We start from the raw sequence: 144,179 nt of genomic DNA on the forward strand, positions 1-144,179 counted from the left end.
AGTGTGGACAGATACAGTGTAGGCCAAGCCTGTTTCTAAGGCAGGAGCTGGGTAGGGAGGGTGAGAAGGGCGAGAAGAATAGGGAAATATGTGTCGTCTGTGTTGCTGCTGTTGCAACCACCACAACAAACAAACAAGTGAAAAAAAAAAAAAAAAGAATTGTCCATACCGGAAAGTGTGCTGTTTTGGAGGAGGCTGGGGCAAGTGTGGATGGCTCGAATGGGTCCTGTTGGATTGAAGTCTGACAGTGGTGATTCCCTTCAACAAATGGTCGGGGGGGGGGAGGGTACACACACACACACACACACACACACACACACACACACATATCACACGCAGCGCCCAGCCTCCGATTTCAGCGCTTGCAGGAGATAACCATTCTTAGCTCGCCTTTCCAGGGTTATTTTTGGCTGAGGCTGTTTGCTGATGGCAAAAGGTTTCAGCCCCCTCCCAAATCCCTCCCCGTGCTTGTTCTAAAGAGAAACTGGTGCGTGTAGGCTGCGCACTCCCAGGGAGACAGGGAGACGGGCCGGGTGCCGGAGAGGAACCCGGACTCTGCCCAAAGTCTCGCCGCCCGCCGGCTGTTTTCTGGCGGAGGGTGTGCCCCGGAGGGCGGCGATCGCGCGTGAAGGCTGGGGCCAGGCGCGGGTGCAGGCGTCACCGGGGTCGGGCTAGCAGGCCCTGGAATCAGGCTTTTGGGACACCCCGAAAGTGAGTCCAACTTGGGGAGAAACTGAGGGCACCTCGGGCGGTCTGGCAGCGGAGAAGGTGGGCGGGAGAAAACTTTACAGGAAGGCAGAAGCAATCTCCGCCGAGGGAGTCAGCGAGCGGCCGCGCGGAGAGGAGGGGCGGGCAGTCCCCAGGCGGGCGGGTGCAGGGCGCAGGGTGCCGACCTGCCGGAGAGGGGGCCCGGGCGCGAGGCGGAGTCCCGGCACGCGGCCAGGCTGGTGGAGGCCCCCGGCAGGCTGCAGATTCCCTCCGGCCCCGGGAGCCTCAGCAGGACCGGCCAGGAGGCGCCACGGAGGGGAGCCCCATCCCGGTGCTGACAGTGCCCACCGCGCCCTACGAGGACCGGCGGCCGGCCGGCGGCGGGGGTCTGCGGCGACCTACCGGCCTCTTCGAGGGCCAGCGCAACTACCTGCCCAACTTTATCCAGAGCGTGCTGTCGTCCACCGACCTGCGCGACCGTCGGGGCTGCACCACGGTGGTGGGCAGCGACGGCAGGTGCTTTAGCAGGACGGCCATCGAGATCGTGGTGCAGATGGCCGCGGCCAACGGGGTGAGTGTCCGGATGCCCCTCGCTTCCCGCCGCGCTGCCGCCACGCCCTCTCCTAGCCCTTGTCCCCCTGCTGCCTCCGGGCCCAGCTGGGAGGCCCCTGCCCGGCCCCGGCTTTGCTTCCTCACTCCCGCGTCCTCACCCTCCAGCGCCCCACTCCCGCCGCGCTCGCAGCCTCCCCGGCGCACCCCGGACACTGGGTTCTATTAGTACCCACCGCCCCCAAAAGCCTTGAGGGGTGTCCGTCGTTCCTGGAGCCACTCCGGGCGCCCTGGACTCTTCTCCGACTCTGCGCACATCCCGCACCTGCTCATTTTTCTTTCGGACATTCTCTTACCCGGCCCTGTAGATTCCAAGGCAGCTCCCAGTTTTCCATACTGTTCCCAACGCGTTCACTGCCCACAGTCCCCACACAAACTTCTTTCGCAGGCTCACATCATAGTCCCTCTGCCCCGTGCCCTTTTTGCAATAATCTGCCAGTCCCCTAAGTCTTAGCTCTGCCTATTTAACAGTAGTGGTGTCTCAGAACACACACACACACACACACACACACACACACACACACACACACACACACAATCCCTGACATATTTGGCAAGAGTAGGCCCTGAAGGTTTTTAATATTTTGATTCTTTAACCCAGTGGAATTACTGAATGATCTATTTAATTAGGGTACGGATGGAGTGGATCCATTTGTTTGATGCTAAACAGCCTGAGCTCGCAGTTCCCAGGGGGCATATCTCTAAATGGTCTGAAATGAGATTTGCAGTGGTTTTCTTAATGCAATTCCCAACTTCTCTCCAAATGCCTTTTGACATTTGACAACATTTCATGCCTCTTCCCCTTTCGGTTTTCATCCTTGTTTTCTCTCCCTTCTCCCACGACCTCGGTAGTCTTCTGCAATCCAGATTCTCAGACTTCGGGTTTTTCTCCCTCTGCCCCTTTCCTCTCTGTCCTATAACTAGAAGCACCTTTTGGCATAGCCCCGTATCCCAGTTTCCTCTTTCCCAGGTCCAGCAGCATCTCAAGGACATCTACAAGAGGCATACCTAATTTCAGGGGTCTCTGAATGATATGTGGGAAACATCGTCTAAAAAAGTAATTTTATCCTTATTCATGCAACCAGACCCACACTCATAGAACTTTTCTTTAAGGGGAGTGTCTTGCAGATGTATAAATGAGTGTTAACATCTTTAAAAGCGAAACTGAACAATTCCCTGGCATTTGAATTCCCTCCTTCCTTCCCAACCCTCTCCTTTTCATTTTCTCATTTATTATTAAAAACATTTTTAAAGGATCTCCATGCTTCATATTTATCTACTATAATTCCTCCTTCTCGGTGTTGCAGGGATGGGGAAAGAGGAATTTTTTAAAAAACACAATAAAAAGCAATTGGGAGAAGCAGGGCCAGTGGTGTTGGGGTGGGTAGTGGAATTGTGATTTTTGACTCCAGTAGACAATGATGCTGGATATATGGGGTTTGATTTCTCTCTGGCTCCTCACTTGAGATTGATGAAGTTTGGCTAGAATCAGGGAGTTGAAGAGAGGTTGACAAATGGTCTTTCACTCTTCTCTGACAGGCTGTTCCTGTGGAGTGATGGAGAATAATGAGCCTTGGGAGAGCTATGGGAGCTCTCATACTCCTTCCCAAGCCAATTTTTTAGGGAGTGAGAGAAACATCGCCTGTCCAATACTTGTTGTGGGTCAGGATATTTTTGAAGCTACGGTTGTTGATTTGCATGGGAAAATTATTATGTCTTATTATTTCTTGTCCCACTTTACCATAAGGGCTCCTCAGCTTCTTACTTCAATGGGTCTTCCATGACAAACACACTTTATTAACTCTAAGAGTGGAATTTATTTTAACAGATAATTAGCATAGGTCAATATATGCTTAAAATAGAATCAAATTAAACCTACTAGCTGTTATAAAGGACAGATGACAAAATCCACATAGAAGCATCGACTCTTAAATAATCTGAAAGTACTACTTCTAAGAGGGATGGGCATGGGTGAAGGGAATGGTGGACATGTTTCAGAATTTCAAACAGCCAACTTTAACCAATCTTTTCCTCATTTTGTTCACCTTCTTGGGGGCTTATGCTAAAGTGAAGTGAATAGCCATAAGGCTGGCTTCAGGAGAAAAGCGGTCTAAAAGAACTGGATAATTATAAGCAAAATTGGTCTTGAGTGATTGAAAATTGATGAGAATGTGCTTGTCTCCTGATTTGGCATCCTGAGTTAGACTCAGGAATACTGAACTTGGATCCCAAAGGCTTTGGTCTTTTTTGATATCCTATTGGATAATCATAAGCAGGCTAGAAAAATAGAAAACTAGAATTTATTCTTTTTGAACTGACAAATCTGACCAGTGGGCTGCATTCTCTATATCTGAAAAATCTTGGTTTTGATGGAAAAAGTTAATTTTAAAAAGCAATTTTCATTTTTTAAATTAAATTTCATTTTTTTTTTGAGACAGGGTCTCACTTTGTTGCCCAGGCTGGAGTGCAATGGCACAGTCTTGGCTCACTGTAGCCTTGACCTCCCCAGATTCAGGTGATCTTCCCACCTCAGCCTCCTGAGTAGCTGGGGCTATAGGTGCACGCCACTACGCACAGCTGATTTTTGTGTTTTTACTACTCATAGGGTTTCTCTGTGTTGCCCAGTCTAGTCTCAAACTCCTGATCTCAAGAGATCTGCCTGTCTTGGCCTCCTAAAGTGTCATGAACCACCATGCCCAGCCTACAAAGCAATGTTCTAGGAAAAACTACAGTTACTCTTTGATTATGTAATTGCTGGAGAAGAAAAACATGGCATTTCTAAAATGATGAACTATATTACTTATATTTTAATATCTCATAAAGTTTGAAATAGACATTTCAAACATAAACATGTATAAAAATTTTTATAAATTAAAAATATAAAATCAAAAACATTTTAAAATTATTTTATTATAAAATTATTATAGAATCAAAAACATTATAAATTTAAACAACTTTTTAAAAAATTTATTTTGGGATTTCCCATGGAGTGATGGAGAATAATGAGCCTTGGGAGAGCTATGGCAGCTCTCATACTCCTTCCTGGGCCAACTTTTTTAGGAAATGGGAGAAATATACCCTGTTCAATGTTTATTGTGGGTCAGGATATTTTTGAAGCTATAGTTGTTGATTTGCTTCAAACTTTAAAAAATTTATTATAAAATTATGGGATGTAAAAAAATTTATTATAAAACTTTGAAATTTTCAAACTTTCAGAAAAGCAGAGAGATGAGATTAATGGCACTCATAGGCAAACATAGAACATAGATTGTAAACATTTTGCTATATTTGTGTCATGATTATTTTTTGCTTGTGTTTGAAAGTATATTAAAGAAAATGATATTTTACCCCTAAATTCTTTAGTACAGATTTCTAAAAAATAAGAACATGTTCCTGTATAGTTACAAAATCATCTTTTCAAACAAAATAAAAAATGGCTTTTTTATATCATTTATTACCCAGTCCACATTCAGATTTCCTCAATTATTATGAAATGTCCTTTTATTTTTTGAGACAAAGTCTTGCTCTTTCACACAGCCTGAAGTGCAGTGAAACAATCATAGCTCATTGCAGCCTCAAACTCCTGGGCTCAAGTGATCTTCCTGCCTCAGCTTCCTGAGTAGCTAGGACTATAGGTGCACACCACCATGCCCAGCTAATTTGTTGTTTTTGTAGAGATGGAGGTCTTACTACGTTGCCCAGGCTGGTCTCAAACTCCTGGCCTCAAGTGATCCTTCCAGCTTGGTCTCCCTGAAATATCTTTTGTGGCTGGTTTGTTCAAATTAGTTTCTTCTAATCAAGGGACACACGTTGCATTTGATTATTTAGCTCAAGACTTTTTTAACCTGGAAAATACCCTTACTTTTTGTTTATGTATTTATTTAGTGAAATTGACTTGTTGAAAAACTAGTCAGTTGTCCTGTAGAATATTTCCCCTTCTGGAATTTTCTGGTTGCTTTTTATGGTGTCATTTAACTTTTCACTCTGTTTTTTCCTGGTTAACTGGAAGTTAGTTCTAAAGGCTTTTAGGCCTGCTATTACAAAATACCAAAAACTAGATGACTTATAAAGAACAGAAATTTATTTCTCACAGTTCTAGAGACTAGCAAGTTTAAGATCAAGGAGCATGCGGTTTTGATATCTGGTTAGGACCAACTTTCTGGTTCATAGATTGGCCTTCTTGCTGGGCCCTCACATAGTGGGAGAGACTAGCTAGCTCTCTGGGGCCTCTTTTATAAGGGCACTAATTCCAATCATGAAGGCTCTTTCCTTATGATCTAATGACCCCCTAAAGGCCCCACCTTTTAATACCAGCACCTTTGGTGTTAGGATGTCAACATATTAATTTTGGGAAGACATACACGTTCAGCCCATTGCAAGGTTTAGTTAGATTCAGGTTCGACTTCTTTTTTTTAAAGACTATTTCATAGGCAATAATGTGTATTCACATCCCATCATTAGTGATGGTGAGATGATCGCAAGGTTAGGGTGATCACTGCCTATCTCCTCTGCTATATTCCCCCTTGGGTCAAGCCAGTAGTCTGTGACGTGAACTTTGTACCATGTGTATATTCAGTTATATTCTGTATCAATAGTTACTTGATTGTTTTAGCATTTATTAATTATCCTTGCTTGAGTTGATTATTTCATTAGGGGTTTCAAAATGGTGAATTTCTAATTCTCTAATTCTATCTACATGTTTTAGCTGGCATTTTTCTATAAGCAGACCATTTTCTTCACAACTGGGTTATTTGGCTACCCTGAAACATAGTTCCTTCCGGGAAGGCAGAACATATGTTTATTTCTGTCTTTTAAAAATTACTGGTGTTTAGAGTGAAGATTAGGTGAGTTAACTACCTCCACAGGTGACAAATGAATTTTGTTTTGTCTCACTTTTGCTTTTTTGAATATCACTGTGGATGCTTGGATTTTTATATTTAATTTGAATGGATTAGGGAATAAATGAGAAGATAGGTTTTATCTGTTTCTGTAGTTTTTATGTGGCTGTGTGAACTTACTTTTAAAAATTCCCAGAAATATTTTAATTCCCCTTTAAAGATACAAACTATGTCATACTATAAAGCAAAAGAAAAACCAATCATGTGAAGAGTAAATAGTATCGTTTAAATGAATTGCGGTTAAGCTTAGTTTGTAACTAATTAGTTTTTTATTTTCTTTCTACTTTTATCTGCTTCAGAGCCTCTTCAGTGGTTTAGATCTTCTATGTGTCAAATTATTCTAATCTCTTTAAAAGTTTAAGAGCTAAAATACAACACAATGACTACAAGAATGCCTTTGTCCTTTTCTGGGTAGGTACACCTAAGGCAACTTCTTTTTCTCTTCTTTGTTCTCTTCTTCTTTCTTATTCTTAAATCATCTTCAATATTGGACAGATGACAGCACTATGCCTGCCTCAAGATGTTTCTGACTTTTTCTTTTTCTTTTTTTTTTTTTTTTTTGAGATGGAGTCTTGCTCTGTCACCCAGGCTAGAGTGCAGTGGCACAATCTTGGCTCACTACAACTTCCACCTCCTGGGTTCCAGTGATTCTCCCAACTCAGCCTCCTGAGTAGCTGGGGTTACAGTCATGCACCACCACGCCTAGCTAATTTTTTGTATTTTTACTAGAGACGGGGTTTCACCATGTCGGCCAGGCTGGTCTTGAACTCCTGACCTCAAGGGATCTGCCTGCCTTGGCCTCCCAAAGTGCTGGGATTACACGTGTGAGCCACTGTGCCCGGCCGTTTCTGACTTTTTCTAAACTCTTCTTTCTCTGGAGATGACATTATATAATAGCACTGTTCAATAGAAGTTTCTTTGATGATGGAACTGTTCTATAATCTGCATTGTCCCAGCCACTAGCCAAATGTGACTACTGTAACACTTGAAATGTGGCTAGAGCAACTGAAGAACTGAATTTTGCATTTTACTTAATTTTAATTAATTAAAATAGAAATGCAAATAACCATAAGTGGTTAGTAGCTACCATACTGGACAGCAAAGATCTACAATTCAGCATTTAAAATCGATTTTGTTTTGTTTTCAAAAATGGAGTCAGACTGTTACAACCCAAAAGAACTGTAGGTTAAATTAAGGTAAATCACCAAATACTACATACACATTTGGGAAATCCAAACCAGATTTTTTCATGTGATAACCACACCCTCTTTTGACTTTAGCCTTGGAGGTAATGGAGTATGGCAGAAAAAACCCTGTATCAGCAGCTGGAAGACTCACCTTCTTTTCCTAGCTCTGGCATATATTGACCAAAAGAGTCAAAGTCCATTCAGATGGTTGAGGGGCCTTGGAATTTTGTTTTTGGTTTTCACATACAAGTTGGAGGGCAGATGCGTTAGCCTCTTGAAATACCCAGAAACCACTTGTTTCCTCATCTAAAAATCAGGTATGACAGGATCATTTAATTATCCTGGAAATCAGATGAAGCACTGCATATGAAAGCACTTTGTAACATCGATAGCACTGGGAAATGTAAAGACCTTTTACTGAAATATAAAGGTGTATGGTCAACTGAATATATCTCAGATAATTATGATTTGACTGTATATATTGAATATAACCTGTAGTGGGCCCCTTGGTAAACAGCTTACAGTTTTGTTGCAAGTTTTAGCCAAGAGAAAATTTATTTGTTGACTAGTCATGCCCTTTATTGGCCACATGATGAGCAGCAATGATATTAACACGCAGTGCACCTTGCAGAATTCAAGAATATCTCAGTGTCTTCTGAACTAGGAAGCTGAAATGCAGTGGTATGCAGAAGGCTGGCTCGGTAGGAGCCTTGGGAGTGTCCTCCAGATAGATGTTTGTGCAGGTTGTATTTGATTCCAGTTGGCCATGAAAAGCTGGTTGCTCTAAAGAATGAGAATATGCTTGGTTTTGCATTTACTAGAACTATCTGGGGAACAAATCTTGGGGTGGAAGAAAGAAGGGAGGGAGGGAAAGCTGTGCTTCAATACCTAGGGCTTCTTTCCTGGAATGGATCTGAGAATCTGGGGTGGGTAATATCTCATCTCTAGAAGGGAGAAAGAACTGGGTGGTGATGGCTTTGTATTTTCTACTGGAGTTCACTACAGAATAGGTGAATGGAATGGGCTGCTATGATCCAGACATTAGGGAGGACAGGTTTGTGATACATTAGAAAACTTGAATGAGCCCTTCTATGATTCTCTCTTCCCTCTTTCTGCTTCCCTTTCTGAATCACCATCCCCAGGTTGTGGAATTAGCAAATCTATTATGTGAGCAATAGCAAACTTACAGGAGCCCTTGGCTCCATCTATCTCCCTGTTTGTGTCAGTTCATTCTGGATGCTTTTAGTCTGTGGTCTTCATTCACTCTTTTTATGGGGAAGTAAAAGGAGTGGGACAGATTATGAGAACAGCTGGGTCCTCCCAGTTGCTGGGGTGGTTATTTTAAGCTTTGTTTAATGTGTCCAGAGACCCAGATGGCATTTTTAACTAAGCTGCTTTATTAAATCTTGTGATAAAGCATAGTGATGTTTATTGAAAAGGCAGACACACATCAGCAACGTTATGCGTGAAACTTGCTCTAAGAATTTTCTATAAAACATCTGTTCTCTTTGAGCCTTTTGTGAGCTCTGGAAGTTTGCTAGTTTCTATACAGACTTGAGGACAAGAAGTTGGAACCCACTTTTGGAGATGTCCAAGCATAGGTATTGGAATCATTAATCCTAACCCTCTCAGTTTTAAGGCCCCGGATACCCTTCTGTTAGACAACAGTAACATGAGCAAGCACTGTAATAACATTTAAACAAGATTATTTGGAAATAATGGACAAGAAAAATTAGTATAAATTGTTTGGGGATTTTAAAATTAAAGATAAAAAGCTAGGGCTTCAATGACCTGTGCCAGCCTATAGCCTTAAGAGTCAATTTGCAAACACTCAAGATTTGGCCAATATGCCTCTACTACTTCTACTTAACACAGTCAAAGGGAAATTTTTAGATTCTTTCATCTGATTTGACTCTCTTAGTTATGAATAAGAGGATATCTAGAATATATATGTGACTTGTTAAAATGAAAATCCACCTTCTCTGAGTCTTCAAATATCTTTCATATCTTACATTTTTAGTCACATCAACTTTTGAAGTCATGTCCGTAGTTGTATGAAAAGAAAAATTTCAGGAACATTCAACCTCAAAAGTTCTTTTTCTTAGTCTGAAGTCGTAGAAGCATTTGACTTTTACTTTCTCTTTTTAAGTTTGTACTAGTAGGTATTTTGTATAAATATAATATTTAATTATTGCCTTTGTATTCCTTTTCTCTAGTAAACATCCTGGTTTTTAGCTATCAATATGTAGTTTTACATTTAGGGATTTCTAATGGAAAGAGAAAGGAATCTGAAATCAGAGGACGAGAGTTTATTCTACTTGACCAAACACATACACGATACTGGAAGGAGAGTTTTACAACAAATATTTAATATCTATGACATGTAAAACGTTTTTTGAAATCAAGAAAATTCAAACAATTCAATACAAATATCATCAATAATAACACATGAACAGGTGGCCAACCTTATTAATAACCAGAGAAATATAAATTAAAACAATCCATCAACTTGTAAAAAAGATGAAATTACTCAGAGTTGGTGTAGGTGATGGAAAATTGTCATGTTTGTATACTGTTCATAGAGGTCAAATTGACATAACTTTTTGGTCAGGCAATTTGGAAGTATATATCTAAATTAATAGAGTAGTTTTCTAATAACCTGGGAATCTCTTAATCTAAGAATCTTTACTGCAGATTTTTCTAGAACAAATGTACAAACATCTATGTACAAGGGTACTCACTGCAGCATTTTGCTAAGGAAAAACTCAGAAAAAAATCTGTATGTTCAACAGAGAACAGGTACATAATTTATGACACAACCGCACAATATACACCACTAAAATAAAGGATATAAATTTATATATAGTATGAAAAAGATGTGAATGATAACTTGTTGGTGAAAAACAGCAATGACTGGAATATTGTGTGTAACGTAATCCTGCTTTTCTGTATATAATGTAGGCATAGAAAATAGGATTGAAAGGACATACTCTAGTCAACAGTGTATATAGCTTGGGTGGAGGGGCTGTATAATGGGGAAGGAGAGTCCCTTTTCCTATCTATTCCATATACATCTCTGGATTTAAAAGATCATACATGCATATGCATTACCTTCAAAATTAAAATGATAAAGACAAAAGGAGAAGCTTTGGATTTGAATCATGATACTACTGTCTGCAACTTCTATGACCGTGGGGAAGTTGCCTAGCCTCCTGGGGTTTATTTCCTCATTTATAAAAATAGGGAAAGTAATAATACTTGTCTACATATCTTCTAGGGTTGTTGGGAGGATTGAATGTGATAATGGGTTACAGCATTATGAATTATTTATTCATATAACACAATTATTATAAAAATATTTTGCTCTGATTAAAATAAAAGAAGGATGAGATCATGTGTGTTTTTCAGTCCCAGTAGCTTTACTAACCACAAAGCCCCTGCTGATGTGGTGATCACAGTTGTTTTGGTGCAGCTTCCTCTTGACTTTTGGCATTTCTCCATGCTGCTAGCTAAGGCTGAGGTGGCGACTGTTGAAGGTGTGATCTCCTCCCCCTCCCAGCACACATTTGTGTGTGTACTCACACTCATGCACACACAAACACACACATGCACACTCTATCGCAGTATATGAGGTGGCAGCAGCTGCTCCGGCATAGACTTTCACACAACATAAAGGGCTTTTTTGGTGTGGTCTGTGCATTATTTCCTGTTAAGCATGAGCTGAGTCAGTGCCATGCTTTTCCATGTGAAACCTTTCTGAGGCTCAGGCTGTGTTAAGAGCAAACCTTCTCCCCTCTATGCCCACCCCATGGCCCTCTACTGAAGCCAGATCTTAATCTGCTCATTTCATGAGGATTTTCAAACCGAATGGACTGGGCCATGTGAGAGATCACTGAAAGGAACAGACCAAGCAGAGGCTAAGAGACTCCACGCTAATCTGCTGAGTCGTCTGAAAATGCACAGCTGTGGGAGCTCACAGTGCTTTAAAGTACTTTGGCAGGATGTTTGTTCAGGGGGCCTGTTCCTGCAGCCCTGCTGAATGTTTGGTTAGGAGGCATAATCTTTTTTTGGACAGGATCTCCCAAATGTAAAGTGATAGATGCTAATGTGGAATATAATACAGAAGATCCAGCTTGGATGTCATAAATAACAATAAATTGTTTAATCTTGCTGAGCTGTATGTAAATCTATGATTGCCAGAGGTCTTTAGTTCACTGGAACATAGTATGGGGGCAGGGGCACTTAGCAAATAGGCAGTTATTATTTTCCAACCAGACAGAAACTGGTCTGATGGAATTTATCTAAAAAGGCATACACATGTGTTTTAATTAATTGTGACAATTACTCAGAGAAAACACATGGCCCTAAAGAGGCTGAGGGTTTTTTTGTTCTACCTATAAATGTATATGTATATTCACCTATATTCTACCTATGTATAAGTAAGAGAATGAGTTTTTGTTTTGGGGATATATATTTATACGTATCTATACAGATAGATATACACATACTTAATTTCTGTCTACCTATTAAGGTGCAGTGCCAGATGGAAAGTATTTTTAAGCATTTAGATAGCTTATTCTATAGCATATGTGTGCATATAGCCCCCCCATAAAGCTTTGTCTCTTTTCTGGATATATTTAACAAGAGGCTAGAACAGAGTCCAAAATGTCAGAAATGTTTGAACATTCCATAGAAATGAAGGAGGTGTTTCCAAATGACCTATGTTTCTATGGCAATAAATAGAACTTGTGCTGCGTTGGATGGGTCAGGAGTAAGGAATATAAACAGTGTAAGTATGGCTATTCCAGGCAGAAATCTACCTTGTAAGCACAGCTTTGTGCAGTGAGCTCAACAACATTGATCAGTTAGCAGTCCGGTTCAGTACAACATTGATCAGGTAGCAAGCTGGTTCTGCAGTGCCAGTCGGAGACACAGATGGGGACAATCAAAGAAGATGCAGGTCAGGACAAGGATGCAGACATGTACCTGTCACTACCATGGATTTCAGCAGCTTCTTAGTGAGCAGGTTTATGATTAAAGAAGAAAGACATCGTTGATATGTAAGCATGTTACAATTAATTTGCTGTTTAGTTATTAGCAAACGACATCCAGTTTTTAGTTTTTAGGTTTTTTTTTTCTTTTTTCTTTTTTGAAACACGTTCTTATTCTGTCATCCAGGCTGGAGTGCAGTCGTTATCCAAGCTCACTGCAGCCTTAAACTCCTGGGCTCCGTGGATCCTCCCACCTCAGCCTCCCAAGAAGCTGGGACTACAGGTGCACGCCACCATGGCCAGCTAATTTTTCTTATTTTTTTGTAGAGATGAGGTCTTGCTGTATTGCCCAGGCTGCTCTTGAGCTCCTGGCTTCAAGCCATCCTCCTGTCTTGGTTTCCCAAAGTGCTGGGACTATAGGTGTGACTCACCATGCCTGGCCTACATCCAGTTTAATTTATACTACAGTGTGGGTTTAGTCTTCAAACATGTTTTTGTTTTACATATAAAAATTTGAGGTAAAAGAACATTTTTACATTGGTCAATAATGGTACATTTAAACAATGGACGACTATATCCATTAAAATCGTGTTGTGGAAGAATATTCAGTGACATGGAAAGATTGACTCAAGGGCAAGTGAAACGTGTCAAGAGTCTGTTAGGTACTAGACACTGTAAACTGGGTCTTGGCTGTGTTACTTGCTTACATCCTCCATCATGTGATCTTTTAGATAACAAAATCGAGATACATAGGGATTTGGGATCTTGCGCAAAGTCACTCAGGCAGTAGGTGGCAAAGTCAATTCTTACATTCTTTCCCATTGAACACCAAAATCTCAGCTTACCTCAGGGCACTCAACTCTGCTTTCTTGACCCACACCCAGGTAGACCCAATGGACACTTGTAGTTCTTATCCAGCTGGGGTGGTCACCTCATAAAATGGCAACAAGTGGGGCCCTTTCTTGTTCTAGTGAGTCAGACTGTATACCTTAAAGATTTCAGAGCACTTCCTATGTACTGAAATTGCCTCATTACCAGGAAGGACATACTTCCAATTTTCACCACCTCCATTTTGCATCCAAGGACGATTAGATTTCTTGATCTTCTTAATGAAATCTTGAGAAATGGGTGGGCCGATTGAAGAACAGGACTTGGGCCACACTTCTAGATGCCTGGGACTTTTCGGCACTTATTCAGATATTAGGAATTGATTATGAAATCCATGGTGGTTTGATGCTAATGAACTCTCATCTGTCTCTCCAGCATGTGTGTAAAGACTTCCAGAGGTACAGGAAGTTGAGGATGAGCTCTCTTACTTCCATCTGGTCTCCATGTAACAAATCATATAACTGCACAATTATCCAAATGCAAATGAAGGAGTCCCTTGATGTTTGGATAACCACATTCATGCCTTGAGTTTGTTATTTCTTGAAATTGCCCTTATCCATCTCCTGTTTACCCATGGACAACACTACTTAAGGGCTGGCACTCTGCAACCCATGGCAGCTTGGCTTTGGGGTTCCTTCCAGTGTTTTGTTTTTGTTTTTAACCGAGAAGACAGGAAACAGGCATCTTTGTGTATATGGCTTGCCACAGCCCTTCGTAGATGGACATGATGGAGGTTGTGTGGTCCTGGAGAACACTTCCTCTGTGAAGCATCAGGGAAGTTTCTGTTCATTGTGTCTTCACTCTCTCCAATTCACTTGGGGAGTGATACGGATTACAACACAGTGAGCAGAGGATATTGGGGAATGTCATGCTTAATTTTCTTTTCTTTTTTTTTCTTAAATGACATTTAAAGCTAAAAGAGACTCACAAAGGGTAAGTCTGATTTAAGACATTTCACACATGAAAGAAATCCTGCTTTCATGCGTGTTATGTCACAGGAAAAACTCATTTAGAGTCAACATTCTGCACCTACTCCGAAATTTTAGCCTGAGGGTTTAAATATTACCTCGCTGCTCTCTAGGACTTTAATTTGAGCTAATTAGAAATGGAACTCATACTAAAACTAATTTAGGAAAGAAGCTGTTGATGTTCTGAAGAAAAACAGCTGTCAGAAATAAGATCATTAAAAAACCATAGTTGTATATGGCACAAAATGTAAAGGAATAGAAATGCTGAGAGAAAGCTTTTATAGAATAACATTTTATCTTTCTTTGGACACTGGTCTAAGGCATGTGAAAGGGCATATTGATTCCCTTGGCACCTGGTATGCTCATTTATGGATGAAAAAGCCCAATGACATAATTTTGGTGAGGTTTAAGGCTTGATAGGGGGCATTGGTGCCATTAGAAGGACAGACACAAAGAGTTCTTAAGTAACGGCATCATGGGAAATGATAATTGCACACTCCTTTCTACTATGTCTTGGTTTCCCCAAGCATTTAGAAGTCACGGCTGGGTAGGAACAAATTTATCATGAGTCTGTCTGTGTGTTTGGGAATGCATATGCCTCACAGATGTGTCTGCAGGGGTCTGTGTGATAATGTTCATATATGTGATAGATGTGGACCCTGGGATCTGTATCTGTGTGGACCCTGGGATCTGTACATGTGTGTGAGTGACAGTGGACTAGGGTCCACTTTGCCCCCTTTTCCGTGTGGGAGTTGAAGGAAATGCCCCTTAATGGCAGTAGCATCCACTTGGGTGTGTGCACCTTCTGGAGGACTGGGTGAGGTTGCCCTTCTTCCAGCCAAAGCCAGACCCTATGGTGTGGGACGTTCAGCGGGGAGCAACAGAATGCCATGGCTTGGTCCTCCCTGGGCTGTGGTCTGGATTTCACTCAGGAATGAAAGTCAGATATTGCCTGCTTCAATGCTGTAAACATAACTAAGGATAATTATGTAAGTAGACCATCTTTTCCTTGCAAGGTAGCGGTCTGCTGCATTGACAGAGGGTAGTATTTCTAGGACTTTTTCAGAGAGTAAAATGGTACTTTAAGGGATAATCTGCTATCTAAAGATGAATTTTAAATGTTGGAGGGGGTTGTGGGATTCGGGGAAGACAATAGAATAATTTGTGTCATGGTTAATTTAACAAAGAGTTTTTCTTTATAGAATCTGATCTTCGGTGGATTTTAACAACCCTCTTCTTCCTTGGCTTTTCAGATAAAGACGCAGAGCCTCAGAGAAGTTAAATGATTGATCCTATGTCAGGGGGTAGAGTCAAGACTCATACCTATGCCTTTTAACTTCAAGTTGAGTGCTTTTTCTTTATACAAAAGGGCTTCCAAAAGTTATATTTCTTTTTATCAATGACTAGATCTTGAAAGCCATACCTTTTCTGATGGCATTTATCCTGGGCTAATTGGTAGAGAGAGGGTGAACAGAAGAGAAGACATAGACACGCAGAGAAGAAAGTGACGTGAAAACAGAGGCAGAGATTGGAGTGATGTGAACACAAGCTCGGAAATATGTGGAGGCAACAGAAACTGGAAGAGGCAAGGGAGGATCCTCCCCTAGAGCCTTTCGATGAGGCAGACCCCCACTGACACCTTGATTTTGAACTTCTGGCCTCCAGAACTGTAAGGGAATAAATTTTAATTGCTTTTAGCCACCAAGTTTATGGCAATTTGTTATAGCAGCCTTGTGAAGCTAATACAAACTTTGTATTAGATTACAAACTTTGTATTCATTTCCTAGGACTCCCATAACAAATTACCACATATTTGGTGGTTTAAAATCACAGAAATTTATTCTCTCACAGTTCTGGAGGCCAGAAGTCAAAATCAAGGTATCAGCTTGGCCACACTCTGTAGATGCTCTAGGGAGAATCTGCTCCCTGCCTCTTCCAGCTTCTGGCAGCAGAATACATTCCTTGGCTTCCCGGGTGTGGCTGCATCACTCCAATCTTTGCATCTGTCTTCATATCTCCTCTTCTTTGTGTCTATTCTAGTAAGTACAAAGTGCTGCATCTTCCGTGATGGAAGTGGCCCAAATTAACCAATCTACCACCAGGTAGCTGGCTGATCATTTGGGGAATGGTACCATAAGGAGACTCAGTGTTGGTCCCTGCTGCTGGTAGAGTAGGCACTCTGCAGTGGCCATAGCCAGGTCAGCCTTGGTGAGTGAATGTCCATGTTGTTGAGCCCATGCATAGCCTTCATCCCTGCCATCACGGCCATGGTATTACAGCATTCTTGCATTGCTATAAAGAAATACTTGAGGCTGGGTAATTTACAAAGAAAAGTTTCCTTAGCTCATGGTTCTGAAGGCTGTACAAGCCTGGTGCCGGCATCTCCTTTGCTTCTGGTGAGGCCTCAGGAGCTTTTACACATGGTGGATGACAAAGTGGGAGCAGGCATATCACACAGCAAGAGTGGGAGCAAGAGAACAAAAGAGAAGGTGCCACATACTTTTAAACAAGCAGATCTCATGTAAACTCAGAGCGAGAACACACTTATCATCAAGGGCATGGTGCTAAACCATTCATGAGGGACTCACCCCCATGATCCAAACACCTCTCACTGGGCCCCACCTCTAACACTGAGGATTACATTTCAATATGAGATTTGGAGGAGACAAACATCTAAACCATAACAGCCACTTGGCTCATGAGCCCATTGGACAATGACAGGAATGGCTGGGGGAAAGCCACTCATTGACATCCACAGAACTGGTCATCCTATTATTAAAATCCTCCTCTGCCTAGGTCACCATTTGGTGAATGTCCATAAGGGACACAAATATCTTCACGATTTTCCATGTCTTACCTCAGAAGCCCCATCACCCTCTCTTTCCCATCTCCTCCAGTACTTATCCCCCAGATGATAGGACCATGTCCAGCAATACCTCTTCTCTCTGGTATTGATGGGTTAATGAGCAGATCTCACATAGGTAAAATTTCCAGATATCTAGAATTTAATGTTCTGTTAATTCTCCAATTATAACTAAAGTATTTCAGGTTGAAACTTTATTCAAGTGTAATTACTCACTTTAACCTTCTTAAACAGAACGTATATTACCTTTTCAAAAATAACTGAAATTTAATAAGATAAAAATGTATCTATAATCATTCCTACTTAATAACTTTACATGTTTATTTCTGCATTTTTCCAAGTCCTTGCCCCAAAGTGGACATAGTTTTATACTGTAATAGCATAAAATAATTTTGCATTTGACATTTTTGATTTGGCATTAAACTATCATTTATGTTTCTTTCGCTACTGCTTAAGAAAATGTGGGTGGTTGTAATAAATAAACCTGAAATGTAGGCAATTTTTATTGCCTTAAAAACAATAGAATGTTATTTCTCACTCATACCATAGTCCAATGAGGATGTCCCTGGTGGGCAAAGACTCTTGTCCACCAAATGGGATGGGGACCCAGTTTCCTTCCCTCTTGTGACTCTGGCATTGCCTAGAGCCACATGATTTACCTTTACTGAATCTGTAGAAAGAGAAATAAGCAGTGTAGAGATGATATGTTTGTTTTCTGATATCCTCAGCCTAGAAGAAACACACATTACTTCTGTTCTCATTCTCATACTAGTTTATCACCCATTGTCCAAATGCACCATGTGGCCTCACCTAGATGCAAGGGTGGGTTGGAAAATGTAGCCCCTGGCTGGGCAGCTGTTCCTCAGCATTGACTCTGTGCTATGGAAGGGCTTCCTAAGTTTTTGTGGACTGCTATCCCAGTCTGTCACCACTATACAATCTTCATAATTTTCCCTTTAAATGACTGAGAGAAAATTTTGAACAAAAGCTACAAACATTTTTCAGATTCTTGATTCTCCAGACTTATTACTTGAGGGCAGTGACTAAATTATATTCAGTTCTATATCAGAAGGTTCTTCCATATTGCCGGTTTCATGGTAGATACTCAATAAAATGAGTTGAATGACTACATAAATTTTAGCAAGAGCATGTGGAAAATAATTTATCATGACTTTGGGTAATACTATAGGTGTAATTATTGTCCTTTCTCTTTCCTGACTTGATTAATAGCACCACTATCCATTAAGTTATTAAAGGTAGAAAGCTGAGATTATTCTTGACTCCTTTTCTCACTGGTCCAGTATTAGTTATTTATTGCAGTGTAAGAAATTACCATGAAACTTAGTGGCTTAGTTGGGGCTTGATGGGGGCTGGAGGATTCACTGCAAGATGGCTCAGTCACTTGGCTGGCAAGATGGTGCTGGCTGTTAGCCTCCCATCTGATCCTCCTCTTTCCGCTCCTGCCACTCTTCAAGGTATTTTTTCCAGAGCAGCCATTCATCATTCATTTATTTTTTCCCATTAATTAATTCAACAGATATTTATTGTATACTTACCATATGCCAGATTTGTTCTAGGTTCTTGGAATATAGCAGTGAAAAAAAAAAACAGTCCTTGGATCTTATATACAGTGGGGAAATAAACATATAATGTAGAAAATTAGATGGTAATATGTGTGAGCACATACATTTATTATTTCTCATCATTTCTATGAGACAGGAGATGGGTATTCTGGCTTGGGGACTCACATGAGGTCACAGTTACATGTTGGTATTGGTTTGGTCATATGAAGTCTTGGTGGGGGCTGGAGGATCCACTGTGAGATGGCTCAATCCCTTGGCTGGAAAGTTGGTGCTGGCTGTTGTTGGCAGGCCTTGCTTCCTCTTCACAGGGCTTCTTGAGTGTCTTCATGACATGGCGGCTGGTCTCTCCCAAAATAAGTTGTCCAAGAGAGCAGGGGAGAAGTGTCCATGCCATTTATGGCCTCACCATGGAAGTCACACACAATCACTTCTGCAATATATACTGATTACCCAGATCTGCATCGTTCAGTGTGGGAGGGGACCACAAAAAGGCAAAAATGCCAAAAGGCAAGGACCATTGGGGCCATTTTGGAGGCTATTTACCACAGCCCCTCTCTTCCATATTCCAGTCCACCTGCATATTCTGTTCATCCTCCTTCCAAAAATGTATCTCAAACCAAATGACTAATTTTCATTTCTGTTGGCTCTAGCCTAGTCCAAGACTCTATCAACACTCGACTCGAAGAGTCTCCCATCTGATATTCCTCTTTCTGCTCTTGCCCCCCTTCAAGGTATTTCTCCCAGAGAATCCATTCATCATACATTCATTATTCTCCATTCATTAATTCAACAAATATTTATTGTACGCTTACCACATGCCAGATTTATTTTAGGTTCTTGGGATATAGCAGTGAAAAAAAGTCCTTGGGCTTTACATACAGTGGGAAAATAAATAATATGGAAAATGTTAAAGGCAACATATGTGATCCAGAAAATTATAGCAGGGTGAAGGAAATAGGAAACAATAGAAAAGTTAGGGACTTCTGGCTATAGTATTATATAGGGCTGTCAAGGGTGCTATCTCTGATTAGCTTACATTGAAACAGAAACACAAAAGACAGTAGAGGGCAGGTATGTTAATATCTGGGCAAGTATTCTAAGCAGAGGAAAAAGAAAATGCAAGGGCCCTGAGGCCGGATCATGTTTGGTATGTTTGAGGAATAGCTGTTCTGTTCCGTTGTGGCTGGAACAGAAGAAGGAGGGTGGGAGGGCGATGGAGAATGGTACATGATGGAGGTCAGATTATGTAGGGCCTTGTAGACTACAGTGAAGACTTTGGCTTTGTTTTGGGTTGGTGGGGGACAAGGAAAGCTATTGGAATGTTTTAGTGACTTGATGTGACTTACTTTTTAATAGGACCATTTGGGCTGCTCAGCCCATGATGTTTAAAAATGCAATCAGGTCACTTCCACTGTTTAAAACCTTTCAATGGATTCTGGTTGTACTTAGAATAAAATCTAAGCTCCCTTAGCTATTATTATTATATTATTATTAAAATTGACATCCTTTATTCTCTATTATAGCAGTCTAATTCCTTCCTAATATGTACCTCACTAGTAACTATTATTATTATTGCTTATTTGTTTATAATCTGTCTTCTCTACTTGAAAATATGTAGCCTGGGGATCTTGTGGATTTCCATACTAAATCATCCCAAGGCCACTTTGCTTTTGAGCCGTGTGTGTGTGTGTGTGTGTGTGTGTGTGTGTGTGTGTGTTTTGATCTCTTCTGTATCTTTTTTCCCCCTGATCTCGCTGATTGTTATATTTGGTCAGTGACTGACCTCTAGCAATGATGGTGCCAGGGCAACTTTGTTGTTGAACTGTATGTTAAAGTTTGTTTTGGCTTGTCGGTTATATCAGTACTTATCAAATGAATTATCTGGGAAGAGAGGAGAGGATCTTATTAAAATACAGGTTCTTATTCGGTAGGCCTTGGGTGGGTCTTGAGGTTCTGCATTTCTTTCTTTCTTTCTTTCTTTCTTTCTTTCTTTCTTTCTTTCTTTCTTTCTTTCTTTCTTTTTCTTTCTCTTTCTTTCTTTTTTTTCTTTCTCTCTCTTTCTTTCTTTCTTTTTCTTTCTTCTTTCTTTCTTTCCTTCAGACAGAGTCTCACTCTGTAGCCCAGGCTGGAGTGCCGTGGCGCCATCTTAGCTCACTGCAACCTCTGCCTCCCAGGTTCAAGCAATTCTCCCACCTCAGCCTCCGGAGTAGCTGGGACTACAGGCGTGCACCACCATGCTCAGCTAATTTTTGTATTTTTAGTAGAAATAGGGTTTCACCACTTTGGCCAGGCTGGTCTCGAACTCTGGAGCTCAAGTGATCTGCCCACCTCAGCCTCCCAAAGTGCTGGGATTTCAGGTGGAGCCACCATGCCCAGCTGAGGTTCTGCATTTCTATCAAGCTTGCAGGTGATGCCCATGCTGCCAGCCCTTTGAGTAACAAGGGGGCTTTATTACTGAGTTTGGCTGAACATTGGAATCATCTGTGGAGCTTTAAAACTACTAATGCTGGGCTCTCAACCCCAGAGATTGCAATATAATCAGTCCAGAATACAGTTTGAGTACTAGGGTTTTAAAAAGCTTCGTAAGTGATTCTATTTTGTAGAAATATTGAGAACTACTAGATTGGATGATATTGAATCCAATTTTAAAACAAGGTGTAGCAATAAATGTTCTTCAGCGCTGTGTTGCTGACTTTTTAGAAAGTCAGTTTTGTAGCTCTAGAAAGAATCTGGCTGCATCCATAGATGACCTCCAGATCTCTGCTTAGCATGACTGGGTAATTTCTCCAATGTCTCCAGCACATGCTCTCACTTAACAGCAGAAAGAGAATTCCTACTTTCAGGAGAAAAGTCATTCCTGAAGATTACAGTTAAAATATGCCCACAGATGATGAGGTTGTAGTAAATCAGTCCCCTTGCTCTCTGAGCTTGTTCTAAGTTACAGGAAGCAGAAGAAGCAGAGAAGCACTCCATTTCTTTTTTCTTGTAATCTCTAGCATGTTCACATGCATAGTTTCTGAGTCAGTAGCAAACTAAGAACTTCTTATGTGATTCAAGCTAACCCCTCGATTATCAGAAGCAGATGTTTCAAACGACTGAAGATCAATGAGGCATATCCTATTTACAGGTTAATAATTGACTACTAGATGCAGGTGCACCAAATGGTCTTAGAGACATTAGATAGGAGAGACAATGTCAGTGCTCCCCCTACCCTGCCTCCCCTAATCTAAAGCCTACTCTGTGTCTTTTATCAAGTGATTGGCTGTATGTTAACAGAGCCTGGGGCACTTTCCTGTTGAAATGCCTTTAATCCCAAGCAACTGGATTGATTTTTTTTTTTTTTTGGATGGTTTAGATTGGACGACTGATTATTGGACAGAATGGCATCTTGTCGACACCTGCGGTCTCCTGCATTATCAGGAAGATCAAGGCAGCTGGTGGAATCATTCTAACAGCCAGCCACTGCCCTGGAGGAGCAGGGGGAGAGTTTGGAGTGAAGTTTAATGTTGCCAATGGAGGTATGTGGTTCAGTATATGCCTTAATAATCACGATTTCTTTCCTCTTATATTATTATAGTCTCACAGTGACCCTTTGATGATAGACAAGCAAGGTGCAGAGGACCTAGCTCAGAAAAATTTAGTGAGGTGCCCAAAGTGATCCAACAAAGAAGTGGCATGATGGGCTCATGAACCCATTTGGGTGGTCTCTTGGTCCCCTGTACTCTTCAGCATAAACTATTGAATAATTGATGCTTACCTGATATGGAAGGACTCTGAATTTTAACATTAAAACATACCCTGAAGGTCGCTGTCTAAATGACAATGACCCTCATTTTACACATGAACAAATCAAAGGCCTGAGAGGCTGAGTTACTGCTGAAGGCCACAGGGTTGATCAGGGTCAGATTACTGATTTTTAGCCCAAATCCTGGGCTCTCTTTTACCTACAGTGTTGACTTTCTCTCAAAATCATAGAATTGTTTCACTTTTTCTTATATTCACAGCACTTTATAGTTGGGGGTCCTTAGTGGAGGGGTGGGATATATGTATGGAGTAAATTTCTTTTAAAAATTGAACACACAAAAAAATAGGGAGAATAAGAAATAGATAACATGTACCCATTATCTTGTTTTTCTATTTTGCTTATCTTTTTTTTCTGAAGAATTTTAAAGCAAATTATAGCACAAGAACATTTCACACCCAAATATTTTTGTATGCATCTCTTAAAAAGAAAGACACATTGCTGCATGACCGTGCTAACATACCTAACAATAATAACATTAATTCTCCAATATCACCTGAAAACTAATCTATAGTCAAATTTTTCAATAATCCCCAAAATATTATTATTTATAGCTGTTTTATTCAAATCAGGATACTTCTAAGGATGCCATGCATTTGCTTGGCAAGTCTCTTAAATCTCTTTTAATCTAGAACACTGAGTTTGCATGAATGTGGGTAGGAGCCAAATTTTAACCAGCAACAGTTACCATTATAAATTATTCCTCATCCCAGGCAAAGCAGTGCATTCTGAAGGGAAAACTTATTATCTATCCCTCCTTGTAGACGTTTTACACGTTATCCAAACAAGAAAGTGTATTCATGTTGAATATTTAAAAAACAATATTGTAACCACAAAGCAGAAAACTAAACCACCAAACCACAAAGGTAGACAACAATAGAGGAAGAAGAGAACAAATTATCTACAAAGTAACCAGAAAACAATTAGCAAAATGGCAGGAGTAAGTCTTTTACTATCAATAATAACCTTGCTGGTACATGGGTTAAACTGTCCAATCAAAAGATATAGAATGGCTGAGTGGATCAACAACAAGATCCAACTAGATGCTGCCTGCAAGAGACCCATTTTTAAACTTTAAGAATAGGCATATACTGAAAAGGGATAGAAGGAGATATTCCATGAAAACAGACAGTTACCAAAAGAGAGCAGGGATGCTTATACTTATATCAGATAAAACAGACTTCCAGTAAAAAGCTGTTCCAAGAGACAAAGAAGGTCATGATTTAATGATAAAGAGGTCATCTTATCAAGAGGACATAACAATTGTAAACATATATGCATCCAAAATTGAAGCACTTAAATATGTAAAGCAAATATTAGTGGACATGAAGGAAGAAATATACAGCAATATAACACTAATAGGGGACTTCAGTACTCCACTTGCAACAATGGAGAGATCAACCAGACAAAAAATTAACAAGACAACAATAAATTTGAACTATACTTCAGACCAAATGGACCTACCAGACCTACATTCATCCAACAACAGCAGAATATACATTCTTCTCTAGCATACATAGAACATTCTCCAGGATAGACCATATGTTAGGCCACAAAATAAACCTTAACAAATTCAAAAAGATTGAAATCATGTCTAGTATTGTTTCCAACCACAATGGTGTGAAGCTAAAAATCAATAACAGGAGGAATCTTGGAAAATTTACAAATATGTGGAAATTAAACAACATGCTTATGATGAACTAATGGGTCAAAGAAGAAATCAAGAGGGAAATTAAAAAATATTTTGAGATTAATGACAATGGAAACACAATGTGCCAAAACCTACAGTATGCAGCAAAGTCAGTTCTAAGAGAGAAGTTTATAGCAATAAATGCCTAGATTAAAAAAGGAAAAAGATCTAAATAAGTAGACTAACACTATGCCCCAAGGAGCTAAAGAAAGAACAAACTAAACCCAAAGTGAGCAAAAGGAAGGAAATAATGAAGATCAGAACAGAAGCAAATAAAATGTAGTATAGTAAAACTATAGAAAATATAAATAAAATCAAAAGTTGGTTCTTTGAAAAAATAAAATCTACAAACTCCTAGCTAGATTCACTAAAAAAAGCAGACTCAAATAAATAAAATCAGAAATGAAAGTGGAGACATTGCAATAGATACCTCAGAAATAAAAATGGTCATAAGGGATTATTATGAAAAATTTTATGCCAACAAATTGGAGGACCTAGAAGAAATGGATAAATTTCTAGAAAAACTAACCCATCAATATTGAATTGGGAAGAAACAAAAAGTTTGAACACTCCAACAACAAATAAAGAAATTGAAGAAGTGATTAAAAACTTTCCAAAATAGAAAAGCCTAGGACCAAATGGCTTCATGGCTGAATTTTATCAAACATTCAAAGAATAATTATTACCAACACTTCTTAGACTCTTCCAAAAATTAGAGCTACAGGGAATACTTCCAAACACATTTTGTGAGGCCAGCATCACCTTGATACCTAAAGCCAGACAAACATATTGTAAGAAAATAAAACCACAGGCCAATATCTCTGATAAATATTGACGAAAACCAAATTCAACAACACATTAAAGAAATTATGAATCATGGCCAAGTGGGATTTATCCCTGACATGCAAGACTGGCTAAACAGAATGAAAGATAAAAACCACATGATCATCTCAATTGGTGCAGGAAAGGCATTTTACAAAGTTCAGCATTCTTTCTTAACAAAAACTCTTAACACTTTAGGTATAGAAGGAAAGTTTCTCAACATAATAAAGGCTGTTTATAAGAAACCCACGGCTAACATCATAATCCATTGGGGACAACTGAAAACTTTTCCGTAATTTAGTGTATGGCAAGGATGCTCACTCTTGCTATTTCTATTCAACATAGTTTTGGAAGTACTAGCAAGAGCAATCAGACAAGAAAAATAAATAAAAGTCATCAAAATTGGAAAGGAGAAAGTAAAATAATCTCTATTTACAGATGATATGATCCTATATATAGAAAATTCTAAAGATTCTACACATGCACACACACACACACACAAACACACACACAAATTTTTAGAACTAATAAATGAATTCAATAAGTTGCAGGATACAAAATCAACATACAAACATCAGTAGCATTTCTATACATAAATAATGACCCAGCTGAAAATAATCAAGAAAACAATGCCATTTATGATAGCATCAAAAAAATACTTAGGAATAAATTTAACCAAGGGGTGAAAGTATACTGAAAACTATAAAACATTCATTGAATAAGACACAAATAAATAGATATCCTGTGCTCACTGATCATGGATCAAAAACATTAATATTATTAAAACATTCATACTACCAAAAACAATATACAGATTTAACACAACCCCTATCAAAATTTCAATAACATTCTTCATGGAAATAGAAAAGCAATACTAAAATTTGTATGGAGCCACAAAAAACCAAAGCAATGTTGAGGAAAAAAAAGTTGGAGGTACCACACTTGCTGATTTAAAATTATGTTACAAAGCTAAAGTAAAACCAAAACAGTATGACACTGGCATAAAAACACAAACGTAGACCAATGGAACAGAATAGAGAGCCCAGAAATAAATCAAGACATATATAGTCAACTAATTTTGGAGCAGGGCACCAAGAGGACATAATGGAGAAAGAAAAAAACCTCTTCAATAAATGGTGCCTGGGAAAACAAAAATGTAAAAGAATGAAATTGGACCCTTATCTTACACTATACACAGAAATAAAATGAATAAAGAACTAAATATAAGATCTGAAACCATAAAAATCCTAGAAGAGAACATAGGGAAAAAGTTATTTGACATTGGCCTTGGCAATGATTTCTTGGATATCACATCAAAAGCTCGGGCTACAAAAGCAAAAACAAATAAATGGGACTACCTCAAATTAAAAAGCTTTTTAGCTTTTCCATTTTTCATTTATTTATTTTATACACTTTAAAATCTCTGGGTATTCTTTTTTAGCATCTTAAAATTTATTTTTATATGAGTGCCTGTAGATTTGCCGTATCCTTTAAAAAACAATTATTTTAATATATATTATAATTGTACATATTTTCAGTGTGCATATGGTGAAAGTCATTGGAGTGGAAGATATCAAGGAGCTTGGAAATTGAAAAGGAATTCAGAAGTTGTTGATGAACTCTGAAATTATCAGCATGGATGGTTGAATGGCATCATAGACAACTATCTAGAGAGACAGTACTTGCTTTACTTTTGGAAATCAGTGTGCTGGCATTAAAACTCAGGGACTTGAAAATGATGGACACAGCCAAAGAATATAGTATAGTGCCTGGGGTGTAGGGAGTGGAGGGAGATATTCATGCATTCTATAATCTGGCAAGCATAAAATAATGCAAAAACGAAACGACTACCTATTCTTTAAGTTTTGTGAAGGGTAGAAAATGGTAAGGAGTGAAGCAAAGGGCTATGTTTATTTCTTTGAGGTCTTCACTTTTCCCACACAACAAGAAAATTGTTGGTAAAATCTTCTGGGCTGTCTTCTCTCCCACTTACTAGAATAGGACTATTGCTATTCTTTTTTATGAGCATTTATTGGAATACGGTGATGGTGCTACACTCTAAGGCAGCGTTGTCCAACAGAAAAATATTGTGAGTCACATACATACTGTACATTTTTAGTAGCCACATTAAAAAAGTGAAAAGAAACAAGTGAAATTCACATTGTGTTTTATTTAAACTACTATATCTAAAATATTATTATACCATGTCATCAATATAAAAATTATTAATGCAATCGATTGCATTTTCTACTAACTCTTCAAAATTTGGTGTGTGTTTACAATTGCAGCACACCTCAACTTGACTAGCCACATTTTAAGTGCTCAACAGCTAAATGTGACTAGTAACAATTGTATTGGACAATGCAGTTCTAAGGATTGAGATATTTTAAAAATCAAGAAACAATTTTTGTTCAGTAGAAAGTTACAGTATAGTTGACAAGTAAGATTCATACAGAAAGCTATCTATACATCTAGCAATCATTTATACTTTAGATCTTTCAATCTACTTATTTGTTTCTCAACGTTGTTGCAAAAAAAAAAAAATCTGAAATGGCTTGCATTAAGATATACAAGGTAAAAAAAAAAAAAAAAAAAAAAAAAAAGCAAAACCCCAAAAGGTGAACAAGTATTGATTTCATGTTCAATTTATTTAAAGTCTAATACTACTTGTCAATTTGGCCTTCCGAGGAAATGCATCATATATTTTTAGTTGAGCTTCATTTTAGAAGTGACTAGAGGTTGTGAGTTGGGGAAAATAATTAACTTACCCTGCTAAGCTCACACATCAATTAGGTAGCAGAGCTGGGAATAGAAAGCATAGTTTCCTCTTCTAGATGCACTGGGGAAGCTGCATGGAAATCTGGAATCCCTCACTTCTGTCAAATGCATATCCTGTTTGTGTCTCATAACCTGAATAAAGCTGATTACGTAACCAGGTTTCCCTGGCAGGTGTGAAACTATTTTTAGGAAAGATGTGTCATTGCTTAGAAGTGGATTAAAACAAACAAACAAACAACCTATGGGTTGTTAGTCTACATAGAACAGGTGAGGCTGATCAAATTTCCCCCATAGTGGATGAGTACAGTATAAGAAATATCAAGGCTAATTGAACTGTGAACCATTGATCATTGTTTAGAGAACAAATGAATCTTTCTCTGCCTGGTGGAGGAGGATGGTAACATTTCACTGCTTGAAACTCACGAGACTTTTAAAAACATGTATTTTTGGTGTTCAAATTTTAGGTCCTCCACCCGATGTTGTCTCAGACAAAATCTACCAAATCAGCAAAACGATTGAGGAATATGCTATATGTCCCGATCTCCGAATCGACCTATCTCGACTAGGAAGACAAGAATTTGACCTAGAGAACAAATTCAAACCATTCAGAGGTAACAGAGATTTTATTTTGAAGAAGTCAGAGTAACTATGTGGGTGGGGCTGACTGGTTTCTGTAGGGAAGTAAACTCATGAAAATTATTGCATTGTTAATCTCAGGGGTGACTCGATAAATGTGTGTAAACTTAATATGGTGTAGAGAGAAGACATGAGAGCAGCCAAGATATTCAGAACTGGAAACTTTCAAAAACCACTTCCCAAACTCGATATCATTTTCAACATAGGAAAAGTTTTATGGTTGACTTCATTATAGCATTCCAAAAATAGGCTGTGAATTGCCAAAACTTGTCTAAGCAATTAAGATGAAGATGCTGGAATGCCTTAGTTAAGAAGAAACCTAACAAGTCAATGGGTTATTAAATTTCTCATGAAAGGTAGGAGTTTCTTTTCCAAGCCATAACCAAGCTTGGAATAATTATGCATCAGCTTATTGAATGCATAATTATTGATCACCTGCCCTATACCAAGCACCGTGTTAGGAGATTTTACAAAGGAATTCAGTAACTACCAAATATATTTAGGCAAGTGATTCAAAAATTAAAGAACCAAAATGAGATTGTCAAAAATATTATCTTATATTGTAAAGCAAATATAACTTCTACAGTATTCAGAAGATAGCTTTTTGTTTTATAGATTAATTTTAGACCATATGACAACAACATTAATAACATGTATGTATACAACATTTTCCCCCTATATTTTATCATATTGCTTTTTCCTAGAAGGCATAGAATAGTAATAGATCTAACATGTTTTACTTTTTTAGTGCTTCTATAAGCTTGAATGCAGTTTGTGTTAAGATGGTATCCTCATTTTAGAAGTAATTTAACTTAGCCCAAAAGAGGAAATACCTGGTTTGTGTCCATGTGATATTTTAGGGATAGAGAAAAGATTAAAATGGATTGTGTGGGGGTCACAGTATTTGCCCAATGTTACCAAATCTTTCTTGAGAAGTTTTGAGTCAGTTGTTTGCTTAGGTAATGAGCAGAAATTTACAGAGAGCCATGATACTCACTGGAAGCAACAGTGCCTGCTTTTGCTAATCTAGCTGGGAGAATGCATAGGCATATGTGTGCACACGCATGGGATGGCTGGACAATTAAAGGCAAGGGGTACATTATATTAAGCAAAATGATTTCAGTACGCTGATTACATATGGTTGGAAGGACTAGGCTTATTTTTGGCATCTTCACAATTTTTATAGTTGTCCAAGAGACCCGAATCTTCGTGGGCTCTCATTCAGGCTCATTGCTGCAGCCACATTGCTAGTTGAATGAGTTTTCTAAAAATGTTACTGATACCAGGAGATAGGTAGAGGGATTCCCTGGCTTCCAAGAATTTGGAGATAATCGTTTGGGATAATTTATGTGCTGTATTCTTGCTGGTTCAAGTGTTGAGCAAAGCTTGAGTTAATTAGGAACAAATAATTCCTTTGCATTTCACTTTAAAGTGTCAAGAGCATGAACTATATGATGTGAACTTTCAATTTTTACTGACTTCTTGTTCCCTCGTTTTTCACATTTGTTTGGTACTGTGTGTTACCCATTGTAAATACCAAATGTATTTAGGCAAGTGGTTCAAGAATTGAAGAGCCAGAATGAAATTGTCAAAAACATTATCCTATAATGTAGAGTGAGTAAAACTTCCAAAGTACTCAGGGCATAACCTTTTGTCTTACAGATTAATTTTTTTATGGTGGTAAAATATACATAACAAAATTTACCATTTTAACCATTGTCAGGTGTACACTTTATACAGGTTAATTTTTAATTACTTCATAGATTATTATGCTCCTCATGTAAAAAGATAATTTAAAAGTATCCATGTTACAAATATAATTATATTTGAATGAACACATAGATTACATTGACTTAAGTGTAAGAAAAAATATTTTTAGATATGTATTTGATCAGATGAAGGGATAATATTATATGGCATATTAAGATCTCATCCATTAAATATCACACCTGGATTTACTAAAAATTATTGAAAGTGGGTTGGTAATATCTTCAGTGCAAGTTTAAAAGTATTTCAGGGTTTCAAAGTAGTATGTATTTGAAAAATCTGAAAACAATATACATAAGTTTCAAAATTTAGCTAAGAATTTAAAAAAGCAGGGCTCCTGGACAAATTTTAGCACCTAAAGAATTGATTTACTACTTCTTGGAAAAGTACTTTCTGAGCATTAATTATACACTGATTGACAAGTATGAAAAATGTATTCTGAGCTTTTTGGTATGTCACATAAATGAATAAAACTTTTTGGATTCTTGGTTACTGGGTGGTGCTAGATACTGGAAAGCATTTGTGTTTAATGAGAACTTCTAGATATTTGCCATTCACTTGGAAATTGGGTGCTAGATTGGGCATGAATGAGATTTCACGCAAACCCAGGAATATATTCATCCCCAATTCTGCACTCGAATCTGGTAGGCACAATGGCATTTGGAAAATAGGGGTCACTACTGAGGTCACTTGCTGATTGGTTTCATACCAGCTGAGTCAGTCTTTGGCCAGCCCCCACAAGAAAGGCAACCGGATATGCCAAAATACCTCTAAACATTGAGATGTGGGCTGTGTGCGTTGTTTTGGGAGGGGAAGTGGGAGCAGGAGTCACAGGGCACATTTTTATCTTAATTTATTCTTGTGGTTGATATTTTCCTTGCAAAGAAGAATTTATAACTTGGTATCATTTATACCCATTGAGCACCTGAAAAGCTTGTAGTATCTTGATTGTGCCCTGATTTGTGATTTTTGTCAACAAATGGGCACTTCGCTTCCCACATCATGTGTAGGGATATGATGGGCTTGTGACCAGAATTTCATGCTGTTAAGGTAGTGATTCTTTTTATGCTTCCAAGTATCTTTCATGGGTACAGTCAATGACATTTTCCTTTGTTTTTCTATCTTTAGTGGAGATAGTGGACCCAGTGGATATGTATCTTAACCTCCTTCGGACCATCTTTGACTTTCATGCCATCAAGAGTTTGCTGACTGGGCCCAGCCAACTGAAGATTCGCGTTGACGCAATGCATGGAGGTAAGCCTGTGATTTTCTCCAAATCAGTGGGCAGGAAATATTGAGACCTCTACACCTGTTGGGTTTCAGAGGTTAAGAGGAAAGTTGGATTCATAGATATTCACACAACATGTGTATGTTCAGATATTTGGAATGCTCTGGAAAACTTCAGGACCCTTATTTCTGTCTTTGGATGTAAATGAAAACAAAAGTTGAACAAATGAGTTTGAGGCTATGCATGTTCAAGTGTGGAGTATAGTAAAACTGTTATTTATTTGATCATATGCATGGCATAGTTTAAACAGTCAAATAAATAGTTCAAGATTTATTGTGAAAAAAATCTGTACCCAACTCCTATCTTCCCCCAATTTGTTACCTTCCGGAGTTAAATTTTTCCATTTTTTCAGCTGTTTCTTTTTTGTATTTATCTCCCTATCATTAAATATTATGAATATACAGACCCTTGTTGATTTTTCAGTTTTGAGCATTACTGAATTCATACTACAGGAACTGGAGCTGCAGCTCTTTTTCACCCTCTCCACCCACCACCCACCTCTCCACCCACCCTTTCCACCCACCAGTTAGGGAATCCTAGCATGCTTCCCTAATTATATCATCAGTTTGGTAAGATCATTATCTAGTGTTTACATTACCACAAGACTGCTGAGCCATGCAATATGCTATAATTATATTTCCTTTACAGTACAACTTTTTGATTTCCTTGGAAACAGCAATTATCTTGTTTTCTCATTGCTTGCTTTTAATCAAGTATGTTTACCACTCTTAATCCTCAAGCTCTCCGCTAATGTCTAAATCTTCCTTCACTTCATTTTCCTGGAGACTTTGATCTGCCCCACTCTGCCCTGGTTGCTCTCTGAGCATGCTGTCATCATGAAATCTCCCTTTATCACCATGGTAGTAATTCTTTTTACACATCTCCTATGTTAAATGTCCTGTCCCCTGGTTTCTTTGTCTGACACCTTGATCTACTCGCACATTTTGGAGGAACACATTCTCCAGGAGCTCAGTGAGAGAAAGCTCATGGTAGGTAAATATTTTGTGTATTGTATATCTGAAAAGGCCTTTTATTCTACGCTTGCCCTTGATTAATATTTGACTGATATGGAAATCTAAGTTGGATATTGTTTTTCTTCAGAAGTTTGAGGGCATTGCTCTACTGTGTTATAGCTATTATATTAAACTTGAGAAATCCAGTGCTATTTTGATTTTTAATCCATTGTCTTTCCTTTTTCTTCTCTGGAAGCTTTTAGGACCTTTGACTTACCTTCAGTGTTCCTCTGTTTTACAATAATGGATCTTAGTGTGGGACTCTATTATATCGGACACCTGATGGACCCTTTCAGTCTGAACACTTGTGTCCTTTAATTCTGGAAAAGTTTTTGAATTACTATTTAGTAACCATTCTGGTTATTTTTACTACTGAATTGATCCTTTAATTATTCTATTTCCCCTTCTCCTTCCCAGTTTTTCATCTCTTTATTTTGTTCTACTTTCTGGGAAATTTCCTTGACTTTATCTTCCAGTCCTTTAGTTCTACCATTATATTTTTAATTTCCCAAAACTTTCGTTTGTATTTTCCAAAGATTCTCTCTTGTAAAAACACATCCTAGTTATGTTTCATGGATACCATATCTTTTTAAACTTAGGTTTACTGAGGTATAATTTATACACAGTAAAACTCACTCCTGGTAGGTATACAGTTTGATAAGATTTGACGAATATATACAGTCATGTAACCACTATCACAATCAAGATTGAATATTTCCATCACCCCAAAGAGTTTTTTGCAGCCCTTTGTAGTCAAACCTCTCCCCTTCTCCCCAGTCCCTGGCAACCACTCATCTGCTTTCTGCTCCCATAGTTTTGCATTTTCCAGAAAGTTATATAAATGGAAGCATACAATATGTCACCTTTTGCTTCAAGCTTCTTTCACTCAGCATAATAATTTTGATACACATTCTTGGTGTTGCATGTATCAGTAGTTGTTCCTTTTACTGCTGAGTACAATTTTATTGTGTTGTCGATATACCACCATTTGTTTATCCATTCACTGGTTAATGAAAATTAGATTTCTTTTTCTTCTAGTTGTTGGCTATTGTAAAGAAAGATACTGTGAACATTCATGAACAAGTCTGTATGTTTTCATTTGTCTTGGGTAAACAGCTAGGAATGGGATTGCTGAGTCATATGATACGTGTATGTTTAGCTTTATAAGAAATGGCCAAATCATTTTCCAAAATGCCTGTTCCATTTGCACCACTGGCAATGCATGAGGGCTCCAGTTTATCTGTATCTTCACCAATACTTGGTACTGTCAGTCTTTTCCATTTTAGCCATTCTACTCTATCTTGTTAATCTCTATTAGGATATTACTGATATATTTTAAAAAGTTTTCTTCTCCCTGTATAATTTTTGTTTCCTCCAGGTTTCTCTTTACTTTTTGTTTATTTTCACCTCATCTCAAATACATTCCTCAAAATTTTGGTGATCCTTGGCTTTCTGGCATATTTAAGAATGAGGCACTAAAAATCTGCTGGGAGCTCTGAGCCTGCTGTGGGTCTTCTCCATGGGCCTTTCTCTAAGGGCTTCTGGCTAGGCTGTTCTGTTCTTTCTTGTTGGGCTGATCATATTCCTCAGGAAAAGAACTTTCAGGTTCTTGCCTTAGCATTATCTGGCCTACAGGGAAGACAGCTTTGCTTTTTTTCCAAATAGTATGAGCAATGTTTCTGGGTTTCAGCCTCATTGCCTGGTTTATACTGTATGTCCATCTTTGAATCAATTGCTCTGGCTAGAAGATGGAGGACGCTGATTGCGCAGACCTAGGTCACCTCCTTAGCCTTGGGGAGGTGGGATTTAGCCATACCCAGACCCCATGAACTGAGATGGGGAAGGGAGTTTTTCTCCAATAGAAATCCCAAATGCTGTATCCAGAGGAAGAGGAAATGTGTGCTGGGCAGGCACAATCAAGAGATGTTCACTATTGGAGGATTGTGTGTTGTATTGGTGGAAAATAAGTGGAAAGCAATATCTTTCAGATATTTCAGCTAGGAGGATTACATGCTGTTCCACAAATGTGCCTTATGTTCTACCTCAGGCTCTGTTCCCTTGCTCATAATGTTCCTTCGATTTAGATGGGCTTCCCACTCCAAACCCAAACACTTGCCAACTTTATATTATTCCGTCAAGTTCCACCAGAAATGCTGCTTCTTCCTTGAAGCCTTATGTGTGGTTATTGCTTCTCTGAAGCCGTTGGATATAATTATTTCATCAATGTGCATTGTTTAGTCTTACCACTGCAGTCATTCATTTGCAGCTTTGACTCATCCCACTACTATATTCCAAGCCCAGGAATGTAGAAACTATGTGCTTTGCATCCCTTCAATATGATCCCTTCATTTCCTAGCAGAGCAGCTCCATATTGCATACTCCATAATGTTCATTGAACTGGAAAATACTATTCTTTGGCATGTATTTTGGTAAAATGTGCTTGTTTTTATATGCTTCAGTGGTTTATAGTGTTTAATTATATACTTGGCAGAGTCCAAATGATTGCAGAGACAAAGAACATTGCTAGAGCCCTTTAATGCTTTTGCATATATTCAGCTAAAGCTTTTAATACATGAAAAGCAACAGGCAATGAATCATTATTATGTAACTGATTTCTTTCTGGCAACCTTTTAGAAAAATTTCAGGTGAAAAAATGTATGTAACTAGATGATTGAATACATCTTCTGTATTCCTACCACAGTAACTGGCACATAGTAGATGCTCAATAAATAGTAGTTCAAGCAAATATTGTTCTATATTGTATCTTTAAAACGATTGTAAATTTATATTTTTCTTCTGGGTTATTAAATGGTGTTTCCTGTACTATTCAGAACAAAATACTCTGGGGAGAAGGTTCTGCAAATATTTAATATTGCTGTGTATCTATTTTTAGTTATGGGACCTTATGTGAGAAAAGTTCTGTGTGATGAGCTGGGGGCCCCAGCCAATTCTGCAATAAACTGTGTTCCCCTGGAAGACTTTGGAGGGCAGCACCCTGACCCAAACCTGACATATGCAATGACTCTTCTGGAAGCAATGAAAGGAGGAGAATATGGATTTGGAGCTGCATTTGATGCTGATGGGGTAAGTAGGAAAGCTCTCTGTCTGCTGACCCTTTGATCATATAATGAGCCATGCACTGGAAAGCAGAGAATTAATGAACACATCTGGAGCTAACATGTATGGGGCATGTGTGCCCTAACTGGCTCTGCATCTGCCCTTCTGTTTAATGACTAAGTATTGCAATTAAATAGCGATTACTTTTCTTAGTTCCAGATTTACATTATGGCATACAAAGGTTGTTTATTTAAAAATATATATTATTCAATAAATCTTTATTTATGGCTGGTGTTGTTGAAAGCACCAAGTTAAGAAATCAGCTATTTCTGCAAGAAGCAGTGTTCTCTATTATGTTTGGGAGAAAGAAAGAATTAGGTATTTGGGGGCTTCTAAAGCTTGAGCCACATTTCAACAGGTGGAACATATTCCTGGTGTGTCAAGATTCTGGGCCCTTGGTACTCAGAGATTTCGAAGAATGTTTCCCATGTTCTCTTTGGCCTCATTCAAGTTGTTAGATTGTTAAATATAAGACGGCAGTAAAGTGGATCGTGATGATTATGGGAATGGGCTGCTAGCAGATGTCCGATCATTTTTACGCATTCCTTCCTACAGGACCGTTACATGATCCTAGGCCAAAATGGCTTCTTTGTGAGCCCTTCTGACTCCCTGGCCATCATTGCTGCCAACCTCTCTTGCATTCCATGTTTCTGTCAGATGGGGGTCCGCGGGTTTGGGAGGAGTATGCCAACCAGCATGGCCCTGGACAGGTAAGCAAGGATGTCACCGTGAAAAACTTTATGGTAGACCTTTGGCGTCGATGTCTCCTTTGTTGGTTGCTGGCACTTATTCTCCCCTGCTCCATTTGGGAATGCGTTGAAAGCATGGGAACACGGTATAGTGTACTGGGTAGAAGCTGGAGAATCAGGTGGCCTGAGCTTAATTCTTGGTTCTGCCACTTACTAGCTGTGGGAATTTAGACTTATTTAGTCTCTGTGCCTCAGTTTTCTTATCTGTAAAATGTGGATAATAATAGTGGTATCTTTATATGGATTGTCATGAAGTACAAATGAGGTGCTTCATGTAGAACATTTAACATGGTGCCTGGTACATAGTAAATACTACATAAATGTTTAGCAACAGGACTTATTAACCTGAAAGTATGTATGTATAAGTGAGGGGAAAAAAGCATGGGTTTTGAGGTCAGATTATATTATGTTCAAATGCTAACTTATACCCTTATTAGCGCTGTACAAATAGAAAAATGATACTTCATAGGTTTATGGTAAGAATGAAACGAGACAGTGCATGGAAAATACCCAACAAGAGGTTCACTCAGTAGGGCTCTAACTAACCCTATTAGGTTTCATTCTTCTTGCTCTATCCATCCCTCTTGTCTATCACCCTATATTATAAAACATTGAATTTCAGAGTCTGACATTTTCAACCAGCACGTGTTATTATAGAAACAGTGTATGTGCCTGGTGGAAAGTTAGAAAACACAAATAAGAGAATGTAAACATCATATCCCCTACCTTGGGTTACCTATGTTAATAGAAAAACTTATATTCCTTACTGTATCTCTTTCTATACATATATGTTATACACATACAATTAAAATACATAATATAATATACATAATATATATACATATATAATTTATTTGCCTGTGATAATACCAAAGACATCAAAAAGTACATTGCTTGTAACCTGCTTTTTCTTTTCCATCAACAATTGCCAACTACCAATTAATAAATTTTGGCCGGGTGTGGCGACTCACACCTGTAATCCTAGAGCTTTGAGTGGCTGAGGTGGGAGGATCACTTGAGGCCAGGAATTCAAGACCAGCCTGGGCAATAGAGCAAAACCCTGTGTCTACAAAAAATTTTCTTTAATCAATGAGGTGTAGTGGCATGTTCCTGTAGTCCCACACCAAATGTTGATTAGGATAGGAAGCAACCAGAACTTTCATACATTGCAAACAAAAGTGTAGAATGGAAGACAGTTTGGCAGTTTCTTGTAAAATGGAGCCTACAGCTGACCAACATTCCATTCCTAAATATTTACCCAAAAATAATGGAGATGTGTCCACAAAAGACCTGTATAATAATATACATAGTTGCATGATTCATAATAGCTAATAACTGGAAACAATACAAATGTCCATCAACAGGAGATTGCAAAAATAAATTGTGATATATTTATATTTTCGTATACTACACAATAACAAGAAGGAATGAAATACTGACACATGCAGTGGGTGTGGATGAATAAAAAAAAATTAAATGATAAAAAGCCAGTAACAAACAAATACATAATATATAATTCCATTTCTGTGAAGTTTCAGAACAGGTAAACATATATGTGGCAATAGAAATTATTACAATGTTACTGTATGAGGGGTAGGAAGAAGGCACCGGGAAACATTCTGAGGTGACGGGAATGTTCTGTGTCTTAATCTGGGTGGTGGTTACATGGATGTGCACACTTTTCAAAACTCATTGAATTGTCCCCATAAGATGCATTTCACTGTATATAAATTTTACCTTATGAATGAATCAACACCATGAAAAAATAGCCACGAAATCCAGAAGATGAGATTCTACGGGACAAATTAGCCGGGTGTGATGGCGCACGCCTGTAATCCCAGCTACTTGGGAGGCTGAGGCAGGAAAATCGCTTGAACCCAGGAGACAGAGGTGGCAGTGAGCCGATACCATGCCATTGCACTCCAGCCTGGGCAACAGGAGAACAAGAGTGAAACTCTGTCTCAACAACAACAACAAAAATACTGAAGGGCCATAACACGTGGTTCTAAATGAGATACTACATTGGGCAAACCATTCAAAAAAGACATTCTGGAGACACTGAGGGAAAATTTCAGTATGATCTTAGTTTCAGATGACATAAAAATTATTTATTTGTTTATTTTAGAGAAAGGGTCTCACTCTGTTGCCCAGGCTGGAGTGCAGTGGTACGATCATAGTTCACTGTAACCTTCAACTGCTGGGCTCAAGCAATCCTCCCAACTCAGCCTCCTGAGTAGCTAGGACTACACATGCACCATCATACCCAGTTAATTTTAAAAACATTTTTTGTAGAAATGAGATCTTGCTATGTTGCCTAGGCTGGTCTCAAACTCCTGGCCTCAAGTGATACCCCTGCTTCAGCCTCCCAAAGTGCTGGGATTATGGGTATGAGCCACTGAACCTGGCTACTTTTAATCTTCTTATTAGTATCTTTTGATGAGCAGAAGTTTTAAATTTTGATGAAGTCTAGTTTATTTTTCTTATAATTAATGGATTATATGATTATTATATATGTCTTTGTCAACTACAAGAAATTTTTGCTTCCTCCAAGGTCAGAGAGATATTTTCTCTATATTTTCTTCTAGAGTCATTGCAGTTTCAACTTTTACATTTATGTCTAGAATGATTTTGAATTAATTTTTGAGGACGGTATAAGGTAGGGGTCGAGGTTCACTTATTTCCCTTATCCAGTTTTTCCAATCCCATTTTTAAAAAAGAATTTTCTTTCCCCTGAACAGCCTTGGCACCATTATTAAAAATCTGTTGACCGTATATATGTAGATCTATTTCAGGATTCTCTATTCTATACCACTGATCCATTTGTTGATTCGTATGTAAATATTACACTGAAATTAGGTGAGCTTCCCAACATGTTTTTCTTCTTTGTCAAATTAAAGGGAAATTATATATTCTAGGTCCTCTGCATTTTATTTCATTTTAGAACCAACATCTCAATTTCTACCAAAGCCTACTGGGATTTTGATTGGGATTATGTTGAATCTATAGAGCCATTTGGGGAGAATAGTATTTTAATAATCTTGAATCTTCCAGTCCATGAATGTGGTATATCTCTCTATTTAGGTTTTCTTTAATTTCTCTTATATGTATTTCAAAATTTTTAATGTAGAGATCTTATACAATTTTTGTTAAATTTATTTCTGAGTATTTTCTTTATTTTGATGCTATTATAAATGTTGTATGAATTTAATTTTCCAATTATTTGCTGCTGGTGCTTTTTTGTAAATTGACCTTGTATTCTTCACTAGAGGGGAGAAGAATCACCTACCTTTTGGATGCCTCCCACTCTACTTGTCTCCCTGAGGTGATATGGACCTTAAGTCCACGATGGTGAACTAAACTCAGTTTAAAATTCTTGCCTAGCAGCACCAAAGAGTGGTATGTGATTCCATGTTTTCTCCCATTTACCTTTGCCTACACCCTTCCCTTAAAAAAAAAAAAGACTCCGTAGAATTGTAGGGAACAAAGCAAAAATGGGACCATTTCTAGAAATTGAGAACTCAGAGTCATATAGGATCCTGAGTGATATGTAGGGTATTTAATAATATGGGAGTATATTTAACCCTTCCACTTATACAGAATCTTATAATTTAGAAATAATTTGTAACATATCAACTCACTTGATCTTTGCAATAATTTTATGAGGTAATTGAGATAGGCATTACTCTCCTCATATTAAAGATGTTGAACCAATGATCAGAGAGCTTAAGTGACTTGCACAAGGTCACACAGTGAATTAGAAATTGACTCAGGATTTGAAACTAGGTCTTCTGATAATAGGGTACTACTGTATCTGCCCAATAACTATAATTGGATCAAAAGGGTCCCTGATAAACCAGCTGAGAATATTGTCCCCTGTGGGCTAGCAAATAACTTTCCAAACCATGGCTAGGGGAGGCTGGTTTTACTCTGACAACAAAAACCATTTGTCCTTGTTTCTTGTGGAAATTTCCCAGCAGTTCTTGATTTCACTTTACCCCTCCTTCTCAATAAATCTCTGTTTCAGTCAGAAACCAGAGGCCTTGCTTAGAAATTTCACAAAGGACCTGTTCTGATATGTAAGTGACCATTTAAAAGGATTATTCATGCTTGCTGGTTGGGAATCAGAATTCTGTGGGGCTCTGACGTGGTGATTTGTTCTGGGTATTTGATCTGTTGTGTAGGTCCCTGGTGGATTCTCATGATGGACACTTTATAAGCTTCTTTCTTCCTGGGTAAAATCAAAGCAGCTTCAAAATTTCAACCTTGACAGTGGTTTCCCATATAGCTTATTTTTTTTTAATTAGTAAAATTATAGGAATGTGCCCATAAATGCCAGGCCCTGGAATAATAACAACTGAGGACACAGTTGAGACCCATTAAATGACACACTTGCCTAAACTCCTGGGATTCCAGAATAAGGGGAGGCCTGTACCCTTGAGGGTGATGAATTATTCAGACAAACTTTCATTGTTCACAGATAATTGTGGTTCCCCAAGGGAAGATTTTCAGTGTCTTTAATTTCTACTCTTACAGTGTCACTAAAACAAGGATTCCATTTAGCCCAGAATAATACAGTTTCAGCCTTGAAAATGGCATTCTTTTGGGGCTTTGTCATTCTGAATGTGTCTGATTTGTGGTTGCAGATGAATCTGTGTTGCTGAAACATTTTGGTTCAAATGATTTCAGAAGTAAAACACATTGAAAGTATGTTTGTGGCCTGAGGTCCGTCTCCACCCCGTGTAGAGGTATTAAATAATCCTTTGTGCCATCATCCTTCAACAATATTTATGAAGCACCCATCTGTGCTTGGGGCTGTGCCGAATTCTGTGCAAAACAAGGCAAACACACACAGCCTGAAGCCCTATTCACTAGACATATTTACAGTCTCAAACACGGCTAGCATCCTTGAATACATCCCAAGAAGCCAGATCTAAAAAGTATGTTTTGACTATGAAAAAGGCCATCCAAGGTCCACCACCCAAAAGCAGGGTGGTGAATGGATTAGTGCTCATCTACCCTCTATTTGCTCTTATGCCACCCCTATGGTTCACCATTTATCCACTCAAGAAATATTTATTAAGGACCTCCTATGTCCTAGACATGGTCCCCATGGCGGTGCTTTCAGTCTAATGGGGAAGACAAAGAATAACAAGTAAGGGAAACATACAGAAACACAAATTGTAACACAGGCTAGTGGAAATGAACTTGGTGCAGTACTCATTGGTGGGCATTGAGCATCTTGCTTAGATAGGAGATCCAGGGAAGGACTCTTGGAGGAGATTAGGCATAGGACCAAAGATCAGAAACAGGTATCTGGACCTGACTGTGATGCTGGGATTAGAAATGACACCCACACATGTGAAAACACTTATTCCTCAGAAGGTAGCCTACAGCTATTTGTTGCCAATCCCCAATCTAAAATATGTACTATAGCTTTATCTTGAACATACTCAGCTGATCGTTGGAATCCAGACAGTGTTAATCCTGCAAGTATGCAAGTATCTACTGATCTCTGGTGATCTCGATTCTTACCACGTCCTTTAGATCTGTGCTGTTTCATCTCCCAGATCAGTCATGATGGATGACAGTGGTGGAAGAGATAGTGATGTGAGCTCATATGTAATTACTCAGTCTCCCATACATTGCTTCTGCTATAGAATGATGGGAATTATTTTGCTTTAGCAGATAAATATGTTCAAATGTAACCTATATTAACATAAAAGAAAAAAAGAAGAAAGCCCTTTATCCTGTAAGTTATTGCCCTGAAACTCTGTATAGCTGATTCAGTTAGGATCAAGGCAGGAAAGAGATGGCACCCTCAAAAAGGTCTTACTAAAGAGAATTTAGTAATTGTAACTTAATAACCTGGTCTAAGGAACGGATGAGGTTAAGGAAACCAAAAAACACAAGAAGGAATGGGGAGGTACCTTAGCATCAGCAATAGCAGGAAGCTGTTAACACCCCTAGGACTAAGAAGGGTCCAGGGGAGAGGTCAGGGTGACCACAGCCTAGTGAGGTCTGGAGTTGTGAAAAGTGGGTGGTCAGACAAGAGCTGAACTTGGCAGGGGGGAGAAATGCCCCAACTTGTCTCTTCTCACCCTCCAACCTCCTGCTGGTGCCTCCTATAACCAAACCGCACTGGAAGCCAGAGGGCAGCCTATGGAGTTCCGCCTCCTGGGGAAGAGAACAGGGCATTTGATGAAGTGAGGACTTTGGGGTAGAAGGGGACAAAAAGCCACCAGCATAAATGGCACAATGGCCCATCTTTTTGCTTATTTCTACTTGCTTATCTCCTAGTCTCATCCTCTTCCCTCTTTTTTTGGACTTCAGGCATAGAGAGTCGAGTTAATCATACTCATCATTGAACAATCCTTTAATAATTGGTCTGATTGAAGGCTCATTTCTTATTACTTTAAAAATGATAATGCATTTATTTTCTGTCTGTTTGACTGCCCCACCATAGACAACCACAAAAAATGTGTTTGTTGGGTTTTGTGTATATATTTTTTGCATATATTTTTACTTAATGTGACTAGTACTATATAAGAGATTGTATTTGATTTCTTACCTTTTTTTCCACTAAAGACCACACTTTAAGATCCTCTTGATGGCTGTACATCCATCTAGGGTGTTGCTTCAAACTGCTGCTTATTTGTCCATGAGTGCATCCATGATATTTTGCCCTTGATTCCCTCAGCAATGAACACTCAGACTGCTTCTCACTTCCTATCACAGTGAATACTGCTGCACAGGCACCCTGTGGATATGTGTGAGAATCTCTTCAACACGTGTATTCAGAAGCAGAATTATTGGGCCAGAGGGGGTGTCTATACTTAATTTAGTCAATTTTAACCAAATACTGTCAGATTGCACTCCAGAATGCCCATCTCTTGCCTGCTTCTCCAACCAGTCTCTAAGTTCCTGCATCTTCAAATCCAGGCCAACACTTCATGTTGTCTAACTTTCTAATTTTTATCCAGTAGACTAGATAGAGAGTAACATACCATTGCAATTTTAATTTTTCATGTCTCACATTACTAATGAGCTTAAGCATCTCTTCATATGCTTGAGAAATTTGGGAGTTTCCTTTTCTATTAATTGCCTATTCCTGTCCTTTGACCATTTTTTTTTTTTTCTATTTAGGGTTCTTCTTTTTAGTCTGACGAATTTGCAGAAGTTCCTTGGATGATCTAGATACTAGACCCGTTGTCAGTTTTAGGCACTTCTAATTTTCATCTTTTATCTTTAGACAAAATTTTACTCCTGAGTTCGATAGCCAAATTGATATCAGTAGACAGATCTGTTATAGACAACTCAAATTTAAAATGTATAAATAGCAACTTTTCTAATTTTTCCTGAAAATTGTTTTTCCTGTGTTTAGTCTCTGCATGAGTCACCTATTATCTAAATAATAAACCTTGGAATAATCCCTCATTCCAGATGTACCACTAGTCACTGGGTTTTGTTAGAAGGATCCCTTAAATGTTTTTAAATCGTTATTTCTTCTCCATTCCTACATTTCCTTTTCTACTTTACGTTCTCATTATCTTTTGCTTGGACTATTGTAATAGTCAATAAACTATTCCCACTTCCTCTAGACTTCCTCTTCTTCATTTCCTCTTCTGTACTGTCCCAAGGGCAGTTGTTCTAAAGCAGAAAGTCGTGCATTTTCTTCCCTTGTTTAAAATGGGCTGGTGGGCTTTGAATGCCTGCAGGAGATTCCGTCTCCTGATTATACAACATGCATAATCTCCTGATTATAGAACACGCATAATCTCCTGATTATGAACACTTCACTCCTGCAGACATTCTTATCCTACATTCTAAACATGTCATGCTGCTTACAGTTCCCCAAATTCGATGCCCTCACATTTCTGTGCCTTTGCATGCACTTCTGTCCCTGAAATGTATTCCCTTTGCCCCACCTCATTCCACTTTGTTCTTCTTTATCTTTTATGGCTTGAGTCAAGCATCCCCTTCTCAGTAAGTCCTTTGATACCATGTTCCCTCCACCCCAACAGATATTTAAAAAAGTTAACTACTATGAGCTATCAACATGCTTCTTTTGACTTTTGTACAAAGAGACATCTGGTGATACTATCTGTTGATTGCAAAGAAAAATATACCCGACTAATAAGAAGAAAATGAATGGTGCATAATGACCCAATCTCCTTTGGATATAATAAAACTATGCCTGATTTGTGGTTTTCATTTACATTTAGGTGAGTTTGTAATGAGTTGGATTTTTAGTAATGATATGTGGGTACTGACGCTCTTAGCAAATACAGCTTAATCAATGTGAGATGAAAGGAAGCAACTGCATTGTAGTTATTTCCTAGTCGATAATGTAAAACTCCCCACAGCCTGAACTTAAGCGCAAGGTTGTTTATTCCTTGCCCTGGCAAATTGAATGAGGACTGGATTCATTACCAAGGCATTTACAAGACGCATAAGATGGCCTTCCTTTATGGTTTGTGTGTTGACCTACTGGAAAGGATGCTGAGACTGGCTCAAGTCTGTAATTGTGTGTTTCTAAGAGTTGGTGTCTAATGGGAAACTGATCTCAGGCCTGTAGTTAGTAAAAAGCATTTATGTATTAACTGGCTAGACTGAGAGGAATAAATTGTTAACACTTAAGACTATAAACTGTAGGAGATTTGGAGATAGTGGTTAAATCCTCTTGGAAATGCTGGATGCATCATCTTTTATTCAATTTTTCTGAGCCATCTTGGGTTTCTGCTATCTGAGTTAGTCAGAAAAACACTTAGATGAATGTTAAGTAACCCAAGTGCTAAAATATATAGTCGTCATCACTCTCCCATGAGAACTGAAAGACGAACCTTTTTTGGAAGTCAGCTCTCTTTTATCTGCTGTATTTGTGAAGACTCTTTGATACTCAGATTCTGTCTCGGGAAGGGCATTGTCATTATTTAGGGTGTCCAGCAGCCTATTTTCAGCCCTCCCACCGATGTGGCCCTTCTTGGTCTAAACAAGTCAGTTTGACCAGTGGTGGATGGATCCAATACTGAAAGAAGCTCCTTAGAATCGCCCTGTCTGATTAGGGATTCAAGGCTACTTTAAACTGGGGTTTCAATGCCATCCAGTCTCAGTGCCACCCAGTCTCAAACATGTGGCATGCTGTTGTTCTCCAACAGGAACATTAACTTCATGGCCTGCCTTTGTAATCTCAATTTTGGTCTTCCGAGGCTACATTTGGTTAAATAACCTCTCTCTTTTATTCCTTGTGACTTAAAATATTTATTCAATTTAAAAATCAATCCCATTGATTACTGCAAAGAGGCATGAGGTATATGTTTTGAGCTGATAAAAATGTTCCATATCTTGATTACAGTGGTAGTTACACAGCTATATATATGTGTGTGTGTGTGTGTATATTTGTCAAGGCTCATGAAACTGTACACTTAGAAGTGATGAATTTTGGCTGGGCACGGTGGCTCACGCCTGTAATCCCAGCACTTTGGGAGGCTGAGGCAGGAGGATCACTTGAGGTCAGGAGTTCAAGACCAGCCTGGCTAACATGGCGAAGCCCCTGTCTCTACTAAAAATGCAAAAATTAGCTGGGTGTGGTGGCGCAGGCTTGTAATCCCAGCTACTTGGGAGGCTGAGGCATGAGAATCACTTAAACCTGGGAGGCAGAGCTTGCAGTGAGCTGAGATCCTGCCACTGCACTCCAGCCTGGGCAACAGAGTGAGACTCCTTCTCAAAAAAAAAAAAAAAAAAAAAAGAAGTAATGAATTTTATTTTATATAAACTATACCTTGATAAAGGTGATAAAAATAATCAAACTCTATTTATTTAAAAATAAAACAAAGCATCTCTCTTGGAACTTCTTTTCTGACTAGGGGTAAGAATCATTGCTCTCTTTGAATGACTCTAGTTCCCAGCATAGAGGTTTGTATTTACTAGACCACCAATAAACATAGGTTAGGTTCAGGTGAGTTGAATTGTCTCTGGAATCACTGTTTACTGCTTTCCTTTTTGTTTGAACCAGGACATAAATATATGGCCTGCAATCTTGTCTTTGGAAAAGACATAACTTACAGAGTTGGAGGTTCTCAGATATCAGTCATTAGTCAAATTTATAGGTGATATAAAAGATATAAGGAAGGTAGTTTAGCCCGGCCTCTCAATCATATGCTCTGTCAAGCCACCAGAGAAGTTTGGTGCTTGACAACGTTTTAAAATGAAGGAGGATAATGTTAAGTCATCTTAGGCCTGAAGGTACTTCTGGAGTGAAAGAGCATTGCAGTTCTTGTGTGTGCTTTATATTTCAAAATGTATTTTGTAGCTCTCCCCACCAAAAAAGTTTCAAAATGGATTTCAGCTTCAACTTTCTAGGGTAGTGTTGAGCTGGGTCTATTGAAATACTGCTTAAATGCTTGCTAAATATCACTGATTTCACTTTACCTGTCATGCTGAGGGAAAGATAGTATCTAAGATAGATGTGCAGGGTGAATCAAGATGCTGCCTGAAAGTTTTGTGTGCTCAGGAAAGCATTTTTATTTACAAGTGAACTCTATTACAGCAGAGATCCCCAACCCCAGGCCACATAGCAGGTGAGTGAGCATTACTGCATGAGTGCCACCTCCTGTCAGATCGGTGGCAGCATTAGATTCTCATAGGAGAGCAAATCCTACTGTGAACTGTGCATGTGAGGAGGCTAGGTTGCATGCTCCTTATGAGAATCTAATGCCTGATGATCTGTCACTGTCTCCCATCATCTCCAGATGGGAACCATCTAGTTTCAGGAAAACAAGCTCAGGGCTCCCACTGATTCTACATTATGGTGTGTTGTATAATTATTTCAGTATATATTACAACGTAATAATAATAGAAATAAAGTGCACAATAAATGGAATGTTCTCGAATCATCCCCAAATCATCCCCCTCCCCCAGTCTGTGGAAAAATTGTCTTCCATGAAACCGGTCCCTGGTGCCAAAAAGGTTGGGGACCACTATGTTATATAGTATGTTGTTTGATTGTCATACAAACCTTCAGAAGTATTTGAGGCAGGCTCTATTATTGACATTGTATTTACAGAAAAATATGATGATGAGACGTTAAGTAATTGCCCAAGGTCACACAGAATAAATTAGTCAATATTGGTACCAGATTATCTGGCTCAAGCCTCATAATCTCTTCACTATTCCTTATTTGTGAGGGCAGGAAAAGTTCTGATTATACTCTGAGTGAAAGTCATTCGTGTGGGTTGGTGTGGGGGTAGGAGTGGGGGTAGGGAGAGAGACCTGTATTACCCCCAAGGTGGTAGATAACATCAGATAAGCAGAATTAATTTCAACCCAATACGTCTGTAATTTTGACGTTGAATATCACTACTGTTTCTTAAAACTCTGAAAGAAGCAGTCCTGGCTTTAACTTAAGACTTCCAGGAAAATGTTGACCGTAGTTCAAGGTAAGGTTGGAAATTTACATCTTTGCCTCAGGATCTGCTTGAAGATCATCAGCAGCAGCTGCATTAAAAAGTATTTATTAGGCTTCAGCAGCTTTTCTCCCTTATATTCTGGGTAAAGTGGGTTAAGCAGGTATGATTCCTTCTAGAGGTTGTTTTGTTTTGTTTTGTTTTGTTGATGAAGTCTTGCTGTGTTGCCCAGGCTGGAGTGCAGTGGTGCAGTCTCGGCTCACTGCAACCTCTGCCTCCTAGGTTCAAGCAATTCTCATGCCTCAGCCTCCCGAGTAGCTGGGATTACAGGCATGTGACAAAATGCCTGGCTAATTTTTTTGTATTTTTACTAGAGACAGGGTTTTGCCATGTTGGCCAGGCTGGTTTTTAACTCCTGGCCTCAAGTGATCCACCCACCTTGGCCTCCCAAAGTGCTGGGATTAGAGGTGTGAGCTACTGCACCCAGCCTAAGTTTTAAATCTGAGATAGACAACACTGATGACCAGAAACATAAAAGATATCGATTAAGTACAATGAGATCCTCTAGTAAATAATGTGTTAGCAGTTGGATATGAGATGCCCGAGCCTAGGAAAAAATGAAAACAAATCTTGTCAGCCCTATCTATATGCCCTACACAGGTGAGGGCGGAATCCAGACCTGGGAATCCAGTCATCTCATCTCTGATCAAGTTGCTGCCTGATGATTAAATTTGTCATTTGGAGTTCCAAGTTCTTTTAGAGTCCCTGATGGCATTGGTGGTTTATATTCTAGCATGAGGGAAAACTCCTTGTAAGTTGATGCCTGTATTTAAGAATGCAAGATCCACCAGGACTCACAGAGAGATCATATCACTTGGGATCTTTGTGCAGCAAATTAGAGAAAACTAGCTGAAATGGGGCCTAAATAGCAAAAGGAATGTGTTGGCCCACATAACTGAAGTAGATTGGCCTCAGGTGAACCGTGATCCAGCAGCTCACGTGATACTACCATTTGACCTGGTATTCCCTCTTGTCTGCTTTGCCTTAGATGGTATCACTCTTATCCCTAGGCTCTGAGCCTCTGACTGTCTGGTCCAGATAGCAAGTGTCTGCAGGATTTCTAGACCCCATGCTCTTACACCAGCTTGTCTATGAAGATGGAAGACAAAGCTTTTCTTTCCAAGAAGAAACTGAAAACATCAACTCAAGTCTTGACTTTGGTTGGGGTTTGTACTTTCTCTGACTCATTGATTCTCTGGGGCTATAGATGATGGGATAGACTGACAGTCTTAAGCCTCCTTCCCCTCATTAGGTAGAGCTAGGAGGAGGGTCATTCCTTCCCAAACTAAATGACTAAGAATGGATACATTTGTCCTCCAAAGCAAGATCTTTCTTTTTTCCTTCCAGAAAGAGTAACTGCAGTAATTAGGACCCAATTGATGGCAAAGAGGTATGATCTAGGTGAGTCCATTGGGGTGCAGTTCTGGAGGGGGAATTCAGGACCTTCTTCTTACCTCCTCCTACCCCTGCAAATACTCTGAGACTCACTAATAACTGACAGTGGTATTCAAATTGGAACAGTGGTTCTTGCCTCTGACCTTTGCATGTGCTCAAGTAGTCATCTGTCCTTCTTTCTCATCCTCTCCTCTTTATCCCTTTCTTCCTTCTTCCCACCCTTTCCCTCCATCTCTATTCCTCCCTCCTTCCCTTCCCTTCTCCTTCCCTTCTCCCTCCTTCCTTCCTTCCTTCCTTCTTTTCTTATTTTCCCTTCCTCCCCACCTTGCCTACCTCTCACATTTCCATTTTCCAAAAAACCTTTTTTAGCCCCTTTTGTGTGCCAAGCACACTGCATGGTACTGGATATTCCTGATGGAGCTCATCTTCCCTTCCATGTTCCCTTTTCCTTTAGCAAACTTCAGTGCCAACAAAATGTGTTAATATTCTCTGTGTAAGGTGTTCTGCTAGATTCAGGGAGGTCCGTGGCTTCAGCGTGAATCTCAAGGATAGAGCTGGGGAGTGTTTTTAAATCATGATGACATTGTTCATAAAGATTGTCTCACACAGATTCTACTACCTATATTTTGGGGTGGGAGGGAGAGACAGGGAATGTAGTTTAAGAAAAGCAAGCATTTATGTCTGCCAGTGTACTCAAATGAGCTCATGTACGAAGTGGGACATGGAACTCGCTGACCTTTATTGGCCTCTGCATTCAGACTACCTGGGGTTGAATTCTAACTCCTCTGCCTTCTGACTTTATGACCTTGGGCTGTTTACCTAACTTCTCAGGGTGTCTTAGTCTATTTTTGGTTTCTATAACAGAATACCTGAAACTTGGTAATTTATGAAGAAAAGGAATTCATTTCTTACAGTTATGGAGGCTGAGAAGTCCAAGGTCCAGGGGCATAACAGGTGAGAGCCTTCTTACTGTCGAGGACTCTGCAGAGTCCCAAGGTAGTACAGGGGGTGAGGGGGCTGAGCATGCTAGCTCAGGTCTCTCTTCCTCCTCTTATAAAGCCACCAGACCCACTCCCATGGTAACTCATTAATCCACTAATCCATGAATGAGTTAATCCATTCATGAGGTCAGAGTCCTCATGACCAAATCCCTTCTTAAAGCCCCCACCTCTCGATACTGCCACACTAGGGATGAAGTTTCAACAGAAATTTTGAAGGGGATAAACATTCAAACCATAGCACGGGGTCTCGTACTGAGGATTAAATTAGGTTATATATATATATATAGTGCTTAGAGCAGTGCCAGTCCACAGTATGCGTTCAATGAAGTTAGCTATTATTGTCATGGCGATGGGGCTTTATGGATAAGAGAGTGAAGCATAGGCAGTGGATTCTCATGAGTAGTCTCCCGTGCTTCCACATTAAGGACTAAATGTTGGCCAGTGGCTGTGCTCAGGCCCCGTCTTCCACATGTGGATGCTAGTGAGGCAGGGGTGCTTTCTTGCTGTGTATATTCACATTTCAGAGTCCCTCAGAGCTTCCAGAGGACTCTGCTGTGTGAACCTCACATATCTCTATTTTATAGTTTTTCAGATTACTTTGTAAATAATTATTGTTAATTTTCTTTAGCTTTTTAAAAATATGTATTAATATATTGAGCCTTTCAGTTATGACCTAGGAATAGACCTATGTTTTTTTGGGGTGGGGAAGGGGTCCGTCTGTTGCCTAGGCTGGAGGGCAGTGGCACAATCACAGCTCACTACAATGAACTTCCAGGCTCAAGTGATCCTCCCATCTCAGCCTCCCAAGTAGCTGGGAACACAGACATGCACCACCCTACCTGGCTAATTTTTTATTTTTATTTTTTGTAGAGACAAGGTCTCACTATGCTGCCTAGGCTGGTCTCAAACTCCTGGACTCAAGCAATCCTCCTGCCTCTGCCTCTCAAAGTGCTGGGATTATAGGCGTGAGCCACCATGCCCAGCCCCTATTGCCTTTTGATCCATACTTTTTGATTAATATCCTCTAAAACACATGAAAATTCATTGTTCCCTCTGTTAGGTGCTTCCATAGAACACATATAGGACCCTAGAAGTCCCGTCTCTTTAGAAAAATTATCTTTCTGGGAAAATACAGAGTTTCTTTTGTAACACATCTGTGTCTCTGTATGCTGGCCAAAAGCCTCAAACCCCCGAACAGACCTGAAATGTTTATCCCTACCACTACTTCTGATAATAGGGGTTTGACTTTGTATTGCCCACACATCCCATTAAAACATATAATGTGATTTGTGCGCATATTGTGAGCATTTGTTCATTTTATAACCTGTTTAGTAGTTCAGCCAAAAGCAACAAAAGTGAAATAAGAGAAACATCCTGAGCAAAAAGAATTGCTCTTTGATATACCTGTGCACTGGCATGAGAGGACAGAGGAGAGATTTGTGAAAGTGGACTCCTTTGTTATTAATATAACACCGGCTACTTTCTTTAACAATTAACATCTCAACCCCAATTTATCATTATTGTGGCTGTTTTTTTGCTTTCATAATGACTTCAGAAAAATTCATAACATCATCTGGAGTCCCTTTATCTGCAAAGCCATTAGTCAATTTCACTGGTACTCTAGGGAGAGACTTGGGAAGTGAAAGGTGGACATTTCCCTCCAGATAGGGTTTCTTTACATGACTCTTATCAAATCAGGTGGGTGTTAGGAGCCTGAGAAATGTGAGCGTGAAGAAATGTGAAATGTGAGATTTGGACAAGGTCGTTTGGATTTAAAGAGGAAATTTCCATCAAGGGCCAACTCCTAGAGGAGATCACAGAGCAGAGGCTGGGGTGTGGCTGCAGGTAGGCATGCCATTGAGCCAAGGTGGGCTGACTCGAGGAAGAGCTCAAGCAGATGCTTTAGAACAAAGCATAAATGTCTTCTTTTGAGAAGTGTCTGTTCATATCCTTCGCCCACTTTTTGATGGGGTTGTTTGATTTTTTCTTGTAAATTTGTTTAAGTTCTTTGTAGAATCTGGATATTAGCCCTTTGTCAGATGGGTAGAAGCCAAATCATGAGTGAACTCCCATTCACAGTTGCTTCAAAGAGAATAAAATACCTAGGAATCCAACTTACAAGGGATGTGAAGGACCTCTTCAAGGAGAAGTACAAACCACTGCTCAACAAAATAAAAGAGGACACAGACAAATGGAAGAACATTCCATGCTTATGAATAGGAAGAATCAATATTGTGAAAATGACCATACTGCCCAAGGTAATTTATAGATTCAGTGCCATCCCCATCAAGCTACCAATGACTTTCTTCACAGAATTGGGGAAAATTGCTTTAAAGTTCATATGGAACCAAAAAAGAGCCCGCATTGCCAAGACAGTCCTAAGCAAAAAGAACAAAGCTGGAGGCATCATGCTACCTGACTTTAAACTATGCTACAAGGCTTCAGTAACCAAAACAGCATGGTACTGGTACCAAAACAGAGATAGACACTAATGGAATGGAACAGAGGCCTCAGAAATAACACCACACATCTACAACCATCTGATCTTTGACAAACCTGACAAACACAAGAAATGAAGAAAGCATTCCCTGTTTAATAAGTGGGGCTGGGAAAACTGGCTAGCTTTATTTAGAAAGCTGAAACTGCATCCCTTCCTTACACCTTATACAAAAATTAATTTATTTTTTTTTTTTGAGACGGGGTCTTGCTCTGTCGCCCAGGCTGGAGTGCAGTGGTGCGATCTCAGCTCACTGCAATCTCCGCCTCCTGGGTTCAAGTGATTCTCCTGCCTCAGTCTCCCGAGTAGCTGGGATTACAGGCACCCGCCACCATGCCTGGCTAATTTTTGTATTTTTAGTAGAGATGGGGTTTCACCTTGTTGGCCAGGTTGGTCTCAAACTCCTGACCTCAGGTGATCCACCCACCTTGGCCTCCCAAAGTCCTAGGATTACAGGCGTGAGCCACCACGCCAGGCCTAAACCCTTATTTAAGTAAAACTTATTTTCAGAAAAAAATGAATCTGAGGATGTGTTACATGTCCCCCTTTTACTTAGTGACAGTCCCAGGCACACTTGAGCTTGTCATTAACAATATTCATCAATTTAAGAGTTGATCAGAGAAGGTCATACAAGAATCCAATCTCAGTGGAATTAAAGGAAAAAATTTTGCTAAGCAGAAAATAAATGAGAACTGTACATTTAAAATAAATAAATGAACAGAAAGCCTTTCAAATCATACTAAACTAACTTATATCTGTGGCTACTACATTGTTGTTCTTTAATGCTTAAATAGGTAAAAGCACTGATGTTTTAGTTGAAACTACCAGCAGTAGGAATGCTTGCTCAGTAAGAGCAAGACCCCACTAACACAGTCATATTTATAAAGTCAAGGTTTAGGTGTCTGCCAGGGTCTGTTTTCCCTAAATCTATTACAAACAAATGAAAGCAAATCAGTAAATACTGTTTTAATGTACCTATACCGAGTCATAAAATTATTTTCCTCCCAAGTCAGGAAGAAACATAAAGTTGGTTAACTGAAAAAGAGAAAGTTTAATCATTCTGATTTTCATTCTGATGCTCTTCTTTAGACTATCTATTGCTGCTTTCTTTTGTAGCAGAACAGCTGATTTTCGGCCTAGGTTTTCATGATCTGATAAACCTTCACCATAGACAGTTTCTTGGAAAGAAACTTTGCAAGTGTCAGTTATCTTTAAATGTTCAGGAAGCTGTGTGGGTCTCAGACCCAGCTGGAGCAGAGCCAGCATGGGATTCTGAAAGCATTTGCAGGCTCTGAGATGGTTTTAACCTGTTCCTTGGCAGTGCAGCCCTTGTGTACACTCTTGGAAAGATACTAATGTTTACTTTCATGATGTAGAATGGATGAGCAGTGAAGGTTTCTAGGAAGGTTGAACACACTCATGCCCACTTTGGGACACAAGGAGGCAGATGCTATCATGGGAACTCTTCAAATAAGGTCATATGGTTTGGCTGTATCCTCACCCAGATCTCTTCTTGAATTGTAGTTCCCATAATCTCGTGTGTTGTGGGAGGGACTCGATGGGAGGTAATTGAATCATGGGGGCAGTTACCCTGATTCTGTTCTTGTAATAGTGAGTTTTCATGAGATCTTTACACTTGATTAATGTTAACTGTAGTTGTCCTACTGATCTATCGAACACCAAGTCTTATTTCTTCTAAGTGTATTTGTACCCGTTAATCTACTGCTCTTCATTCCCCATCCCCGCTACCCTTCCCAGCCTCCAGTAACCACTAGTCTACTCTCTATCTTCATGAGATTCACTTTTGTAGCTCCCACATATGAGTGAGAACATGCGACATTGTCTTTCTGTGCTTTGCTTGTTTCACTGAACATAATGACCCCCAGTTTCATCCATCTTGCTCCAAATGACAGGATTTAATTCTTTTTATGGCTGGATAATATTCTATTGTGTGTTTTTACCACACTTTCTTTTTAAATATTTATTATTATTTTGTAGAGACAGAGTCCTGCTATGTTGTCCAGGCTAGTCTCAAACTCCTGGACTCAAGCGATCCACCTGCCTTGGCCTCCACATTTTCTTTATTCATCCATTGATGGACACTTAGGTTGGTTCCATATTTTGTCTATTATGAATAGTGCTGCAATAAACATGCAAGTACAAATCTCTCTTCAATATATTGGTTTTCTTTCTTTTAGATAAATACTCAGTAGTGGAATTGCTGGATCATATAGTATTCTACTTTTACATTTTTGAGGAATCTCTGAACTGTTTTCTATAGTGGCTGTACTAATTTACATTCCCCCCAACAATGTGTGAGGATTTTTCTTTCTGTGCATCCTCACCAGCATGTTATTCCCTGTCTTTTTTGATAAAAGCTATTCTAATTGGGGTGAGATTATATCTCATTGTGGTTTTGATTTGCATTTTCTGGATAATTACTGATGTTGAGCATTTCTTATACCCTTTGTTCATTTGTCCTCTGTTGAGAAATACCTGTTCAGGCCTTTTGCCCTTTTAAAAATCAGATTAATGACTTTTTGCTATTGAGTTGTTTGAGCTCCTTATATATTCTGGTTATTTATCTTGTCAGATGGGTAGTTTGCAAATACTTTCTCTTATTCTATGGGTTGTTTCTTCACCTTGTTTGACTGTTTCCTTTGCTGTGCAGAAGCTTTTCAGCTTGATGTAATCCCATTTGTCCATTTTTGTTTTTGTTGCCTATGCTTTTGAGAACTTCAACAAAAAATTTTTGCCCTGACCAATGTCCTGGAGCATTTCCCCAATGTTTTCTTTTAGTAGTTTTATAATTTCAGGTGTTAGATTTAAGTCTAAATCCATTTGTATTTGATATTTGTACATGGTGAGAGATAGAGGTCTAGTTTCATTCTTCTACATATAGTTGTCCAGTTTTCCCAGTGCCATTTATTGAAGAGACTGTCCTTTCCCTGTTGCATATTGTTGGCACCTCTGTCAAAAATTAGTTGGCTGCAAATGGCATGGATTTATATCTGGGTTCACTATTCTGTTCAGTCGGTGTCTGTGTCTGTTTTTTATGCCAGTACCGTGCTGATCTGGCTACTATAGCCTTGTAGTATATTTTTAAGTCAAGTAGTGTGAGGCCTCCAGCTTCACTCTTTTTGCTCAAGATTGCTTTGGTTATTTGTGGTTCCATATAAAATTTAGGATTGTCTGCTCTATTTCTATGGGGAATATTGTTGGTATTTTGATAGGGATTACATTGAATCAGTAAACTGCTTTGGGTAGGATTGTCATTTTAACAATATTCTTTCAATCCATGAGCATGGAATAATATCTTTTCCATTTTTTGATTCATCTTCTATTTATTTAATCAGTTTTTATAGTGATCCTTGTAAAGATCTTTCACAGCTTTGGTTAAATTGATTCTCAGGGGCCAGGCACAGTGGCTGACACCTGCAATCCCAACACTTCGAGAGGCCAAAGCGGGAGAATTGCTTGAGCCCAGGAGTTTGAGGCCAGCCTGGGCAGCATAGTGTGACCTCATCTCTTAAAAAAAAATCAAAATATTAGCCAGACGTTGTGGCATGTGCCTGTGGTTGCAGCTACTTGGGAGGCTGAAGTCAGAGGATCGCTTGAGACCAAGAAATCAAGACTGCAGTGCTCACTGCACTGGTGACAGAGTGCAAAGCTTGAGACCAAGAAATCGAGACTGCAGTGCTCACTGCACTGGTGACAGAGTGCAAAGCTTGAGACCAAGAAATCGAGACTGCAGTGCTCACTGCACTGGTGACAGAGTGCAAAGCTTGAGACCAAGAAATCGAGACTGCGGTGCTCACTGCACTGGTGACAGAGTGCAAAGCTTGAGACCAAGAAATCGAGACTGCGGTGCTCACTGCACTGGTGACAGAGTGCAAAGCTTGAGACCAAGAAATCGAGACTGCGGTGCTCACTGCACTGGTGACAGAGTGCAAAGCTTGAGACCAAGAAATCGAGACTGCGGTGCTCACTGCACTGGTGACAGAGTGCAAAGCTTGAGACCAAGAAATCGAGACTGCAGTGCTCACTGCACTGGTGACAGAGTGCGAACCTGGGTGACAGAGCAAAACCCTGTCTCAAAAAAAAAAACAAAATATTCCTGAGTATTTTACATTCTGTGTAGATACGATAAATTAGATTGCTTTCTTTCTTTTTCAGATTGTTCACTATTGGTGTATATAAATGCTACTGAATTTTGTATGTTGGCTTTGTATCCTGCAACTTTACTGAATTCACTTATTACTTCTAATAGTTTTTTGGTTTTTAAAAATAGAAGATCCTGTCATCTACATTCAAAGCGAATTTGACTTCTTTCTTTCCAGTATGAACACCTTTATTTATTTTTCTTGACCAACTGGCCAGGACTTCCACTTTATGTTGAATGAAAGTAGTGAAAGTGCACACCCTTGTCTTGTTCCAGATCTTAGTGGAAAGCCTTTTAGTTTTTCCCTGTTTGGTATGATGTCGGCTGTGGATTTGTCATATATAGCCTTTATTATTTTGAGGTATGTTTCCTCTGTACCTGGTTTGCTGAGGGTTTTTATCAAAAGGGATATTGAATTTTATTGAATACTTTTCAGCACTTATTGAAATGATCATATGGTTTTTGTTATTGGTTCTGTTAATGTGTATCACATTTATTGATTTGCATATGCTGAACCATCTTTGCATCCCTGGGATGAATCCCACTTGATAATGTTGAATGATCTTTTTAATATCTTGCTGAATTCAGTTTGTTAATATTTTTTGTTGAGGATTTTTCTATCTGTGTTCCTCAGTGAAATTAGCCTATTGTTGTCTTTTTTTTTTTTTTTTTTGTGGCCTTATCTCGTTTTGGTATCAGGGTAATGCCTGCCTTGCAGGATGAGTTTGAGCATTCCTTCCTCTGCAATTTTTTTTTTTTTTTGAAGAGTTTGAGTAGAATTATTATAGTTTTTCTTGAAATGTTTAATAGAATTCATCAGATCCTGGACTTCTCTTTGATAGGAGACTTTTAATTATAGCTTCGATCTTATTACTTGCTATTGGTTTGTCGAGGTTTTCTCTTTCTTCGTGGTTCAATTTTGGTTGTATATTTCCAGGAATGTATCTTTGTCTTCTAGATTTTTCAATTTGTTGCAATTGTCTCTAATGATTCTTTGTACTCCTATGGTCTCTGTTGTTTTGTATCTTTTTTGTTTCTGATTTTATTTATTTGGGTCCTCTCTTTTTAGTTAGTCTTGCTAAAGTTTTGTCAGTTTTTTTTAACTAAACTTGTTTTGTTGATCTTCAGTAATGTTTTAATCTCAATTTCATTTATTTTTGCTCTGATCTTTATTATTTCCTTTCTCCTAGTAAATTTGGGTTTGGCTTGGTCTTGCTTTTCTAGTTCCTTGAGATGCTCCATTATTAGGTTGTCTTTTGGAAGTCTTTCAACTTTTTTGATGTAGATGTTTATTGCTATAAACCTCCCTCTTAGTACTGTGTTTACTGTATCCCATAGATTTTGATATGTTGTGTTTCCATTTTTATTTGTTTTGAGAAATTTTTAAATGTTCTTATTTCTTCATCAACTCATTGTTTATTCAGGAGCATGTTGTTTAATTTCCATGTTTTTGTTTAATTTCCAAAGGTGTTTTTTTTTTTTTTTTTTTTTTTTTTTTTTTTTTTTTTTTTGTGAGATGGAGTCTCCCTCTGTCATCCAGGCTGGAGTGCAGTGGTGCAAGCTGCAACCTCCACCTCCTGGGTTCAAGTGATTCTCCTGCCTCAGCCTCCCAAGTAGCTGGGATTACAGGTGTACACCACCACACCCAGCTAATTTTTGTATTTTTAATGAGACAGGGTTTTGCCATGTTGGTCAGGCTGGTCCCGAACTCCTGACATCAGATGATCCACCCACCTCAGCCTCCCAAAGTACTGGGATTACAGGCATGAGCCACCACACCCAGCCCAAAATTCCTCTTGTTATTGATATCTAGTTTTATTCCATTGTGGTCAGAAAGGATACTTGATATGATTTCTACTTTAAAAAATTTGTTGAGACTTGTTTTGTGGCCTAAAATATGGTTTATTCTGGGGAATGTTCCATGTACTGATGAAACGTGTATTCTGAATAGTTGAGTGAACTGTTTTATAAATATCAGTTGGACCTATTTGGTCCGATGTGTAGTTTGATACAATGGTTTCTTTGTTAATTTTCTGTCTAGATGATCTGTTCATTGGTGAAAGTGGGGTATTTGATGTCCTCCACTATTATTGTATTACAATCTCTCTCTCTCTCTTTGTATCTATTAATGTTTGCTTTATATACTTGGGAGCTGAATTTCAGTCCATCAAATGTATTAATCAGTTCTAAGATTTCTGTTTGATTTTTTGAATAATGTCTCTTTGTTAAATTTCTCTGATAAATTTCTGAATGGAGAATTACCATTTTGTTTCTTGTATTCTGGTTGTTTTGTAACTCTTCTCCTCCTTTCTTCCTGTCATCCTTTATGGTTAAGTGACTTTCTCTGGAACTATGTTTTAATTTGTTGGGGTTTTTTTTAGTGTGTTTATTATAGGTTTTTACATTGTGGTTACCATGAGGCTTATAGAAAACATCTTATAGATATAACAAGTTATTTTAAAGAGATGACAGCTTATCTTAGATAAGCAGTCCCCAGTCTGTTTTGGCACCAGGGACCAGTTTCATGGAAGACAATTTTTCCATAGATCGGGCAGTGGGGATGGTTTTAGGATGAAACTGTTCTACCTCAGATCATCAGGCATTAGATCCTCATAAGGAACGCTCAACCTAGATCCTTCGCACTTGCAGTTCACAATAGGGTTTGCACTCTTATGAGAATCTATGCTGCTAATGATCTGACAGGAGGTGGAGCAGGCAGTGCTGTGTGACCTGGTTCCTAACATGCCACGGACCAGTACTGGTCCATGGCTCAGGAGTTGGAGATCCCTGTCTTAGATCACAAAAAAAAAAAAAAATAAATAAATAAAAAACTTTAAAACAACCCTCCATCTTTAATTCCATCCCCTGACATTTTGACTTTTGTTGGTCTGAATTTACGTATTTTGATATTGCCTATCTCTTAACAGGTTGCTGTAGCTGTTAGGGTTTTTGATAGATTTGTCTTCTAGGTGTCATACTAGAATTATGGGTAACTTATGGGTGGACTGCACATGACAATTACAGTATTTGAATATTCTGGGGGTTTCTATACTTGATGTTACCCGTAGGTTTTATACCTTCAAATGTTTTCTTTTTGCACATTAATGTTTTTTCATTTCAGATTGAAGAACCATCTTTAACATTTCTTGTAAGACAGATCTAGTAGTGGTAAATTCTCTTAGCTTTTGTTTGTCAGAAAAAGACTATCTCTCCTTCATACTTGAAGGATATTTCTGCTGTTTGCTGGATAAAGTATTTGAGGATAGCAGGGTTTTTTTAGGTTTTTTCTTTCAGCACTTTGAAAATATCATTCCACTTCCTCCTGACTTATGGTTTCCATTGAGAAGTGTGTTGCCAACTGAAGTGGAGTTTCTTTGTATGTTATATCCTCCTTTTTTCTTGCTGCTTTTAGTATCCTCTTTTTGTCCTTGACCTTTGAGAGTTTTATTATTATATGCCTTGGGTGTAGTTTTATTTGGGTCAAATCTGTTTAGTGTTTTCTGACCTTCCTCTACCTGGATATTTTTCTCATATTTTGGAAAGTTTTCTGTTATTATTTATTGAGTAAGCTTTTTTCTACCCCTCACTCTTGCTCAACTTTCTCTTGAACACCAATAATTCTTAGATTTGGTCTTTTAAGGTAATTTTCTGTATCTTGTAGGCAATCTTTGTATAATATATTTCCATTCATTTTACTTTTTCTCCTCTATGTAATTTCAAAGAGCCTGTCTTTGGGCTGACTGATTCTTTCCTCTGCTTGATGCATTCTGCTGTTGAGAGCCTCCAATAAATTTTTCAGTTAGCAAATATATTTTTCAATTTCAAGATTCGTTTGATTTTTTATCACTTCGATCTCTGTTAAATTCCTCTGATACGTTTCTGAGTTGCTTTTCTTTGTTGTCTTGGAGATCCCTGAGTTTCTGTAAAACTGCTATTTTGAATTCTTGGTCAGAGAGCTCATGAATCACCATCTCATTAGGGTCAGTCACTGGTTCCTTGCTTTATACATTTGGGGAGGTCATGGTTCCATGTTCTTATGGATATATGTCTGTGTCTTTGCATTAAAGGATTTATTATTTATTCCAATCTTCTCTGTCTAGTCTGTTTTGGTTTTTACTGGTATGTTTGCTTAGAGATTATTTGTAATTTAGCTGTTGAATTTCTTACACATTTTTCCCGCTAGGTCACTGCCTCTTTTTCAGCACTAAATGGTACTTAAAACCCAGGTTTGCCTCTGTTCTTCTAGCAAAGGATCAGAGGATTGCCTGGCTGGAATGGGGGAGGTTCCAAAGGAGCTATCCCTGTGGTATGGAAAGGCTGGCTAGGAGTTCATGCCCAAGAGACCTGTGGAATCTACCTCCTACAGCGTAGTGCTGCCGAACAGCCACTCTGATTTGGCATCTCCTTTGGTTGAGTTACAGAGCGGAGCTTCCAGGGCTGGAGATGGTAATCCTGCCTCCTTCCTTTGTGTCTGGCTGTCCACAGGGTGGTATCTCCCTTCAGCCACTCCTGATGCTTCTCATGGGTTGAGGTATGGATAGGTCTCCTGCCAAAGAAGCCAAGATGGTAGGCAAGTTGTGTGTCCAACTTAATCTCACTTTTTCCAGTGTAGAATCTGAGTTGGGGGAAGTTTTACATGTGCTTGATACCAAGCAGACTGGGGGAAAGGTGTCACAGATATGAAAATCTGATTCTCTTACTGTCTGCTGGAGTTTTGTTTTGTTTTTTGTTTTGTTTTGTTTTGTTTTTACTTCTCAGTGGCCCCAGGAACTGACCGATTCTCTTTCATGAGTTCTGGGAGATTGCTGGTGATAATCTCGTTGATGTATATTTATTTTGGTTATTCTGTGGGGAGAAGTGAAGCCAGCTTTCATCTACATTTTTAAAGTATAATTCTTATTTTGAGTGGCAAGAATCTGATTCCAGTATCCTGCCTTAGTTTTTATGCATTTTTGAAACTCCTACCATTGCATTTAGAACCTTCTACCTGGTGGAGTTTTTTTGTTTTTGTTTTTCAGTTCTGGAAGTATTTGATTTTTTGAAACAGTTGACATTCATATAAAGAACAAGGTTGATAATCAAGCCTGCTCTACTAATTCTGTGCAGTCTAGAAAAGAGTGTACTGGGACTGGGCGTGGTGGCTCACACCTGTAATCCCAGCACTTTGGGAGGCCGAGGCATGCAGATCACAAGGTCAGGAGATCAAGACCATCCTGGCTAACACGGTGAAACCGCGTCTCTACTGAAAATACAAAAAATTAGCTGGACGTGGTGGTCTGTGCCTGTAGTCCCAGCTAATCGGGAGGCTGAGGCAGGAGAATGGCGTGAACCCGGGAGGCGGAGCTTGCAGTGTGCCGAGATGGCGCCACTGTGCTCCAGCCTGGGTGACAGAGCAAAACTCCGTCTCAAAAAAAAAAAAAGAAGAAGAAGAAGAAGAAAAGAGTGTACTGGTTAAGTACTGAGAAGCATTTCCTGTGTGTCATGTAAGTACTTCAGGCTCTTAAATGTGTTACTCCAAGGAATAAGGTTGCAAATACAGTTGCTCTAAAAACATATTATACCAGCCTGGACAACATGGTGAAACCCCATCTCTACTAAAAATGCAAAAATTAGCTGGGCATGGTGGTACACACCTGTAATCCCAGCTGCTTGGGAGGCTGAGGCAGGAGAATCACCTGAACCTAGGAGGCAGAGGTTGCAGTGAGCTGAGATTGCGCCACTGCACTCCAGCCTGGGCGACAGAGTGAGACTCCGTCTCAAAAAAGAAAAAAAATTACATAAAATTCCGAGATGCAGCTTTCTTATCTGAAAAGGATTTGCGCAAAGCCTCCTTGCAGTAAGCATATAGGTAACTAAGATGACTACCTTACGTATATGCATCACTCATTTATGCCCTAAGTTCTCATTTGTTGAAACAATAGTGCCCTTACTCTAAATCACATAATCACAAGAGCCCTAGGGCTGAATTGCTCAGCTTTAAATGTCAGCGCTGTCATACTAGCTGTGTGATGTGAGCAAGTTCTAAAACTCCCTGTGCTTGTTTCTTATGTATACAATGGAGAGAAGGGGTAGTACTTTGTAGGGTTGTTGTGAAGTTTAAACAAGGTAATAACTGTTAAGTGTTTTTAAAAGTCCCTTGAATGTAACAATTGCATCAGTGGTAAGGTATGCATTTTTCTCATATGGCCTCTGAAATGAGGATGTGTCTTATAATGAATGTAATTTCTTAATAAGCATTTTATCATTTAGTGACATCTTTTTTATTAGTAGTACTTAATGTTACACTTTGGGTGACATTTTATATTTCAATAACTAATAGTAAGAGGTCTATTAACATTAGCTGCCATCAACATTACCATCAATATTATCATCAGCATTATCTTGTTTCTAACTGAGATAGTGGCATTTGATAGTTTAGCAGTGCTAGAGTATATATCAAATCTCAATTTTATCTAACTACTTGTTTGCATTGGTGTATTTTTATCAAAGTTCTAGTGTGCTGTTTTTCATATTTGTATCATTTTAGCTAATGTAAAGTATTTATGGGGTCAGCTCATGCAATGTTTCCGTCATTCATTGTACCTTACTTGGCGATCTACTAAAACATGCATCAGCATCCTTCAGTCTCCCGAAATAAATAGAGACAAAGACAAATTCTTTATTTTCTCTGTTGATGTATTTTCCTAAATCCTTTCGCAGGAGTGGTTTCTTTCTTAGCTAGGAGAACTAAGCCACCATTGTACCATTTAAGATTTACTGGTTTGCACTGTCCTCTGAGGGAGAAAAGAAGCAATTTATTGATCTGTAACACAGGAATGGACTGTGGCCAAACCTTTTCTGGTTTATACAATGCACCGACATAAGAATCTGCATAGCATTAAGAAGAATGAGCACTCACAATTTGAGGCCACCTGTCAGCATGAATAATAACTGAGAAAAATCAATACACAATATACAACTGTTCTCTTTGCACAGACACTGCCAGGATTCACACCCAGTGACAGTGTCTTTTTTTTTTTTTTTTTTTTTTTTTTTTTTGAGACAGGGTCTCTCACTCTGCTGTGCAGGCTGGAATGCAGTGGCGTGATCTCGGCTCACCGCAACCTCTGCCTCCCTGTTCAAGTGATTCTTGTGCCTCAGCCTCCCAAGTAGCTGGGATCACAGGCGTGTACCACCCTACAGAGCTAATTTTTGTAGTTGTAGTAGAGATGGGATTTTGCCATGTTGGCCAGCCTGGTCTTGAACTCCTGGCCTCAAGTGATCCACCCACCTCGGCCTCCCAAAGTGCTGGGATTATAGGCGTGAGCCACCGTGCCCGGCCAGCAGTGTCTTGTTATTTTACCAGTGATATGCTTATAGTTCCTAATTTTAGGCTTCCTCCTTATTTTGGTTTTATTGTTCAGATTGGGGAAGGGTGGGAGGCACCAATTTGGATCTGAGAAAAAGATCTTCTGCCAGATGGAAGAGTTTCAATAACAGGAGAGGACCTTGGGCCAAAGTTTATTAAGCTTGACTAGGAAGATTCTGGGCACATCTCCATCCAAATACCTTGACGCATACTTCATTCACCCCTAGCACATGCAGCTTGTCCCTTCTTGTCTTCTGTTTGCCTTCAAGGTTTTACATGGTGGTATTTACAAGCCGTTATGGAGCAAGAGTGCAAACACACAAGGCTAGCAAGGGGCCAGTAAACAGGGTTTGGCTTAGGGTTTTGTGGTTGTTAGCTTTTAAAAGCATACTTAGTTGAATAATTCCAGAAACTGGGCTTCTTTCCTTTGCCCCTTCATTTGCCCCTCCCTCTCTGGTCTTCCCAGTCTCCACTTTTTTTTTTTTTTTAAATAAAACTGCGTTTGTCAGAAATGTATAGACATTCACTCCTATTCTTAAAAGACAGTGTTTATCCCTAATGCCTGCCTTTTGATTCAGCCAGCAATGACTGTGCACACAAAGGTTATTGCTCTCCAAGTTCAATGTTGTGGACCTGAACCAGTGCCTCTGTTTCCAAGAGAAAGTCAGGTGATTACCCCTTCATCAGGGAGATTGGAGCCATCCTATCCTTCTGGTGTGTCACCAGCCAGAAACTAAGGATCAGCAGGGAGTGGATGGTTTAGAATCTCCTCTCTCCAGGTGAACACAATGCTAGTCAGTGTAGCTGGAAAAGCCACGCAGCGGGCAGGCTTGTCAGAAGCAATCTGTTTAAAAAAAAAAAAAAAGAGAGAGAGAAAAAAGGGTCCTTTTGAGTTTACACTGAGTTGCTTTCACAGTAGTTAGCTTTGAACTGTGGTGCAAACCCATTTAAACAATGAGGGAAATTTCACTAAGTGGCAAGAAATTCTCACCCTATGTGATCAAAGCAATCAGCCATTTCCTTTTCCTTCCTTTTTATTTACTTATATTTCTGACCCCTTATAATCTTCATGATTGTAGCCTGATAGTTTCCTTTTTTGAATAGCATTTTAAAAAATACCTTTTCTTTTCCCTGAGGGTTTTAAAGCAAATAAGACAGAAGGGGTCTAAATTTTTAGTTTTATTTTTTGAGACAGTCTCGTTCTGTCGCCCAGGCTGGGGTGCAGTGGTGCAATCTCAGCTCACTGCAATCTCCGTCTCCCAAGTTCAAGTGGTTCTGGTGCCTCAGCGTCCCGAGTAGCTGGGATTACAGGCGTGCACCACCAGCCCTGGCTAATTTTTGTATTTTTTAGTAGAGACAAGGTTTTGCCATGTTGGCCAGGCTGGTCTCAAACTCCTGACCTCAGGTGATCTGCCCGCCTCAGCCTCCCACAGTGCTGGGATTACAGGTGTGAGCCACCGCGCCCGGCCTAAATATTTATTTTTAATAATTATTATTACAAAAGTAAGAAAAGAGCTAAAATCCATGATTTCATCACCCAGAGGCAACCACCACAGTGAACATTTTGGTACATTTACTTCTCATCGTTTAAATGTGTACATATACACATACATATTTTTAATAAAATTAGGTTTAGGATAGTATACAGTTTTGTTTTTCTTTTAACCAACATACTTTGAACATTTTGCCTTATTAAAAACTTATATGATTTCAATGGCTGCATTAGAATTAGTGTATACAGATATTATTTTGGCATTCTGTTGTTAAGAGGTCATGTGGGTTTCTGAATTGACACTTTAATTCTCAACTTAGAATTTATTTCTCCCAACTTCTTCTGATTTCATGGGTCTAGAGTCAGAGTTTGGGCACAATGGAAATGGAATTTCTATATGTACTGTTGTTTACTGTTTGCTAGTATTTTTCGGAAGGTATTTGCAAAAACCAAAGGGGAAACAGTGTACTTTTTTGTATTTTTTTTGTTTGTTTTAAATTTTGTGATTGAAATATAAGTCTTATTATGGTAATCTCAGGTAACTTTTAAATAGAAATATCAATGTAAAATGAATATATTGCCCAATGTGGACCCCGGTGTTTCAGAACTATGTGCCGTGTTCTATCATTTTGTTACTGGAAAGGGGTCTTAATCCAGACCCCAAGATCTTGGATCTCTCACAAGAAGGAATTAGAGGTGAATCCATAGAGTAAAGTAAAAGCAAGTTTATTAAGAAAATAAAGGAATAAAGAATGGCTACTCCATAGGCAGAGCAGGAGCGTAGGCTGCTCAACTGATTGTACACACAGTTACTTCTTGATGCTAAACAAGAGGTGGATTATTCTTGTGTTTTGCAGGAAAGGGGTGGGCAGTTCCTGGAAGTGAGGGGTCCTCCCCTTTTTAGACCATATAGGATAACTTCCTGACATTGCCATGGCATTTGTAAACTGTCCTGCTGCTGGTGGGAATGTTTTTTAGCATGCTAATGCATTATAATTAGCATATAATGAGCAGTGAGAATGACCAGAGATCACTTTCATCTCCATCTTGGTTTTGGTGGGTGTTGGACGGCTTCTTTACCACAACCTGTTTTATCAGCAAGGTCTTTGTGACCTGTATCTTGTGCTGACGTGTCTCATCCTGTGACTAAGAATGCCCTCACCTCCTGGGAATTTAGACTTAAAATAAAGGTCTCAGCCTTATTTTATCTAGCCCCTATTCAAGCTCTGGTCCGAATGCCTCTAATAATTTGAAGTTTATCCAACGGCACAGTGGGAGATAATGAATTTTTGTTTAAGAGGAGGAGGACTGACTGGATCAGATTTGTGCTTTAGAAAGGTGGTTGCATGTAAGAAAGAGGCGTTGGTAGAAAGACTTCAGATACCTCAAAAGAATTTCCATGAAGTTAATCTTTTTAAAAATGTAAACATTTGGTGCAATAATTGCTTTGAAATTGCAGTTGAATAAATGAACTTTTTGAACCAGAATTTGGAAAGGAAGATATGCTTAAAAACCAAAAATATTTTGTAGAGTGCTACACATTAGGAAGTCATTTGTATTTGGTGACCACTTTCCTAAAATAGTCTCATTTCTAGAGAACCAATTTTGTTTCCCATAGATTATTATGTGTAGAGACCCCCTTTCAGTATGTAGCCACTGGTACATCCGTGGGTGTTATCTCCATACTGCCAGGTCCAATGCAGTCACCTCCTGGATCTATAGTCTTTCTCCCCCCATTCCGATTTCCTTTCTCTGTTAGCAGTCATCTTTGTAAACGGAAGTCTAAGATTTAGTGTTGTACATTTTTTAAATGATCCATTTTGGTGGGGCTCTCTTTATTGTTTCAGGTTGAATGCCTTTGAGAACTTGATGCATAAAATTTGCATGACTCCTCACTCCTTTCTGGATCTCTCATTGGACTCAAGCCAGCATGGCTCACACCACAATGGTTAACGGCAGTGCCTCAGGTAACCCTGTGCTCTGGAGTTTGTGTGTTAAATGTATGTCTTTTCTCAAACTAATTTTTTATTCTCTTTAATAATGAACGGATAATAGCAAGTTGCCTAGATAACTAGGATTTCAAAGCAATTTTCTGTCCGTTGAAGTTTGGGTTTGTTTTGTTTTACTCTCAGAAAATTTGCTTTTATCTTAGAGTCTTGCACTGAAATCAGTTGAGTAAATTATTACCTAAGTCAATTCTGTTGAAGTGTTGAAAGACAAATGTAAATGCTGAATGCTGATGCAAATGTAATGTATACTCCTCTTGCACTTCTTTCTGAGGGATTGAATGAGGAGAGAGGAAATTAGTTTGGATGCTTAAAACCAATTCCTAGTAGCCACTCCCAAGCAGCTTTTGTTTGATGTTGCTAAACAAAGAGAAAGGAGGGAAGAGAAGTATATATTCTGTAAAATGATTCTCTTAGGAATATGCAACAAGTCATATTATGAATCATAAAGACCTGTATTTGAATTCTTATTTTGGTTATATTAGAGACTTACATAGTTTCATTTTCTGTTCCAATATTGCTTCTGTGAGATTCGGGAGAAATCTGTACACGAAATGCAGAGAAGATCCTCCTAAGAGACACATCACCATGGGGACAACCTGCCCAAAATGGCATGCCAAGTGTTCATTTCTTTTTTGAGTTATGTGCCAAATAGCTGAATGAGTGAGAATAGTAATTGTCTATGCAGAATTTTTTTCTGAGCGTCTGAGTCCAGAGTCCTACGTCTGCTGGCTCTGAACACCTTCAAATGACAACATTATGTACTGGAGCAAGTGTAGAATTGGAGCCAGGAAACCTGAATTTGAGTCCTAGTTCCAGCACTAACCGTGAAATATTGGGCAGGGCTATTTCTCCACATGTAAACCATCGGTAAGTATATCCACCTGCCGGTTTAGGACCAGTGAGCGCACCAGAAACATACTTACAGGAGCTATGTAAGCCGTAAAGCACTTTTGAAGACAACAGCAGGAAGTGACCTCTAAAGTGGGCATTCCCAGCCCATGAATGTGACTTTTTATTCTAGCGGTCTCAGCTGCAAGCATCTCCTCTGGGTAGAACACTATAACCCAAACCCAGATAAACTCAGTTATTTGTTCTGGGATGACTGATCTTTCCCTGTCCATTCCATTTTTGACCTTTTTACTGCCCAGCTTCTTGAGACTTTTATAGATTCTGCTGTGGGACTGCTATCAATAATGAAGACATGAATGAGAATATCTAACATTCATTGAACACTTAAATGCACCATGGTGCCTAAAATGCTTTGCCTGCATTTTCATACTTAATCCTCACAATAATCTAATGAGATTAAGCTATTATTTTACTGTCATCATCATCCCTATGTAATGTCACAGAGAAGTTCGGGGACTTACTGTAAATGAAGTAAGAAAAATCAGAATTATGGGCAGTGGCTTACACCTGTAATCCCAGCATTTTGGGAGGCCGAGGGGGATGGATCACCCAAGGTCGGTAGTTCAAGACCAGCCTGGCCAACATGACGAAACCCCATCTCTACAAAAATACAAAAATTAGCCAGGCATGGTGGCGCATGCCTGTAATCCCAGCTACTTAGGAGGCTAAGACAGGAATGGCTGGAACCTGGGAGGCAGAGGTTGCAGTGGGCCCAGATTGCACTACTGCCCTACAGCCTGAGTGACAGAGTGAGACTCCATATCAAAAAATAAAATAAATCAGAATTATGATGACTTTCTCCAGTAAAATATTTGGTGAGAGAGGAGATTGAAACATTATGAAATTTCAAGTGTAGTGGGTGAGTTTTAATTCCCTCTGATGATGTGGTTTCCTCCCTTGCCCTGCATTTGCTTCCATTCACATGCTCAGGGGAAGGGGTGTTTAAGATTGTTGGTACCTCAAGACCTCAACCTTCTTCTGGTGCCTTGGGCAAAATCCTTTCTTCATGGGTTTAGATACTACCCCACTAATTCCTTTCCAACTTGGTTTGTTCTGTACTTACCTTTTTGCTTTGTTCCTGAGATCTAATAAGCAAGCTGTAACTTTTCCTTCCCACCTGGTATCCTGCCTAACAGGTCTGGGCATTGAGGTTGAAAGCAAAAGAAAGCTCTCTGATTTGTGACTTTCAGGGTGTCAGAGTATGAATTGTTACTGCAGACAGTTATCTGGACTGTGCAGGGGAAGATTTTTTACTTATTCTAGTCACCATGACCCATGTACATCTATAAGCAAATCTAATTAGAGACTCAACCATAAACAGTAATATATATGCAAACATACATATATGTGTATGTGTCTGTATATGTATATACACACATAGTAATATATACATACATATATGTATATACAAACACAAATGTGTGTACACCATATATATGACACTCATAGAAAAAAAAAATTTTTTTTTGAGATGGAGTCTTGCTCTGTCACCCAGGCTGGAGTGCAGTGGCGTGATATCGGCTCACTGCAACCTCTGCCTCCTGGGTTCAAGTGATTCTTGTGCCTCAGCCTCCCACGTAGCTGGGATTACAGGCCCATGCCATCACGCCTGGCCAATTTTTGTATTTTTAGTAGAGATGAGGTTTCACCATGTTAACCAGGCTGGGGTTGAACTCATGACTTCAGGTGATCTGCCTACCTCGGCACTTCGGGATTACAGGCATGAGCCACCACACCCAGCTGAAAATTTAAAAGTATAGATGCGTGTTGTATTGTCTGAAAACCAAAACAAAAGCAAGAATTACTGGTGATAATACCACCTAGAAATAAATGTCTTCCTATTTTTTATATAGTTGTCAAATGTTATATATTTCACATGGTTGAGAATATGTTAATAAAAATCATTCCTTTACCTTTTCCCACTTTGTATTACAAAAGAAACACCTCTCCAATGTTTAAAAAAATACTCCATGTAAGAGATGCGGGTTATAAATACACTTCTATGCGTGTAAATAACATTTAGAGAACCTAGATGAAGATGAGATAAAGAGGGCTGCATGGCAGCTAGTGAGGGCCAATTACTGGTCTCCTATGAGAAAAGGATAAGCTATTTGGGTTTAGTAGGAGTTTCAGATGTGGAGTAAATTATATGTTTCTTCAATTTCCAAAAATTGCTGCTTGGGCTTCGTAGAGCATGAGGGGAAATTTCATGTGACGATGGAGTCAGGGCAGTGGCAAAAGAAGCACTTTCCATAGTCTTAGTAATAAAACAAGCAAAAGAGGAGCCTCTGGGAAAGGGCAAACCATGCCCTTGGCACAAAATACATGCGACGACTGATCATCTCAAGTTGACATCCCCATGTAACATTTACATGGGATAAGGGGTGATTCACAACCTTTTATACTCTGACTTCCCCCTTGGAGTCCCTCACGGAGGCTGGGTAAAAGAAACTGCTTTTAAAATGAGCTATTCATTAATGCTGTAATTTGTAAAATGTATTATGCCACACTTCAGACATACAAAATGTGTGAAAGTTATATAACAAGCACCTTTGTACACACTACTTAGCTTAAGAAATAAACCTTATTAATATAGGCCAGATATACATGAGCACCTACTATGTGCTGTTTTAGGTACTGGGGATACAGCAGTGAACCAAAGAGGCAAAAATTTCTGTCCTCAAGGATTGTACATTCTAGGGAAAGTTAAAGTCTCCTGTGTTCACGGTTGCCAGAAAAAAAAATACTAAAAAAGTGTTCATTGTTTATCTAAAATTCATTTTAATGGTGCTCTACTTTTGTGTGCAGCCCTACCTGTGTACCCCTTCCAGATTGCACCCCCTGCCCTTCCTTACCACCAGCCCATCAAAATCAATCATTCCTCGTAGTGTTATCTCTTTTTCACCAGATCCTCCATCCTACTTCTCTTGATTGGTACAGTATTGTTTTCATTAATTCAAAATATTTTAGGCCAGATGGGGTGGCTCAGACCTGTAATCCCAACACTTTGGAAGGCCGAGGAGGGAGGATTGCTTGAGGCCAGGAGTTCAAGACCAGTGTGGGCAACATAGCCAGACTCCATCTCTACAAAAAAAATTTTTTTTAAATTAGCCAGGCATAGTGGCATGCACCTGTAGTCCCAGCTACTCAGGAGGCTGAGGTGGGAGGATTGCTTGAGCCCAGTAGTTTGAGGCTGCAGTGAGTTATGATGGTACCACTGCACTCCAGCCTGGGTGACAGAGCCAGACCCTATCTCTAAAGCAAAAAACCAAAAACATTTTATTATGGTACTGCTAACAGTACTGCAGTGTCTTTTGTTAAGGAGGTAAGAGCATCATAAATTGCTCTTGACTGTTCTCTGATAGCCAGCTAGGAAGTAAATGGTGATTGTTGGTTAGGAAAATAGCTGTGTTTCTTTGGGGTGTAGGGATGAGGCAGTCTGCTTTTTCCCCAAGTTTCTGAATCATGTTGTAAACTGGATGCACTGATTGATACCTCTCTAAACACTAATGTTGTGAAACTTTAATTAGAGCTTAGATATGCTTTAGAAGCCAAGTAACAAGTGGCTTATTTGTGAAAGAAAGATAATAATAGCTATCCTACCTTCTTCACAAGGTGGTTGTGCGGGGAAGAAAATAATAGCTGTAAAAACACTTTTTAAAACATAAAGTGCTGGTCAGATATCAGTGGATAGCACCATTCCCCTTGTTCTCTTGTCATAATGGGCTGGGCACACATGCCAGTCTCTTTGGGGGGTCCTAGTAGGGAGAATGTCAAATTAAATCCTTCCCAGCTGGTTGCTCAGGAAAAGGTTCTCCTGTTTAGCAGTTAAGCACACACAAAAAAGTCATGCAACGGCCTTCCCTATAGTGGTGAGATCACATTAAATAGCTACATCAAGTGTCACTAAAGCATTATAACTGCTCTTAAGTGTATGTAGAATGAGATTACTTTAGAAAAACATTTCGAAAAATCATATGCTTTTCCCATATGTTCAGTATTTAATGTTGTTAGACAATGACTGCCTAAAACTACATATGCAGCAAAAAAAAAAAAAAAAAAAAATCTAACAACGAACATTGAAGTTTAGTTCCCATAAGTCTCAGAATTTCATGCCCTCGATTTTTTCCCTATCATACACATTTTTAAAAGACTAATCTAGTGGATAAGGATATGCTATCAAAACCTGAAACTCATGAATCGGAAATCATCTTTCACATTAACTTGTAATCTTATAACAATTTTTGTCTCTGCACACATAAAATGTAAATTCTGCACGCATAAAATGTAAAAAATCTCAGTTTAGTGTTTTGTATATTTAAATCATTATGTTCTATAACAAACAATAATTTAGGTATTGTCAGTAAGATGGAATTAGCAACATTTCTATTTCTCCCAAGTAAAAATATAGAATGATATAAAGAACTGGATGCCTTGATGAAAGTACCTGTATTACAGCAAATTATAGCAAAAGACAGAAGTAGAAAGGAAAAACAAAAATTGATATACTGAATATAGAGGTGGGAAATGATTGCAAACTATAATTCTTATTAGTGAAATAAAGCACTAAAGGATACAATATGTAAAGGGAAAAAATAAAATTTCAACTAAAAAATATTCTAGTGTTTAACATATTAAATGACAACCAACTTGTAAGCTCTTGGACCCAACAGAGATAAATTAGTTTAAGAAAGGCAAATTTTGCTGGGTTCAGTGGCTCAGGCTTATAATCCCAGCACTTTGAGAGGCCAAGTAGGAGAATCACTTGAGGCCAGGAGTTCAAGACGAGCCTGAGCAACGTAGCAAGAGCCTGTCACTACAAAAAAGTAAAAATAAAAAAATTAGCCAGGCATGGGTGCAAGCCTGTAGTCCCAGCTACTCAGGAGGCTGAGATGGGAGGATCACTTGAGTCCAGGAGTTCACGACTGCAGAGAGCCATGATAGCCACTGCATTCCAGCCCAGGTGTCAGAGTGAGACTCTGTCTCAATAAAATAAAATAATTAAATAAATATGAAAAAAAGAAAAGGCCAAGTGTGGTGGCTCACGCCTATAATCCCATTACTTTGGGAGGCTGAGGTGGGCAGATCACTTAAGCCCAGGAGTTTAAGATCAGCTTTGGCAACATGGCAAAACCTCATCTTCTACCAAAATAAAAAATTAGCCATCTATAAGATGAAGGATTCCGTGACACAGCTCAGCTCTCACCTGCAAAAGTTCTATGGTCCAAAGTACTTTTTTTTTTCTCCTGAAATAGTCCTAAAGTCTGGGACACCACTGGCTTTCTCCACAGCTGGTGCTCATCTCCATAAGATCTTCAGTCCAGAACCCAGGCAATCAGTAGCTTCACGTGTGGCAGTGCGGGGGAGTAAAGAGATAGAAGAAAATGAGACAAGATTTGCACCTGGTGCATGGAAGAGGCTCGTGTAACTTCTGTTTACATTTCATTGGCTAATTCAAGTCATGTGGTGGAACCTGGCATTAAAGAGGCAACCTAGCGTGTGGTCAAACTAGAGTGAAGGGGTGTGGATGCAAAAATTAACAAATCTTTCCATGATTGTGGAGCAGCTCTATCATGACTGAGAATTCAGCGCCAGTAGCAGCAGGGATCTTCCTGTGTAATGACGGGTCATCAAAGCCAGGTAGACCTTTGTAAGATTTTTTTACACTAACATTCATACTGGATCTTTATATTCTTTAGGAAAATAGCAGAATAACAGAATTTTAAGGTCAACTAGAATGAGTACAATAAATTTGTTCATGGAATATATTAATATCTAAAAATAACTTTGCTGTATAAAGTAATGCCAATGTAATTTTTTCTTTTCATTACTGCATTTTAAATCAAAACAAATTTGGCACGTTAAGCAGTATAGGAAACAACTTGAATTTAGCAAAGAAACTTGTAGCCAGTTCAAGTAAGCAAAACACTGTATCACAGCAATCTAGCCTAATTTATTCTCATTGGTTCCTCTTATTGTCACATATTGTTCCATTCATTCCATGATAAATTGTACCTCTCTGGGTCAGAAAAAAAGTATTCAAATAGAAATAATTTCAGCAATTTTCTGATGTCACACTCTGTTTTTTCTTCCACATTTTGAATTATTTTATTGGGACGCATACCCCTATGAGCTCAAGTCTTATCACCAAAGCAGGTTGCTAGCTAACTGGAGTTTCATATTATGCTGTTGTCATCATCTTCTTAGATGTTGTATCTTTAAGACAGTTTCTATTTGGCTAATGGCATTCTTTATCTCCTGTAGTTTAGGCTTACCTTAAGTGAACCAATATTGAATGTATTATCCTATTTTCACTATTTCCAATAAAGACATGGTCTCAATCATAGATATATTAGGCTTCTTTTAGCAGAGCTAGTGCAAGTATAAATGTAGAAAGAGAAAAACTACTTGGCGAACAGCTTAGTGAATTTTTGCATTGTTTACTTGAAAATGAATCTTGTTTTTGGTAGCCATTTCTCAGTAAACTTTACTATCACATGTTTTTATGTCCTAATTATTCAATTCAGTTTTCTTTAGTTATAAAATCAGCAAAGAGGTCTGTTTCTATTTATTTTCACATAGCTAAGACTTATAAAATTGTGAATTTAGAAATTGCTAGATGGGAATTAATTTCATCTTATAAACCCAGCATACTCATTTAATAATAGAATCAAGATAAACAATTATAGGATAGACGAAAAAAATAGAAATTGAACTAGAACATTGAACAGAGTGCTAACTACAAGTTCTTACATTTTTGTTTTTGTTTTACATGTTCAAATATTCATGCATGCATAAAGTATTATGTGGAATTTGAATAATTTCTTTAAAATGGAAATATGTTGTATTTAATGGACACTAATTTGTTTTAAAACTACAGAATGAATCCAGGAAAGAGGTGCATGATTTAGTAGTTGCCTAAATTGTACCTTCTACAGATGTTCTGAGTTTATTAAAATTAGTTATTATTAATTACTTGCTTAAATATTAGCATATCAAACTAAAACCAAAGGATCAAAACTCAAAATGTTAGGTAGATAAAAACTCTCATGGTTTTTTGTTCCTTCAGGGATTTATAAGAACTTTCAGTCTTTTGCAGTGCTATTGTGAAACCAACAACTGGTTGTTATTTTGAATCTCAAAAAGGAATTCGAATTTGGGGTCCTAACAGGAAATGACATTTACCCAAAGGAATTCAAATAAGGAAATATTTGAAAAAGTAAGAGGAAGATATATTCAAAGCAATATCTTTTTCTCTTTTGGAATATGGAACGCAGCTAATGATAGGTGTAGTTGCATTTCCTGACATTAATTTGGTGTTACAGGTGAGGAGCCAGTTAAGAATGGTCTAGTCTGGGTGTTAATTATGCACAGAAATCCACTGGCTTTGTTTTGAAGATAGCTGGGAATTTGGGATAGGATTAGAGGGGTTATAATTGCGAAGGAAAGCCCTTGCTTTGACGTCTCTGACTTAGGTATCTAAATATTGCAAAATAATTAAAATAGGTGTAACTTGAACATTGGCTTTAGGTATAGTATGATTTTAGAGATGAGGAAAAGTTGTCCATATATGAATATCTGCCAACATTTCCCCCATCACCTCAGTGTTAACTTTCTTTTCTGAGAAATGAATTCATTCATTCTTTCTACAACCAGAAGTAAGGATGATTCATCAGTTTTAGGTGGAGTAGAGAGGAAGATTCAGGTGAATTTCTTTTGGACAGGTGAGAAATTTCTAAAGCAGGGCCTCAAATTGGAACTTGTGTATGTTGCTGTGCAGGGAGGTGTAAGCAAGCTGGGTGGTCAGCCTGGGAAAGTCAGATCTTTTGTTGCATCACAATTTATAGCCCTGACTTTGGGATATGTGTAATAATTTCAGAAGTATTTTCAGTCTCTTGGGCACAGTGGCTCTAAATGAAAGCGTGAAGAAGGTAGTTACATCAGCATACTCCCACCTGCTTTAAAATATTTTCTCCTTTCCCCACTTTGGCAAATGGCCTAAAGGTGCTGCTAGTTTCCATGTCCCACCTGGTATCCTGAAACTTTTCACCAGCTCTCTTTGATCTACGTTCCTCAGTGTCTTTTGAAGCCTGCTTTAAATCCTGGTATTCAATACTAATTCATTGACTATGGTATGGTCAATACCATACCAACGATCTGATAAAATAATACACAATTATATACCAGTAGGTAAAAATGTCTTTCTTTCTAGGATATTTTGCATTTTAATGTAGAGCAATCATGATTAACTTTAAAAGACCTAATGTGGTGGAATCTGAGGAACAAGGGTAGTCCACTCAGAGAGACGGCTGGAAAAGAGTAGGTTCCAGGAACTCCCAAATAGTTGTTTAGTTAGCTTTCATTTAATGTGGGCTCTATATTTGGGAATATAAGAGAAACCAAAATGTAAAAATAAAATATTCCCGTTATGAGGACATTAGGAGATGGGCATTAGGACAGTTAACATGCTTCAAAAATACAGGCTTAAATATGCTTTGACTTATTTTCACCATCAATGCCAGGAGCATTATATGATGATTGCTTCAAAATTGTGAATTGAAGCAACGGCAATGCAAATTATATTTAAAGAGCTGGATACAGGTTTTCTCAAATAGATGTCCCAGCTAAAAGTAGGGATTTAGACACTTTACCTAGAACTTTGCAATTTATCTGTAGTTTAAGGTTTACTAGTATTGATATCTATTTTTTTCTTTTTTAACATATGTTATTATTTTTATTTTTATAAAATTCAACTTTTATTTTAGATATGGGGGTACATGTTTAGGTTTGTCACATGGGTATATTGCACCCAGGTAGTGAGCATAATACCCAAATAATTTTATCAACCCATGTCCCCCCTCTCCCTCCCCTCTCTAGTAATCTGAAGTGTCTGTTGTTCCCATGTTTCTGTCCTTGTGTGCTCCATATTTAGCTCCCACTTGTAAGTGAAAACATGCCATATTTAGGTTTCTGTTTCTGTGATAATTCACTTAGGATTATGACCTCCAGCTCCATTCATGTTGCTGCAAAGGACAGGATTTCATTCTTTTCTATGGCTATGTTGTAGTTCATAGTATATATATACTACATTTTAAAAATTCAGTCCACCATTGATGGGCATCTAGGTTGATTCCATGTCTTTGCTATTGTGATTGGCACAGAGATGAACATATGAGTGCATGTGCCTTTTGGTATAATAACTTCTTTTCATTTGGGGATATACACAACAATGGGATTACTGGGGGGTCAAATGGTAGCTCACTCTATACAGATATTAACTCAAGATGGATTTAAGATTTAAATGTAAGACCTCAAACTCTTAAACTTTTAGAAGAAAGCCTCTGAAATACCTTTCTCAGAGGCTTTCTTGGCAAAGAATTTTTGGCTAAGTCCCCAGAAGCAATTGCAACAAAACGAAAAATTGACAAGTAAGACCTGATTAAACTAAAGAGCTTCTACACAGCAAAAGAAACAAACTATTGATAAACAGACAACCTACAGCATGGGGAAAAATATGTACAAACTCTGCATATAACAAAGGTCTAATATCCAGAATCTATAAGGAACTCAATTCAGCAAGCAAGAAACAAATAATTCCATTAAAAAAATAGGCAAAGGACATGGACACACACTTCTCAAAAGAAGACACACAAGTGGCCAACAGTCATGAAAACATACTCATCATCACTAATCATCAGAGAAATACAAATCAAAACTGCAATGAGATACTGTCTCACACCAGTCAGAATGTCTGTTATTAAAAAGTTAAAAAGAGAAAGAAAAGATGCTGGTAAGGCTGTTGAGAAAAGTTCATGCTTATCCACTGTTGGTGGGTATGTAAATTAGTTCAGCCACTGTGGAAAGCAGTTTGAAGATTTCTCAAATTTGTTTTTCATTCTTTATTAAAATTAAGATAATTTCAAATCAAGTTTTAAGTCAAAATTTAAAATAATTTAAACTTTAAACGTAAAACTTTTCTTCAATTTATTCTACACTTTAAAATTGTCTATCTAGTCCATTCACTTGAGACCATATTGTTAAAGGAATTAACAGTTAAATATTCCAGCAGGGTAGTCAAATGTACAATTAGATGTTTGAGGTTTCTTCCAGAATTTGGATCTTGTATATCTCAGAAGACTATTCAGTAGTCTACTTTGATTCTATTACAGCGATGTTGTCTTCTGTTTCCTGTTCATAAACCTGCTTGGAGGAGAGTTTCCAATTTATGCCAAGACTGCAAATTAGCACAAGCTGCTGCTGCTCTCCAGCAAATCAACCCGAGGGAAACTGGGGGGGGGGAGAAGGAAAACTCGATGCAGACTCATAAAAATGTGAGAAATCCTTAGGAAAAAAGACAGCTACTTTGAACTGGTATGTGGCAAGGCAGGTAGATGGCTGCAGCTGACAGCAAAGGGCTTTTGGCTCAGCTGTTAAAGCAGAAATTAGAAAAGAGCAGTTGAAATAGTGTCTTGACTTCCCCTTTGCCTTCTTTTTTGTTGCAGGATTTGGCAATGGTTGCCCATACCTTTGAAGGCCAGTACTTCCAATGGCCCATCCTTCTGTAGGGATAAAATCAAGGGAATGCAAAATCCTTGACAGGGTGGAGAATTGAGGAAAACTAATGGATGAGGACTCACCAGACTTGGCTTTCTCTCTTTCATTCAGTTTCCTCCAAACTTCCAGGGCTGACGGATGACAATTTAGGCAGTCTTCCATTTCCTTGGTGTTTGAATGTAGAGTGTTGACTTGAAAAGTTACTTGGTGCGGTGAAACCGAATAGGAGTGGTTAATTCTGGTTTGTGGTAACTTGAGTTCTTCACCTGAAAGCCCATCCCTTCATAAACCTTTGACCTCTAAGGATTGACCTAGATTCCTTCTTCTGCCCCTCCCCAGTTCATACTAACAGGCAATGTATCTATCTCTTCAGGGATAAGCCAAATTAATAATATTATTAAATGCCAAAATACTAAGATATAACTTATTTAAATTGAACATTTCAGAAATATATCTTCCTTAAATTAAAAAATGTAAATTGGACAACATATCAGAAGTATTAAAATGGAAGAGTGAGAATTTGAAATAGAGAAAATATGCAACAAGGGAAGGATATTATCAATAGGAAACAAGAATAAGATGTAATGAAAAATAATCAAATAGAAACACTAGGTGCAAAGAAGTTAACAGCTGAATAAAAAGCGTAATAGATTGCATATGAGAATGAATATAGCTGAAGAAAGAATTCATCATTTGTAAGGTGGGATACCAGCACATTCCTAGAAGGAAACAAATATGATCGAACAGCTGAGAAATATCCACAGAAGTGCAAATATCCAGATATAGAAGTTCTAGACAGAAAATAATAGTAAAGGTAATTTCTAGGAATTAAAATTCAAAAGTCCATAGAATTAAAATATCCCTTACAGTATAAAACAAAAAAAAAAGCCTTAGGCTTTTTGCAATGGCTTTTTTGGATGACGTGATGTAGAGGTGATATGCAAACTTCTTAGGGTCACCAGATATGGATGCTAGTTGTCCAGTAATCCCTGTGGGGTATACAGATGATACTCTGAAAGGCACTTGAAAGCAGGGTAGGGGTAAATTTGCTAATGGGAAAATGTGACTGGAGACATCTTTGGTGGTAAACAATAAATGCAGACTCTCTTGAAGTAATGAGAGATTGTTGTTCTGATTAAGGAAATTGTTGAAGTAGAAGTTTTGGTTCCCTCTAACTTTCTTTTCCAAATTCTTGTCTGGTCAGTACTTAAGACAGATGAATCCTGGAGGTTAACAGTATGAAGGATTAAACAGGTTGGTATTTCTGATTACCTTCATTGTAACTGATATTGTAAAGGCTATAAAAGAAGTGCCTCAGATCATGGGGGACGGTATGCTATTGTTAAGAAAAACTTTATAGACAAATTAAATTTAGTAGACTTTATTTGAGCAGAGAATGATTCACAAATTGGACAGCACCCAGAACCAGGGGAGGTTCAGGGAACTTCGTCCAGCCATGTGGCAAGCAGTTTTTATAGACAGGAAAAGGAATTAACATACAGAAACAGCTTTATTGGTTACCGTTGAGTGTTTGCCTAATTTGCATGTTGTGATGAGGCATTGGCCCTGTATAGACATGGTCTGATCAGTTGGCAGCCTGTGTTCGTTTGGAGCTCAGTGGCTGTGATTGGCTGAGACTCAACTATTTGTTACAAAAATAAACTCTTAGGTTGCAGTTCATTCTTAGGGACTCAATGTATGAAGGTTGCTTCAGGCCAAATTTAATTTAATTTAGCACTCTTTTAGCCATTCCAATTTGGGAATCCAGCCAGTAACAATTTGCATTCTTGTAGAAAGTGAATCAGTATTTATTTCATGCATTGATATGGGGATTTTAAAATTTACTAGCATTTTGCCATATTCTCACGAAGGATTTGGAGTTAAAAACCACTAATAGAAAGTCAGTTTACTACACTGACAGTATGAGAATTGCCTCTTCAGAGAAAGATCAGGTTGAGCTAAAGATGAGAGGCACCTAAATGAAAAACAGAGGCTGGCTGATAAATGCTGCTAACATTTAAGTGGGATTTATTAAATTAAATAAAATTTAATTTATTTATTCCAACCCATGAAATTCTGAAGGATGTATATAGACAGCAGAAACCAGAGATAGTTCTTCTACTTTGAGAAATAAATTACTGGTTCTCTCATATACTGGAAATAGGCAGGAAACTTAGAGACTAGCAGGGCTTTTGGGGTTTTGGTTGAATCATATTTATCTATTAATCCTGTTGGCCTGAACCATAATGTCTCCAAAAATAAATCTGAATTTGAGTGGGGCTTTTGCTGAAACAAGTGTTAAAGATATACCAAGGGTGTTGGCACAGATATTTTCACTGGACACTTACGATCCATCTACTCAGATAATATTTGAAGTTGTTGTAACCAGTACATATGCAGATTGCAGGAATTTGCAGAAATTGAATAGGGCTATTCAGTGAGTTCTCTTGAAGTTTGGCTAAAACTTCTGAGTTGTTTAGCATATATAACTCAGGAGAGAAAAGTGAGATTGTTACTGAGGGTTGGTTCAAACCACTCCCACTACTGAAGGGCATCAGAAAATTCTGAGGACAGAAATACTGATTGCGCCATGGGTGATATCAGAGAGACATTCAGATAGGAGGAGTGCAGCATAGCAAAGCTTGTTCACAAGGTAGAGACAGTATATTAGAAAGATGCTAAGAGGGTAACTTCAGGGGAGCCTACAGTTTATATTAGCAGTTGCTTCGCTGACGATAGAACCAAAAATAGAGCCCACTAAGGATACTGTGTAGTCTGGGTCTTACCATTCTCTCCCAGTCATGGAAAAGGTGGCTTCTTAGTCCACTGAAAGGATCCTCTAGAGTGAGAATACAGAATAAGGGCCACAGGGCCATTTTGTAAAGCCTTGAAGAAAAAAGCAAGTTCGGGTTTGCACAAGGGCAATAGCAGTGGAATTAGCAGAAGAAGACTTGTTAGACTTTCACAGGCGAGTGTTTGGATATTTACAGACCCTTGTACTTTAACCAAAGGTCCTGCTGTATGATCTGGGGAAATGGGCCCTAAATGAATGAACAATGAAGAACATATCTGCGTGGTTTCTTGTGTGGACATATCTGGAAGCTTACTGGAAACATTAAAAGTGATTGACTTTAATACCTGCCCACAATAACAACACAAATCCCAGGTCTTCTGACTTCTGCCTAAGAATGTAGACATCTAGAAGGAGTACCCATCTGCCTTCTAGCAAGAGAAAGATAGATGGTCCTCAAAATCCTAATTTTTCTGGAATCTATTGGAGAGCTAATGCTGCAGGACAACAAGTAGCCTGGAATCTGAGGAAAGACAGGTGCCTCTGCAGACAGATAGAGAACAAGCATGGATTCACCTGTGTAAGATCACAAGAGGAAGAGAAGGCCACCATACAAGTGAATAAAAAGAAGTCACAGTGACTTTTAATTAATTTTCAAAGACTGCTTCTCTGATACTGTGAGAGTATGGAACCTATGAAGACAGCCAGTTGCAGGCTTTTCTCCATAGACTTCACTATGTGCTGATGAAAAAAGTTTATTGGCAGGACAGGTACTAATATAGACTACTTTGGAGATGCAGCATGAAGAAGAGGTGCATCCACTGCTGTAGGAAACACAGGAACCCATCTTTGGTTTCTTCTCACATAAGGAAAAAAGACTTTTAAGATGCTGGGGAATAGCAGAAAGCTCTTGGCCCAGTGCAAGGAGAAGATGTCTCCATTGTAGGTAGGGGAAGGGGAAAAAAAAAAGAAATACTTTATCCATAGGTAGGAGCAAGAAATGTGCTCAGAAGAGCCCAGACCAGTAAAGGTCTCCTTCCATTGAGTTTGGAAGAAGATCACTGTGAAAATCCATATTCTAAGACTCAGGGAGACAATGACTGCTTAAATTGAGGCTGAATCAGGATGACAGAGAACCTCGTCCACAACCATAACACCTCAACCTCCAAGACAGAAGCAACAGATTAACACTGGAGACGACTAGAGAAGTTTCCCTTTGAGGGGCAGTTGAACAGGGAAGCCCTAATGAGTGGAGCAGAAACATCGTGAAAACCCACCAGCAAACTATCTCCAACCTAAGAACAAACAGGAATTTAAAGACAGTGGTGAACAAAACTGAATATTGCAACAACAAAATCCAAACTGGGCTCAACTCTTGAGTTAAATTTACTCACCTTCCCACAATAATAGCCTAGCAGAAGACAAATGACATTTACCTAATACATAAATACTACTTTTATCAGTCTCTACCACTCTGAACATTATGTCTGGAAATTAATAAAAAAATTAACAGACACAAAAATCAAGTTAAAAACAAAACACACAACCCTTACTGTCAAGAGACAAAGTAATCAACTGAACAAGACTTAGAGATGATCCAGATGTTGCAACAATCAGACAGGTAATTGAAAATAACTATGGTTAATAGGTTAAAGGTTGTAACACAAAGATGTACAACGTGCATGGATAAAGATTTCAGCAGAGAAATGAAAACGACAAGAAGGAGCCACATGAAAGTGCCAGAAATGAGAACCTCCGTAAGAAATATGAAGAATGCCTTGGATGGGCTCACCAGTAGACTTGACACAGCTAAGGAAAGTGATAGAGGAAGTGAAAGTCAGTTAATAGTAATTACCTAAACTGTCAAATGATAAAAGAGTGAAGAAAAAAGGAAACAAAACACGCAAATGCCGTAAGAAAATATCATTAGTGTGATATATGTGGCATTGAAATCCTAGAGAAAACAGAGAGAGAATGTGAGGCAGATGAAATATTTGAAGAGATAGTGGTTACAAAATTTTAAAGAATAATTTATCAAACTACAGATATAATAACTTCAGAGAACCCAAAGTAATTGATTGGATAGTAATTGATTGACTAGAAGTCAATAATGAATTCGCAGATGTGAACAATATCATCAAAGCCTTCACCAACCAAATCGACTTTTATTGAACACTAAATATAAGCAGAATATACATTATTTTCAAGTGCATGTAGAACATATTGTATAGTCTATATATCATGGTTCTGGCCATAATTCAAACCTCAATACATTTAAAAACATGTACATAGTATATTCTTTGATCATAATGGAATTAAAATAGAAATCACAAACAGGTATCTGGAATAATTGCCAAATATTTTTACTGATGAACACACATCTAAATATCACTTTAAGTGGCAAAAACCACAATTAATTTTTTACCAACCTAGTAACTTACAGGTCAAAGAGAAAATCAGAGGGGACATCTGAAAATAATTTGAATTGAATAAAAGAAAATAATCTCTCTATCATGCAAAATTTGCGGGATGCAAATAAAGCACAATTTAAAGAGAAATGTATAGCATTTCATGTTTATATGAAAAAAGTCTTAAATCAGTGATTTAAAATTCCTCCTTAAGAAACTTGAAAAAAGTAAATTAAACCAAAGTAAGCAGCTGCAAAGTAATAATAAAGAACATAAATAAAATTGGAAATGGAACAGCAGAGAAAAATCAATGAAACCCAAAGCCTATGATGAGACTCACCAACAAGGAAGAAGACACAAATTATTATATCACAAATTAAAAAGAGGACATTGTTGCAGACCCTACATACATTATATTCTCTATAGATATAGAAAAAAATTATATTCTCTATAGATATAGAAAAATAATTTTACAAAATTCAATATCCATTCATGATAAACTCTAAATTTTAGGTAGAATGGAATTTACCCAACATGATAAGAAACAGCTACAGAAAACCTACAGCAAACATCATACTTACTGATAAAAGACTGAACCCTCACTCTAAGGCAAAAGAAAAATGTTCTTACCACCCACATTTAACATTATACTGGAGTTTCTAGGCAGTGTAATAAGAAAAGAAAAAGAACTAGACATACAAATAGAAAAAAAAAATGTGGAATTGTTGTTATTCACTTTCAACATGATTGTATTTGAAGAAGATTTCAAAGAATGTACAAAACAAAGTTACGGAAGATACAAGATCACAATTTAAAAATTTAATGGTATTTTTAGGTACTGACAATGAACAGTAAGAAACGGGAATACCACCATTGATGGTGGAAAAAGATGAGCTACTTAGGTATAAATGTAATAAAATATTTAAAAGATGTGTATGGTAAAAGCTACAAAACAGTCAAGAAAGAAATCAAAAAGGCTGAAATAAATGGAGAGGCATATTATATTCATGTATTGAAAGACTCAGTAGTGTTAAGATGCCAAATATGTCCAAATTCCAAATTGATCAAATCAGTAAATACAATCCAAATCAATGTCATGGCAATATTTGTCATAGAAATGCACAAGAGATTATAAAATTTATGTGGAATGGCAAATGAACAAGAATAACCAAAATTGTTTTGCCTAGAAAAACAAACTTGACATTCACATGCTACCTTATTTCAAGACTTTTTATAAAGCTAGAGATAGTAACTCAGTATGGAATTGGCCAATGAATAGGCATATAGAGTGTAACTGAAATGAGAGTCCAGAAACAGACTCACACATATACAGTAATTGACATTTGCCAAAGTGCAGAGGCAAATAAATGGAACATCATTATGTGCAGAGGCAAATAAATAGTCTTTTCAAAAATTGTGCTGGAATAATTTCACATCCGTATGCAATAACTTTTTTAACTTAGTAACAAACCCTAAATCTCTTTATCATCTGTTTTAAGTAACAAGTATTTTAATTGTTTCATTTTATATCCATGGAGTTAGAAAATATATGTGATTTTTTCCAGGGAACCATTTCTTATAAATCCACAGACTCTAGGTTTCTTTACCATAAACAATACTAACTAGAAACATTTTAGTCAAAAGATTTCTGAGATTAGGATTTTTCTCCTAGTAAGTACCATTAGTTTATTTACCATAAAGTCTCTTGTTTACACGTTTACAATACAATGTGACCAGATCATTTGCCTTCTTTCTTTCTCAAATTGTCCTCCAGATATGGTAATGAAATGATTGAAGAGTAGCCTCATAGCCTCTTCCTTTCCATATACCTTCCAAAGCCTGTTAGAATATGTTCTGAGGTAATTATTTCAAAAGGAGTTCATAGGAGGTCAACTTTGAGTTCTTGCTTGTCTGGAAAATTTTTTATTATGCCCATGATTCATTTATAATATGTCTGGGTATATAGAATTCAGAATGCTTTTTGTTTTGTTGTTGTTGGTTTTTGGCTTGTTTGTTTTCTCTCATTTGTTTGAATCCATTGCTGCTTTTTATTCTAGGAGAAAGTGTTACAGCTGAGAAATATGACAATGGTCTTATTTTCATTCAATTGTAGTCAATTTGATTTTTTTTCTTGGAAATTTTAGGCATGCTTGCGTATGTGTAAAAATGCCCTGAGGTTTAAATTAATGACTTGTGTATTTACAACCAGTATACTTTCTTCCCTTTACTATATGTATATGTGTTAAGCTTCAATTAAGGGGTTAAGAAAAGTAAAGTTTTATACAATACAATAAAGCTGTAAATTTTAAATTTTAAAATAAATTTTAAGAAACATATGAAAGTATGAGCCCCGCCTTTTTTTGGTTAAGAACTTTTATTTAAGGGCTATCACTGCTTGATAACCAGTGTCTCTCTTTTCTTTTCTGGTTCATTTTATGCTTTATTTTCTCTTATACATTTTCTCACTTTCACTTTATGTAACTCTCATTAGATAAATACTGAAAGTATTCAATACATCCTTTCTGTTTCTTGTTTCTTTCATATATTTTATATTTTGATCTCATTCTATATTCTAGATCTCAGATTTATTTTCTATTCCTTCACTGTCCAAAAAATAGCCCTTAGTCATAGGTAACTATTTAAATTTACATTAACTTAATTAAAATTAGTTATAAAATCAGTTTCAAAATGCTTTATAGCCAATGTGGCTAAGGGGTACCCTATTGGACAGCACAGATCTAGGGCTGTTCCATCATTATAGAAAGGTCTATTGGACAGTCTTATTCTAGGCTATATCTATAGAATAATTTCATGCTTGATATTTAAATATCCTAGACTCTGAATGTTCAGGTATTTCATTGAAAACTATTTTTCTATTATTAAAGGAATATTTTTTCAACGCTTTTTAAAATACCAATTTCAGTTCTCTTTCCTTTCCTTTCTACTCTCTACTTCTCTTTCATATATTCTGGGCAAGAGAACATTACTTGTGATAAGTCAAGCATTCTTCGAGTCCTTTTCTTGTTTCTGAATCATCGCTTTTGAAAGTCAAAATATAAGAAATTGGATCTTTTATTGTCTATATGCCTCCATTTTTTTTTTTTTTTTTTTCCTGAGGACAGAGCCCCGGCTCTGTCAGGGAGAAAAATACAGGAAGAAGGACTGAAGTTTGACTGATTTTTCCATTAGAAAAACATAACTTAGAACTAACTTACAGTTAGAACTCTGTCTGGAATAGCTTCCGTTTCAGGTATAGCATACATTTATTTTGTGCATATTCTGGATGGCAACTTCCTCTCCTCTAATTTATTCATCAGCTCAATTGTATCCTCTTTATGTCTTGCAGAAACCTGTTCACATATAAAGTAGTTTGATTTAGGCTAACACACTCTTCCATCACAGCTTTATTGTATTACATAAAACTTTACTTTTCTTAACCCCTTAATTGAGGCTTAACACATATACATATAGTAAAGGGAAGAAAGTATACTGGTTGTAAATATGCAAGTCATTAATTTAAACCTCAGGGCATTTTTACACATACATAAGCTTATATAACTCCATCACCCTCTAATGTTCTCTTCTGCTACTTCCATGCCATTAACTACCTTTCTTCACTCCCACCAATGAGGTAACCTCTATTCTGACTTTTATTACTATAGATAAGTTTTGTCTGTTCATGAATTTTGTATATGTGAAATCATAGTTTGTGTCATTTTTTGGTGACTAGCTTCTTCCACTCAACATAATGCTTGTGAGCTTCATCCTTTCTGGTGCATCTATCAATAGTTTTTATCTTTCTTTTTAAAACTGCAATGTAGTAGCCCATTGTATGAATATATCACTAAATTATTTAAATTGAAAATGGAGGACAGGACCTTGTATGTGCTCAGTCAGCTATCTTGCATGAAAGTTGTATGGTTCTCATAATACAGTACATCAAATGTGTCTTATGTTGTTTGTGGTTATACTGTCACCCTCAAAAGACTGAGTGACTTGAGTGGAGAAATATGGACTGTTATATTTTCTGTGTTTTAAAAGTGTCTTACATATATCATGTAGTTAGAATTCAATTAATATATGCTCAAAAGCAGAAACTTTAGGTGCATTTCTTCATCAAAAAAGAGGTTAAATTAAAAATAATACATTTTATTCCCTCACCAGCTAAGTAGGATGTTTTTAATATCAAATGGTATAGCAAATTAAGCATATTATTTATGTGTGCTGATTTATATCTGCTCCCAAATTACACCCCATTTTGAGGATTTACTTAAAGTCTAATAGCACCGAAAAGAAAATTTTAAAACATAACATTTTTTTCAATCTGTATTATAGAAACTTCCAGAGAATGTATAATTTAGATAAGCATTGATGTAGTGAACTGGTTTGGTAGAGAAAAAGTCTAAAAACATTTACAGCATAAATTGTTGTTGCTGACCATTCATGATTACTGTTACTGACATTTTAGAGTACAAGATGATTTAAATTAACTTTTCCTTGAATGGTCTATTTTCACAAAAAGATGTAATAAGGGCTATTATAGCATTTTGACAATGCATTAGCATTTCAGAGAAGATACATTGAGTAATACTGTTTATCATTTTGAACAGACCATGTGTGGTCAGATAGAATCTGATCTGCAAAGGCAAACTAAGGGGGGGAAGATAGATGTTGGGAAATATCTATGAGCTATTACTTGCCCTCAAGGAGCAAGAGCCTCTGCTTTGCAGATTATACTGTAATTGTGTCCTTTGTTCATTGTTTTAGTATTTTCTCCTCATGTATAAATATATTCAGTAGCTAGTATTTTTGTGATAGATTTTCTAGATACAAGAAGCGATTTTAGCTAAGACCACATATGCTTGTTTCTAATGCATTAAATTCAGACACGTTAAAATCTGGGGATGTGCTGAGGAAAACAAAATACTATTAAAGTTTCTGTGTCTCTGTAATATCCCCAGGGAGATTTGTCTCAGCTGAAAAGTTAGCTTTCACAAAGCTACTTCTAAAGCCATTCAGTGGCTTGCCTCCTGTTAATAGAACTTTAGTGGAAATAAAACCTAATGCATAAGGCAAAACAACAACAAAATTTCTATTCAAGACTTTCAAAAAGCTAAAGTATAAATTAAGTGGCAAAATAAATGTGAAGAATGCATCAACATTAATTAATATTTGAGGTAGGATTTCACATGGAAAAAAGAATATTTCCTTCAGGTGTGGTTACAATGTCATTTCTATGGCCAGTGAAGGAGGTATTTCATGTTTATATGTGAACACAGCACTCTTAAGTGGCAAACAATAGAATGTGGATTCGAAAAAAATTCCTCATGTTAATCAATTATTGAGATAGCAGTTGTGAGGATTACTCCATAACTATCTTGTCCTGAAAAGGAAAATGAAATTGTTTATAATTAATTTAATTAAGGCCAAAGCTACATATGGTTTTTATGATCAGAAATCTGCTTTGGTTGAGATTCATTCTAATCCTCTGCATGCCAGAGAGACAGCTAAACAGGACCCAATGTGGACATTTTAATCAAGTAGTAAAGGAAGTAATGAATACATAAATAGGTACAAAGAACACTATGTTTTGTCATTTATCTATATGAATTTTAAGCAAGTTAACTTGCTTTTGTATTGTCTGTAACAATAGATATACTCCTAATTTTCAAAAGAGTTTTGCTAAATAAAAGGGATAAATATTAGGAAACTATTCAGACAAATGCCTGAAACAGAGTAAGCTACACATCATTTTCAATTTTGGCTTTGTTTTGAAATAGACAATTTTTATTGACGGACAGACATATAATAAATGCACATTTCTTAACCGTATTTTGACAAAAATGTAGATCATTTACTGAAAAAATAAACAATGTAGGATTAAACATAAACTTTTCAGGATAGTGTCTTCGAATAAGGGAGCTAAAGCTTCTGGTTTTCAAACATGGCTTTCCTTGGAAACATCAGAATATTTTCTTGGGTTCCCCTGTCTGGAGTTGGTTACCTCATAATAAATATTTGTAATTTTTTATAGCTTTCCATTTAAGGGAATGAATTACCTACTTTTGTACAAATTGCATATTTGTTGGAATTTTCCAATAATCACAGTCTCAAAATAAAAGTAAGTTTTTAGAGAATAATCAAATAAATCCCCCCGTTCCCCCCTCAAAAAAAAATACTTGAGCAAATTATTTGGAGGGATTTGGATGGAAAATACCTTTAGAAATATACTCACTGTAGCCTTGGTCTCCTGATAAATGGATCCTAAATCACAGGAAATTTGGCCACCAATTATTCATACATTTATTTATTATGCTAAAGAGTAGTTAACTCTTCTTAGAAAAATCACAAAACAGTATTTCTTGTACCAAAAATGAGTGATTGTTTCAACCTTGTTTAGATTGAATTCAATAACTTACTCAATTTTTACAGGATGTGAAATTGATGTTGCAACCATGAACCTCCCCTCCATTTTTGAAGAAATGTCAGAATAGTTTGATTTTAAAGAATATTCCATTTATAAATATATTCTATACATATGTTTTTCTTGAGACTGTGATTTGGAGTAATAGGGCAAAATAATGTGAAAATAAGCTAAAAAGCTAGAAATATAATTGAAGTATAAAACAATATTTTGAGAAAATTAAGCAAATCCAATTCATGATCATGAAATGAGAAAATCTTATCTGTCACATTCCAGAAATTCAATAATATTTACCTCGTATTTATGCATAACATGGTGATCCTCTACATAAAATAAGGATAATAGTAATATCTACTATTGTATTGGGAGGATCATATAAATTAATGAATCAAAGCAAATAGAACAATGCTTGACACTTAGTAAATGCTGAAAAAGGTTACTGGTTCCTTAATTGTATGGAGTTTCAGTTTTAAACTAACTCTATTGTGAATTTTAATTTTGCTTTGGACATTTTAGTTTCTTGGAAATCTTTCATGAACCTCAACTCCATAATTATGTCTATTTGTGTTTGTATTTCCCTGATGGAAACAGTGCTCTGGTGTTCAGTATGAGGCTTCTGGAGCCAGAATCTCTTGGTTCAAATCCCAGTTCTACGAATTCACTTTTGTACAATTAAGGACAAGTTACCTAAATCTTTTGTTTCTCAGTTTCCATATCTGCAAAACTGGGAGAGGAGTAATAACAATTTCATAGAGCTGTAGGGGGAATTGAATTTATAAATTGCCATAAAAATACCTTAGGCTATCTTGCGACCTTAACTGTTATTTTCACTTAAAAAAATAATAAACAAGCTTTATTCCTCTACATGCTTTTCTGTTCTTGTCTATTAGCATGTCTTTTGCATCTTCTCACAGGACAGCAAGCTGACATTTTATTTTAAGTTTCTTTTTATTTTATGTTAAAGCATTTTTATGTCTGCTTTTCAATATGACTCCTTTATATACTTTAAAAAGTAGATACAAATGCTCACTTCTCTTAGGGACAGGAGAGATTTTATTGGGCCCCAAATTTGCTGTTGAGGTTTTAGAAAATTTGTAGATCACGCTTGACTTGTTCACTTAGCTCATGAGCTGGCTGAATCCTTTTTCCTGTTTATGGCTGAACGGAGTTTGAATATGAGCGCTTTTTTTTTTTTGAAACAGACTTTCGCTGTTGTTGCCCAGGCTGGAGTGCAATGGCACGATCTCAACTCACTGCAACCCTGCCTCCTGGGTTGAAGTGATTTTCTTGCCTCAGCCTCCCGAGTGGCTGGGATTACAGGCATGTGCCACCATACCCGCCTAATTTTGTATTTTCAGTAGAGACGGGGTTTCTCCATGTTGGTCAGGCTGGTCTCAAACTCCCAACCTTAGGTGATCCACCCACCTAGGCCTCCCAAAGTGCTGGGATTACAGGCATGAGCCACCGCATCCTGCCATAATATGAGCGCTTCATAAACCAACATACTGCAGAGTTGCAAACCTTTAGTGGATTCTCTCTTAATTCCAGTGATTACTTCTTTGATGGAATCTGCGGAGGAACTATCAAACTCTAATGCTTGAAATCAGATACTCTTTCTTTCATGTGATCAGTAGTAATCACTCTTTTGTTTTTCATGAGTTTTATGAGTTTCTGGTTCAATGCAGTCTCAACCTCCTGGGTTCAGGTCCAGCCTCAGCCTCCTGAGTGGCTGGGACTATAGGCACACACCACCATGCCCACCTATTTTTTAATTTTTTGTAGTGATGGGGTCTCACTATGATGCCCAGGCTGGTCTCAAACTCCTGGGCTCAAGTGGTTCACCTACCTTGGCCTCCCAAAGTGCTGGGAATACAGGTATGAGCCAGTGCACCACGCCCTGCGACTCTTAAATGCAAATGTCTATTGTTTGTATCTTTGGAGAGAAGGGTCCACGCTTCTTTTTACCCATCGATCTGAAACTAGGAAAAGTGGTTGGTTTATACACACGTGACACAAATTCTTTCTCCCTTATTGTGGAGCACCCTGTCTGGAGCACACTGTGTTCCTCACTCCTTCCTACAACACTGAGGCGTCTCTGTCTCTCCAAGGTGACAATATACCATTGCCCATGTGTTCTGATTGTGACCACAGGGTAAATTTACTTGTGGGGATAAATTATTTGGAAGCTTATTTCTAGCCACAGTTCAAGGTATGTTCTGTAGACTAATTTTATCAGTGATAAAGTTAATGTTTTTAATACTCCTCTGACTTAATTCTCTGCTTGCTTTCCCCCTTTTCTCTTTCTTCTCTCCCTTCTTTTTTTCTTCTTATCTTTCTTCCAATTTTTTTCCCTCCTCTTCCTTCTGTTCCTTTTCTTTTGTAAATGTTCTATGTCCCATTAAAGGGGTAGTACTCTATAAATATGAATGAGAAAGGGTTAGCAAAAAATGTTTAAATATTTCATAGCTTCACTAATGTTTTATTTTGTTGTTCTGTTAGTTACTGACAGAGATGCGTTCAAACTCCAAACTCAGGTTAAGAATTTTTAAATTACTCCTCTTAGGTCCATCAGTTTCTATTTTGAAGCCCATGTTATTAAATATGTACAGATTCAGGATTATTATTTCTTCATGATGAATTGGACCTTAATCATTATGAAATTCACTTTCTCTAATCATATTTTTCCTCTTTAAACCTATTTTGTCTGATGTTAATGTAGCCACACCATGTTTAGGTAACGTTTTCACGTTACCTAAAGGAATACGTTAGGTATTCCTTTTCCCATACTTTTTCTTCCAACGTAAGGACTTTCTGTGTCCTTATATCTAAAGTGTAAACAGCATAGATTGGGCCTTTTTCAGAACTCTTTTGAAAATTTACACACCTTTTAATTGAGGTGTGTAATTCATTTACATTTATTCCAATTACAGATGCATTTGAGCTTAGTTCTGCCACCTTTCTTTTTGTTTCCAATTTTACAATCTTTTCTTTGGTCCTATGGTTACTTTTCCATTCCTTCTTTTGGGTTCATTAAGATAAAGAAAAAAACGACTTACCTCTTTTATCAGCATTTTATCAGTATGTTTTAAAAATTCATTTATTGGTCGCCTAGAGATTACAATATGCATTTTTTCTTTTTCTAATTTGCCTTAATGATTTTACAACTTTCCATACAAGAAACTTCAAACAGTAATTTCTTTTACCTGTACCCCTACCTTTGAGCTATTTTCATATATGGTACTTCAATATATCTTATCAACCTCCAAGACATTTATACTGCTGGTCTAAGCACTTAAGATTATTTTATATTTACTCTCATATTTGACCTTTCTGGTTCTCTTTAGTCCTTTCTAAAGTTTTGTCCTTTTTCTCTGGTGTGAGACTACTTATGACAAATGTTCTTGTCTTGACCTCACCTTAATTGTTGGAACTCTTTGTTTTGTGACTTACAGGAAAGTTCCAAAGATAGTACTGATTATTCCTATATGCCCTTCACTCAGTTTTCTCTAATGTTAGCATGTTATGTAATCATGGTATAATTTTCAAAACTAAATAATATGATACTATTGGCTAAACTATAGACTTTGTGTGGATTTCATAAATGTTTACATCAATGTCTCTTTTTTGTTTAAGGATCCAATCTGGGACACCACTCTGCATTTAGTTGTCACGTCTATTTTGTCTCTCCCAATCTTTCTCAGTCTTTATGTGTTTTTTTATAATCTTGATCTTTTTGAAGAGTACTGGTCAGAAATTTTGTAGAATGTCCTTCATTTGGGGCTTGTCTGATGTTTTCTCATAATTAGTTAAGTTTATATATTTTGGGAGAATGCTACAAAGGTGATGTGTCCTTATAATTTCAAGAGTAGCATGATATCAACATGACTTATTGTTGGTGATGCTAACCTTAAAATCACTTTATTGCAGTGATGTCTGCCAGTTTCTCTACTGTGAAGTTACTGTTGTTCCCTTTCTATACTCTCTTTGTTGAAAGTGAGTCATTAAGAAAAGTAATTCCACACTCAAGGAGAGACAAATTAAGTTCCACCCCCCTAAAGAGAGAATTACCAAAAATTTCATGAGTGTATATTAAAATCACAACAAGAATTAAAAAAAAAGGACGATATTTGAATCTAGGCCACTATCCTGTTCTTAAAATTTTGCTACCCACTGTAGCATACAGCATTGAATCTTGCCAGCAGAAATTATTACTGTGGTGTTTTAAAGTTGGTTTTCTATTTCCCACATTTCTTCTACAGTTATTAATTGGAATTATTCCATAAAGAAGAGTTGCCTCTTTCTTTTTAGCTATTTTTTATTATTAAGGGCTTATGGATACTTCAATCCAGTGTGACACTTATAATCCATAATGTGTTATTTCTTTTATTGTTTGATTGGTCCAGCTCTGACTATGGGAAGATTTGGCAACTGTGTCACTTTGATGTGCTCTTATCCTTTTTATTTCTATTTAAAAATTTTAGCACTTCTTTTTTTTTGGTACCACAAGATGTTCCAGGCTCATTGCACAAGTGTACCTTGTACAATCTCTGTTCCAGTCTCCCAATCAACCATGGAGCGTTGGTTCCTTTTACAATGAAATTGTACATAAAAGTAATTCATTTTAATCTGGGTGTAACTATCGCATTAATTCTGAATTTTATGTGCAGATTTGTTATATTTATATTCTGTTCCATTTTTCCGTTTTGTATTCGCCAAAAATTCACTCATGTGTAATTTTTACATGTAACATAATGTTTTCTATCACTGCTACTTTAGAATATGTACTGCTCTCAACTATACTTTTTAGTAGGATAATAACATGATGTGATAGCCTAATTATTTGATTGAATTGAATTGGTCTTCAAAGAGTCTCATTTGAAAAGGGCAGATACATTTTCTTGGAGACAGGCTATTTGGCATTTGGCCAAAAGAATGGATGAATCAATGAACCATGGAGATGTCTCTTTGCTTGAAGTCATATAAAATAACAATTAAATATTAATGAAAAAGTCATGCATATTGCTTTGACACAGATCAATATTCAACTTGGCAAGAATGAGATGAAAGGAATTGATTTGTGTTCAAGCTCAGAAGCAGTTTCTTTCAGCGACTTTTTCTGGCGAGACAGCAATTCCTCTAGTACATAACATGAAGGACAGACAAGTTACACTGAAGCATGGCAAAGAGAGAAAAAAAAGACATTGCAGAGGGAAAAATAGCTCTCTAGTCTTAGACACCATGGAAGAAATAGAGATAATAACTGTTCCAACAGATTTCTGACAAAAACGGGAGCCTAGAAAAATGTGAAAATAAATAGGAAAGAACAAAAGTCTAGGATTATAAGAATAGCTGTACTGCTTACCAGCATGTGCCTTCATTAAAAACTGGCCATTTAGAATATTTAAATTCAACATTAATTCTTTGAGCACAAGATATATGTCAACTAAGGAGCCAAGCCAAAGGAGATACAATGAGCATTACTGGTAGTGCCTGCCAGTAAGCCCACCTTCCAGTCTTAGACATAGGTGGGAATATGGTCTCAGTGGAACCTATCAGACTTTCTCCTGAAGTTATGAGTGATAGACAGAGATTACAAAGCATATGAATCTGTTGGGTGCTATGCTATCTTGAGAATACTCAAGGTTCATGAGTTCCTGCTATAGAGAGAAGAGCTGGCCTTGATTCTAGATTTTATTTTTTATTTTTAAATTTTATTTTTATAGAGATAGGGTCTTGCTATATTGTCCAGGCTGGTCTCGAACTCCTGGGCTCAAGCAATCCTCCTGCATCGGCCTCCCAAAGAGCTGGGATTAAAGGTGTGAGCTACCATGCCTGGCTGATTCCATATTTTTTTAAAGGCCTGATCATTCCAGTTTTTCTTTGATATTGTAAGCTTCTCAGTATCTTTCAAAATAGATTTCCTTTAATAAATCATTGAGGTATTCAGAATCACCCAATCCACTGAGAACCTGAATAGAAGAAAAAGGCAAAGGAAGGGAGAATTCGCTTTTTCTGTTTGAGCTGCAGTGTCCATATTCTCCTGCCCTTGGACATGGGATAGGAGCTCCTGCTTCTCCACCCTCTGGATCCAGGCTGAATTACACCACAAGCTTTCCTGGTTTTCCAGTTTGCAGATGGTAGATCATGGGACTTCTTGGCTCCATAATCACTTGAGCCAGTTCCTATAATTAATGTCCTATTATATATGCAGATATCCTATTGGTTCTCTTTCTCTGGTGAATCCTAATGCAGCTGCACTGTTCATAATGTAGTGGTTTCTTGAGCTTTTACAGTTCTGCTTCTGTATCATTTTGGGGGTCCTGCATTCCTGGTAAACTAAGAAACATCTCTCTGAGGTCTGAATACCTCATCAGACACTGCCTTGGACTAGTTAGTGCACCAGCCTCTGGTCCAAAGATTGAAGACTCTCTCTTTTCCCTATTTGGTGGAAACTGGTATCTGCTGCAAAGATATTCTCTCTGCTCCCTTCTGCCCAGGTCTCCTATCAGTCTCTTCATTTTGGTTAGGCTTTTGTGAAAGAAAGGCTTCTTTGATCTTTTCTTAATCTTATTGCTTCCAAAATCTCTGATTCAAGAAATTTAAGAAGTCTGGCTACCTAATTGAACTGAAAAGAGTAGACAGGTATGAGATAAATTTACAAAGCAAAATAAAATGTAATATCTCAAAAGATCAATGTATCAGAACTAAGTACTGGGCAATGCCTGTGCAAGAATTTGAAAATATATTATGTAGTCACTCAGTAGAGGTGGTTAATAGTTGAAAGATGAGGACGTTTATTGACTCTGGCTGCTGACTTCCATATTTTTCTAAATGCCACATTAGCCTTCACCTGTGAATATAGTACAACCCCTTCATCTAGATCAATTTTGATCCCAGATAAATTGCTCTCTGAAAGAGCCTGGAATCAGAATTGTGTTGAAGCCCCTCTACCTCTGATGCTCTGGTTTCTTGATTCCTGGTGTGCACTCTGGTTATCCACCTCCCTGTGTTGAAATCCCAGATTCCTGATGCTAATAAATTGTCTCTTTGCAACTCTATTACTGTCAATTTTTGGAACTTTTTGCTTGATAGCCATCTGGATTGACATCCCAGATAATCGTTCTATGTGCACATTTTAACCTGTGGTTAATCTTTCATTTCCTGATCAGTTCTCGGACTCATGTTCATGAAATCCATCCCTAGATTGGCATCACCTTAGCCATATCCTTACAAAGCCTTTCATTATTAGACATATTTGGATTGGACTTAGAAGACTATTTCAGTTAATTCTGCTGACTTTGAGTCCTGGAAATGGCAGGATGGTGAAAAATAATTAATAGATGTTCCAGATCTCCTGGTACTTACGCAAGCATTCTTCTGCTGGCGTGTTCCTCTCAATGTCCAGCTGTTTGTGTGTGTGCCCGCTAGGGTCGCAGGGTGGTTTTTATAGGCACAGGAATGGGGATGCAGGGTGGCTGGCCAGAGTGGTCTTGAAAAATGCAACAGTTGGGTGTGAAAACAGGAGTGCCTCTCCTCACATAGGTCCATGGGCACAGGCCTGAGGGTGGAGCCTTCACCAGGGACCCTGCCTTTCTCTATCCAGCACTTCCCTGCTCACCTCCCGTATCATTACAATACATAAATACATATATAATGCAACTTATATATGTGTGTATAATATCATATACACAATAATGTGCATATAGAATTTAAGTGTATACATTATATATAATATAATCATATACACGTATATATATACACCTATATATAGTATCATTTTTATATATGTACAAATAATATTTTAGAGCAAAAGACCTCATATCAAAAGGAAGAGAAATTTCATTCCCATGTTTACAAAATGGCATATGTGAAACAGCACTCCTGGAAGCAATATTATGATAGAAAAAGTTTGGAAACAACCTAAAAGTTTTTAAGTATCTCACAATCAAATAATCTGATGACAAATAATATTTTTTTTTTTTGTCCCACACTAAAATGAAAACATTTCCAGTTTTCAGCAGTAAGTATCCTGCTGGCTTTTTATTCTAGGACTAAATTTAGTTTAGGAATAGGAAAATGAAGAAAGCCATTCTACAAACCTAAGGCTATAAATTTTAAATTCATCTGTATATGCACACTAATAGACATTCATGTCATATAGGCATAGTAAACATTGTATGAAGGAAAATGTTAACAGGGTGTACTTCTTGTGAATGCAAATTAGATTTCAGAGAAAATAATATTTCACTTTATCACATTCTGCACTTCTACATTTTACCATGAATATTATTAAGGTTTAAAAATGTTAAGATACTCTTAAAAATAACAAGATTGAAATGGGCATTTTCTGTCATAAGAAGCAGAATTGATACTTCTTTAATCTACACAGTGGCAAAAATCTACACAGCTCTTTAAGAAGGTGTAGAAAAACCATAAATAGTGTAAAACTGAGAAGGAGTAAAAGGATGTGGAAGACAAAACAAAGAACAAAACCAAATAATGATATTTCTACAGTAGGCCAAAAGTTACAAATAGAAGCAATTTTCAAATACTAAACAGAACATTTCATTTCTTCTGATTTGAAGCAAGATCTGTATATATAAATTGATGAATTCTTAACATTCCAGGAAAAATCAATTAATGAGACATCTCTACACACTTGTCCTTTGCATTAATAGAAAGGATTCTAGTCATATGGGAACTTTACCTTTCAGGGAATGTGTAAATTGGATTTCTTTGGATTACCTATGAAAAATTCCAAATAAATTCATTTGTAAAACTAAGGGGCACAAATCAGTAACTTTTATAGTTTTGAGAAAAAGAAACAATGGCCTTAATTTTGGTTTTATTATTTTTTTACCTAGAAATTGGTTAATGTGCTAGGCAATGTAAAAACGTGAACACATGTAAGGCTACTGTTAATATTCCACTGTGGTACCTATAACAAAGGAAATGGAAAAGTCATAGTTATCATGTTACTCGATTATTTAGCATCACAGTCTAAGTACTTGGCATGAGTACTAACTTTTTTGACTTCCAGCAAGATATAATTGAGCAGAGTCAAGAGCTCCGTATTATATTTAATATATGCAGAACTTTTTCCTTACAATTTCCCACCTGCAGTGTGTTCTAGTTTTTGCCCACTCTGCAAGGCTGAATCCCTGCAGCAACAATAGAATCATGATCTATGATGCTGTTTCTGCTGTGTAGAGGTGAAAAATCAATGTGATATAAAATTTATCATTATTAATATCATTTAGGAGTAAAATATATGTCACATATGTATAATACTGTTATTCATGCTGAAATTACTGTTGTATTGCCCTGCAGACCTATATGATTGATTAATTTTAAATTAAAAGTAAATTAAAAAATATTGACCTTTGGGTACTCAAAAGGCACTTTAAAGGAAAAATGAATAAGAAGAACTAAAGTTTTAGAAATAAAATCATATATTTAATAATTTGGGTTTTAGAATTTGTGAGAGAAGATTTTTCTTGAATATTTTTTTTTTCTCCAGGGAAAATATATTACTAAATTTTATCCAAATCTATCTGGATGTGTACATCTTCATAGGAATACATTGGACTCCATGGGTGCTACAGAAATGAAATGTGCTTTGCTGTGTCTGTGCTGAGAGTTCAAGATGTATTTTTTGATATCATTATCAGTCTAGAGAGTGGTGAGTCCTGAGGTAAAGTTTGGGCTAGTCTTCACTTCCCCACATGATCTCCATGACTTATACCACTGACTTCAAATTCTTTGATGTAAAACAAATAGATTTTCAGTCTTCTGTAAAGGGTCACCAAGATGTAGATTCAAGAAAAGTCTCTATAGGCTGCCCAACACAAAAACCAGGCAATCACTGTAAGCCCCTCTTATTTACTAAACCTATTTCTGCCACTGACTACTGGAAGTGGCTATGTCTTAGTTATTTCTAAGAACAATATGTACAGTTTGTCCTTCAGAAATGCTTTGCGATTAGATAATTACTGCACTCAAAGAGACATCTTACAGCTTTTAATAGGACATTTTGTCTCTTCTGGGAGCAAAGGAGTTGTGAATGGGTATGAAAATAGTATTTGTTCAGTAATATGTTTTTGCTAGAGCACAGTTTTGGTGGCTGCAATCAGTGGAGTGATCCCTTCTAAATCTTGATGTGATATTACTGGAACTTAGTGAAATAGAAGAGATCACTCCTTTGTTCTGATTTTTACAGGAAAATGCATGGCTGGAAGCTTTGTAACCGCTTTTTTCTCTCTGGAGGATTGATAGTTCAGTCTTTTCAGATGTGGATCAGACATATATGCTCTATGGGGTGTGAAGTGGGAAGAAGGAAAGACAATAGGAAAAATGATCTTCAATGACATTAGCAATCAGCACAATTTACAAGAGTTAAAGTTACCATAGGAACACAGAGAAGATGAAAGTTTACTGCCAGAATTAAGTAGGTATAACACACACACACACACACACACACACAGGCACACAGGTTTCCAAAGGTCAAAAATTTTTTTAATTTTTATTTTTCTGCTTTTTAACTGTATCCCCAGTGCCCCCAACTTTGCTATGAAGACCAAGGCACTGTGGAATTGTGTGTCTGCATTTGGAAAGTCAGCTTGTGCCTAAATGGATTTTGAAGATATCAGGCATTCTAGGATTGAGAATGAGAATTCCTTTTGTTACAACAGGCAAGAGTAAGAGCCAATAAATAAAAGAATGCTACATTTTAATTTTCAAAGATATGATTTTTTTTACATTTAATATCTCACATCAGGATGTATCTTGGAATCAATAGTATGTTCCATGTGAATTGCCAGTGTTTAAAAAAAAATTGCTGATGGTAAATCAGATAACAGTGCATCTTATAACTGATGGCATCTTTAGATAAGATGAAATACGGTATTTTGTTAGTGTGTAATATGTTTTTGGTTTGTAATTTATTAATTCATTTTACTTTTCTGTGGCTGCTGATGTAGTTGCCTGGTGATTTATTTCAATTTGAGCATTCAGAGTTTGAAGGTGAACTCATTAGCCAAGTAAGTGCATATCTGTCTCAGTCAGTGTATGGTACTCACAGCATCAAACAACTACAGCTTTCTTCCTAGGCTATCTAATGTATTTGTAATAGTCATTTTTTGGAAAATTGTATTTAACATGTTTAGGCTATATTGCCACATTTAAAAATCATCAACTACTTTGTCAACTTCAATATGGTAAAATTAAGTTTAAAGGTCACCTTTATATCTTTATGTGTCCTTTATATCTTATTCTCTTATTTTTACAGTTATTTAAATTCCAAATATACCCTGATTGTAAATGGGGTAAAGAAGCATGACTCATTTGAAGAATCAGATAACAAAGGGGTCCCGAAAATCTGAAAAATAAAGAGAGTTAACATGATGCTAATCATGTAGACACTTTAGGAAGTTGTGCATTTGATAAAAATTTTCTAAGAGATGACATTACTTTAGATGTAAATTTTAATAGTTCCTTTTTTGGTTGTAAATATCATGTTACATAGAAAATATATACATTTATAATATAATTTAATTTAACAACATACAATTGGCAGCCAGCTGATCATTTCTATTTTTCTGTTTTTAGAAGGAGAGTTGCTCTTTCTGCTATTTTGGAAATCACATTTTATTTTTCTCTAGGGTGACAGAAAATTATCAGAACTAAGAGGGCAATTTTATTCCTTCTAAAGTAGTTAAAATTAATTCAAACAGTTAATTTGTGTCTCCCTTATATATCATTTGCATCCTACTTTGAGTTTTTCCTCTTTTGTTAAAATGCCTTCAGTATGTTTCTCCCTTGATAGAGGCCTCAGACATTTTTTTCTTGATCTAAACTCGAATTCTTGCTCTGTCTTATTGTAACCACTACTTTTTTGTTGGAGAGTAGCTTATATTTACTTAATCCCATTTAACCATGTGGAATATGGATTCCCATGAAGAAAAATCAAGCAAATTTCAGGTATTATCATATTTTCTATGGATCGATTCTCCATCTGTAATCTAAAGAAGTGGTCATGGGTAGAGGCCCTCTGAATAGCTTCTTTGTGGTTTCTCCCATATTCCACAGGATTTCTATTTTTCCTCTGGATTCTCTCCTAGTTAAAGGATAAAATAATATGTGGAAAGGAATGGAAGGAAGAAAAATTATGGAATGTTTGCACTGTCAGAGGTAGTTCAGAGAAAAGAAAACTTGTAATGTCTATTGAACTCTTGCAACGCTATAACAAGAAGAGAATTATCTTCTTAATACTCTCCATAGTTAGTACTTTACTTCTTACTTAGTCTTCAAAACACTTTTTTATGTTAGGTGTTAATACCATGCTCGCTTTAGAGATTAGACAATTGAAGCTTAGAACTTAAGTAGCTTGTCCAAACTCATGCAGCTGTTGTTAGAGTGAGGATTCGAAATGAGGTTTATTTTGCTATAAAGTTCATATCCACTTTATTTTTTCTACATAATGTTATCTGTATGCAGTGAAGTTTTTAAATAATTTAAAACATCTAAGTGACATTATTGGATTTTTGTGTTAGAATATCACCCTGGGAGCAGTGTGGAGACAGGTTTGATGCAAGGGAGTAATAATAGAGCCCAGAAGCCTTGAAAGCCAGTTAGAGACTTAGTTCAGTAGATGATTAATGCATGAATTACAGTGGTAGTAATAATAACATAAATAATATTTATAAGTAACATAAATAATATTTATAAGTAACATAAATATTCTTTGTAATATTAGTATTATTGTAATTGTAATATTTGTATTATTTCTAATATTTGTAAATAACAAAACACTGGATAAACGACAGTCCTCTGCTGAGGACAACTTGAAAAACTGGATTAAACAATACAAACAAAAGCCTTCTATTTAAAAAGGCATCAGAGTGTTAATGAAGAAATACCAGCCCAGGATTCAAGAACAGAACAAAACCAAGATTGGCAAATTCTAGCACTTGGGCTATTTTCCCCCTAGATTATTGATAATCCCAGGGTAGTTGACAGGCAGCTGAATTTTGCTATTGATAGTCTCACAGAACTAGGGTAATAGGGTTTAGAGTCTAGGTCCCATCAAAAGCAGTGGTTCTGCTAAGCATCCTTTACCTTTAGTGAGGGGCTGAAAATTACACCTTTGGAAAAAGAAAAAAAAGAACTAGGAATACATAGACCTTTTCAAGTACTACAGCTCAGCTATGAATCATTTTAATCTTTGGAATTGAATTGAAGTGATCCCAGATTGTTAGTGCATCCAAGTACCTGACAAAAGCAGCCTAATTCCTCTCTAAAGGAAAGTGATGTGGTAGCTCTCAAATAATTTTCTACAACAATTTTGCAAATTAATATCGGGTACAAAGAAAGGAATCAGGTACAAAGAATACAAGACATCCTGGATGACAGTGAAAAGCAGACAAAAGAAACAGATTCAGAAGTGCCTTAGATAATAAAGACAGAGTTAAAATAACAGCTTATCTCCTAAAAGAGAAAATAAGCGATTGAGAATTTTTTGAGAAAAACTTAAAAGAATTGTAACTGAAAACTACAATATTGTTACTGAAAATATCAAAGAATTTTTTTTCTTTTCTTTTTTTTTTTTTGAGATAGGGCCTCGCTCTGTCACCCAGGCTGTAGTGCAGTGGTGTGATCATAGCTCACTGCAGCCTCGACCTTCTGGGCTCAAGCAATCCTCCCACCTCAGCCTTCGTGGTAACTGGGACCACACGTGCATACCACGATGCCTGGCTAATTTTTTTAATTTTTTGTAGGATGGGCTCTTTCCGTGTTGCCCACCCAGGCTGATTTCAAACTCCTGGGCTCAAGTGATCCTCCCACCTTGGCCTCTCAAAGTGTTAGGATTAGAGGCATGAGCCACTGCACCGAGCTCAAGGATAGTTTTTATGAGAAGAAGAAATGCAAATGAAGAAAAATTCATGAAGAAAAAAATATATAAAACGTATCACATGTGAATGAAAAGATAAGAAACCCTAAGTTTTGTAGTTAGAGTTGAGAAAAACCAGATGAATTCAAGATTTGAAGAAATGTTTTGCTTTGCTGATACTTATTAAAATTAATGGAAGATATCATGCAACAGATGCAAGAGGTCTTATGAATGAGAAAAACTCAAATCCTAGTATACATGTTTTAGCTATACATTTTATGAATAGCTTAGAGGGTGAATTAGAAAGTTATCTCAAAGATCACATTTCTGTAGTTGTCTTACTGACATTTCACTTTGGCCATGTTGGGTGTTTACTTCATAAACATCTCATGCTTTCAACCTATAGCCAAATGTAAAAGAAACTTTTGGACCTTGAATGTTTATTCATTTGTATATTCTAGCAGATCCAAGACCATTTGCTGAGAAAAATCTCATCACTGTCATCAGGTTTTACCTTGGTTTGACTTGGAATGACTTTTGATGGCCCCTTGCAATCTCCCTCCCAAAGATTCACAGTAGAAACTGCTTGGGTGACTTGAAGACATCCTAAAGTAAAAAACAAAATTGTTTAATTGTTTAATTTAGCTAAAACTGAAGTCGAAGCTCCACATCAGAACCCTTTTTGTGTATAACAGTTGTGACCCAGGGACATCCCTTGGGGAACATTATTCAACTCAGTTTTGTTCTTACTAAGGTAAAAGCATGTGACTCAGAGTTAAAGTGAATCTCTTAACATCTCATAGTGAAGAGTAGAGCAAGGAAAGAAAGTTTGCTTATTATTTGGTTTGGTTTTTGTTTTTCTTTTAATTTGGCCTAGTTGTTTTTTTGTTAAAAAATACAGCTCTATTAAGGTGAAAATCCTAAAGTGCTCAGTCCCACTTGACAACTGAGATCACTTTGTAACCTTGCTAGCTGTATCTTCTGGTGGCAATCTCTAGTATATATGTGTATATAGTTTCATATGTATATAGTGTTATATGTATTATGATACAAATTATAATTATCTATAATGTATTATGATTTATCAATTTTAGACTATATCTTATAAGTAGTATTTGTGTTAGGTTAAGACTTAACTTACTTGAAGGACCTCACCTCATCCTCTATCTTCTCAAGTAAATTATAACACATTAGTTATATTATGAACTGTTTAGATAGTTCACATTGAACTATCATATTGTTCAGCTTATAAATATGTAAGAATTATCCAAATATCTTTCTATAATAAAGACTGATTCCTATTTTGATGTTTGATCACTGACAGCTTTAAAGCTCCACCCCTCCCTCTTTACCTTTTGCCTCACATCTGGAAAACTGATTTACAAAAAAGCTCAGGAGCTCCCTCCCTTGGCATTGGCGGAGAAGTTCAAACCATGTAGATCCCTACCTGGTTTCACCTCTTAATCCAAAATAAGCTGGGGTCATCTATTCTTCTCATGGTTGTTTTACTACAGAAGGAATCTGATCCCTTTTCTTGGAGAATACTTTTGCCATTTACTATCTGAGTAATAAACTTTATTTCATATTTATTAGTGTCTGTATGTCCTTCTTCCTGATATCCCCAAATTTCTCGGCAGAATATAGTGGAATATACTAGTTTCCCAAATAAAACACATTCAGCTATTGATCAGATTCCACTGTGGCAAGAGAGGATATGATTTCAATCCTTTTGTTATGGAATGAGATTTGTTTTATGGCCTAGCATATTTTTCATTTGGGTTGAATGTTTCATGAATACTTGAAAGTAAAGTATTTGCTGTTGTTCTTGGGTAGAGGATTCTGTATATCTCAACTAGGTCAATATGGCTGATAGTATTATTGAAAGTTTCTATACTCTTACTGATCTTATATCCATGTAGTCTGTCAATTACTGAGAGATGATAGTTTAAGTCTCCAACTAGAATTGTAGATTTCTCTCTTTATCCTTTCATTTCAGTTCCATCAGTTTTTGTTTTACGTACATTGGAGTGTGTAATGTACATATACTTACCATTAATTTTTTTGATAAATTGATTTCTTTATCATTAGACAATGTTCTTCTTTATCCCTGATAACATTTTCTTTTCGAAAGATATCCCCAGTATATCTTTTCTCTTCAAAAGATTACTTAGTATGATGTTCATGGCACCACTCCAGTCTTCATTTGATTAGTGTTGGGTATGTGTGTATATGTATATTTGTGTGTATATATAGATATGTATGTATATGTGTATATATATGTGTGTATATTTGTGTGTTTGCATATATTATTTCTGTGTACATATTTGTGTATATGTACATATATATGAATATGCATATATATTTGTGGGTATATGTATATTTGTGTGTGTGTATATATATGTGTATACACACAAATATACATATACACACATGTATATATATATACACATATATATGCATACACACATTTTTTTCCTCTCCAATACTTTTATTTATGTCTTCATAAAGTTTTTACCCTTAGAACATGTAGTTGGATCTGCTGTTTTATACAATCCAGCAATCTCTGCCTTTCATTCAGCCTGTTTAGACCATTTACTCTTAATGTAATAATTGACATAGCTGGATTTCAGTCTGCCATTTTAATAATTGTGTCTTTTCACCTCATCTAGGACTTTGGTCTTTTTTTCCCTTTCAGACCTTTTAAAAAATAGTGAGTAGTATGTATAATCCCTTTTTATTTCTACCATTGGCTTATTAATTACATAGCTTTATTACCATTCTATATATATGAATATTGACAATATAAAGGTTGCTAAAGGTTGATAATATACAGGCATACCTTGGAGCTATTGCATTATTTGTTCTGGTTCATCAAAATCATAAAAATTTTACAATAAAGAGTGCCACACAAATGTTTTTGTTTCCCAGTGCATATTAAAGTTATGTTTATACTATAATGTGCAATGGCATTATGTCTAAAAGATGTGTACACCTAAATTTAAAAATAGTTAATTATAAATGCTTTCATTAAAAAATACTGAGAAAGAGACAGTACATGCTGTTGGAAAAATGGCTTCACTGATGGACTTTCTTGATGCCGTTTTGCCACAAACCTTCAATTTGTAAAGAACACAGTGTCTGCAAAGCATGATAAAACAAAGCTATAAAACAAGGTATGCCTGTACGTCTTTAATTTACCACAGTTTACTTTCAAATAATATTGTGCCACCTCACATATAGTATATGAACATTGTAACCGTATACCTCAATTTCCTTATTTTATCCTCTGGGCTATTGTTGCCATATAGTTAATTAATACATATATTATAAACCTCACAATATATAGTTACTCTTCAGAAAGTCAAATTCTTTTAAACTAACATTTTTTTGGGAAAAAAGGACATTTACATCTACCTTTATTTTAACGATTACTGGCAGTCTTAATTCCTTTGTGTAGATCCACATTCCTTCTGCATGAAAAAGATAATATTTAATCTAACATTTCTGGTAGTGCAGTTTAAATGGCAATGAGGTCTTTGAACTATTGTCTGAAAAGTCCTTTATCTCACTACCATTTTTGAATGATATTTTTGCCAGGTATAGAATTTTGAGTTGACAGGTTTTATTTTAGTGCTTTAAAGCCTTCTTTTATGTTTGGGCTTGCATATTTTTGAAAAAGGAGTCTGATATCATTTCTATCTTTTTCATTTCCATATAACATTTCTTTTTTTTTCCTAGCTGCCTTCAAAAGCTTCCTTTTTTCTTTCTTTCTTTTTCTTTTTTCTTTCTTTTTTTTTTTTAGCAATGTGATCATGATTCATCTAGGTTTTTAAAAAGTTCATCTGATTTTTCAAGTTCTGTAAGCTTCTTGGATCTATGATTTAACATTGTTCACTAATTTTCTGAAGAAAATTCTTGGCTATTATCCCTTCAAGTATTTATTTGCCTCGCTCTCTCTCTTTTCTCCTTTTGAGTCACCTGTTGCACATGTGATAGACTGTGTGGTATTGTTTCACATATCTTGGATTCTCCTTTTGTTTTCTTTCTTTGCTTTCCCTCTTTGTGTTTCAGCTCAGATAATTTCTATTGCCTGCCCTCTAGGTCTATGATTGTTTCTTTAGGTGTGTGTAATGCCCTGATAATTCCATCTAAGGAATTATTAATTTCTGACATTGTGATATTAGGTATATTTCCATTTGGCTGTTCTTAAAATAATTTCTTACTTTTGGTTGAAATACCCCATCTATTCATCCATTTTTTTTTACCTTTACCACTAGACCTTTAATATATTAAATACAATTACTTTAACGTCCCTGTCTGATAGTTTCAACTGTGCAATGTAGTTTACTCCAGGAATTCTTCTTTAAAGGATTGTGAAGGTTCCTAGTTAGAGAATAGGTGTATGGTTCCTAGTTTAGGATGTTCCTTCTTTCCTCACTCAAAAAATTGGGTTTGTCCTCACAATTCTTATGGTTTTGAGTAATTGGTTTAGTTAAATGAGCTCCTGAAAAAAAGAGATGGGAATAATAGAAGAAAAGAAAAGGCAAGAATATGTTTCCTGGGATACCTCGACTCTGGAATTAATTAAATCAGATATTAAATTTTCACCAAGATGACTGCTACAAAGCACTCAAGGATGAAGATTTTGATTTTGGTTTTTAACTTTTATTTTAAGTTCAGGGGTACATGTGTAGGTTCGTTATATATGTAAACTTGTGTCATGGGCATTTGTTGTACAGAATATTTCATCGTCGGAGTATTAAGCCTAGTACCCGTTGGTTGTTATTACTGATCCTCTCCCTCCTCCCACCCTCCATCCTCCAATAGGCCCCAGTGTCTGTGGTTTCCCTCTCTGTGTCCAAGAGTTCTCATCATTAAGCTCTTACTTATAAGTGAGGACATGTGGTATTTAGTTTTTTGTTCCTGTGTTAGTTTGCTAAGGATAACGGCCTCCAGCTCCATCCATGTTCCTGCAAAGGACATGATCTCATTCTTTTTCATGGCTGCATATTATTCCATGATGTATATGTGCCAAATTTACTTTATCCAGTTTATCATCAATGGGCATTTAGGTTGATTCCATGTCTTTGCTATTGTGAATAGTGCTACAATGAATATACACGTGCATATATCTTTATAGTAGAACAATTTACATTCCTTTGGGTATATACCCAGTAATGGAATTGCTAGGTGAAATGGTAGTTCTGTTTTTAGGTCTTTGAGGAATTGCTGCACTGTACTACACCATGATTGAACTAATTTACACTCCCACCAGTAGTATAAAGTGTTCCCTTTCCTCTGTAACCTCACCGGCACCTTCTATTTTTTGACATTTTGATATATAGCCATTCTGACTGAGGTGGTGAGATAGTATCTCATTGTGGTTTTGATTTGCGTTTCTCTAATGGTCAGTAATGTTGACCTTTTTTTCATATGCTTGTTGGCTTCATGTATGTTTTATTTTAAAAGTGTCTGTTCATAAACTTTGTCCACTTTTTAATGAGGTTGTATTTTTTCTTGTAAATTTGTTTAAGTTCCTTATAGAGGCTGGATATTAGATCTTTGTCAGATTCATAGTTTGTAAAAATTTTCTACCATTCAGTAGGTTGTCTTTTGATAGTTTCTTCTGCTGTGCAGAAGCTCTTTAGTTTAATCAGAAAGAAAGGTGGATATTTTTATTATGATGGGGATAAGAAGGAAATATTTTATGGTACCACAGGACTTTGAATATGGCACTCAGTGGTAGAGGCATAAGAATAAGTGTTCAGAGGATGAAAAAATGCACTAAACATTCACATTGCTTATTTCCCAGTAAATATATTGAGATTAGTGTTAAATGCTATAATATTTACCTTTTCTAACTCCAGCCTAATTTTTTCATTGAAAAGAATGTCCCCATCGATCTCACCATTATTTTATATAATTCTTTTATTGAAAGAAAAAGATAAAAAGTAGTTGGAGGGAGAGAAAGAGCACAATATAAGTAAAATATCTCCCCCATTACCATAATGGTATACTTTACTGTACACAAAATCTATTTTTACCACATTCAGAACATAACCATAGTTAGCATTTGTATAGTATGGTAGAGATTGCAAAGTGTTTTTAGATGCCCTGTGTCATTGAACCTCAGGCAAAAACTTGAGCTTGCTATAAGCAGCAGGTGAAATAGATCGTAAAAGATGATATGACTAACCCAGAGTAATATCACTAGAAAATGGCAGAGCGAGGCCTCAACAACAGCTTTTCTTTCAACATCCCTTCATCATAAAAACTCTCAACAAACTGGGTACAGAAGAAACATACCTCAGCATGATAAAGACCTTATACAGCAGATGCACAGCTAGTATCATACTGCTGAGTATATATTCAAAAGAAAGGAAATCAGTATATCAAAGACATATCTGCACTCCCATGTTTATTGCAACTCTATTCACAATAGCCAAGATATGGAATCAACCTAAATGTCCGTCAATGAATGGATAAAGCAAATGTGGTACATATACATAATGGAATATTTTTCAGCCACAAAGAAGAATGAAATCCTGTTATTTGCAGCAACATGGATGCTGTTGAACATTATGCTAAAAGAAATAAGCCAAGAACAGAGAGACACATGTTGTATTTTTTCAGTCATATGTGGGAGCTAAAATTTTGATTTTCTGGAGGTAGAGAGTAGAATGATGGTTACCAGAGAAGGCTGAGAAGGGTAGTGGGGTGGGGATAAAGAGGGTTGGTTAATGGGTGCAAAAATAGAGTTCGATGGAAGAAATAAGATCTAATGTTTGGTAGCACAATAGGGCAATAACAGATAATAATTTATTATATATTTCAAAATAACTACAGGAGTAGATTTGCAATGTTCCTAAGGCCAAGAAATACATGTTTGAGGTGATGGATATTCCAGTAGCCCAGATTTTATCATGACACATTGTATGCTTGCATCGAAATACCACATGTATTTCATAAATATGTAAAACTTTTATGTATGCATAAAAATAAAAAGAAGATATCCTCTGATTTAACATCTCATGGACATGACCATCCCAATTTCTTCTCAGGTCTTTGGAATTTGCTGAATTTATTTAAGAATATATGTGATATTATTAAACTGCTTGAATACCCTAAGGACTCCATAATAATTATGTTTTATACTACATCTTAATAGTGTTAGGGTAGAAGGAATCTTAGTGGTTTGGGATTTTAATTCTAGATCACATAAACATGCTATTAAAACTTCTAATATCAAAATAGTTTCTATTAGTCCACCTAAATTTTTGAGCAATAGAATGATAACTCCTCGGCGCACTTCTGGAAATAGTCTAAAAACACCTAATTTTAAATTTCTAAACAATAAGCATTTGTTTCTGGTCTTAGGTTAGTTCATAGTAAATTAGAAGCTTACTAAAGCATCAGAAAACTTTTCATGCCAGTAAGACTACACTTGGTATTTGTACTGTCATTGACAAAGGTGACTGTATTTGTAAAACTCCTGAGAAGGAGTAGTTTATAGATAGGAATGTCAGTATTCATTGGTATAATGAATACGGGAGTTTTTGAAGAGACTCTGCTGGAAACATTACAGATTACAGGAAAGAGCCACATCATTCTGTAGCAAATTTTAGTGCCTCAACAACCATGCCAAAATGTATTTCAAAGCACCAAGAATTGGAGATGAAACAGTTTATGCCTGGCCTGTAAGCACATGAAGATGTTAAAAAGCTGTCTGACCCTGGAATGCTAGCACCATTGTATCAGTCAGGGACATTGATTGTGGGAAATCAATACAAATCAAATTTTGAGATTTTACATGGAAATGAAATGTATTTAAAGCATATTTGGTACTCATATAATACACAAAAAGATTAGCTCATCATGCTTAAGAACCAAGGGAAGCTTCAGGATGCAGCCAGTAGAACTCCCACCACTGGCTGTTCCTCTGAGAGGGCTCAATATTGATGCAGGGTTTTACATTCTATCATGACTAGTGTAAATAGTTCCAATTGGCTTTGTAACTGCATTGTTCCTGAAAAATTCAAACTGTTGGATATGCAGTTGGCTGAGCCTAGGTCATTTGTCTGTGAATCTATGATATGAGAGTGGTTTCTGGTGCCAGGGTTGGATAGCTTTTAAATGAACAACTTCCCTACATATGTCAGCCAAGGTTTGCAAGTTTTGTCTACCCCAAGATCCCTGACTGACCACAGTGATGTTAGTTTTATAGCTGTTAAAATATTTTCACTTACTTATTTACTTGGGAAAGAGGCTTACTCTTTGCATATAATTTTGGCAATATTCAAGAATGATATGGTTTTTCCATGGAATCTATGGTAATTACAGTTGACAACTTTGAAAAAAAAAATTGCTGGATAACAATAGCAATAAGTTCTACAATTACATTTTAATTTTCCATTTCCTAGCCTCTTGATAAAGATTGTTCAATATTTCTTTAACTTTTTTTTTTTTTTTGGTGGGGACAATAGGGTTTGCTATAATTTTTAGAATTTTATTTTTTTCTATTTTTTAACTCTATTTTAGGTTTATGGGTACATATGCAGATTTGTTATATAGGTAAACTCATGACTCAGGGGATTGGTGCACAGATTATTATGTCACCCGGGTACTAAGCTTAGTTATTTTTACTGATCCTCTTCCTTCCCCAAGTATCCACCCTCTAATAGGCCCCAGTGTCTGTTGTTCCCCTTTTTGTGTCCATGTGTTCCAATCTTCTATCTCCCATTTATCAGGAAGAAAATGTAGTATTTGGTTTTCCATTCCCATATTAGCTCCCCAAGAATAATGGCTTCCAGCTCCATCCTTATTGCTGCAAAGGACATGATCTCATTCTTTTTCATGGCTGCATAGTATTCCAGTGTGTATATGTACCACATTTTCTTTATCCAGTCTGATATTCATGAGTATTTAGGTTGATTCCATACATTTGCTATTGTGAATAGTGTTGCTATGAACATATGCATGCTTTTGTCTTTATGTAGAACGATTTATACTGCTTTGGTTATATACCCAGGAATGAGATTGCTGGGTTGAATGGTAGTTCTGTTTTTAGCCACACCACTTTCCAACATGGTTGAACTAATTAACACTCCCACCAACAGTGTATAAGTAATTTTTTTTCTCTGTAACCTTGCCAGCATCTGTTGTTTTTTGATGTTTTGATAACAGCCATTCTGACTGTGAGATGTTGTCTCATTTTGGCTTCAATTTGCATTTATCTAATGATTAGTAATATTGATCTTTTTTTCCATATACTTGCTGGCCGTATGCATGCCTTCTTTTGAAAAATATCTATTCATGTCCTTTGCCCCCTTTTTAATGAGTTTGCCACAAAACAAATGAAATACTTAGGAATACAGCTAACCAGGGACGTGAAAGATCTCTGCAATGAGAATTACAAAATACTGCTCAAAGAAATCAGAGTTGACACTAGCAAATGGAAAAACATTTCATGTTCATGGATGGGAAGAATCAGTATCATTAAATTGTCCATACTGCCCAAAGCAATTTATACATTCAATGTTATTCCTATGAAATTACCAATGACATTCTTCTCAGAACTAGGAAAAACATCTCACAGTTCTGGATACTGAAAAAAAAAAAGAACTAGAAAAAATTATTTTAAAATTCATGTGGAACCAAAAAAGAGACCGAACAGCCAAGGCAATCCTAAGCAAAAAGAACAAAGCTGGATGCATCACATTACCCGACTTCAAACTGTACTGCAGGACTACCAAAACATCATGGTACTGGTACAAAAACAGACACATAGACCGGTGGAACAGAATAGAAAGCCTAGAAATAATGCTGCACACCTCCATCTGATCTTTGACAATGCTGACAAAAACAAACAATGGGGAAAGGACTCCCTATTCAATAAGAGGTGCTGGGATAATTGGCTAGTCATATGCAGAAGATGGAAAATTAACCTTTTCCTTGCACCATATACAAAATTCAACTCAAGATGGATTAAAGACATAAACATAAACCCCCAAACTATAAAAACTCTGGAAGGTAACCTAGTAAATACCATTCTGGACATAGGAACTAGCAAAGATTTCATGTCAAAGATGTCAAAAGCAATTGCAACAGAAACGAAAATTGACAAATGGAATCTAATTAAACTAAAGAGCTTCTGCACAGCAAAATAAACTATTGATAGGGTAAACAGACAACCTACAAAATGGGAGTAAATATTTGTAAACCGTGCATCTGACAAAAGTCTAATATCCAGCATCTATAAGGAACTTAAACAAATTGGTAGAATTTTGTTAAGACTTGGTTGCATGTTGGGAAAGAGAACCTAGTAACTGAAAACTAACAAATAGAACAAAATTCTCAAAGAACAATGCCTTACGTTGTCATGGGACCTTCCACCGAGCAGGAGATGATTAGGATGGGGATGAAAATGACATGTGAAGTAATGAAGCCTTATGCCTTTAAGAGTCAAGATTCTCTAATAAACTGATTACGCTTTTAATATGGAGAACTTGGGAGAAATTTAAGGGAGTTCTACAAATACAAATTATTAATATTTAGTATTTCTCCTTATTTTCTTTTTGTTAAGATGGAGGTTCACTCCTGTTGCCCGGGCTAGAGTGCAATGGTGTGATCTCAGCTCACAGCAACCTCCACCTCCAGGTTCAAGAGATTCTCCTGCCTCAGCCTCCCAAGTAGCTGGGATTACAGGCACCCACCACCACACCTGGCTAATTTTTGTATTTTTAGTAGAGACAGGGTTTCACCACATTGGCCAGGCTGGTCTTGAACTCCTGACCTCAGGAGATCCGCCCACCTTGGCCTTCCAAAGTGCGGGGATTACAGGTGTGAGCCACCATGCCTGGCCATTTCTCCTTATTTTCTTAAGCATAAAGCATCAACAAACATTCATGTATCTTGAATTCCCTGAAAATGATACTTGATTTCTCCATCTCACATTTACTGTGACTGGAAGAACAGCATTTTTCAAAATGGAAAAATTCAAGAGGCATACTTAATGAAGGGAACAATAGCTCAATTAAGTGCAATACAGGGAAATGACTACTTAATATAAATAAATGAAACCAGATTTCATTTGCACTTCAGGCATCAGCATGAAGCATTACTTTCTGAACTGGTTTTATTGAAAACTGCCAGGAGCAATTTTTCAATGAAGTATATTATTCTGACAGCCTCTGTTTCCTGTGGCACCTTCCCACATCTTAATAGTATGAGACACATCCCCTGACCTATGATTATGCTTCCTTTCAGGTATTTGAATATCAATATCTCTTTAAGTCAACTGTATTTAACAATCTGTAGTTACCTAAAAGTAAAATGAGTTTAAAGTATGGTTAAACTTTATAAACAATCTGTACTCACTTGTCTGGGAAAAAAATGAAAAGCTATTGCTTTCATAGGTTTTAAGAACATTGAGTGAAATTACAAAAGTCAATAAATAATGTACTCAATAGATAAAGTCTTATCCTTGAAAACAAATTGAGTGTTCTTTGAATACTGAAAAGGCAGTTTTTTAATGAATAATATTTAAAAATAGATGTACCCTCTTTTATTATTGAAGGTGGCTTTCACGATAAGAAAATTCCCAGGGTAGACTACTAGAGGGATGTGAGGAACATGTTGAGAAGAGTTGCAACATACCATTTATGTCTACTTATGCCAGCTGGCCTAACTGTTCTTGTTGATACCAGCTAAAAATAGTGGTATCCAGCTGACCCCTGAACATATATAGGAGTTCAGGGGTGCCAAGAAAACCCCTCTAGGCAAACTCACTGTAAGTTATTGATCCAAAATAAGCTAAATGTATGATTCTTTTTTAAAGCAGTGGGATATTTGATGAATTGTTATGCAGAAATAGCTTATTAACTCACAAAAATACAGTGTTCTTCTAGTTCTCTACTTGAATGATACCTTCCAAAAAAGAAAATAAAATAGTGCTGGCAGATTCCTAGTATTCATAGATTCCCTTGCCAACTATTCACTACTCATTTTTTTAGACTTTTATGGTTCTGAAATCCACTGTCTTCCCTTTCTGTGAAAAGAACTGCATTTTCCAGTTTGCAGGGATCCCACTAATCTCCCCAGTTGCAATTACTTTAACAAAGATTTTAAAAAGGAAAATAAAGTCTCACAGTTCTCTAGATTTTTATCTCCCCTTATAACACCAACTTTCTTAGAATTAATTCTTGGTGGAATTTTGAGGGTTCTTCCACTGAACCCTGCACAGAGTGTGAAATACAAGTTACTAAAAAGTTCAGTGTTTCGAGGACTTTAAGATGCTGAATATTCAGGGGCATTAAGATGTTATTTGAAACCAACGAGAACAAAGACACAACATACCAGAATCTCTGGGACACATTTAAAGCAGTGTGTAGAGGGAAATTTATAGCACTAAATGCCCACAAGAGAAAGCAGGAAAGATCTAAAATTGACACCCTAACATCACAATTAAAAGAACTAGAGAAGCAAGAGCAAACACATTCAAAAGCTAGCAGAAGGCAAGAAATAACTAAGATCAGAGCAGAACTGAAGGAAATAGAGACACAAAAAACTCTTCAAAAAATCAGTGAATCCAGGAGCTGGTTTTTTGAGAAGATCAACAAAATTGATAGACCGCTAGCAAGACTAATAAAGAGGAGAGAAGAATCAAATAGACACAATAAAAAATGATAAAGGGGATATTACCACCGACCCCACAGAAATACAAACTACCATCAGAGAATACTATAAACACCTCTACGGAAATAAACTAGAAAATCTAGAAGAAATGGATAAATTCCTCGACACATACACCCTCCCAAGACTAAACCAGGAAGAAGTTGAATCTGTGAATAGACCAATAACAGGCTCTGAAATTGAGGCAATAATTAATAGCTTACCAACCAAAAAAGTCCAGGACCAGATGGATTCACAGCCGAATTCTACCAGAGGTACAAGGAGGAACTGGTAGCATTCCTTCTGAAACTATACCAATCAATAGAAAAAGGGGGAATCCTCCCTAACTCATTTTATGGGCCAGCATCATCCTGATACCAAAGCCTGGCAGAGACACAACAAAAAAAGAGAATTTTAGACCAATATCCCTGATGAACATCGATGCCAAAATCCTCAACAAAATACGGGCAAACTGAATCCAGCAGCACATCAAAAAGCTTATCCACCATTATCAAGTGGGCTTCATCCCTGGGATGCAAGGCTGGTTCAACATACGCAAATCAATAAACATAATCCAACATATAAACAGAATCAACGACAAAAACCACATGATTATCTCAATACATGCAGAAAAGGCCTTTGACAAAATTCAGCAGCCCTTCATGCTAAAAACTCAATAAATTAGGTACTGATGGGACGTATCTCAAAATAATAAGAGCTATCTATGACAAACCCACAGTCAATATCATACTGAATGGGCAAAAAGTGTAAGCATTCCCTTTGAAAACTGGCACAAGACAGGGATGCCATCTCTCACCACTCGTATTCAACATAGTGTTGGAAGTTCTGGCCAGGGCAATCAGGCAGGAGAAAGAAAGACAGGGTGTTCAATTAGGAAAAGAGGAAGTCAAATTGTCCCTGTTTGCAGATGACATGATTGTATATCTAGAAAACCCCATCGTCTCAGCACCAAAATCTCCTTAAGCTGATAAGCAACTTCAGCAAAGTCTCAGGATACAAAATCAATGTACAAAAATCACAAGCATTCTTATACACCAATAACAGACAAACAGAGAGCCAAATCATGAGTGAACTCCCATTCACAATTGCTTCAAAGAGAATAAAACACCTAGGAATCCAACTTACAAGGGATGTGAAGGACCTCTTCAAGGAGAATTACAAACCACTGCTCAATGAAATAAAAGAGGATACAAACAAATGGAAGAACATGCCATGCTCATGGATAGGAAGATTCAATATTGTGAAAATGGCCATACTGCCCAAGGTAATTTATACATTCAATGCCATTCCCATCAAGCTACCAATGACTTTCTTCACAGAATTGGAAAAGACTACTTTAAAGTTCATATGGAACCAAAAAAGAGCCCGCATTGCCAAGTCAATCCTAAGCCAAAAGAACAAAGCTGGAGGCATCATGCTACCTGACTTCAAACTTTACTACAAGGCTACAGTAACCAAAACAGCATGGTACTGGTACCAAAACAGAGATATAGACCAATGGAACAGAACAGAACCCTCAGAAATAATACCACACATCTACAACTATCTGATCTTTGACAAACCTGACAAAAAGAAGAAATGGGGAAAGGATTCCCTATTTAACAAATGGTGCTGGGAAAACTGGCTAGCCATATGTAGAAAGCTGAAACTGGATCCCGTCCTCACACCTTACACAAAAATTAATTCAAGATGGATTAAAGACTTAAATATTAGATGTAAAACCGTAACAACCCTAGAATAAAACCTAGGCAATACCATTCAGGACATAGGCATGGGCAAGGACTTCATGTCTAAAACACCAATAGCAATGGCAACAAAAGCCAAAATTGACAAATGGGGTCTAATTAAACTAAAGACCTTCTGCACAGCAAAAGAAACTACCTTCATAGTGAACAGGCAACCTACAGAATGGGAGAAAATTTTTGCAGTCTATTCATCTGACAAAGGGCTAATATCCAGAATCTACAATGAACTCAAACAAATTTACAAGAAAAAAACAACCCCATCAACAAGTGGGCGAAGGATATGAACAGACACTTCTCGAAGACATTTATGCAGCCAAAAGACACATGAAAAAATGCTCATCATCACTGGCCGTCAGAGAAATGCAAATCAAAACCACAATGAGATACCATCTCACACCAGTTAGAACGGCAGTCATTAAAAAGTCAGGAAACAACAGGTGCTGGAGAGGATGTGGAGAAATAGGAACATTTTTACACTGTTGGTGGGACTGTAAACTGGTTCAACCATTGTGGAAGACAGTGTGGCAATTCCTCAGGGGTCTAGAACTAGAAATACCATTTGACCCAGCCATCCCATTACTGCATATATACCCAAAGGATTATAAATCATACTGCTATAAAGACACATTCACATGTATGTTTATTGTGGCACTATTCACAGTAGCAATGACTTGGAACCAACCCAGATTTTCAACAATGATAGACTGGATTAAGAAAATGTGGCACATATACACCATGGAATACTATGCAGCTATAAAAAATGAGTTCATGTCCTTTGTAGGGACATGGATGAAGCTGAAAACCATCATTCTCAGCAAACTATCACGAGGACAAAAAACCAAACATTGCATGTTCTCACTCATAGGTGGAAAATGAACAGTGAGAACACTTGGACACAGGAAGGGGGACATCACACACCGGGGACTGTTGTGGGGTGGGGGGAGGGGGGAGGGATAGCATTAGGAGATATACCTAATTTAAATGACGAGTTAATGGGTGCAGCACACCAACATGGCACATGTATACATATGTAACAAACCTGCATGTTGGGCACATGTACCCTAGAACTTAAAGTATAATAAAAAAGAAAGTAGATACTGTTCATCTATATGTTTCATTGGTCCATCATAACATTTCTTTTTGGTATTTTGAAATAGCATGTTTTACATTGAAATTTAATCTTAAAATTGCGATTATTAAAACTTCTCTAATTTCAACTGTGACATGCTTCTTTTTTGAGAGTTTCCTAAAATTGTCATTTGTAGTAAACCGTTTATCCTTTCTTTTCCAGTTTATACTTGTGAGCTTCTGATTCTCTAAAGCTTTAAATATTGTAATTAAAATTGATTTATTTGTTTTAGATTTTTAAAAAATAATGTCCTAAATCTTAGCATATTAAATTCTGTGGTTTTGTTAAATTTAGATGCAATGTTTTCTACTAATTACACAACTTTCCTAGAGGGTTTATTTAATCTTTAATATTCTATCACAAAGTCAAGAAAGTACATTTTCTTTGAAAACAGAGGAACTTGAGAATATACTGGCATTGAATGCAGTCTTGTTTGCTGAGACATTGAAATTATTTCCATGCAATAAATTGTCTCTGGAAATATATATAATTTCAGACTATTTACTCCAAATGTACGTGTGTGTGTGTGTGTGTGTGTGTGTGTATGTGTATCATGTAGTACTTCATGCTGGGTGTAAGTAGGGATGAGTAGTATATACATATACATATGTGCATATATATGTGTGTATGTGTGTGTGTGAGTTTGTGTGAGTGTATTCTGTTTTCTGAAGATTGAATCTTTCTCTTGGATATGAAATCTGAAGGAATTAATATGTTCAATCATCACCATCTAATTCTTAAATTTTCATAATGTTTTTCCCTTTTTCTCTGTTTTAACCTTTTGGGTCCACTCTTTCGTTAAACAAAATAGTTCCCAGCTGGACACAGTGGCTGATGCCTGTAATCTCAGCAATTTGGGAGGCTAAGGTGGAAGGATTGCTTGAGGCTAGGAGTTCAAGACTAGCCTGGGCAACATAGCAGGACCCTGTCTCTACAAAAAGAGTTTTAAAAATTAGCCAAGCATGGTGGCACATGCCTGTAGTGCTACCAATTTGGTAGGCTGAGGCAGGAGGATTGCTTGAGTTCAAGGCTGTAGTGAGCTATGATGGCACCATGGCACTCCAGCCTTGAGCAACAGACTGAGACTCTGTCTCTTAAAAGAAAAATAAAGTTTTCTTATGTTTCTTCTTGGATAGTCAAGGGACTTGGGCAGAGACATGTTCTCTTGATCAAATTATTCTTTACATGCAGCTCTTTGCCTGAGCTAATGGAGAGAAGATTGTATCTTTTTGTTTAAGAGTTTGAAAATGTCATTTGAATTTTCTCAAAGGTAAGATAAAGCAATCAAATAAGAATTAAGGCAGAAGTCTCAGGATTTTCTATGATCAATATTGCTCCTATAAAATCCCAATTTGTGCTTCTGTCATCGTCTTGCCTCCATATTGATACCTTGACAATTTAAGAAATGCGCTAAGAAATAGATCTGTTTGTTTGGTCGGGCATTTTTCCCCACTATTTTCTGGTGGTCTGACTGGAAATGTCTGCCTAGAGGAGGACCTCATTGAACTGTGACAATTTTTCTCTCCCCTCTTATGAGAAATAGGGCTATATGTTCATGTTCATTGTGTATAACATTTATTCTCTTAAAGCAGGCTATTTTTTGAAAAAAAAGGAAAATCTGACTGTGAATTTTTGTATTTGTCTTCTCATTTCTGAAGCATACTGGCATTCAATTTGGAGTTTGACACCTTGTTTAATAAGTTTTTAAAAAATATCTCAATATTTTCCAATCTGTTTACATCATCTCATTTTTATTCTGTGATGTTCACAATTTATTAAAGATAGAAAGAACATTGCTCTTCAACATTTATAAATCTTCTAGTGGCTCTTGGCTGTATCTAGTAAAGAAGGATTTTAAAAATTAACAATGTATATTCTTAACCACGTTACAAATGTGTGTTTTTAAGAGAAGACATAATTTATCTTTCTAATGGTTCACATGAAATTGCCAAAAAGATATAAAAACTGATATTAATTTTATTGTTTTCTGTTATATTCAGAATTATTAGAAGGCAGCATAAGACAATATATTGCTTGGAAAAGCTTCTTCCTTAAGAAAGTACACTTTTCTACTGGAATATACTTTTTTTTAATTTCAAGAAACTATAGGTAAATGTTATATGATGATTCTGAATAACACTTTGCTTAGAAGATGGTATATTCATATATAATTTAAACATCAAATATAATTATATATTTTTATTTTTATGATGATTTGTACAAATATAAATTTGAAATTAATTTTATGGCACTTTCCAAGAAAGAACAACTAATAGTAACTGAACCCTTAAATACCTCTGGAAATGGTATAAATTTGACATTCATTTTGATCTTGAAATATTTAGAATTTGTGAATGAGAAATGCAGAAGAGAGTTAAAAGAGATCCCCTGGCAAGTGATAATAGTGAGATCGAAGGAGAAAATCAATTTTACAAAGAATGATGCTTAAAAAACCTTTGTATTATTCAGAGAACTCTTGTTCACATCACTGACCTTCGAAAATTCTCACTGTGATAAAACAAAGCAAAATAAATAAATGATAAACAAGAAGGGTCTACCATGTTGTTTTTATCTCTATCTTCTATTGTGGTTATAAAGTCTTTCAACAAAACCATTATCTACCAGCTTAACAATGGTTAACCTAACCTTACTTAACTTTCTGAACTTCAGTTTCTCCTCATATAAAATGAGAATAATACCAACTACTTTAGATAGATCATTCTGAATAGTAAATAATATATAATACCAACATCTATCCTAAGTAGTCAGATAATGCGTTTTTATCTTTTGTCTCTTCTCTTTTGGAAATTTAATTTCCTGTCACGTTGTTGGTAATTAATATTTCATTACCATTTTCTGTTTTATCACTTGGTTAAAGTAATTTTTTCTGTAATTATAAAGTCAAAGCTTGTATACTTGTAATATTTAGGGCAGCATGAATGTTTTAGATTTTATCTTAGTATTTGTTCTTTTGATCATGGCATGCAGGTGATTTCTTGGGGCATATTTACCTGTAGATTAAGAGATACTTCCAGAAGGTATAATGTGATTCTCAAAATAAAACCTTACTTTAAGTAGTACTTTTTTCTTTCTAATTTGTTCTGGGTAGTATTACTGGAAAAGGAAAGAAAAGTAGATTCAGATGAATATATCTTTTGAAATTTTAATGTAGTCATCTTAATGTTTAGAAGGTGTACTAATGATTGATCATATAATTTCAAGTAGTAAATGTAAAAATACGTGTCATGCTCTTCTCATATTTAATTCAATTTCAAAAGAATAAGATGTCTCCCCCTTCAGAATGGATGATGACACATACTGATTGAAAAATCACTGAACACCTCCCAACGATTATCAAAAACTTTTGAATCAGATTTATCCCCAGCTGTGAAGGATTAGAAACAAGGGAAGAGTTGCAACTATTCAAACAATTTCTGAGGGCAGAGTAAAGGGGACTGCACTGAGTTAATTTCGTGAAAATTAGTAAACTAAGCTTAGCTGTAAAATTGAAAGAATTATTTAAACCCAGATAAAATATAATCTCCCTTAGATGTTAATTAATCCTAAACATTGGAAAAGATAAGGTAATGCAGAATAGAAGGAACAAAAAATACCTTGTCAGCCTAGGACAGCCTGAAAGAAGATAAAAATATTACAGACTGGGGTAAGCTAATTGAGAAATGTGGCACCACAGCTGGGAATTTGTCAACTGTTTTTTAATTTATGTTACAGAATTCCTTCACTAACTATGAAAATAGATTCTCCCCTCCCCCAACCTAAGATAAGCCCTTTTTCATTGCGCAATAAGGAAACTAACCCTGTAGATCCATACTCATGCGTGTTCTCCCAGTCCTCACTTGTGTATATTAACCAAGATTTGGTGATCTTTTGGTGCGGATTTTGTTCTTCTGGAATAGAAGTACTTGCCAATCAGGCCATACCAAGTCTTAATCTTACTCCTCAGAAGCAATGAGCAGAGATGGGAGCAGATCTTGAGTAAGATAAGCATTGGTCACCTGCCTTAGATGATGAATTTGCATAGTCTCCAGGCATTCTTTTATAGGGGAATGGGACCACTTTTACTAGCCGAGGCAATCTGGTTTCCTGACTTTATCATAGGAGCCTTGTTAGAGCTGCCAATTTGGCTGTCTTTGGAACTCTGTTCTTGTCACAATTAGATCCTGGACTCAATTTTCAGCACATTTTGTTTCCAACTGCTGGAAATGCAAGACCCTCTGGGTACTGACATGGAAGCTTCCTGGCTTTCATACATGCATTGAGTTGACAGTTGACTACCACGATTCTGCCATTTTCTTCAGTAAATATTTCATTGGCAGTTAACAGCTGATTTCATAATTCTTACATATTTACCATTTCACCCATATCTTTCATGCAATAGGTTGCATTAGTCTGTCCATCCCTTTTTATACGACCTTCATCCCAATTCCCTTCAGGTAATTGGGCAGTCAGGCATTATTACCATTCTTAATCATTCTTAGTAATAGGGTCTTTGTTGCCATCTGGCAGGTGAGTAAAGAGATTCCAAAATTCCATTCTGAGGGCTCTGTTTTTTAGGACCACTTCTTGTACTATGTCTTCTGATTGTAGTGAGGTAAAAGAGGAAAGGCATGGAAGCCTATAACACGATCATGTCATCAAGTAAGTGATCGCTGTGGTCAACTTTAGGTCAAACCTATTAGGAAAATCTGGGAAGCCGTAGAACATGCCTCAGAATTGGGCTATCAGAGGGGAGAAAGAGCTGAGAAATTCTCCATTTCCCATTAGTCAATGTTTGACTCATGTTCCTGGAGTGTATTATTAGTTCCTATCCACTTCCAGATTGCCTGCAAGAACCCAGAGAAAATCCTTAGGGAGAGTTAAAGGCTCTGGCAATTAAAACTTAAGGTGGCAATGTAAAGAGTGTTAGGTTGACATGGACAGAACAATGACAGAATGTACTCGAAGAAAAAAAGTTAAAATATCCAACGCCTCTTCAACTAGCGACAAAAAGGGTAAAAATTTTGGTTAACATATGTCTGAAATATTAAGTATGCATGTCTTCATTTCTGGAATAATCAATTTAAAAGACAATTCTTTGTAATATATACCATGTTCTACTCATAATTTCCTTTTGCCTCTAAGCTTAAAGATGTCCTTGATAGGTCAAATGTAAAACTTGGTCCCTTTGACATTGGGATAAATTTTCCAAAAGCCATTAGTCTCTACAATTTCTTTGTGTCAATTTACCAGATATGCTTAGAAATATCAAAATCTCACTTAGAATTAATCTTAAATTATTGTGTCATATTAATGCATTAGAATAATTTTCTCAAATACATAGAAATTCAGAGAATATTCAACTGAATATACTTTTGAAAAAGAAAATTAGAAATTTTACTCTGATTAAATATTTTCATTCCCATGCTCATGCCACATATAAACAAAAGAAAATGAGATTTTCATCAGATTTTTAGACATTAATATTCAAACTTAGTAAACAGTTGAACAACGTCTAATGATAAGGAAAGAACTTTTGAGGCAAGAATTTTAGAATTCACTGGCCTTCGAATCAGACAAAATATTTTGAACACACAATCACCCAGGAAATATTGGCTTTGTGATTACTCCAGGTGCTAACTGAGGATGTATTTCACTTAAACAAAACCCTGAGAAAACTACATTAGGCAAATTGGTGGTGAACCCTGAATATTATTAATTATAAATTAAGAACAAAAAAGGCTGGTCTAGGGGAGACAAAATGATACATGCTCAGAAAAAAATTTCGGATATGTAAAAAGGATAGATGATAGATATTTTTAAAGTATATATATATATGCACATATATAGTATATATACACTTATATGCTATACATTTATATATAGGCATATGCTCACCTGTGGTGAATATATATGAAAGAGTAGATATGTGTATATGTAAACACACACACACACACACTTACTCAAACACACACACAGTAATCACTATGGTCAACTCCAGGTCAAACCTGTTAGAAAAATCTGGGATGCAGTAGAACATGTCTCAGAATTAAAGTATCAGAGTGGTGAAAGAGCTGAGAAATTTTCCAGTTCCCCATAATCAAATGTTTGGTGACATTTCAGAAAATTCAATGCTTGACTAGTCATGTATATATACATATACATATACATACACACATACATATACATAACCACATACATAACATATAAATGTTATATGTTAAGGCACTTCAACTAACAAAAAAAAAGTATATTATAAAATAAGCCCACTTACTGCCTCATAGGTGATCACTTAAAGTAAAAGCATTTTATTAAAGTTGATAAAAAGTGAAAGCAGACGTATATTTTTGAACACAAAGATACACATCAAAAAAGATAACATTATTAACTAAATTAGGATGATAGAGGATAGGAAGGGATAAAAGGACAATAAATTTTATTTTTTTCATAAAAGAAATGAAGAGGAGACTGAAGATATGAATATAAAATGACAGCAAAGTATGCAAATATTTAAAATAATAGAATGATAATGGCAAAAAATAACACAGAGAAACACAGCAGATACTGAAAAAGTGTGCCTATGTCTGTGTGTGTATGTATATATATAAGTATATTTATACATGAATATCACAATATATGAAATGGTAGATGTATATATGTACATATATACATACATACATGTACATAATACACACATATATATGTAAGATTCTTAGGTAGTTTTGTCTTTGCATTTTTAAAGTGCTTTATCTCAAGTTATTCGGCTTGGCAAGTGTACAGCTACAGATGGAGACACTGTGTATATGATAGGAAGTATCAAGGTAGTTTTGTTACCTAAAAAAAAAATCTACAAATTTTTCTTCACCCTGTTAAAATGGCGAATGTTTTTTTTCTGGGAAAGTATCCAAGTTTACTTGAATTTTATTTCCTTGAACAATAATTTTCTCTTTCTATATGCAGAATCCAAATATAGATTTTGGTGGCATTTCTGAAAATTCCATGCAGTTTAGTTTTTGAAAATTTGTAATAGTCTCTTACTAACCACCTCTACCCAGAAAAGGATGTTAGGTAGAAACTTGTTATTTTATCCTCAGAACTTCGTAATGCTAAACTGAGGCTTTAAGGTCTGTCAACAAACCTAAAATTGAAATCATCCCTCCCTTAATGATTCCGATGAAACTGTGCTTTGTGATAGCTTTTCTCTGTGATGGCACCATGCGTTTCCAAGTCCATCAGATTCAAAACTGTTGAACTTTCATGTTTCTCTCACTCCTCTTCCGTTATTCATTGGTTGTCATGTCTTAGTCATTTTTTCACAATGCCGCCTCAAATTTCATACACCGGCTTTCCATTTCCTCATCACTGCCCACTCATTTTCACAATCATGAGAGCTTCCTAACTTGAAAGATCTCTCTAACACACAGTGCATGCTACTGCCAGATGAATCTTTTGAAACTCTGCTCTTACCATATCACGCCTCAGCTTGGAAAATTTCAATAATTCTCGTGTTTTATCAAATTAAATCCAAACCCCTTGACCTAGCACCTAGTGCCAAACAAACTCTAATTCTGATCACCATCTCTTATTTTCCATAATTAAACCAAGCTGATCTATTTATTGCTTCCCAAACCAAATTACATTTACTGAAAGGCTACAGGGTGGTATACAACATAGACTCTGGTCCTAAAATTCCCGGCTATGAATACTGGCTTTGCCACTTGGAAGCTGGGTGAACTTAATTAAGCATTTCTTAACTTCTTCATCCCTTTGTGTTATCTGTGTAATTGACATAATGATAGTGGCTACATCTTTTGAGTTATGAGGATTTAAGAAAGCGATAAATATAAAGCACTTATAATGGGTCTAACAGAGTAAGTGGTTGTCTAATGTTAGTTGAAATAAAGCATGTCTGGATGTTTCTGATATAACTATTTCTATTTGTTTTTATTTCATCATTGTTTTGTTCATTTTGCTTTACAAAGTTAACCTCTCAATAAACATAGTTTTAATTGATTAATTTTGAGTTAGTGTAGATAATGACAAATAGAGATTACTAATTTAAATATCCTAAAAGAGGATCTTAAAGGACCTTACTTACTAAAGTAAATGTTTCTGAAAAGAAAAAAGGGGGGAAGAGACTATTTGCTTGGTTGTCAAATTTAAGAATTTGCTTCATATATGGATTTATTCTTGCTAATATTTATTTATATAATCATGTGATTTTATAAAAACTGGCTAGCACTTTGTTGGCTTAGTAATTGAATAATTTGAAGATTTTTAAATGTTTTAAAACATTAACAGAGGACGACATTAGTTTTTACAATATATTTGTCACCTTCCTCTTTATAATCTATCAAGTAAGCATTGTGTTTTAATTTGTGACTTAAGAAAAAAATGAAGTTTATATCTAATTCAGAGATTTTTACTTGGAACTGGAAGACAATTTTGACCAATTTTGTTGTTTTTTTAAGTGACAATACTTGACTTGCCCAGGATCACAGAGTTCACTTGTCAAATTCAAGATGAAAACTCAGAATTGCCAACTCCATGTCTTTTGCAGATTTCCACATGGGGCTTGTAAAATACAAATTCAAAGATTCAGGATTCTTATCTGTTATTCAGTGTCATAAGTATTGTATTGTGTATATTTTGAATATTAGTTCAATACATTTTGTGTTTCACTTATGCATTAGTAAAGTAGTATATATCAAAATATTACGCCTCTTCTAAACATTCTGTTATTTTAAAGATTGAGTCAGAATTTCATGGGGGTGTGGGGGGCATGACTCACTACATTTTAAAGTTACCTGTGGGACTTGGCTTATAGAATTGTCCAGATATGCCTAGACTTATTCATAAAGTGAGGCTATATGTGATGCCTGTGATTTGAATGTATCCTCCTGAAAAAGCCTGCCTTGAAAACTTAATCCACAATGCACCACTGTTGGGAGATGGAGCCAAATGAGAGGGGATTAGTTCATGAAGGAGGAGTGGATGGATTCCTGCTGCTACCTCAGGAATGGGTTCATTAGTGTGGGAATGAGTTCATTATAAAAGGGGAAGTTTGGCTTCTTTTATTTTCTCTCTTGAGTTTTCTTGCTCTTCTGCCCTCTACCGTGGAATGACATAGCAAGAAAACCTTTGCCAGATGCCAGTTCGTCAGTCTTGAACCTCCCAGCCCCCAGAAGCATGAGCCAGTAAATTTCTATTCATCATAATTACACAGTCTCAGGTATTCTGTTATAGCAGCACAAAACAGAATAACACAGTGATTTATTGTATATTCCAGACCTTCCAACTATACTTAAGCTATATAACACTTGTTTACCCTAATATAATTTTTCATTCTATTGTGTTTTTTAACATGTTTAAAAATTATAATGGCAGTTATATTACACTAAATTATAATTATAATTTATGTGTTTATTGTGTTTTCAAAAAGCATACATCCTTAAAGCAACATGTTTAATCAGTGAATTTCAACATAAGGCCTCATTTCTTGTGATAGGCAACAGAGTTTTACACCATCTGTATCAGGATTTCCAGGAAAGCAAGATGTTTTTTATCCTTTGAGTACAATTATCATCTACTCAAGTGTGCTTGGTTAATTTGGTTATCTTCATTTCTCTATGGAAGAGCAGATGCTTACTTTTTATCCTGAATCATTTTTCCTTTTATCCTGAATCATTGTGGTATCAGCAGGCTGGTGAGTAGTAGTGTGTCCATGGAGAACAGAACACCATACGATGCTGTATTTCCATAATCATTGCCTTCCTTGACTCAAAGTGGAGAGTCGTTGAATTTTCGTTGCTCCTTTTGGAATCCATTAAATCAAAAATATCATTTCTGAGAATATTTATAAAGCAGTTTTACTAAGTAACTTTCATTTATTCATTTTAAAATATATTTTCTAGAGCAGCCATAAGCAGATTAAAGAGTCCCTTAATTAATTCTCATATCATCCCTGTTAAGCAGATACCAGTGGTGTAACAGATAACTCATCACACACATTAGCAATTTGAGGCAGTGGGAAGTTTGGTGTTAATGCTAAACAGTGTGTCAGCAATAAGGCCAGGAGCATAAGCAAAGTTTTCTAATTCCCAGTAGTGCTCTTGCCCCTAAAACACATGATTTCCTCTATAAGAATGCAAAACCATTTTGCAAGTTTAAGTGTGATATAATCTTTCTTCTCTAATGGAATAAGGCATTTATTTCCTAATCAAAACAGCATTTGCAATAACAACCATCTTTGTACAATGCAAGGGAATTTGATATTAGGTGATACAGTTGGAACCCAGATCAAGGTCTGTGAGCAGCCACAGTTTCAAACTTCTGGACATTTTATTCATTTTCTGACAAGGGAAGCTTTAGAGCCACATTGAGAAAGAGTTTGATAGATAATGTGTGGGCTAATGACTTGCATATAATTGTGATCGTGTCCCTGTGTATTAAGATTGCAAAAATGTAGATTTTTTGCCTGGATAATCCTACCTGGTTTTGAACTAATCGTTTATGAATGCTGTTTTTAAAACTTCTTTTTTCTTTTTTAATCACTGGCACAGAAATTCAGGTGATACTGTGGAGAACTGAAGAAAACAATGTATTCCATCTTATTTAAGGAACATGCTTTAAATCTCAAGTGACTTTTTTTAGGTTTATTTTATACGTCAAAGGTCAACACCTAGCTATGTATTATCACAAAGCAGTCAGTTTTGTTTCCTATGTGTTTTTTATCCTTGTATAAAATGGACCAAGTGTTTGGGATAGGAGAAAGGAAGGCAATTTCTTGCTATATATAAGTAATTCTAGGCTTTGTGTCACCGTAGCATTGAGAATCAATTTCACATGATTTCTCCAAAGTGATACAAGTGGCTTGTGACAAAATTGTAAATACAAAGCAGATACATGTATTCCCATGCCAGCATTTGACTTGAAATTCTATATGGAATCATGGCAGAGGGTACGAAACACTTTAAATCACTTGCCTAAATTAGGTGATTACAAGATACAAGATATATGGCTCCTAACAGTGTTTGGTGCAGTTAGCATTCAATACAGATTTGTTTATCAAGAATATCTTTTCACTGAGGACATTTTGACTGGGAAACATAGAGTTTAAATCAGGCATATAAAAGCAAACAAAAAAAATCTTTGAAATTCCCTTATTACTTCCGGTCAAATACATAATACACAGTGGCAAATCGACATGTTAGAAAACAATGCCTTTGAACATCTCCACTTGTTTTTCCCTGTAGTTAGCGCACTTCCATGCAGTTAATCAAATGCCACTCATAAAAATCACTGCCAGTTGCTCTATGACTGTGTTCTCTAATATCATAGGCACTAGCCCCAAGCAGCTATTGAGCCCATGAAATATATAGCAAATATGATCAAAACACTGAATTTTACATTTTAATTAATTTTAACTTAAACCTCATAGCAGTATAAAATATTTTTATTAGAAACATCTTACTGTATCATAGGAGTTTTTTTTACTTTAACCATTGCATCAAGTTAGCTATTGTTACATTGCGGTTGTTAGGCATGTGTATTGTTTCTATTGTTACACATAAACTCATTAGCAACATACTCAGTGACAAACGATCAGTGTCAACAGATTGATTCATTTAAATATATTTTTTCTACACATCTAGTAAAACATTTCAATTTGCTTATTTGGATATTGCATACGTACCCTGGAGTTAGTCATAATTTGGTAAATTATAGTGACAGTTAAATTGAAATATGTGGTATGTTAATTTTAACATAAAGTATTTTTCTACTTTAAATACTAAGTATAGAAAAATTTGCAAATTTAAAGGCATAATACTGATGTTTAACCAAGTGGAGATGCAGAAACTGGTGATCTGTTGCAAATTTCATAATGAATGGCAACTGAAAATGACATTTTTAAAAAAATAAAAGTGAAGTTGTTTGTTGTGAGCAAAGTCAGATATATCACAGTGAATAATTTTAAGAGATGTTTTCAGCAAATATATAGTAGTTTGATCTTTAAAAGAAATTCTATAATTATAAAAGAATTAATAAGATGGATCATGGGAAATTGGAACTAAACATATAATGAACATTTTCTTTAATGACTTAATAGGTTCTTAGTTGGTGGCATTTACCCACTGTAAATGGATAACTTGGATTTTTAAATATATATATATATTTTATCATACTTTAAGTTTTAGGGTACATGTGCACAACGTGCAGGTTTGTTACATAGGTATACATGTGCCATGTTGGTTTGCTGCACCCATCAACTCATCATCTACATTAGGTATTTCTCCTAATGCTATCCCTCCCCCAGACCCCCATCCCCTGACAGGCCCTGGTGTGTGATGTTCCCTGCCCTGCATCCAAGTGTTCTCATTGTTCAGTTCCCACCTATGAGTGAGAACATGTGGTGTTTGGTTTTCCATCCTTGTGATAGTTTGCTGAGAATGATGGTTTCCAGCTTCATCTATGTCCCTGCAAAGGACATGAACTCATCCTTTTTTTATGGCTGCATAATATTCCATGGTGTATATGTGCCACATTTTCTTAATCCAGTCTATCATTGGTAGACATTTGAGTTGGTTCTAAGTCTTTGCTATTGTGAATAATGCTGCAGTAAATATATGTGTGCACGTGTCTTTATAATAGCATGATTTATAATCCTTTGGGTATATACCCAGTTATGGGATCTCTGGGTCAAATGGTATTTCTAGTTCTTGAAAACAAAAAGAAAGAAAAAAGAAAAAAAAAGATGGAGAGATGGTAGGATAGCTATTTCAGCTAAAAATTTTTGTTAGAAAACTATAAGAAAAGGTATACACACACATATACACACAACAGTAAGTAAAAACTTACAATTAAGCTGACAAAGAATATATAAACTACAAGACATTTTTACAGTATCAAAGATCAGTTGATTCAAAATTTCAAAAATTGCAGGAACAGGATATCTCCAATAGGGCCTTCTTATTAGCTGAAATACTGGTATTGAAAGACATATCAAGCAGTCCTATAACCAGCCTATAGCCACCAATTTATAATGTGATTGAGAAATAAACCTTTCTTTTTTTTCTTAAGTTACTTACATATGTTTTTCTTTTGTTTTGTTACCATAGCACAACCTACCATGAACTATTATAAATGTGTTATTGGAAACTCTGTGTTATCAAGTGCTTTCTCAACCAGTAGAGATTAAAAATACAACTACTTTCAATTGTCTGTCAATATACCCTTTTGTCATATTAAAAGGTGTCCTCATACATTAAATCTTCAAAACCTGTGTCCCAAGGCAGTTTGTCCCATGAAGAGCTAAAATATGATATGATGTGATATACCCATGTACCCATGTTTATTTTTCCTGAACATATGTTATCTATTTGTGAATTCATGTTTCTTTCTACTTATACCTTGAGAATTATTGAAATCTTATTTGAGCAAACAACCTGATTATCTGTGAATCTGACTGATAAATTCTGCTTTCCAGAATAAAAAACGAAAGAGTGGCCATAACAAAAACCAAGTAACATTTATAAAAGAGAGTTCAGAATGTAGAATGGAACTACTATGTAGATTTTGACAGATATCTTACACACAGATATTCTGAATATTCCGCATATGTAGTGTATTAGTCCATTCTGTGGCTGCTGTAAGGACATACCTGAGACTGTGTGATTTATAAAGGAAAGAGGTTTAATTGACTCACAGTTCTGCAGGGCTGGGTAGGCTTCAGGAAACTTACCTTCAGGTGGAGCGGGAAGCAAACATGTCCTTCTTCACATGGTGGTAGGAAGGAGAAGAAGGAGTGCTGATCAAAGGGGGAAGCCCCTTATAAAACCATCAGATCACATCTCAAAAGAACTAACTGACTATCATGAGAACCCAATTGGCTAAACTGCCCCCATGATTCAACTGTCTTCATGTAGTCCTTCCCACGATATGGAGGGATTATGGGAACTAAAATTCAAGATGAGATTTGGGTTGGTATGCAGCCAAATGATATTATACCACCCCTGGCCCCTCGAAATCTCATGTCCTCACTTTTCAAAACACAATCATGCCCTTCCAACAGTCCCCCAAAGTCTTAACTCATTCCAGCTTTAACTCAAATGTCCAAGTCCAAAGTCTCATCTGAGACAAGGCAATTCCCTTCCATCTATGAGCCTGTAAAATGGAAAGCAAGTTAGTTGCTCCCTGGATACAATGGGGGTACAGGCATCAGGTAAATACACCCATTCTAAATGGGAGAAATTGGCCAAAACAGAAAAATTGTAGGCCTCATGCAAGTCCAAAATCCAGTGGGGCAGTCATTAAACCTTAAAGTTCCAAAATGATCTCCTTTGACTTCATATGTCATATCTAGGACATGCTGATGCAAGAGGTGGGTCCTCATGCCCTTGGGCAGCTCTGCCCCTTTAGGTTTGCAGGGTACAGCCCCCCTCCTGGTTGCTCTCCCAAGCTGGTGTTGAGTGTCTTGGCTTTTCCAGGCCCAGAGTGCAAGCTGTCAGTGGATCTAAAATTCTAGGGTCTAGAGGATGGTGACCCTCTTCTCACAGCTTCATTTGGCAATGCCCCAGTGGAGATTCTGTATTGGGGCTTCAACTCTACATTTCCCTTCAGCACTGCCATAGTAGAGTTTCTTCATGTGGGCCCCACCCCTGCAGCAAACTTCTTCCTGGACATCCAGGAATTTCCATCCATCTGAAATCTAGACGGATGTTCCCAAACCTCAATTCTTCTGTGCACCCACAGGCTCAACACCATGTGTAAGCCACGAAGGCTTGGGGCTTTCACCTTGTGAAGCAATGGCCCAAGCTTTACCTTGGCCCCTTTCAGCCATGGCTAGAGCAGAAGCAGCTGGGACATGGGGCACTAAGTCTGCATAGAGGAGGGCATCCCAAGACCAGGCCCAGGAAACCATTTCTTCCTCCTAGACCTCCAGGTCTGTGATGGGAGGTGATGCCATGAAGTTCTCCGGCATGCCCTGGAGACATTTTTTCCATTGTCTTGGTGATTAACATTTGGCTCCTCTTTACTTATACAAATGTCTGCAACTGGCTTGAATGTGTCTCCAGAAAATAGGGTTTTCTTTGGTTGTTGTTGTTGTTGTTTTTGAAAGAGTCTCACTTTGTTGCCCAGGCTGGAGTGCAGTGGTGCAATCTCAGCTCACAGCAACCTCCACCTCCCGGGTTCGAGCGATTCATCTGCCTTAGCCTCCCAAGTAGCTGGAATTACAGGCAGGTTGCACTATGATCAGCTAACTTTTGTTTTTTTCTCTCTCTCTCTTTTTTAAGTGGAGACAGGTTTTAATCATGTTTACCTGGTTGGTCTGGAACTCCTGACCTCAGGTAATCCACCTGCCTTGACCTCCTAAAGTGCTAGGGTTTTCTCTTCTATCACATCATCAGGCTGCAAAATTTCCAAACTTTTATCTCTGCTTCCTCTTGAATGCTTTGCTGCTTAGAAATTTCTTCCGCCAGATACCCTAAATCATCTCTCAAGCACAAAGTGCACCAATCTCTAGGGAAGGGCAAAATGCCACCAGTCTCTTTGCACAGCAAGAGTGACTGTTACTTCAGTTCCCAACAATTTCCTCATCTTCATCTGAGACCATCTCAGCCTGGACTTCATTTTCTGTATCACTATAAAGCATTTGGGTCACAGCTGTTCAACAAGTCTCTAGGAAGTTCCAAACTTTCCCACGTTTCTGTCTTCCTCTGAACCCTCCAAACTGTTCCAACCTCTGCCTGCTACCCAGTTCTAAAGGTGTTTCCACATTTTCAGATATATTTACAGTGGCGTCCCCACTATTCCCACTACCAATTTGCTGTATTAGTCTGTTCTCCCACTGCTATAAGGATATACCTCAGACTGGGTAATTTATAAAGGAAAAAGGTTTAATTGACTCATAGTTCTGCAGGGCTAGGTAGGCCACAGGAAACTTACAATCATAGTGAGGGGAAGCAAACACATCCTTCTTTATGTGGTGGCAGGAAGGAGAAGAATCAGTGCCCAGCAAAGTGGGAAACCCCTTATAAAACCATCAGATCTTGAGAGAACTAACTAGCACAAGAACAGGATGAGACAAACCACCCTCGTGATTCTAGTATCTCCACCTGGTCCCTCCTGTGACTCATGGGGATTATGGGAACTACAAGATGAGATTTGGATGGGGGCACAGTCAAACCATATCATCTGCTTTGTTATATCATATGTGGAAAGCTCTTTCTTCGTTATCCAGAGGAAGTAATAGTTAATGATTGAAGTGCAACTGACACTGTCCTAGCTTGAATTCACTAGAGAGCGTATCCTCAAGAAATGGGTGATAATGATAGGTTTTGGAAAGTGAAATAAAACCAGACAACTGCAGAACAGTTTGAAAAATAGTTGCTCATAGGAATTTAGTCTAGTTTCAATGTTGGATTTCGAAGCTTAAATATCAGGCAAATGATCTTTTCTTATGTTTCCATATTTTTAATTTATTTTTTCTTAAAATGTTTTTAGATATGACCCTGTGAGGCCAGAAAGAAATAAGATAGACAGGGAGAGAAATGTTACGGCAAATAGAGTGAGCCTGTGGTCAGCTGGCAATGAGAAGAACACGCTTGTACAATGCTCCTCTCCCATCACTTCTTCTCTGCTATATCACCCTGATATGAAGTAGAGCAAAACCCATAATAAAAACTAACCTGAAATCCTTTACAGTTTCAATGGAAAGTAAAATGAGACTCTAAAAAAGAGTATATTGAAATATGTTTAGTTTATGATGTTTAGAAAGATTAATATAAAAAGTTTCTAGCAAAATCCTGAGGTCCCTGTATAATTCTGGACAAAAGAATATGAGGGTACTATCTATCTGGTTTAGGATTGTTCAAAATTCATGTCGTTATGCATTTTGAAACATTTGTAAAGCCCCAATGATACAATGTTTCTATTAATCAGTAATTTATTGGGACTCTGTTATGTACCAGCCTTCTAATCTCAAGTGTTTTTCAGTATCTGCTGTGGTATCCAAATGATACTTGTTAGTATCCATTCAACATAGAGCAATGTAAACTTTAAAAAGCAGATAGCTGGTTATGTATGTACAACTCATTAGGACTCGTTTTTTTCTTATTTAGACAATCCCCTAGTAAGAAAAAGCAATGAGGAGAGATTACTAAGATTCATATAAACACTAGTGTTTTATACTTAAGAAAAATATATATTAGTTATGATAGAACCAGCTTTGCTGAAGTGAAACACATCTCCAAATATCTCTGTGGCTTAAGGCAATAAAAAGGTTTGTTTCATGGTATATCACAGGCAGGTTAGAAAGGGGCTGTCCTCTGTGCAGACATTTATGGACTCAGGCTGTCAGAGGTTACGTCATCTTTTAATGATACCCACAAGAATATGTTACCTCTGTTGCTCTATCATGAGATGAAATGACAGAGAGAAGTTGTTCTGGAAACTAAAGGCTTAGGGCAGGAAATGACACTTGCCATATATGCTTGCCACCTTTTGGGCAGAACCAGTCCCATAGCCCCAGCTAAGTGAAATTTCAGTAGAGTGTTCTGCTTACCTAGAAGACAAAAAAGACAAAAAGATTGGTACTGATGAGAAATGTTAATATCTCTTGTGTTTAACTCATTTAAATTAAAAAGATTAGTGAAGATCTTTTATGAAGAAAACATTGTGTCATACTGTGTTGTACACAGAAATGAGCAAGATGCAGTCACTGACTAGAATACATTCAATCTAACTGAGCTAGCATATTTACACCACTATAATAATGAAAAGTAGAATGTAATGTCATATTAAATTTGACATTGACTCCAAAATTTTATAGGGGTCAAAAAGTACAATTGTAAGGTAAAGTTTAGGAGATGCTAAATGACTACTCACTTGTCTTAATTCTCTTAAGCTCCACATTTACAAAGACATCTATATTTCACAATAAGAGGCTGATTCAGTAATTTGGTTAATATTTTATTTTAGTGAAGAATTGTGCTTATAAAATAACAAGACAAATATAGAATAGCATATAAAAATCACCTAAATATAGTTTCATTATATTATTCACTAAATAATTTTATGAATTGCCTTATTTGTTCATTATCTTTCTGCTTGTATTATTTAATGTGTCTAACTTAGGGATATGAATCCTGTGTTTTAAATTTTTTATAAGTTACAAGATAATTCCTCATTCAGTGTTTCATTTCCAAATCCTCTGAAGAAGATTTGAAAGAATGGCTTTAGAGACAGCCAAATGAATGTATATGTCTGGTAGTTCCAGCGGTAGAAATCAAATCATCCAGAAGACACAATTCAATAAAATAATAACATAATTCCATAAAATAATTCAATTTTCTCAGAATAATTTTTACTGTCATGGTGTGGGTTATTTTTAGTAAAGTGATTATTTGGAAATTAGATTGTTTAAACTGGTACACACCTAACAATTGTACTTCTTTCTATGTTTTTACATTGTCAAAACTGATGTCATATTCTTACTTTATGTTTTATGTAACAAATTTCAAATATCATCTAGGTTGTCTAATGTACTATCTGCCAATTCTTCAAACAGATAAGACCTAAATTCAGTCAGCAAATATTATGATAAACCTGCTCAGGCAGTGCCCCACTTAACTTTCCAACTTCATTTTTAAAATCCTTCCCACATTTTTCTCCTCCACACCCCTTACATACTGCATTCTTTGTGCATACTATCCTTCCACCTAAAATATTCATTCACATGGGCATTTTCAGGTCTGCTTTGACTTATGCTTCAAATTCTCAGTACAAATTTCTTCTCTCCAATAAATCTTTTGTTGGCCTGATTATCTAATTTATTTTCTTGATGCCAAGGTTTTATGAAGAAATCAACCTAATCTGTTTGATATCACACAACACACTCAACATAGTACTTGGCATATCATAATCACTCTTTTTTTTTTTTTTTTGAAATGGAGTCTCGCTGTTGTTGCCCAGGTTGAAGTGCAATGGCACAATCTTGGCTCACTGCAACCTCCGCCTAGAAGGTTCAAGCAATTCTCCTGCCTCAGCCTCCTGAGTATCTGGAATTACTGGTATTTTTGGTAGAGATGGGATTTCACCATGTTGGTCAGGCTAGTCTAGAACTCCTGACCTCAGGTGATCTGTCTACCTAGGCCTCCCAAAGTGCTGGGATTACAGACGTGAGCCACCATGCCCAGCCACTAAATATTTTTAAATAAATAACTAAATGAAGAAATCAGGCACTAAAGATTGGGTGACATGCTTAGTGGGAATCCTGGGCATGAGAGGAGCCATTGGATCTTTAACAAGGAGATAAAATTTGAGTATAGTTTTGAAAGATGCATAAGAATATGAAATATGGATAAGGAAGGGAGGGAGATGAAAGTTTACTAAAGAGAATGACATAATTCTATGAAGTCACATGGTAGAAAGACATCATTCTGCCAATGGGCAATCACACTAAATGTTACCATAAGACTTAGGGTTTGAGGTCAGTGAGAATACAAGATTAAGTTGTTTAGTAGTGTTCTATCATTTGACAAGTCTGGTAACATTGGTAGATTCCTTAAAATACATCAATTACTAAAACTGACAAAAGATGAAACAAAAGACCTGAATCGTCCTGTATCTATTAAAGAGTTTGAATTTGTAATTCAAAACTATTCCATAAAGAAACTTCAGGCTTAGGCGGCTTTTCTCCTAATGAGACTCAGCCTTCATGGAAGGAATAATACTGATTCTCCGCAAACTCTTTCAGAAAATAAAGAGGAAACACTAGGAAATGCATTATGTCTATTTTTTCTGATACCCAAATGAGAAAATAACATTATAAGGAAAATAAACTATGTACGAATATTCTTCATAGAAGTAGAAACAAAAATCATTCATAAAACATTAGCAAAATCAAATCTAACAATACATAAAAAGGTGCCACACATGGCCATGTGTAGTTTGTCCCAAAAATGCAAGGTTAATTTAACATTCACACACACAAAATCAGTCAATACAGTTTAATATTTTAACAAAATAAAAAAAGTTATTTGCTTATCTCAATAGATAAAGAAAAAGCATTTGAAAATATTCAACTACCAATCATGATTTTTCAAAAAATTCCTATAGAACTTAGGAATCAAGAGGGGCAGAGGAGGAGCTTCCAAAACCTAACAAAGGGCATCTATTTAAAAGAAAAAAAACCTGCAGCTAACATCATACCTGACACTAAAACTTGGAAATATTTTCCCTAAGATTGGGAGCAGGTGTCTACTCTTACCATTTATATTTAACATTTTATTGAAGATGCTATTCTATGATATAAGGTAAGGAGGGAAAAAAGCATAAAGATTATAAATAAGGAAGCAGAATTCTCATCAGAATCAAGACAATGATGCCCAGTTTTACTATATTATTTGACAACGTGGCTCTTCCTCTGCAAAATAGTCTTTTTGTGTTTGGTAAAACCCTAAATAGAAGGTTACTATTTAGTCTAACTTCCACCAGACTAAATAGTCAGACATTTTCAGACATCATCTCAAGTACATAATGCTGGGAACTTTCTTCCCTGGAAAAAGAAAGGTCACGTGATTAGAACTTAGATACTAAGCAATGTTTAGCTTAAATTGCAATATAAACTAGATAGTAGTGACACATTTGAGGGGAATGACGGTGGCTATTAAGGCATGCACCCTGATTACAGCTGTTTAAATGCTACCTTGATACCTCAAACTTTGTTTTTCATTGTTCAAAGAAGATATTTATAGGAGTCAGCAGCACACCTTTGCCATTAGTTCAGAAGGATCCAATCATACTAAATCAGTAATCATTAGATACATTATTATATATTTACCTATGATATTAGCAATAGTTAATGCTTACTCTGCACTTATTATGCATAGGATGTCTTCTGTGAGATGGACATATGATGATTAAATGAAATCCCTGAAAAAGTAATGAGGTCAGTTTTATTTTCCCACTATTTTACAAAGAGAAAAGTGGCACAGAGAGTTTAAGTAATTGGCAAAATTTGATTAATACACATAAGCCACTTGGAAACCAAAAATGCAGTGGTCCAAAAATAACAGAAATATCTTCTATTTTGTTCACAATATTGAAATTAATAAGTCCCTTTTCATTATTTACTTGTTTACATCCAGAATGTTCAATTAAGGTAAAACATATAAGTGAACCATAGTTAATTAAAATAGGCTTCCCATAATATGATCAAGTTAATCTGGAAGTCATTCTGAAACTCAGTGAACTCTAGATATGATAATTCTACAAACTGTTTTTTCATTTATCTTTAATAAGATGATTTACTTTAAAAGTTCTTCATTATTATTTTTTAGAAGCATCCTTACTATCTTGGGAAAACACTTCATGATAAAAAATTTATTACATACTGGATAGTCTATACAATTTTATTATTTAATAATTTTGAATTTGATAATTAAAATTCCTTACACTACAGTTTCAAGATTGTTTAATCAAGCAACACATACTTATTTGTCACCAGCCCTCTTCACTTCAATGGCTATTCAAGGTAAAATTGATTTCATAAAAGACTAGCCAAGAAAACAAGGAGAAATAAAAATATCAACAACAATAATAAAAAAAAGCTATAGAGAGATGGTAAATAAAAGAGAGAAAACTTTGAGCACTGCTTTGTCAATATATATTAAATTTAGAAATGATGATCAATTCCAAGAAAAACATAGCAACACAACTAATTCAAGAAGTAGGGTGAATAGATTTATAACCAATTAAAGAAATAGAATACATTTAAAAATATTTAACAAATAATTTTAAATAACTTTAAAGTTTAGTTTTACTGAACTATCAATAAACAAATACTTCTTATAAATACATAATTCTTATTATGTACATAAATTTCTAGAGAAAATAAAAAGAGGCCACTATACCATTCTTTTTATGAGGCTTATGTAAGTGTGTTACAAATAAGAGACAAAGTAATCAATCTTATTCATTAACACTGATGCTAAAAAATACCCATTCAAGATCATTCAATAACGGCTTTAATGTGGTAAAATTTATTTAGCTACTTCTTAAATTCCTAAATTAATTTACCTAATTTTTGAGAAATTCATTTACTTAATTTCCTGAGTTAGTAAACTGAAAAAAGAACAGGAAGAACGCCATAATGTCACCTCAATAGATATTTTTTAAACATTTGAAAAATTCAGTGCAATTTTATTTTAAAAATAATTTGCAAACTAGAAACAGAATGAATCCTACACATCTTAATTAATGATCATAGATATACAACTAATATCAAATGCTAAAACATTAAAAAAATTTTAAAATAATAAATGAGAAAAATGGTTATTATGGCTTCTATTCAACATTTGTTTGTTGAGTAGAAAAAAAATAAAAATATAGTGAAATACTTAAATGTTTAAAAAAACACCAAATCTGTATTAGTCACAGATAATATAACTGACTATACAAGACATCGGAGAAACTTAGAGAAAAAAAATTTGTACTCCATTTTACCAAGTGGCTGATTAAAATTTAACAAGTGACTGATTAAAAATCAATTGCCTTTCTCTTTGAAAACAATCTAAAAATCTTCTTGATAGACATTTACACCAGGCTATGCTTATAGAATGTAAATCAGACCAAAACACATGGAGAAAATCTTATACATCAATGGAAAGAATCACTATCAAAGATATCTTTTCTGAAATTGATTAAAATATTCAATAGATTTCAATTAAAATTCCAACAGAGATATTTGAGGAGCTTGCCAAGATTCCCATTGTTATGAAGATGTGGACTAAGAGGAATGCTTATATATTGCAAGTGGTTATGTGACATTGTACATGAACTTTGAAAATTCAATCTGGCATTTTCTTGTAGAGTTAAAAATATGTATACCTTGTACCTCCACAAAAGTCTAGAGAAACTGTTGCCATGTATGCCAAGAGACTTCAGAAAATGTAGCCATGAATGCCAAGAGACTTCATCGAGAGTATTCATTGCAGCTTTGTATTAAAAAAAACCTAGAAATAATACAAATGATGATCACTATGAAAATGAATAATTTTCCTGTATTGTAATCATCTAAGAGAATAACATACAAAGATAAAATTGAGATATCAGTCCTTTACTAGTCAGCATGGCTAAATTACAAAAACACCAATATGATAGAAGAATAAATATAGCATGGTATCACTTATACAAAGCCTATAAACATACAACACTTAACTCTGATATTTTGCAGACAGGTGTATATGTAGTTAATCCATAGTGAAACATGGGAATAATTAACACTCTGATGGAAAAAAAAAGTAAGATTATTAACGAGGGTACAAACAGTCTTCAAGGTTATTTTTAGTACTTAATTGCTGAATCTGGCAGTGGATTATATATTTTTTAAATTATTCTTTATACCTTAAATATACATTACATATTATTTTTTGTGCTCAAAATATTAAACAATAAAAACAAATGAGGCAGAATGATTATGTGAGCATCCATGTTGGCATAGGGGCAGGCTGAAGGCGGGGAAGTATTCTAAGCAGGGGCACCATGCTGTTCAGGGAGCAGAGGCAGCAGATTACAAGAACTGGGAGATTAAAATGTATATTGTATTATAGGGCATTTCTTCCTCTATGACTAAAATTATCCTTCAGAAATGAGTACGTTTTATTTGAATCTTCACAAAGTCTCTCATATAGTAGGGTGCTTTCTTCATTCTTTATTTTCAACAAACAGATACTTTTTGAGGGCAAGACAGAATAGTCTAAAATTACCACAGCCCATAATCATCTTAAATAGTTATAGAATCTACCTGAGCAAATCGGAAAGACAAGGACTGGAACAATCATAATCCTACTGTAGGTACCTACAGACAGTTGTATTTCTTCACCTTCCTTTTTCACGTAACTCCTCCACAATTTATCTGA

General features: G+C 36.8%; 1 protein-coding gene across 1 annotated transcript; it reads left to right on the forward strand.

The window, feature by feature from the left end:
• Positions 1-879: 879 nt before the first annotated feature.
• LOC104004287 (phosphoglucomutase-like protein 5) lies at positions 880-70,544 on the forward strand. Its single transcript, XM_063812711.1, has 8 exons — positions 880-1,279; positions 22,051-22,213; positions 28,252-28,398; positions 31,319-31,444; positions 35,385-35,575; positions 36,164-36,318; positions 67,562-67,681; positions 68,251-70,544. Exons 1-7 carry the CDS (start codon positions 1,262-1,264, stop codon positions 67,665-67,667), a joined length of 906 nt encoding a protein of 301 aa, XP_063668781.1. The 5' UTR covers positions 880-1,261; the 3' UTR covers positions 67,668-67,681; positions 68,251-70,544.
• Positions 70,545-144,179: the final 73,635 nt, after the last annotated feature.

The sequence above is a fragment of the Pan troglodytes genome, chromosome 5, assembly GCF_028858775.2.
Source record: "Pan troglodytes isolate AG18354 chromosome 5, NHGRI_mPanTro3-v2.0_pri, whole genome shotgun sequence".
Lineage (NCBI taxonomy): Eukaryota > Metazoa > Chordata > Mammalia > Primates > Hominidae > Pan > Pan troglodytes.

What these genes read in the sequence shown, in the direction of transcription:
- LOC104004287 (XM_063812711.1), top strand. An exon ending in CGTTGACGCAATGCATGGAG is followed by an intron (nt 31,445 to 35,384) that starts GTAAGCCTGTGA and finishes ATCTATTTTTAG; the next exon opens with TTATGGGACCTTATGTGAGA. An exon ending in ACCAGCATGGCCCTGGACAG is followed by an intron (nt 36,319 to 67,561) that starts GTAAGCAAGGAT and finishes TTATTGTTTCAG; the next exon opens with GTTGAATGCCTTTGAGAACT.